General features: G+C 42.5%; 1 protein-coding gene and 1 non-coding gene across 4 annotated transcripts; one reads left to right on the forward strand and one right to left on the reverse strand.

Annotated features, from left to right (window-relative positions):
* Positions 1–6166: 6166 nt before the first annotated feature.
* On the reverse strand, positions 6167–79631 carry NPR3 (natriuretic peptide receptor 3). Of its 3 annotated transcripts, none has more exons than XM_032627389.1 (8): positions 78365–79631; positions 69129–69251; positions 47057–47223; positions 18881–19016; positions 13193–13287; positions 11264–11399; positions 9441–9528; positions 6167–8431 (listed from the first exon to the last, which is right to left on the reverse strand). In XM_032627389.1, exons 1-8 carry the CDS (start codon positions 79119–79121, stop codon positions 8320–8322), a joined length of 1614 nt encoding a protein of 537 aa, XP_032483280.1. In that variant the 5' UTR covers positions 79122–79631; the 3' UTR covers positions 6167–8319. The 3 variants fall into 3 exon arrangements, with proteins under 3 accessions (XP_032483280.1, XP_032483281.1, XP_032483282.1); XM_032627390.1 differs by having other exon boundaries at positions 7936–8431; positions 9441–9525; positions 78365–79613; XM_032627391.1 differs by lacking the exon at positions 69129–69251 and having other exon boundaries at positions 7936–8431; positions 78365–79613.
* A 57262-nt stretch (positions 79632–136893) lies between these two features.
* On the forward strand, positions 136894–137001 carry LOC116752367. Its single transcript, XR_004349452.1, has one exon. It is a non-coding gene; the product is annotated as a U6 spliceosomal RNA (small nuclear RNA).
* The last annotated feature ends 7178 nt before the right edge of the window (positions 137002–144179 follow it).

Genomic DNA, 144179 nt, shown 5'->3' on the forward strand with positions numbered 1-144179 from the left:
TTCCTTCCGAATAAAATGCTGAGAATAGTCATCAAGGGAATACGACTAAGATACCAGGTGGCAAGCTCTATTTAGATAGGGCCTCTTGCAGGATTTTTGCCTGAAAGCATAAAATACCTTTGACGGCACCCACGACGGCCACAGCTGGGGGAGCACAGCTCTCACGCACAGCTGGGGCTTCTCAAGCATTTTATGGAACTGGTCCACCCCCGCCAGAGGGTGCCCAGCACTGGCGCCTGCAAGAAGGGATGTGGAGGAGGGGCCACAGCCTGGAATGCAGCCTCCCAGACCTGCCTCACCCAACCCTCTGCACTGCGGCGGGCTTTCCAGAAAAGCGCTCTGTCTTCATCTGGTCTCTGGGGCCACTAGGTCCCACGGGGAGAAGCCCCCACAAGCACCAGGGATTTCATGGCTTTGATGAGGTCACTTTCCAGCAGCCAGCATGATGCCTGGTCTCTCTTGGCCCACTGGAGTGGCCGTGGAAAAAGAACCCCCTTTTGTCTACACTGGAAAATCCCCCCCATCCACTAACACACTTATGAGGTGCCGCTGTTGCGTTTGGGACAAAATCCCAGCATTCTCAGGGGAGGCCTGGGGTGAGGGCAGCCCCTGGTGGGAAAGATGTTCTTTAGGGCACACGGGAGTCCCTCATGTTGCAGGGGAGAACGTACTGCTCTGACTGATCACAGCTGCTAGTGTCGTTGCCCAGGGGGATGAGGTCCAGGGAGAGGTCCTTAAGGTCCTCTCAGCCAGCGGCGGAAATCAGGATGTGTGTGGCAGGTGTGACACACTGGTCCAGCTGAGGAGAAAACAGATTTGAATGAAACTGCTCACGCCCTCTGAGAGCTTCATCACTGTCCCCTCCTGTCCCTTGTCTGCACCTTTTGGCGGGTGGGGGAGACAGTGTACAGAAAAGGGACCTCTTTCTCTTCATAGTCTCTCATCTCATCCTCTAAGAAGGCAGGACTAGGTGTCATCAAGCCAAATTGTCTTGAAAAGGCTCAAAAATGGCCAACTGAGAGTTTTGTCTCCTTATCCAAGGAAACAGGAGAGTGTGGTAATCGTTCTTTTGAATGCTTCACTGTGTAGCAAGTTTGAAGTCCTCCCAGCGGCCTGATGAACTGGGCACTATGATTATCCCCATTGTCACACAGGTTACACAGCCACAAGGATCAGAGTCAGGATATCAACCCCAGGGGTCTGGCTCCACTGTGTCATCGTCTATGAAATGGGAATGATAGGGCTTTGGCAGCTATGACAGTCAGGGATGCACAAAGCCTGCAAAAGGAATTATTTTTCGTGGTTCTAGTTCGGTGATAATAGATGGCTTATTAACTTGCTATTTTTTTAAAGACCCGCAGCCATTGGTACCTCTCCCAATAGTAGATGCTATTTAAGTCAACCTCAGAGGCCCATGATTTAGGGTTAGGGTGAGGCCCTAAATCAATGGTTTTTGGAGCTCCCAAGGGCTCTTCCAGGGACATACCCCCCGCTAGTTGCAGTCATGAGGCATCTTTGGCCTACTGTGGGGTGTTGGGTGTTCATGAAGAAATTCAAAATGGGTCGGATGTGGAATGGAAAGATTCAGGGAGGCCGTGGTCCCCAAAGTGATGTAGGAAAGTAGTGATAATACTCTGTGCTATGGACTGAATGTTTGTGTCCCCCTTAAAATTCATATGTTGAAGTCCAAACCCCAGTGTGGCTGTATTTGCCTCCAAGGAAGCAATTAAGGTTAAACGAGGTCATAAAGATGGGGCCCCATCATAGGATTAGTGTCCTTATAAGAAGAGACACCAAAGAGCCTCCTTCCTCCTTCTCTCTCTCCCTCCCTCTCTCTCTCTACACACACACACACACACACACACACACACACACACAGGACAGGCCATGTGAGGATGCAGGAAGAAGGCAGCCATTTACAAGCCAGGAGGAAAGCCCTCATCAGGAACCAAACTTTCCAGAACTGTGAGAAATAAATTTCTGTTGTATAAGCCCGAGCCTATGGTATTTTGTTACAGCAGCCCAAGTAGACTGAGACACCTGTGCTTCCTGGAGGTTTCCTGGCCCCGCCCTTCATTCCTACCAGGACCCCCACTCCAACCTCCAACCCTAGAGTCAGCATCCTGATGCAGAATCTTCTCAAACTCTGGTACCCAATGTGTCATTGGTGGTATTGCCAGGGGACCTCACTGGCGGTGGCAACAGCAGCAGCAGGGCCCGGGGCACATTGATCCAACCCTGAGGATTGCTATGTGTTTCTTGGGCTTAAAGTAAATCATGACTAACTTCCCAGAGAGTGAAGCAGCTTTTTACAAGCCAGAGTCACCTGTAGATGCTCCAGGCTATTGACTCGTTTAGTACCCTAGAAACTGAGGAGCTCTTCAGAATGACAAAACTGACTTAAGACCTCTTCAGAGTGGGCAAGGGACATAATAATATGAGGCCAACGTGTAGCTACGTGGTGTCCTCAAGCTGTAGAGACTCAGGATATCATTCACAAAGATTTCTCCCCTTACCTGCCAATTCAAGGTTTGCTCCTCGTTTTAATAATATATTCTTTTCTTATTTCTGCAAATGCCCCTTTCCTGGGAAGAAATTCTTGAGTTCTTTCATGGGTACCATTCAGACAGCACAATTCATCACACCTGCTAATTAATCTTTTACTTGAACTGGTCCTAGGAGACCAGAAAGTCCTCGGAGAATATGGATATGTGCAGTGTATGTTGGTTGAATTATAAACAGGAAAAAGTTTCTGTGGGACGTATTCTTTTTAATGAGAACACATTGTTATACTGTAAGCATGTGGCATTCTTGCTTAACAGAAACATTTACAAGAACACATACACATTTATATCCAAACGCCAAATGAAGATATCTTAAATGACCAATTCGCACCAGAAATAAAATATATTATACAAAACAGGGGTTATATCCACAGTCATTAATTCTCGTTTTCTACACAAAACAACAATAAATTAAATCACATTATATGCAGATAGTTCTACTTACATTAGAATAATAAACTGTATGTAGTTGTCAGCTTTTACTTTTACTTTTCTACCAGACTCATGGTAGGTATGTATTGTTCGGTAGTCCTATATAGTAAATTATCAGTGAATAATATGGCCCAGAAGACAAGGGCTGCAGAAGTAATCCCCCACGTGTCTGTTCTGTGTCCTCTTGAATGCAATTATGCACGATGCACAGGGAACAAAACTCAGATTCCCAGGACCCAGCAGAAAGATCTGCAAACTCACAGCATCTCCAGGCTGTTACAGGCACCTCATTGCTGTCTTGTAGGACACACCACACCGAACATTTTAAGATCTTGGCATTGAATAATAAATAGGATATCCTGGCTCAAAATCCAAATTTTCCTCTTTCTCAACCTTCTCTGAGCAATTATTATGTGCTATGACAGCTTTGTTCTCCTAGCAAATAGAAAACACTTTGGTAGCCTATGTTGTGACTTACCCTGGTGAATGGGCCCTTTATTCCTTGCATGTAGAAATTTAGGTCTTTAAACATGTGAATCAAAGCAATGCAGCACTTCTGCTAACTCCTAATTCTGCTTGTTCAAATATGTCCCCTAGGAATCATCCCACACCTGATACATCAAAGACTTATTGTAATATATGGATTTTTACTTCTGAGACTCAGCTCCACTGAAACCCTTTCACCGTGTTTGAAGTGGCTTAAAATATGAACATTAACAGCATCAGCTGGTTTAGAATTGTTTTGCCTTTGGTATGAATTAACATTAGTGGTTAATGAGAAATTTGAACAAACTCCAATCCAGCACCTTTTGAAAGTCGATTCAATCCTGGAGTCTAGCTATGGGGGCACACCTGCAAGCTCTACAGGTTTGTTGGAGTATATGCACATCAGAGGCTTGAACTGCCCTGGGAGCACATGGTCAAGTTAGGTAAGGGTTCTGATCAAAAGCCAGCTACATGCTTACGGCCAGTACATTGTCTTCTTTCCCCCTGAGGAAGCATGGAGCTTCTACTCACAGGCTGCTACCTGCATGGGCACGATGCTGATGCATCTTTGGAGCCATGGTGGACAGTGGAAAGGGTGTTGGCGGGAGAGGTGGTAAAGATGCTGGCAGCTGGCAACACTACCCTCTTCTGTTTCTTTCGGAAGAACTTGATCCTGATTCTTCTTGCTGGGTGTGTCCCAAGCTTCTTACTGAAGAGGAACTAAATTATAGGTTATGCTATAGTTCTAAAGATCAACTGAAAAAGAAACAGATTCCTCTGAACAGCACCATCTCATTCTCTGTGCTTCCGCACTGCCCCCAAAACATACTCCATGTTATTAGTTTCCATTTTTTCTACTGAAGAAGAAACTCAGCTCGTCTTCAGCTTCCTTATGAAGAACTGAACCACACGGCATAACTAAACAAACCCCATGAAATGTAGACCGAGGGACCTGATTTTGGTTGGTGTTTGGCTTTATGACTGCATCCACTCAGGATCTGAATGCTTTGTGTCCCAAGAAACATAGGTACGTGTTCCTTTCAGTTTATAAACACTCCCTTAATACCAGTGGCATAATATTCTATTTGGTCTCCTAAGAGACTTCCACAAACAGCTACTTTATGCTCACTCACAAGAAGGTGGTAAGCCCACTGGACCTACTCCGAATTCCTGTCTCTGTCTGTATAAGGTCTATACAATGGCCTTACTTTCACGATCAACGGCAAATCTCACACTCCCAAAATCGGCGCAAGCAGAAGGAAAGTGGTCAATTAGGGGAGCAAAGGGCACAGGTGCCTTGAATAAGTGAATGATACCAGGAGCATGTGAATAGGGAGAAGTGCCTGACATTCCAAAGCAAAAGACTTTGAATTTACGGAAGAAGAGAAAAGGAGGCATTAACTTTCCCTACCTTCCTCCCCTTCCTCCATTAAATATAGCTTCTGAAGTGTAAAGAACCATTTTAAAGCCTGTGGAACCATGTCTGTGGTTCAGGAAAGGACAAGCTGATGGTTCTTCCAAGAAATGTAGTGTTTACAGGGACTTCCTTGTGGAGCCTGTGGTCATTCTGGGGGAAGCTCCACACTCTACACAGAAAGTTCTTCCTGGATAGAAGTGATCACCTAGAGAAAGCTTTTATTTCTGAGTCCAGAAAAGAAAAAATCTAAGATGATGATGATGACCATAAAAACCTATACTTATTTCCAACACCAAGAGTATACACACAAAAAGTATATACTCATTCTGACCTGTATCAATGTCAGCTTATGTTTGGCCAGATAAGAAAATACTGGTAAAGTATCCCTTTTGAAATCTGAATGCCCTGGAGTTCAGGATAATAATTTATGAATGATTTAAGAAATAAAGTCCTATTTATTTTACCATATGATATGTGGCTACTGGTGAAGTTGCCACATGAATAACTAGTTGTCAAAGATGTTAGCAGTTAGGAATTTCAATCCCGATTTATAACCTCCGGAAGTCTTAACCCAGGGTAACCTTGGGCCAAACACCTACACTTTTAGCAAAGGTTTCCCAACTTAAGGGAGCTTTAAAAACTTAATAGAGTTTTGTAACTCATGTGACAATTTCAAGGAAGAAAGGATAGCAAACAGACATATAAATAAACAATCTTAAGAACACTAGAATTGCTTTAAGATTGGAAGAGAATGGCGTCCAAATATCAGAAACCTTATGATTTGCTCTACCTTTTTTTCTTTATTTTTTTTTTTTTGTTTTGTTTTTGTTTTTTTTTTTGCAGTATGCAGGCCTCTCACTGTTGTGGCCTCTCCCTTTGCGGAGCACAGACTCCGGACGCGCAGGCCCAGCGGCCATGGCTCACGGGCCCAGCCGCTCCGCGGCATGTGGGATCCTCCCAGACCGGGGCACGAACCCGTGTCCCCCGCATCGGCAGGCGGACTCTCAACCACTGCGCCACCAGGGGAGCCCTGCTCTACCATTTTTAAAAGACTAAATTCTCACTTAAAAATTTTAAGATTTTACCTGGGAATATAATATTAAGTTTAGAACTATTCCTCTACCTGAAGTAGAAATAAAAGATATTTTCTTTAAAAAGGTTAGCGTTAACAGCCCCTATATAAATTCTAGAAAGGTTAGAAATGTTTCTACCCAAAGACTGCAGCCAGGTAAGAGTGTTTTTTCCCTGTAATAAGCACATAGGCTCAAAATTTTAATGTTTTTTTACAAACACAAGATAATAGAGAATGAGTATCTCTAAAATACATGGAAAACATCACCGAAAAACATAAATGAGAGAGAAATAGTCTCTCAACTCACAAAAATAAGATGGATGCAACTCTTCCATTCTGTTTTCACGTTGAGTCCTGAGATGTTACACGCGTCGCTTTCCTGGATTTTACTTCCCAAACTGTCTTCCTGTGTCAGAATTTCTGGCGCTGGCCTCTCTTGCCTGCTTTTTCCATCCTGTTTTGAATTCAGCACTTTTTCATTTGCACCCAGCATGGAGAACTACAACATAGCTCCTTGAGTTGATCAGAGTTCATTCTTTTATCATGTTCTCCAACTGCCTGCGTTCCATTTTTAAACAATAGAGGGGGAACGTGCCTCACGCAGAAATAATCCATTCACTTTGGCTTCAGTAGGAGTGGCGGACGCCTCCAGGGAAGCAAGCTCAGGCCAACTTCCAGGACACGCGGCTCTCACTCGCCCTGCCTCACCTCCACCATTACCAGTGTGAGCCACAGCCTCCATCACTACCTAGGAATTGCTCCAATTCTGGTATTCCCCTATTTTCTTAAACTGCCCCATTTTCCTCCTATAGATGGTCTTTTCCAGACATTAAGATAATTTTTAAAACTATTTTCCAGCTGCTCAAAACATTATTGAGGAAAGACCCTCGTGACGTCATGATAAGATGGTACAGTGATCTGGCAACTTCCCATTCTTCCCTCATTGTCTATTTTCTCCACAAATTATACATGAAAGCGGCAACCTGAGTTTAAACCTATGAGCAGAGTACTAGGCACAAAGTAGAGATTTGGTATATACTTATTCAACCCTGTCCAAATTCCTCATATCCCTACGCCTGTTACATGGGTTACTAGTGGATGACTGCAAGCCTCTCTGGAGTTTACTAAAAGGGAATGTACTAGCAATTTAGATTCCCTCTTTTAACCAAAATCATCATTGTGAATTCTGGTAAAATGTCATTTATTAAATGTATCGTTTCTGTGCTTACTGTCAAGTTCTAACTCTATAAAGTTCTTCTTGAGAAAAAAGGACCGCCTCCCTTTTATAAAACCTGACTTAATTCTATTAAATTTCATCCTTGGTCTTGACACTCATCACTGGCCAGAACTGGAAGGAGTCTATCCCTAAAACAAGTTGCATTTAAAACAGGTAAATTGATGTATTCCTGTAGAGTCTATAATCTGAATACATTTCCAGATCTCTGTAATTAAAGCAGCAATCCGTATTGGGCTACAGCCACGGGGAAGAGGAAAACAGGGAGAAAAAGAGAGGCATCTTTCATCATTATTGGTTTGTTGTACACTTTACCCATGCTTTTAAAATAGAAGTGAAATTTAATCTTCAAAATGAAAAAATAGACACATTTTCTAATAGTAAAATATAAGATTAAAATACTTAAAAATAAAGTGTTAGTGTGAAATAGGGCTTTTTTATATTAAAAAATGAAACATCTTAGATTTGCCTTTCTTGTATAAATCCTCTTAACTTATTAATAGTTACAACTTTCCAGAGTAGCTTTTATGAGACGCTGAAGGAGACGGGGGACAGGGGGGGATTCTTTTTCGAGATATGAAGTCAGGACCTGAATGTATACATCGGACAGAGCAGTTTTCAACTTCAGATCTGTCCACCAGCGCTAGAGAAAGGAATGATGTATTTCCTACCTTGAGACTTTTCATTACGTTTTCTTCTTCTTGGGGTTAAATTCTTTTCAAGGATATTCTACTTGTAAAAATTATTTTATTCTAGCTATAAAATATCTCATTTAAGAAAAACACATTTTATAGCCTTGCATAAAATCCCCGCAAAAGCCATCAAGATATGGAGACATCAGACCTTCAAAACATAAATCTGATCGTGTGCCCTTGAAATAGTATGAACATTTAACAAAGTGATGTTATATTCTTATATTTGTTTGTCATGAGATGAAAGGCCGGGAGGCATATGGTGATTAATAACAGTTCCTGAGCTTCTAAAGAAATTTTACAACGAAATGATTAACTGCTTAAAAGAATGAGTTTTTCAAGAGCGCCCCTTCTGTTCCATTGATGTCTTTCATCCCATTTATCTCCTTAAAGAATCTCAAGCCAAAAGAATAGGCTTCCTTTTAAGCCACCGAAAAATGGGATCTGATGGAATCTTCCCGTAATTCCCGATGTTTTCCAACGTTGCTTTCTTCTTGCTGGTTTCGCCTCTCAATGGTTATTCTGTATTTCTTCCTGGGTAAAGGGAAAGTGAATGTAGTAATAAAACCTCGCTTGGCTACAAAATACTATGGTTCTCTTACAAAGAATGCCCTCAAGGGACATCTGGGTTTGGGTTAATAAATGAGAAGTGACACAATATGAAACCCTGGTCAAAGATTAAAGTAGTGTGCCCTAAGGCATTGTGCCCTTATTCAAGGAGGAAAATTGGCCTGCTTTCCCAGACGCCATAGAACAAGCCTTCCCCTTCTTCCCTGGGTGCCTCGTGGGTTAAGTCTTGTCTATTCTGCCACAGAAGCTCTCCCCAGCTCCCAGGATATGCCCTAGATAAAGATCAGATGAAGCGTACAGGAATACAATTGTCCCCACAAAGAGTAACATACACCCGCAGTTACAGTTCCATACAGAAATGAAAAAAATCATGGTCCGCTGACCTAAGAATAAGCCACAAACTCAACCACCAAAGATTGCAGAGGAATGAACAGGTCTCAAGATGCGAAACTATCGGTATCTTGAACACACATAAATAGTACAACTTTACAAGACTCGGGGCTTAACCACAGTGGTCACTAAGCATGTGGGTTCTCAAATACTGAGCACAGATGTCCTGAGAGCATAGGCTGCTTGGAGCCACTACGTCCTCTACAGAAGGTGAGCCCAGCACCTGTTTCTAAACTGGAGGAAGCCAGAGACTGGGGAAGTTGATTCTCCCTTTGTCCAGATTCCCTCTCCACTTTCACATGTGGTGGGCGGTAGGAATGGGGTCAGAATATTTGTAAGCCAAAGACAGCAGTGGCTCTGTGGCCCATAGGGGGAGGCAATAGAAACCCTGACCCACTGCCTGGTATGCTAACCCACTGACCACCAAACCAGCATCACGCCAAAGGAATGGCTCAGTTCTTCTCACCACATGCTTTTTGGGTAAGAGCAAGATAGGCACAGGTCACAAGGAGGATCGTTCAAAGGCAAGTGGCAAAGGCAATTAAGGGGAGTGAATTTTAAAACCTTGTAAAGTGGTCCTAACCTGAAAAAGTAGAAGGCCATTAGCAAACCAGCTCCTAGTAAGGCTCCCACAACAATTCCTGTCACCGCTGACTCTTCTAGGCCACCTGCTTGAAAAAGAAACAGAGATAATCTGAGTTCATGTTGAGAAATAGCTAGAAATCCCTCATTCTGACGTTTCAGTCATTGAAAACTTTCATTCATTGGAAGGTGTTTCTCAATTTCCCACTTGGGGCAAATTTTCCAATTTTCCTTTCTTTTTGAGAACTATTTTCTAGGGGATCCTGTTCGTTGTTGTGGCAGTGGTGGTTGTGGTTTGGTTTGGGGTTTTGGGGTTTTTTACCAAGTGCAAAGCTTAAAAAGCACTTAAGGGCTTCCCTGGTGGCGCAGTGGTTGAGAGTCTGCCTGCAGATGCAGGGGACACGGGTCCCTGCCCCGGTCCGGGAAGATCCCACATGCCGCGGAGTGGCTGGGCCCGTGAGCCATGGCCACTGGGCCTGCGCATCCGGAGCCTGTGCTCCGCAACAGGAGAGGCCACAACAGTGAGAGGCCCGTGTACCGCAAAAAAAAAAAAAAAAAAAAGCACTTAAGAAAATACTAGATGAATGTTACAAAAAAAAAAAAGTGAGCACAGTGGGAATAAAGCAGGTTCAAGGAGGATTTGAAGAAAACTGGAAACTGAGGTTTTCAGATCTAGCCACACTCTTGAGTTTACAGGCAGAGAAGACAACCATGGAGACCATGGGACTGAGACGGCTCTTCTCATTTTCAGTGTCACTTGGATGGTGACACTTCCAAGTGCTGGAAGATTTGGTGAGAAAATTCATTGGGTTAATGTTCTGTTTCTAGATGTTCTCTCACCAAAGCCAGAGTTTCATGTCAAAATGTCTTATATAGCTTCGTGGAAATGTAACAGTTTGAAACAATCAAGTTCAGTAGTGTCCCAGTTATTATATAAAAACGATAATAGCGAGCTTATGTAGAAAGAGTTTAGGACACAGTCTTATATGCATTCGTATTTAATCCTCAGAGCAGTCCTAAGAGTGGGATACATTTCTTTCATTTTATATATGAGAAAACTGAGGCTTAAAGAAATGGAAGGAACGCTCCCGGGTTCACAAAACCAGTAAGTGACAATGGTGGGATTCCAAATCCAGGCCCAATAACTCCAGAGACTGTGTTCTTAACATATTTCTGCCTTACGCCTTCCCGTAATTATTGCATACACACAAATACCTCACAGGTTAAAGACTGTTCCCAGAACATGAGGAGCACACATACATTAGCCTAAAGTGAACAAGTTCCCTGAAAGGTCGATACTCACTTTGCCCTCCCTCAATAGCTTATCAAAGGGTCTCGCTAAAGCAATGATTTCCAGCCATTTTCCTACTTTTAAGTTCCTTATGAGACCCTCCACTTGCTTCTATATTTATGACAAGGCTGCTCATAAATAACAGATTTCACACTTATTTGCCAATTTGTAAATTTTCAGGTGCCTAAGGGACACTGGTTCTAAGGGATAAGAGGATAAATACAAACAAAGATGAATAAGTGAGTGACATTTAGTATTTGATATTTTAATCTTCCCTAAAAGTGTAAACTTCAAATACTAAGAAATTATAGTACGAGATGTAAAAATAGGGAGATGCCTTCTACCATTTTGGAAAAGGATGGAAGGGAAGAAGGACCTAGAAACCTCTGCTGAAGGCGGATGCCAGTTTGTGAATTGTTCCCATGGGCTTTACCACATCAGAAACAGGAATCTACACTTTCAGGGCATGACCCCTGTATTATACTGATACCGTAGATGATGAAACACAGAGCGAATTAAGTCTCTAAACTTACATGCTTTGCAAGGAGAGCTGTTTGTGTGCTCCACCATTCTGGTTTCATCTATTCTCAGCTTTAAAGGTCCCCAAGGATATTTGACATTCGGCCGCATTTCAAAACGACCTTCTTTTCCAAAGTAATCACCAATAACCTATATAAAGGCAAAAAATATATACATATACACACTGAAAGGTCAAAGTTATCTGGTTCCAAAGGAGGCACAGAGTGGGCTCCCCTGTCGTTCACACTGACTACAATGGTGTGTTTCTGAGGACTTTGTAGGTCAAGATTTCCAGGCACCAACAGCACTCTTAAGGTGAGCATAATTTATGGAGAGCGGGCTCCCCATGGCAGGGAAGATGGTTATACAGAAACAGTAAGCTGGGAAGGCATGGCTTTTCCCTTGCTCATGGGAGAGGGTACTGCTTCTCCCACCTGCCACAGAGCAGCCCACGTGGTCAGCCATCTGTCAGGCCCAAGCTCCTTTCAGGGATGAGTGAGGTCAGGACCCACCTTAAGGGTCCCAGGCTAAGTGGGCCTCACACCACTCAGTTAGCTTGGCATATAATTCAAGCATTAAAGAGCGTCTTCAGGAACTTCCCACTTCACCCTCCTCTGGTTGCAAAACTATTCCCCATCCTGACTCCTCTCTGATGAATTTACCCTATTTACACCCCACTTCCAAGCTGAACTCTTTTTCAATTAGTTCCTGTGGCCCGTGAAAAAAATCAGTATTCTTTTATGGGTCAGTTCAAGGTTCACTCTCAGTTTCTGGTTCAACAGCCATTTCTTCAGCTCCCTGAGCCCTGACCTAGAAGTACCTTCGCACCCGGGTTCTCGGGATCCGTTTCCCTTTTGTCTGGGCACCGGCACCCTGCTCCTGAGCGGCCTGTGACGCTCCCTCCCCCTCTCTCTCCTGAAGGAGGCCCAGCAAGCTCTCATAGGCCATTTCATGTCAGAATGAAAAGAATTCTAGATAATCACCAAACTAACAATCACCGGCATGTACTGAGCACATACCAAGTACTTTACACACATGCACTCCTGACTCCTCACCACAACCCTATCTATAATAGATGGTTACTATCCACCTTTTATAGAGGGGGAGACTCGAATATACACGAGACCCAGACCATCGAAGAGTAAAAAACCGTGCAGTAAATGCAGCAAGTGTGGGTCCTGCGGCTCAGCCCCTCCCACAAAGGCCAAGTACGTGTGGACTGAGAGATGCAGGGTCGCAGGAAGTGTGACAGGAGCATCAACTCTGGGTGAGAGCCTTCAGAGAAGCAGAGAGGGAGCCACATTATGGGACCTGAAACACTGCCTATTCCTATAATCTTTATTTATATATTTATCATGTAAAGTTTATACAGTCCTTTTCTAGGTTCCATTTTATCTGGTGTTCATCACGTGAGGTCAGCAAGGGAGAGATTATGATTTCCTCATTACGGCCGAGGAAGCTGAGGCCAAGAGCTTGACACCCCAGGAAGTGTCAGAAACTCCTCTGAGTGTCCAGGGCACCCTTTTCTCTTCGTGATGCTATCCTGAAACTCCATCATCTTTTGAAATACTAATGCAGGTCGAGTTTGTACCCACCCCCGCCAAAACCAATTTTTTTTTTCAAATTTTTAGGGAGGAAGTAATACACAATTTCACTTTACGTCTCTCAGCTGATGATGCTGTCCTGTATCTTAGGACTGAGGTGTGATTCTTGGCCACTTGAAAGGTAAGATTTCCCCACTTAGGATAAATGTGGAACAATTTCCTGAAGTCTTCCCTGATACCCTCAACCAGAAGGAAGCCCTCTCTTGGAAACTCCCTGTGTGCAGCTCATTTTTATTTGGAGGCTGCTTTGGGGGCAGCTATTTGGACACCAGGACAAATACATTCCTTGGAATTTCAACAAGCAGAGGAGCGGCTGGGACAGAAGTCCTGTTTGCTTACCTCCTGGGTGCCCGCTTCCGTGTCGGTCATGGCAATCACGGAGAAATCCCCGTACCGGTCTCCGTTGGCATCTATGGACACCTGCCCGGCAATACCTAGAGGATGAGATGGAAAGGACTCCAGTTGGTTACTTAAAATGCCTCTGTCCGCCAACAAAAACAAGAAAATGAATTGACAGGACTTTTTAAAACAAACTCATGCCACAGGGAATCTCATCAAACTCGGAGCATTTTTGTTGGCATTTGAAAAGACATTGTAATTTCATCTGTGTCTGCATTCCTAAATTCTTAACATTTCTCCATTTAAAAATGAAAAGAAAAAGAAACAAATGACCTTCTTTGGGGAATATGTTAAAGAAAAAAAAAAAGATTAAGGCTAATCCTGAAGCAGTATGCTTATCCCAGAGTTTTGTATTAATTTTTTTTAAAAAATGCAGAGCGAGAAGTAGAGCTGTAGTACAGTTCCTAGACTTGTCATGGGTTCACGTTATCACTGGGCAAACATTATAAAAGAAAACCCATTCCAGGCCCAGGACTCAGTGAATGTGCTTGCCTGTGGGCTCCTTGGACGCCCAGGAGAGCAAAGGGCCTGCTTCGCAGGTCATGGGAGCCAAGAGCAAAGATGAGCTAGTTTTATCTCACTTATGTTCATTCATTCATTGTTTTGGGGGTTTTGTTTTTGTCTTCCAGTTTAATGGAGATGTAACTGACATATCTCACTGTGTGAGTTTCAAGTGTACAGCATAAAGGTTTGACTTACAGATACTGTTAAATGAGTTTAACATTCATCATCTCATATAGATACAGTAAAGTATTCATTGTTTATCCAGTGATAACTAGGGGCTGAGTTTAATGCTGAGGCAAAGATGATCTGGACCACAGTGTCTGCTCAAGAGAGAGGCAGCCTGGACAAGGGGTTTATTTGGCTGGCGCTGGAGTCCAACTGCCTGCATCTGAATCCCAGCTTTCACATTTCTTAGCCTATGACCTTGGGCAAGGATTTAGCCCACTGAGCCTCAGTCTCCAGGACTGTAAAAGAGGCATAATAGTAGCTCCCTGCCAAGAGGCTGCTGAAAAGATTAAGTGAACTAAAATAGGTAAAGTACTTTCAACATGGGTTTAAGAGAAGTCTGTCGTTTCCTTCTTTTGTTATTACTTCTATCGCTATGCCTGGAATCTGGGAGAGGACATTCTGACTGTGCCCACACCACTCAGAAGAGGAGCTGGCACATCTAGCTGGAGACTCCTGGGGGACTCAGTAAAAGAGAGCAGGTCTTTTATAGGAATGTTGGTGAAGCCTCTGATTGAGACAAGCAACCAGCAGAGTGTGGGAGTGTTCTAGGCAGAAAGGCAGCCCTGTTAGTATTTACAAAGCCACAAAAGCTGAAAGGAACCCAAGGGACGGTGAGGTTTTGGGGGAGGTGGCCCATGTGTAGGGAAGGGAACAGTGAGATGTAAAGCTGGAACAGCTGGAACAGGGTGGCCAGAGCATGGAGGGCCTTGAGTGCCACACAAAGGATTTGGATTTACTTTGGTTAGCAATGGTGGCTTACAGCAGCTAATCAATAAAAGCAAATACGTATATACTATTAGTCGATATTAAATATGTCTATATTGCAATTTTCATTAACTAAGAGAATTTATATGTCAGCCACATTCTAAGTATTTGTTTGCTTTCAATTTAAACTGTGGCAAAGTTCAGTGTAATTCTTAATTGGCACCTCTACTGATGTGGTTCTCTCCGGAAGTAAGATGAATGTCTGGGAAAAGGGATCCCAAGGGAAAGCTCCATCCTCTAGTGTGGTTTGGAGAGGGCAAGTATTTGGGTTTACTGTCCTCTGGGTTGCTGTTTGAAGGCCCACTGATTTTTCCAGACTTTGGTCTACTTTGCCGGAAACAGAATGGAGCTACTATTCATCTTGATTTCTTTGTCTTCTTAACATAGACTGATTACAAAGGATACACCTATCTCAAGCTAGCTTATCCTTGACAGTCTATACAACTTTTAAGTAATTAATGTCATTTGAATATATATACATTTATCTCCAAACATATTGGCTGTCCAAAACCATATGCCGTTCTGTTCAGAGGTGTTTGTGATGGTGTGTTCTGCTACGTGTTTTGCAGAGTATTTATAAGGCAAGGTGGCCCTAGTAATCCAAGACCTCACTACACTTTAAGCTATTACAATTCTGCCAAGAAATGGGGTGTGAACCCTCAGGGTGGCCAATTAGCAAGTGAGACTTCACCTGAGAGTATTGTACATAAGGTGAGATCGTCAGGCTGACAGCAGAATTTTCCTGTACATAAGTAATGAGACTTTCCACCCTCACTTCTATTGGCCTGTAGCAGAGCTCAAGGTTTGAGCCACAGTCCTATTTACCTTGTCACTCTGACCTCTCACACAGAGAGGAAATTCAGCTTCTTCCCAGGCCATTTATTGAAAACCTTGAGATTTGGTCATAGGTTTCATGGTAATGAAATCCAAATCTGTCAAATAATGTCCAGAGTATTTTTCCCTTGACAACTTTATGGTCACTTACAGTGACCATTAAAGTTTAAATGGTTTTTAATTTTAGAACAGTTGGGGATTTTTTTATAGTTCTTTTTGGGGGCTACCCTCAGATTGATCATTGTTTAGCAACTAAAATGGGCTCTTCAAACAATTCAAGGTCAAAACTTACCTTGGCTTCAATTATCTTTACATTTGGACAACGAGCTGAGCTATACAGTTGATTGTTTTGGGACTCATTTCGTATTGCCTGTGTAGACCCAGCCCTAGAATGGAAGCATCAGGTTGGACTATGGGAAAATTTAGTCCACGCCCTCTAAACAAAACTGAGTTCCAGCCATTGTGGGCACCTGCCCTTCCCTTAACAACCTCCCTCTGATGACCAAGAGCAAATGACCACATCGTGTAGTGAGGAGTAACTAGGAACAGGATGTGGCCTACCAAGGTCATGTCCACACATGCCGGTTTCTCAGTGCACAGGACACAACTTCTGGGAAATTTGACTCGGTCCTAATATGCCCCCTGACTTATCCTATTTGATTCCAGCTCCTCAGCTGAAGCAGTCAGAGGTCGAGCAAGATAATCCTGGAGGCTTATTTTATTCGTTCATGTCCTACAATCTGTCCAAAGTGAAAGGAGATGTCACTCTAGTTTTGAGTAAGATGTGACATCCACTGAAACCACCAAGGCGAAATGAAATCCACCAAATGTCACCATAGCTGCTGCCCAGACAACTCTCGCCAGAACTTGACCTCTCTGTACCATCCTACCCTTTCTAATAACCAAGGGCAAGACGAGGCAGTGGAGTGGATGGGAGTCCCAAGGGAAAAAAAAACACGTGCCCCAAATCTAGCCTTGATAAATACATATAGGCATAGCCCCAGTGCATTAAAGGGCTCAAAGGACGAGTTGGCATGATGCAGAACTGAAAGGGTCTTTGTCAGTCATCGGCTAGTCCAGCCCCCTTAGTACTGGTGACAAAGAAGAAGCCCAAAGGACTGAGGTCACAGCCAGTGGCTAGGTTGTGGGTTTCCTGACCTCTGGTCAGTGACCTGTATGGCAGTGGTCCTCAGATGCTACCCACCAGCCTACTACAGTTTATCTTCCTCGGCCCCCAGAAAGCCCCCATCTACAAAAGACTCAAGACAGATCCTGACCCTCGACACCCTCTGGTGGCTTTCCATCTCACTCAGGTGGAAACCCGAGGTCCTCAGTGCAGCGTCCAGGCCCACAGGATCTGGCCCCACTACCTCTGACTCTGGCTACCATCACACCGCGGCTCACGTACTGCTGCAGCCACACCGGCCTCCTTGCTCTTACGGCGGCCCTCGGCACTCTCCTGCCAGATACACTCAGGGTCTCTGCGTTTGCTGCTGCCTCTGGAATATTCTCTCCTAATCATCTACATAATTTCTTTCACTACTCTGAGGTCTCTACTCAACCACCACTTATCAGAAAGACCTTCCCGGACAACTCTATTTAAATTAGCAGTCCTACCACAGCCCTCCCATCACTTTCCAGACCCCTAACCTGCTTTACTTTATAGCCTCTGAAGTGGTGTATTTATTCGTTTATCGCCAGTCCCCCTACTACCATGGAAGCTCAGTTGATTGCAGGGAATTTCTTTAGTTCACCGCTGAATCCTCAGCACCTTGACCGGCGCCTGGCACATAGTAAGTGCTCAAGAATATCTGATGAACGAATGAATGAGTGAATCTGAAGTTGATATCTGCAGGGCTCCAGCAGCTGGATCAGTCTCATATTGAGTCTCATGTTCATTTTTTTTTTTTTGACTGATGGGGAGGTGAGGGGAAACTAGCACTCCACATGCTGTTAGCAAGAATATGGACTGGTAGACCTTTCTGGAAGATATTTGGCAATACCTAATGCACTTTAAAAGGTACCAACATACTTTTGGACCCAGATAGGCCATGACTGAGAATGTTCCCTATTGGATGTACTCACAAAAATTCATCAAGATGTGTAAGATCATAATAGCATTTTGCATAATAGCAAAAACTGTAAACAACTGAAGTGCCCATCCATGGGAGACTGGTTAAAGAAATACTTGTACAGCCAAACCATGGAAAAATATGGAACCATCATTTAAAAATGTGCTGAATCTATGAGCGCTCATATGGAAAATTCTTCTACTTGACATACAAGTGAAAAAGCTAAGATGAAGAACGGCATTCATAGTATGACCCTTTTGTGTCAATTTTTTAGATAAGATATACAAATGCATATGTGCTGGCAGAAGGCATAAAATATCTTTAGGCTGAATCATAGGAAATTGTTAATAGTGATTACACTGGGGACAGGGGACTAGAGTGTGAAGGGAAAACTTTCACTTTTCATTTTGTACATTTTTGTAGCATTCAAATTTTCCAGCCAAGAATGGTCTCATTCTTGTACAATGTCTAAATGTCAACGGAGATTGCTTGAGTGATGAGATGACGAGCGATTTTTTTGTTGTCGTTGTTCTTATACTTCTCTGTTCTTAAGCAACAGCTGGTATTCACCATTTTAAAAAATAAAATACAAGCAGAGAGCTCAAATGGACCTGCTTATCATCTCAAACCTCCCAGTTTTGAACAGAGGAATGTATATCTGGGATTATTCCTTTTAAAACTGATCACAGGGCTTCCCTGGTGGCGCAGTGGTCGAGAGTCTGCCTGCCGATGCAGGGGACGCGGGTTCGTGCCCCGGTCCGGGAAGATCCCACATGCCGCGGAGCGGCTGGGCCCGTGAGCCGTGGCCGCTGAGCCTGCGCGTCCGGAGCCTGTGCTCCGCAACGGGAGAGGCCGCAACAGTGAGAGGCCCGCGTACCACCAAAAAAAAAAAACTGATCTCATAACTCTTCACAAACTGATTATTTGTTGTGAATGAGGCTTGTGATTAATTTTAAGAAGCCTAGAGTTGTCATCTAGTAATCAGGAGACAAGGCACTTCCTATTTCAGTGGGACTCTTTCAAAGCACTTTCACAAGCTTTATCTCATTTAATTTTCACAACAAGCCTGTGAAGTGGGTTGATCTTGACTTATTATCCTTCTTCTACAGCTGAGGAATGTAAGACACTGGCAAGGTCCCAAGGTTGTAAGAGAGAAAAACAGAACCAGGAAAGAAGCAGCTTGATCAGCTTCAGAGTGTTGCTGCCTTGTAGACTGAAACCTCACCTTCAAATGTTCTGTTCCAAGTCTGCTGGATAATTTTCCCTCCATCCTTCTTACTGTAACCAGCTCTGAGTACTTCATGTAAAGCCAGGACGTAGAGGAGGATGGCATCGTGGAATCCTTCAACAAACATGTTAACCTGGAAAGGAAAGCCCAGCTGGGTGAGCCCAGACAACAAATGACTCACATTCGGGAATAATGTGGGCAAATCCAAGTGGTTAACAAGTTAGACTCGAGGCCCGTAAGCGATGGCAGAGGTGTGCAAAAGAGTAGCTAACAAGACTCATGCCACAATTTTCCTGGCACTGGCTTAGTCAGGAAAACCCTTCCCCTGTTTGGGAGTTTGGAGAGCAGACAAGATATTACAGAAGTCAAGAACATTGTACCTGTGGGCCAGGTTAAGTATTCCAGGTGCATCAGCCTTTGCCCATAGATGCCTCTGCACACGTGCCCTCCTTCTTCCCACATCTGCTCTCTACCTCAAGCCAACTAGAGTCCAACCTTCCCCCTGAGGTCTTCTCCATCTTCACCAGCCCCTGTGATCTCCATGCTCTGAATGTGGAGCATGGCTAAAAAAACAGTAGGGATCCATTCATTCATATTCAAATACTACCGAACTCCTAGTAGAGCGCAAAGGGGGCAAAGAGAAATGGATGCTGCCATCCCTGCCTGCCCAGCATTTCTGTCCTCTCCTCTACCAGCATCAACATCTCAGTTTCTCTTTCCAATTTGTGTTCTGAGTAGTTCCAGGGCATCTGACCACTCCCTACCTCCAGTCCCTGCCAAGCTCCAAGGACAAGAATGGAAACAGGCCATTGGTTTATCTCAGTTGAGTCCTGGCTCAAGTAAGATAGCCCTTGCGCTCAGAAACATACAACTTCACGTGAAACTGGAGAAGTCACTTAATCCTTCAGAGCCTTGTGTCCTTCTATAAGCACCATTTGGCAAGTTCTGATACCACATTTAAACCCACTGTAACGTTCATTGAACATGAACTGAGCAAATACAATCTTGAAACACTTAGTAGCTTACAGATTAGGTATAAGAGTATCCCCAAATTCCAGCCTTCTTATTTCAGAAGAAAGCATCAAGAATGGAATTCCGTGCAGCAGAGTGAATTGGGCATCCCACAGACAACCACGGTGAGGCATTGAGAGAGGCATTCCTGCCCCAGTCGTGGAAAGAGACCCCGGAGGAAGAGAGCCACCTGGTTCAAATACACAAACATTCACAGAAGACATGGCTCAACGTCCAGTTCTTCTTGGCCTCATCCCACCCTGAAGGACAATAAGTCCTGTTTGCATCAGAGGAGCGAATATCTCAGAATTGCCAAAGCCTAGTGCTGAGAGGCAGGCTAGAATAATGGTTAAAGAGCCTGGGCTCGCCGCCCAGCTCTGCCACTTCCTGGCTGTGCTTTTGCACCACTCTGGGTCTCAGTTTTCCCCATCTGGAAAATGAGGAAAATATTCGTGCCTATCTCAAGGGGTTGCTGTCATGTTTAAGTGAACTAACAGATGTAAAATATGTAAAAGTCAGCACTCCCTGTTAGTTTTTGTTGTTATTGTCTAGAGACAGAGAATTATAAACCTAGGAATCCTGCTTAGCTTCTAATTCCTAATAGCAGTGTTCAAAAAATAAGGGATCTAATTACTATTACAACATATCTTATTGACCCACTTTACACTTAATGGAAACTAAGCCTCCTTGTTCATGCTTTCATATTCCAAACAGTTCTCTTCCACAAAGTCACGTCCTTAATTCCACCCAACTGCGATGGGTGCAGCCCAAGCTAGTCAATTCCACTGACCCTCTGGGAGAGGCAGAGGACAGAAGAGTATGGTTTACCGGAGACCCCTCAGTTAGCTGCTAGACCCAGAGTCTAATCCTGGCCCTGACATGTTAGTTGATCTCTCTAGTCTTCAATATCCTTATCGACTAAATGTGAGTTTAGTATCTACTCATCTCATAGAGCTCTTCTGGGGATTAAATGAACGAGTGCATGTAAAACATCTAACACAGCTCTTGGGACTGTGAAAGCAAATGGTAGACATTAGCTCTTACTGTTAGCCATCAAGTCTCAGAGTCATTATTTTTTTAGGCAAAGCAGAATGGTGTAGAAATAAAATCTACTAGTCAAAGATAATTTTCTGCTGATTGCGCTATGCTAATTCAATTTTCCAGAGGAATATGAAATGTTCACTTAGGCCACGAAGTCATCATGGCTTGAGAAAGTAGCGTGCTGATGGGTTAATGAGTTTTAATGAGTGGACTGTAGCTGTGTAACTTAATCCTCAGGCCACAATAAAAACGATTTTTTCAAAAGATCAATCTTCCCTTTGATAACTGTATAAAAACCACCCTGCTACAGAGGGAAGCATCATAGAATCGTGGAATATGGGAAACATAAGATGCCTTTGAAAAGCCCTGGTCCGATCCACTCCTTACTTTGAGAACCTAAAGGCATCGCTCACCTGCCATCTCCCTGCATTCTGTAAGTGAGAGTTGTTCCATCTACAGTCCTTGTTCTGAGGGAGTCTAAGACAGCCCCTACTTAGACTGTGAAGTACCAGCTGCTGGACATCACCTGTCCACCTTTCTCCCTCCTCTTTCTCAAAATCCTAACCCTGGGCCGCCACGCTGCCACTGGCCACCCAAAGCACAGGACACGTGTCCCAGCACCACCCTCTGTCTGGCTCTTGAGCTCCCTTCCTTCTTGATACGCCCTCTGAGCTGCCCCCTCTACAATCAGGATGGGAAGAATAATTATCTGGCTGAAAAACATGAACTTGGATTACTTCTGTCCTAGCAGGCTTAATGGTAGAAGAGAATAGATAGGCTCTCAATACCTGCCCGCGTCCAAAAACTCATTTTATCTGGGTTTGCAAATGAAACGCAAAATTTACCTTCTTTCCTCTCAAATTGGCTGAGTGTCTCCCTCTCCTGCCAAAATTAGCAGGAGAGCTGCTGGCCCCCACTGAGGTTCACTCACACCCCAGCCCGCTGCGGGGGACGTTTCATAACACCTACCTCATAGGACCTCAAGCCAGAAGCAAGACCCCAGAGACCGTCTTTTCTCGAGGAGAACATTCTCACATCCACACGTGTTTTTTAATGGGAGGAAAGCCCATTAGCACATTATAGACACTGAAAATTGGAAGTGCCAATTTTTTTAAAAAATGAGGGAGAAAAATAAATCCAGAGTATTAAGTTGCCTTTGGAACACTTTCTGCTGGCCCCCAGGCTGAAAGGAAAGAGGTCATCTGGTCCGTCCCCCCCACCCCCCACACCCCCCACCCCCACCCCCACACCCCCCACACGCCCCGCCTCTGGCCAGAACAACACTGGGACTTCAAACTCCTGCCTGACAGATCAGGCAGTGGTTACTAAAGGAAGAAAACAGCGTTCCCTCTTCTGACCGACCTGTTCTAGTAGTAAGCCTCATTTCTAGCCGGAAAGCCCTTCCTTACTGTCATTAGCCATGAGTCTTCCTTAAATTCCTAAATGCAGCCATTCCCCTGCTCGATGGCAGAGTTAAGAGAACAAATACAGTTCATGAGCCCTAGGAGTTTCGTCTCCACCAAACAGCACCGCCGCCCCCCACTGGTGCGTAGATGGACTCCACACAAGGCAGCTGGTGAAGTCGACCCCCGTGAGGGACCAGCTCCAGGATGATAATGATTTGCTCTGTGCATCAAAGTGTCTGTCGTTCAAACAAGATGGAAATCGTTCACCATCTTCCGCTCATTCTGGGGAGTTTGCCCAGAACAAGGAAGCATGCTCTCCCGTCATTTCGTCTCAGTTCCCTTGATTTTGTCCTCTGGTGCTGGCCAGTGGCAGCTATTCCACATAAAAGAAAGCCATTTTTGCCTTTGGCCTTTCTCCCTGATAGCACCTGTCAGCCATGTCTATTTGTTAGTGTAGTTTCTTCTTAATTCTCTATCATGGGAAAAGCTGAATACAAATCTCGTTCTTTTCCAAAGCGGACTCACAGATATAGAGAACAAACCAGTGGCTACCAGTGGGGCGAGGGAAGGAGGGAGGAGCAATAGGAATAGGGGATTAAGAGGTACAAACAATTAGGTATAAAATAAGCTACAAAGATACATTGTACAATGTGGGGAATATAGCCAGTATTTTATAATAACTATTAATGGCATATAACCTTTAAAAATCATGAACCACTATACAAGTACACCAGTACATAAGTACACCAGTAACTTATATAATATTGTACATCAGCTATCCTTCAATTAAAAAAAAAAAGAAATCTAGTTCTTTTTTAACTGAGCATAAAGAGTTGCCATTCCTGACATGGCTCTTATCTGTGACAGTGAGCAGAGTCTTTCTCATTTCTCTTTGGGGAGACAAATTCATAGGTGAATTCCTCAATGCCTGTGCTCCAAACAAGACAGCAGAGAATGCTACATGCCTCAGCTGTTCTTGTAAAGTGATAGTGGACCACCCGGCAGTAATCTCGCTCCCAGGGTCGTCTGGATACCTGAGAAAGCCTGTAAAGCTCTCAGATGGAGACTAGTGAGAGAAAGCTACCAAAGTTAAGCACAAGGCTAGGCTCTCCCAGGGCTTCACTCGTGGTGTTCACATGTACTCAAGCATGTCGTAAGGTGGTTCTGTCTTTCTCACCACAAACCAACGGTCCCAAATGCAAATCAGGAAAGCAGAGGGTTTGGGGCAGTGTTTCTTAAGAGTCTTTTGAAAAGACATGACCCTTAACGTCCCCATCAGTTAAAGGGGAGATCAGGGACAAGGACATTTTGATGGCAGGCAGATAAGAGGAGAGATGGTCCAGGACCTGCCTCTCCCTATCACAGCAGAAACAGTGGCAGCTTCATCTTGAATTATTAGTAATAAGACCCTGAAAATGAACCTTGTCCTGCCCTCCTAGGCCACTGGAGATGGTAGACACAGAAGAAAGTGGCCTGGCCGTGCTGCATGGGGAGGCCGAAGGTTAAAGGACATTATGCATTTGATGAACACTGCACACATGACCTCCATACAATAAAAATAAGATCCTATCTGTTTTCATTCCATTTTCTTTTGAATCATAAAATTTTAAATCTACAATATAGAGTAACAACAGCAGGAACTTCCATAAATCAAGTGATATCACCAATTCTTCAACATCAAAAGAGGGGTTCTCACTCTTACTGGCGTACACCCCTCTTCTATACCAGGCCTTCTATACTGCTCTTCTATACTGGGCCTGCCTTCATGGAATTCACACTTGGTCACTTGCTGACTTATTTTAGCCTTGAGGAAAGTGCAGTTGTAAATTTTTACCCTTATCCTAGTAACTCCGAGGAAATGCAAAGGGCAAGTGGCTTACCAAGAGTCAGGCAGCAGACCTGGGAGAGAGCCAGGGTCCAGCCCTGTGCTTGGCCGAAGAATTGCCATATCGTCTGGCAGACTTCTTTGGGGTGGGGATGGGCCCTAAGTCACCCAAATGACTGTCTCCATCCCAGGCTCAGCCCTGCCCCTATAGTAATGCCCTAGACTGGGAAACTAACTTGGGTCTCCTAGCCTAAAGTGTGGCTGCCTGCAAATAGAAGCAGATTTTTTTCTCTCTCTCATCACCTAAAACAAAATGGATCATTAAACAAAAGCAGCCCCGGGAAGATCATTAAGTCAAGTTCTGACCCCTCGGGTGTCTCCCACGCTACCGCAATCGGCTGCCCTTCTAATGACGGGAACGGCAGTGCAGGCTGCGCGCAGGTGCCGCGGTGCTGGTGGACGGCATCCACTTACATGAGGCAACCTCGGCCAGGAGAGCCGCCCCGAGAAACGAGGTGGAGGAGAACTCCGTGGAACTGGGCTCCTGGAATTAGTGGGTGTGGAGCGCAAGCACGAGAATGACTTTCTAAAATTCTCCCAGTGCTCATACAGGGAATTCGGTCATCTGATACATGTGCCCTTTGAATGTGCCCCACACACACGTCATATAAGGATGCTTCTCATCACCTATCACTCTTGAAGGCTTAGTTGAGAAATGCACATACCTAATGACATAATCGTCTCTGGCTTTCAGATGAATCAGGTGAGCAATGTCTGTCCTTGGCCTTCATGTCCCACCAGTGCCCGACCAGATGTGCCTCCGGAAAGCCTGGGGACCCGACCCCCACAGACTGCTCTGGACACTTGCTGGCCTTCTTTCCAGGGGTCTATGTTCCTGTCGGGCACAATGTCGAGGTGGGTCAACACACACACCAAACCCAAGGGGGAAGGGCCGAGGCAGGCAGCAAGTACTCTGCCCACTCTGCTGGACGGTGAGGCAGCCCCAAGACTGCAAGTGGGGTGACCAAGCCAGAGTGAGATGGAGACGGGGGACACAGGGGGACAAGTTCTGGCCTCACTCCTGAAAGGCCAAAATCAGAAGAAGCATGTAGACTCTACTTTATCCACCTTGATGACATCCTTGAAAGCTGATCCTGAGAACTTGAGATAGCTTTCCTTAAATTTCTTGAGTCACCTGGAGATGTGATTACAAGGAAGAGAGAAGCAAAAATCTAGGCTTTGTATAAGGATGACTTTTTTTTTCACTTCTGTCTTGTGTCTTAAAATGAAACCTCTCCTTCTTATTCAAGCAGTTTCAAGGTGTGGTGAGGACTGAGTTAAGATCCAGAAGCCCGACTCCCAGTTCAAGCAGCTCTGGTTTATTCACTCATTGTGAACAGTCAGGAGCTTAATTTTGTTCAATTCTTAATTCCGAGTTTCCGAAGCTAGATTCCATACAGCAGCAGCATTCCTTAACATGTTAACAGATGGCTCTAGAAATAGCACTATCGTGGTTAAACAGGTTTACAAAATGCTAGATTGAACGAAGTCAAGCAGTTCTCTTTACTTCCAGGTATTAACTATGATACTAAGCATCTCCTATATTCTAGGAGGTGAACTTAATAGAATTTAAGTTCTACTGTGTTTAGTCCTTACAAAACCTTCATAGATGGACACTGTTATTATCCTATAAGAGACACTCTGACTAACACCCTAAACAGAAACGAGAGATCTTTGTCGGTGGATGGGGTCAAAACTGCAGAAGATGTTGGGTGGGCAAGTTCTTAAGTAGGGGTCCAAACCAGGCTTGCCTAGTTATGACATCTATCCAACTGGCACATATGTTCAGCCAGCTAAGGTTGTAAAACAGTTTTGTGCTCTGGTTTCTGCTTCTAACCGGCTGATAGTTGAGGAGTTCTACAAATTGAGCACGTAGGCTAGAAAGACCAGCGAGGGTCTATAAAAGAGAAGACTAACAATGTACTGGAAGATGAGGGAGGGACAGAACCCTCACCTAGAGACAGAATGAGAGGGCAGAAGATGGAAGAAGAAAAGAGGAGAGGGGACATGAGGCAACACACTAACTGTTAAGCAGATATTTAAACCAGCAGCTCAGATCAAGTGAATCAGGATTTCTGACCCATCTGTGAATAAAAAGGCCTATTAATCCTATTAATCCCACTTCTGGGTATATATCTGAAGGAACGGAAGTCAGTGTCTGGAAGAGATACTGCACTCTGTTCATGGCATCATTTTTCACAATAGCCAAGCTATGGAAACAACTGTGTCCACTGGCAGATGAACGATTAAAGAAAATGTGTGAGAGAGAGACACACACAGAATTTGGTCATAAAAAAATATGGAAATCCTGCCATTTGTGACAATCTGGAGGGCGTTATGCTAAGTAAAATAAGCCATACAGAGAAAGACAATGCTATATGATCTCACCTGTGTGGAATCTAAAAAAGTCAGATTCATAGAAAAAGAGAGTTGAACGGTGGTTGCCAGAGGCTGGAGAGTGGGAGAAACGGGGAGATGTTGGTAAAAGGGTAAAAACTTTCGGTTATAAGATGAATAAGTTCTGGGGCTCTGATGTACAGCATGGTGACTACTGTTAACAATACTGTATTGTATACATGTAATTTACTAAGAGAGTAAATCTTAAAATGTTCTCACCACCAGAAAATAAAAATAGAAAAGGTAACTATACGAGGTCATGGTGTGTTAACTAACCGTATTGTGGTAATCACTTCACAATGTACACACATAGCAAATCACTATGTCGTACACCTTCAATTTATGTGAATTCATTTGTCAACTATAGCTCATTAAAGATGTGGAGGGAGGAGGGTGGTTGCTTATGGGGGTAGAAACTGATTGGAAAGGGACATGAGGAAACTGCATGTGGTCCTGCAAATCTCCTATATCTTAACAGGAGTCGTAGTTGCATGGACATACACGTTTATCGGAGGTGATCAAATAGCACAATCAAGAGCTATGGATTTCATTGTGTATAAATTTTATTAAATAAAATAATAAACTTATCTTTGAGATACATATTAAAATGCTTAAGATGAAACGAGGATGCCTTAGATTTGCTTCAGAATTACTGGCGCCGAGGGGTAAGGGTGGGAAAAACGTTAGAGATGAAATTAGACTGACTTGGTTAATTATTGAAGCTGAGTGGTGAGGACACAGAGTTTCACATACTGTGCTCTCCATTTCTGTATGTATTTAAAATTTCCCATAATAAACATTTTCTTAATTCCCTAAATGAATATCCCAAGTCCGGAAAATTGTGGAAAACTTTCCACAGTAGCTTCTATAAGAACATATGAAAATACATAATCATAAGGTCAACATTCATGTTTTGTCCAGTCCAGTTCTGTTTTCTATCACTGAACTAAATTCATTTTTAATTTTTAAATGAATAAGTCTTTAAAGGTATTTGTATATCGCCAATATCAACTTTAAAGAATAGGGCCTCACACCAAAAGATCAACACACTCTGAATCACATTTGGGATCCAGCATAATGAACTGATCTAAATCATTCTGGAACCCATGTTAAGACAGCCTTTGGAAAATATGCAAGTAATGAGTTTCATATGCTTACTAACTACCAGGAAAAATAGTCATTCCTTGTCATTATCCTGAAAGTATCCCTTCAGGTCTACTGCTTGAGAATTCAGTTAAGTCTTCAGATTTCAAGAAATGCCCCACGGTCTTCACAAGGTTGGATGGTGCAACATTTCAAAGAGATGGATCTTTTTAAGTCTATTTCGTAAGAAAATTGTTTCACTCCCTTGGGCAATTAAAAGATACTCTATTTCTTTTTAAAAACATTTAGGGCTAACATATTCTACTAACGTGAGGAGACTCGTTTCTCTTAAGAAAGTTACCAGAACTATGCAGAGTACTCTAGATGCAGATGTATCATGATTTTGAATCATGGATAGAATGACACTGAGCTTCATAAATATATTGGCCACAATACAGGAGAGACCCTTGGGTACACATCTTAGGGAGCTGCATCGCGTTAACCTCACAGGCATTCTTAACAGCCTAAAAGAATTACAGAATCACAAGTTTACAGCTCGAAGGGAATTTACGGCTCATATAGTCCAACCAGCATGTCGTGTAAACGAGAAGCTGAAGCCTGTAATAGTTGCCTGATTCACTCAACGTTGCACAGATAGTAAGAACAGAGCTGCGACTGGAACTCAAATCTCCTGGCCAAATCAGTACCTGCATCATCAGTGTTGATTTGTCTATCAAGCAAGGCACCTCCTTAAAGACCAAACTCACACCCAAGGCTAGAGCATCAATATGAGTTCTCTAACACGTATAAGATTTCCAAGATGTTATATGCACATCAAGAGAGAGAAAAGAAGAACGAAGAAGTTTGCCCTAGCAAACACATTTTGAATTACCTGTCAGGAAAGTATAATCAAAGGAGGGGGGAGAAAAGGTGATATTGGATACCAGATTGTTTAAGTTAGCTCCAGGTTCCCTTTAAAACAATGTAAATTGACCAAAAGGCCTAATCTGTTTAAGCCCACTGCTTGTAAAGTCAATTCATCATTATTTAAGGATCTGCTATATCTTTTTTAAGAGCTGAGGCACAGAACTTAAAGGGGAAAAATCCTAATCAGAGGCTCTGTTCTCAAAGAACTAAGACGTCAATAATCCTATGTCAAATATCACTGTCGTCTGACGCAAGGACCCTCCCTCACTCCCAGGGCATAATGAATGCATTAAGGAGGTTGGCAGTCAGCTCACATTCTTCCTCTCCACCCACATTATTGCACTCGTACTGAACCATTTCAATCTCCCTGTGCATTATCCATTCATTGAACATTGAACACTTCATCTCCACTGAACTTCATCAATTCACTCTCATGCATATACCCTAGGCCAAAGCTTCTCAGAACTGTGCACACAGTTCACTGGCAAATCTTGTTCAAATGCAGGTTCTGATTCAGCAGGTCTGAGGGATAGAGCACTACACCTCCTCATTTCCACAGTCTCCCAGATGATGCTGGTGCCACTGGTCCATAGACCACCCTTTGAGTAGCAAAGATCTTATCATCACCCAGAACTGCTCTACTTTCAAAATACTTGCAAATCTCTTTTTGACTACAGTCTCCTACTTTCTACTTTCTTCTGCATGCAGAATAAGTTCTTTGAACTCGGAGCTCCAGCCTCCTTGACTCCCCCTCTAGGCTTGGTCCAGCAGAGCTCAGAATGGAGCAGTTCTGAATGAAAGGATGAGGCAGGTAGACACAGTGTTATTCAGGCAGAGGTGCCAATGGGCCAATTGGAACTCGGGGTCTGCCACTCAAAGACAGGCTGGAGTTGGAGATAGAAATTTAAGTGTTATCCACATCACGATGAACATCCCACCCAGGCGAGTGGATGTGCTGCCCAGAAAGTGTTTAGAGAAGAAAAACGGCCAAGGAAAGAATCTGGGAAACACTAATATTTGTGGAGCAAGTGGAAAAGGGGAGTCATGAAAGGAGACCAGGAAAGTCTACAATGTAGGCAGAGAACTTAGACACGGTGGTGTCTTGGCAGCCAAGGGAGGAGCAAATTTCAAAAAAGAGAGACCTTTCCAAACTCCTCCTCTACGAAAATCCCCTCATTCAAGGCAGGTGATTTTGCTCACTATTCCCTAAACGTGTCTACTGCCTCCTTCTTCTAAGCTGGGATTCCCTATATTAGCCTCTCTGAGGAGGCTCTTCTGCACCCACCTCTTCTTACCCATCCTTCAACAGCCACCCGCACAAGTGATGAATTGTCCTCACAAGACACAATGCCTTGCCTGAAGGAGGCGCTCAGTAAGTGTGCAATGGCGGGCATACAGGTTCAATGAACAACCGTCTGCAGGCTTAACTGTATGCCTGGTGATACATAGGGTCAAATGACCAACAAAAACGCATGTGCATCTAGAGGGCATATGTGCTGTATCTGAAATCTGAAATCTGTTCTACCCAAGAAATCTGTTCTACCCAAGAAATTCTTAGACACAGGGCTACCATAAATGTACTGCTGAGTATATTTCAGTCACTGCTGAGTTACGAAAAGAGAAAATGGCCCCCAATTGAAATGAATGTAGTTTGTAGAGCAACGATGGGCAAATTAGAGTGCCGATCCGATGCAGGACTATTTACTAATAAATGAAATCTCTTTAAGATCTTTAGGATAGGGTAAAAACAAAGCTGGCTGACTTCAGTGATTTAGTAATTATCCCACATAGAGAGAACGGTAAAGGGAATAATACAGGTCCCCAAATTTAGGCCAATTGTTAAATTGTTCATTATACACACACAAATTCTCTGCTCACCTCCTCCCTATCTGTAAACCACAGTCTGTGGGAGCAAGATTTTTAGAACCAGGACTTCCCTGGTGGCGTAGTGGTTAAGAATCCGCCTGCCAATGCAGGGGACATGGGTTCGATCCCTGGTCCGGGAAGATCCCACATGCCTCACAGCAACGAAGCCCGTGCGCCACAACTACTGAGCCTGCGCTCTAGAGCCCGTGAACCACAACTACTGAGCCCGTGTGCCACAACTACTGAAGGCTGTGCGCCTAGAGCCCGTGTTCCGCAACAAGAGAAGCCACCGCGATGAGAAGCCCGCGCAATGAAGAGTAGCCCCCGCTCGCCGCAACTAGAGAAAGCCCGCGCACGGCAACGAAGACCCCACGCAGCCAAAAATAAATAAAGAAATTTTTTTAAAAAAAGAAGAGAGAGGGACACGGTGGCTGATGCCTCTTGTTTTAAAAAAAGAAAAAGAAAAAGATTTTTAGAACCTTATAAAATGAAGCAAGTTCTCTCCAGGGGGGAAATCAGATGATAAAGACTAATCCAAAATAATTTCCTACAGCTTAAGTCACTTTCGAATTTCATAACCAGGAAGGGGTTGAGCCCCCAGCAATATATTATTCTAGTTCCTCCCTTTTAACAATTGGCTGGACCCCAGAAAGGATGCCATTTGACACTGCTGCTGCACATTGCTCACAGGGCCACGGAGATGCTCTGCTCTCTGCAGCTGGGGCTGTTTTCTTCGGACACTATCAGTCAAAGCGCTTAAGCTTCGAAAACCCCTTTACAATCATTCTTCATAACTTCCAAGAGCAGCCTGGTGCGGTTTTCTCCATTTTACAGATTAACGTCTTCGGCACACAAGGTGGCATGCCCCCGGGTCGCCGATTGTTTTAATGCCTATCAATTAACATTTACTGAACCACTACCTTGGGCTCCTCCGCCATATCCAGTCACACGGACAGAAGCATCAATGACCAGGCCTTATGAACCCAACTCTGCCCACGGACTTTCAAAACTGTGGCTGCAGTCAGCATCAAACACCAAGAGTCCTCTGTTAGTGCAGCGGCCAACGAAGCCGACGGGGCCCATCGGCCTCCCTCCCCTCTTCCAAGCTGGAAGGCTGAACACATGGGCACTCCTTTCTGGTTCCTGTCAAATTATGGGAAATGCAGCCATTTTGCTGCTGCTCTATTAGTAAAATGCAAAGCTTCACGTAAGTTTAGAAAGTACCACGCTGCTCTAGCCACAGGGTGGCCCAACTAAATAAATGTTTCCTGAGCAGAGCTCTCTGGCAGAAAGACTAAAGCCTGGCATTTGAAAGACTCACTCATCTCCTCCACGGAACAGAAAAGTATCACCTTTAGGTTTACTTATGTTGTCTTCCTTTTCCATTTAAATGAAATATCCTGGTAAAGCTAATCTACTGAACCCCCAATATCTTTGTGGAAATGAGTTCCTCACCAAGTGGAGAAAGAAGGATGCTGAGGCCCCCAGAGCACAGAGATGTTGGAAGGAAGGAGAAAGGCAGAAAAAAGAACTCTGAGCTTTCAGCCTCTCCAGTTTTGCCCCATGCTTCTTCACTTACGCTAATGGGTATAATTGTTCGAGCTGATGTATGTTCTTTCTGCAAGCTGAACTGGTAATGCATCTCTAGTCCATATTTTAAGTGACCTGACTCTTCTAGAAAGAATGTGTGCTTCTGCTGTAAAGAGTTTGGCCAAATGCGTGAAACGCCCTTCTACTCCATTCAGTGACGATACAGGAAGAAAAACAAAGGAAAATAGCTTGGCTTTTGGATTGTGAAACTTATTTCCACACTGCATTGCTATTTTCGTCATGCGCATTTGAGTACATTGTCACCATTATTGCAAAATATCTTTCTAACTGAAACTACATCACTGCATATAATGGGAAAAAAATGCAGTGATTGTCTTTTGAAAGGTCAAAATGAAGTCTACTGCTTGGAAAAATCATTTCTAAGTGGGGTGCTGTGGATCCTCCTTGAAGATTTTCCACTTACACCAGTTCAACAGCATTTTTGCAATTAATAAATCCACACCTGCCAATATGTAGAAATCACAAGCAAATGGATACTTATTTACAATCAAACAAAAATACTTTAGCCAGGAGATTCCCAAGTTGTTTTACTATTCTAATTTAGCACAACTAAAGCTATTTATAAGTTACAGAAATAAACAATTTTAAAACATTTTTCCCTTTTATGTCAAGTAAGTGAAATTGATGTATTTTTTTAGATTTCGGTACATCTTTCTTTAAATGTGTTTTGAAAGCCGACTGGTATTTCTTTAGCTAGAAAATAAAAGAATGGCTTTTAAAAAGCCATTCCTCTTGCAGTCCTTATTCCGCCTGATTACATCTTCCTAATAAAACTAATCTTATTAATATGTTGGTATGTGAACACATTACTTTTCTCTTGTTAAAAGCCAACTTGTGGTTTGCTTTGATTCTTTCAAATACAATTAGCAAAGCCCTCCAGTGCCGGAAAGGGCCTTTTCATTTGGACAAATTATTCCCTGGCTGACTTTAAAGAAAGGGGGTGAGGGCACAGGGCAGGGTGGTGTTGGGGGTATTCTCCTATTCTGATGCAGCTCTGGCAGACACAAAAGGCTGCCTGTGCACACCCTCACCAGAAGTGGGGCAAGTACTGCTTGCGTCCGCTGCATTTTTTTTTTCTCTTTCATTGGTTTTACTGAAGAGCTAACTGAAAATTTTCAGTAAGAGTATCCAGTTCCGGGCTTCCCTGGTGGCGCAGTGGTTGAGAGTCCGCCTGCTGATGCAGGGGGCGCGGGTTCGTGCCCCGGTCCGGGAAGATCCCACATGCTGCGGAGCGGCTGGGCCCGTGAGCCATGGCCGCTGAGCCTGCGCGTCCGGAGCCTGTGCTCCGCAGCAGGAGAGGCCACAGCAGCGAGAGGCCCGCGTACCGCCAAAAAAAAAAGAGTATCCAGTTCCAATTAAATGATATTATATAAGACAATAAGGGGGGAAGTGCCCGGCCAAGATTTCACTGACGAGCTGATAACTTCTCAACTGATAACACCTCCCACACTGCATCTGTGGAAAACCAGTGTCAAAACACAAGCTGGATTAGACAGCTTTACTGGGGCCTTCCCCTCATTGAAGGAAATGAGAGTGTTGTTTTTCAACATTTTGGACTTTCCAAAATGTAATGCCTGGCCTATCTAAACAATGATTTATTAAACCTTGTCTCTTTTCAAATACTGTGGCTAGATAAGCTGCAGGCTCCAGGCTCCCATTTCATTTTTGAGTGTCAGAGGGAAACCTGGGAGGGAGGGATGGCCCAATACACATCCCATCTCCCTAACAATTCTGCTGTGCATCAGACACTGCCGGAATATTTGTTTAATTAGTTAAATTTTCAACTTTTAAATAAGGAGAAAAAACAAGCTATGGGTGGCCTGCTAACCTCAAATGAGCAAATATCCAAGGTTATAAAATCACCTCCTGCTCAGAATACCTGGTTAGAAATAAAAACAGCATTTACCAAATTCTACCCCAAGTCAAGAACAGAGGTCGCATTAAGAAGTATGAAACTGAATTTGAAAGCCAGAGTACCAAGGATGCAGCATTATTTCATTAAAAAAATGGACTCTGCACATTCTCTATAACTAAAACACTTTTCTTTAACAACGACATCAAAAAGCCATCGCTGAGATTAACTGGAGAAATACTTTTTTAAAAAATGCATCTAAACCACTCTTAAAAACCAGGCTCTAATTTTGTGTTTGCAAAACAACACTTGCAGCTGGATCCCTGCAAATGCAAACTGGACGCAGAACATTGCAATTACTTAGTTTGTGTACACAAAGATGAGTTTTGTGTATACAAAGGGTTTCAGGCTGCAGAACGGTGACCAGTCTGGAGCTGAAGAAAAGTTGGTCCTTTGTATTTTAAAGCTGGAGTAATGAAAATTTCCAAGAGACTTTTATGATATAACGTTATAAGCAGCAGAATACTTTACTGGAATAAAATTCTCCTAAAATGCAGGTGGGTGGGTTGTGATGATTGTTACATTGTGATTTTTCAATAAAGGGTAAGTAAATTCCATATCCAGATATTGACAATGAAATAACAACATCTAAATTAAGACTAAAGTTAGAAAAACACTTTCAACATATAATAACAGAAACCTGGGAATGGGAAAGCCCCTTGAGCTGGTGGCCCCGATCTCTGGTTTTACAACAGAGGAAGCCCTAAGAAGTAAAGTGACCCAGCCAATGGCCTTCTCAGCCCAAGTCCAGGGTCAGGAGTGCTGCCTTCTCTCCTACAGCTCCTTTCCCAGCTGGATTGCCTTTGGTTCTAGAATAATGCTGTCTGCAACATTGGAGATTACTAGGGAACAGATCCTCTTCAGAGGAGATGGTCTCTACTACCCAAGGTTGCACTGGAAGGTGACTGAGTCCCATGTTGGAACCCTCTATACAAGTTTATGTCTTCCAATGTTTTCACTTTTTTCTGAAGTATTTTGTTGTACAATAAGAGAGTCCTAAGAGATTCTAGAAAGGGTGCAAAATTGCTACCACTGCATTGTGATAAATTACAAATAACCCAACAGGACACAAACAGGTCCCATTATTTTTATGTAAATATTCTATTTTTTAACCTTAAAACTTAGCTTTTTAAAAAATCCACGTTAAAACCTAAACTTCTACTTACACTGGCAACAGGATTCCTAGATGATATTCCTATATGTGTTCCTTTTTCAAATGACACTGGCATAAGAGCTGTATTAGAAGAAACAGTTTAGCCCTGGACATAGAGTAAAATAAAGTCTTCATACACTAGTACGACAAACCTGTAAAAGAACAAGCCTTTTCTTAGTGAGTATATATTATTGTTAATGTGTGTTGCTTCTGTACAACTGCTTTTGAAGAATCACAGAGGGCAGGCATATCTGTGAGAGTAAGAAAGAAAGCACTGAGCTAATAAGTCAAGATTAAGTAGCCACTAGAAGAGAAGCTGTAACCAAGTGGGAATTTCTAAAGGAGCAAGGGCATTCTGGACTAAAAGAAATACACTGACCCCCTCTCTCAAACACACACTCTGTCTCTCTTTTCCTCTTCCTTCTTTGCTTTGAATATAACTAGATTACCACAACCACCACCACCCCCAAAAAATAAAGATGGCACCACCATCACTGCATACTTGCCTGGTACTGAGAGACTTCAGTAAGTCACAACCATTGAAACATACATTCCCTGCAAAATCCCCACTAAAATGACAATGAAATTTTTAAGATGTAAATTTACAAGTTGAAAGCGTACAGGAAGGAAATAGTAGATGAGGAAAGTCAAAAAAATTTTGGAAGTTGGAAAGGGGTAAGTGACTCAATAGACCCGAGAAACCTAAATCCAAGTGTGCATGGGAGCGTGACAGGGAATTCCAACAAGCAAAGAACTCCAGTCCAGAGGCTCCAACCTGGAGACACTAGTTACCTCTGGAGGTAGGGATGCAGTGGGGTTGGAAATACTGGGATTAGTTGAAAATCTGTACAAGAAGCACTTAAATGTCAGATCTCCCACCCCCAAGCCTTAAACAGAGAAGAAACTGTCCCTTCCTACCCAGGCAGAAGACAGGAGATTTATTGTCTGAATATGTTGACACAAAGATCCGACTGGGAGGGTACAAGGCACAGCTGGAGATTGGGTGAAGCATAATACTAAAAATTGAGGTGTAGGTGAAAAGTCCTCAATCCTAAAGGTGAGAGTCCCCCCTTCCTAGGCTCCCAGAATGTAGGGCAGGCTTATGACTCTCAAGAAGTTATTTGGAGGAGAATTATTTATTGAAACTGACCAGCCTAAGAGAAACAACCCTCACATAATCATATTTGGGATAACCCTTTGAAAAAGCCAACTTGACATGTTATTACCCTACAATAAAGTCCACCACTAGACAAGTTCCCATGCACACAGAACTTAGATAAGGATTACCAACAGTTTAAGAAAAGCTTATAATATGAAAGAGAAAGAATTCAAAATGAATATTTTTAGAAAGGAATTTGAAAGAAATAGGCAAGCAGGAAGTAAAAGAAAACTTTAAAAAAATCTCAACAAAGATGAAATATCTGCAATTATATGAAGCACCTGTATTACATGTGCCCTTAGAAAGAAAACATTATGACAGCCCACCAATTATAAAATGAATCTCAACTTTAGATAAGTTAAAATGTGAACGAAGTATATTCTAGAACTGATGGAAGAGTACACTCAGGAAAAGAAGCTATTGTATCCAGGAAACAAGGTCAGTGTGTTATTTTTTAAAAAGAGAACAAAAAAGAGGTCTTGTAAATTAAAAATATGATATCAAAAATTCAATAGACAGGTTGGAAGATAAAGTTGTGGCAATCACAGAAAATAAAAGAAGTTGGAAGAGTTGAAAAAATGGGGGAACCCAAGGAGAAACACTCCGAGACACATATTAATCAAACTAAGAAAAATTAAACTCAAAGAAAAAATATTAAAAGCAGCAAGGGAAAAGCAAAAAGTAACATACAAGGGAATCCCCATAAGGTTTTCAGCTGACTTTTCAGCAGAAACTCTGCAGGCCAGAAGGGAGTGGCAGGATATATTCAAAGTAATGAAAGGGGGAAACCTACAACCAAGATTACTCTACCCAGCAAGGATCTCATTCAGATTCAATGGAGAAATCAAAAGCTTTACAGATAAGCAAAAGCTAAGAGAATTCAGCGTCACCAAATCAGCTTTACGGCAAATGCTAAAGGAACTTCTCTAGGCGGGAAACACAAGAGAAGAAAAAGACCTACAAAAACAAACCCAAAACAATAAAGAAAATGGTAATAGGAACATACATATCGATAATTACCTTAAATGTAAACAGATTATATGCTCCAACCAAAAGACACAGACTGGCCAAACGGATACAAAAACAAGACCTATATATACGCTGCCTGCGAGAGACCCACTTCAGACCTAGGGACACATACAGGCAAAGTGAGGGGATGGAAAAAGATATTCCATGCAAATGGAAATCAAAAGAAAGCTGGAGTAGCAATACTCATATCAGATAAACTAGACTTTAAAATAAAGACTGTCACAGAGACAAGGAAGGACACTACATAATGATCAAGGGATCCATCCAAGAAGACATAACAATTATAAATATTTATGAACGCAACATAGGAGCACCTCAATACATAAGGCAAATGCTAACAGTCATGAAAGAAGAATTGACAGTAACACAATAGCGGGGGACTTTAACACCTCACTTACACCAATGGACAGATCATCCAGACAGAAAATAAATAAGGAAACACAAGCTTTAAATGACACAATAGACCAGATAGACTTAATTGACATTTATAGGACATTCCATCCCAAAGCAGCAGAATACACTTTCTTCTCAAGTGCACACAGAACATTCTCCAGGATAGATCATATCTTGGGTCACAAATGAAGTTTCAGTAAATTTCTCCTCTCTCAGCAGGAGAAAATTGAAATCATATCAAGCATCTTTTCTGACCACAACACTGTGAGATTAGAAATCAATTACAGGGAAAAAAAACAGTAAAAAAAACACAAACACATAGAGGCTAAACAATATGCTACTAAATAGCCAAGAGATCACTGAAGAAATCAAAGATGAAATCAAAAATTATATACAAACAAATGACAACGAAAACACGATGACCCAAAACCTATGGAGTGCAGCAAAAGCAGTCCTAAGAGGGAAGATTAGAGCAATTCAATCCCACCTCAAGAAACAAGAAAAATCTCAAATAAACAACCTAACCTTACACCTAAAGCAATTAGAGAAAAAGAACAAACAAAACCCAAAGTTAATAGAAGGAAACAAATCATCAAAATCAGAGCAGAAATTAATGAAATAGAAACAAAGAAAACAATAGCAAAAATCAATGAAACTAAAAGCTGGTTCTTTTTATTCTTCAATTTGTTAATATGGTGTATCACATTGATTGATTTGCGTATACTGAAGAATCCTTGCACCCCTGTCCTTCAAAACTAAGGTGAAATTCAACAAAGAAGGAGATTTGATATCCAAGAAAAAGAGGATCCAGTACAGGAGAGAACTAAAGGTTGATATTGAAGAAAGCAATTACTCTAAACTAGAGCAGGAAAACAAAGTTGGGGGGGGGGGGGAAGAAACATCATTATCCAAAATTTTTGGCTGAGGGAATAAGAATGAAGTAGTGAGAATTACATGGAAGCAAATAAAAAACCAAGGAAATCACTAACTGCAGAAAAAACAAAAAGCTAGGCAGGAAAAGAAATGTAATCATAGAACACTACATGATTCAGTTGTAAATACATATACATATATATGCATGTCATAATAATAAAAGTTCTATTTTTTTAGCTTCAAATTTTATTTTGTGACTATACCTTTAACTAAAAATTATGTCACAAAATATTGGGAGGATGGGAGGAAAAAGAAGTATTGGTAGAGGAAGAGTGTATAAAGGAGCTAAATCTTTTTCCATTTTACAAAATCACAAAATAATATCAAAATTTTTAATATTCAAAACATCAATATAGATAAGCTATTTTAGAAATATAAAGGGAAACAGCAGAGGCCAATAAAAACGTTAAGGATTATGGCCTCCAAAGAATGGGAGTCAGGAGTGGAGAAGAGCAGAATGGGAGACTTGTGTTTGTCTTAACTCTCAGAGTATTATGAATTCATTTTTAATTCAGTGTGGGTCTTCTTTCATTGTATTCAATCTAGAAAATCATGTATCGTTTTGATTTAAACAACTACAACATCAAGGAAAGAGGGTGAGCTTCACCCAAGGGCAGAGCCAACTGTTAAAGGGCCAGCCAGTGAATGGGTCTCAGAAGTGCCAAACACAATAGGAGAATGGGGCAAAGCCAAGAGTGGGATTTACAGGACCGAGAAGTCAGAGCAGCTGCCAGAGGGGAAAAGAGGTCTCCAACATTGGCTCAGTCTAAACTGAGAAATAGTAGCTGGGACAAAGTTAAGTCTACCTCTTAAAGACCTCATGTGAAAACACTGGTAGTTGTAAAGACTGGACTGACTCCCTAGTTCAGAATGAAGGAATAAATAAATGAATTAGTATCTCTTTCATCTCAGAAATAAAACGAATGGTTTTAGAATATAAGAATAAAAAATATTACAGCATTCAGGTGTCTCTTCATTTTCTTCCAGGGGAGTGATTTTTCAATGCAGCCCTGCTTGCACAATGTTGTACCCTATCCGTAGGAATAAATAGGGCTTGGGACGGTAACTGGTCAAATGGTATGCTGACTAACTCTGGTCTAGTTCAATGATTCTTACCTTTTTGTGACATTGGCTCCATTAAAAATCAGATGAAGGGTGCTGGCCCCTCTCTCCAGAAATATACACATGTGCCCTCACGTACAAAATTTTGCACAGAATTGTAAAGAGTTAATGCACCCTAACTCAGGAAACCCTCATCCACTTAAAGAGGTCATGGAAAGTTGGATGAATTTGGAGGGAGCCTCCTACTACAGAACTAAGTGAACCCACTCCACCGTGTTTGATTTCATTTCTCTAGAAACATGGATATTTTCACACATGTGCCACATTTGGTCTCCTGCAAGATAAACTGTCCAGACTTGCGTGAATGCCATCAATGTGTCAGAGTGCTGACACCGAAGTGGATGATGTTTCCAATCTGTGCTGGCACAGGAATGCGGCTCTTGTAGCCTCCCAGAGCTCATGGCCATGGATATTTATATACTTGCTCAAGTATTTTTAGGTGATGAAGATCCCACCCAAGATGGGACCATTACATGGTCCAGGATCAAGTTCACAGCCATGGTCCCTGGGGTGCTCAATAAACAGCATCTGCTGATTTAGGAAATGGTGGTTTACACTTCAGAAGAAAACAGGCAAAGTAGATCGCTGCAGATGGAGAGGAGACGGGAGTCCTAGCCGGACTTTGTCAAGTATGTGAAAGAGTAAAGAGAAACTGATGTGTTAAAAGTGTGTGTTTGGGCAGGCAGGGGGCAGGAAAAGGAAGGAAGCGCTCCTGCCTGTGCCGCCTGCCGGGCTCGCTTGTAGGGCCTGAGACACTTAATCTTCGGGTCATGGGTTTGCCCCCATATTGGGCACATTGTTGTTAAAAGGGTCAGACTGATGTAGTGGATAAAGAAAGCCACTGACCAGGAGTCAGGGGATGCAACTAATCTTGGCTTGGCCACCACACAGCGCATTCTAAAACCAAATACCAGTGCTCTAGAATTGGAACAATTCGGTGGCAGAGGCCAAACAGCTCCATCCAGGCACCCTGGAGTGAGAGCCACTGCACATGTGCGCGACCCAATATAAACCACCAGAGAGCGTCCAGTAATGACTCCGGGAACCCGGCAAGTAACATGACTAAAAAGAAGCTGGAGGGCCTCCCTGGTGGCACAGTGGTTGAGAGTCCGCCTGCCGATGCAGGGGACACGGGTTCGTGTCCCAGTCCGGGAAGATCCCACATGCCGCGGAGCGGCTGGGCCCGTGAGCCATGGCCGCTGAGCCTGCGCGTCCGGAGCCTGTGCTCCGCAACGGGAGAGGCCACAGCAGTGAGAGGCTCGCGTACCGCAAAAAAAAAAAAAAAAAAAAAGGAAGCTGGAGAATCTGGGTATCGCTCTAGAGATCGATGGGCTGGAGGAGAAGCTGTCACGTCGGAGGGACCTGGAGGCTGTGAACTCCAGGCTCTATGGGGCGGAGCTGGGCTCAGAGGCCAGGAGGTCTCTGGAGAAGGAGAAAAGCAGCCTGATGAACAAAGCCTCCGACTATGAGAAGGAGCTGCAGCTGCTTCGGCAGGAGAACCGGAAGAACATGCTGCTGTCGGTGGCCATCTTCCTCCTTCGGACCCTCATCGACGCCTACTGGACCCTGTGAGCCTGAGATTTCTCCAGTCAGACAGGCTTCCCCTCAGCGCCGTGGTCACGGCCAAGCAGGCCCGTCAAGCCTCAAGAGGGCCAAGGTACAAGGGCCATTTCTGCCTTACCCAGACATCGCAGCAGGGCTTCCTGTCGGCCCAGCCCCTCTCACCTCCCATTGCTGCTGTGGGGCTTGAGTCTCCAGAAGGACTTCGTGCTGGCTTAGCCCAAGGGAAAGGCAGTAAAGACCACCCTGGCTGCAAAACAAAACCCCACCAGAGGAGGCTAGACAGACACTTGGCAAGCACTTGTCTGAGCCACGCTGGGAGTCCCACTGATATGTGACGGCCTCTCCAGTGGGGCTTTACTTCTAACTTCAGATTTCTGATGCCGCCCACTAGAAGGTCTTCAGAATCCTCACTGTAAAAAGCCATTACTACCCCCCAGTACCATCTCCCACAGTATAAGTGGATCTGAACTCCTGCCTTTGTGTACCTGATAAGGTCCAAGCACAGGACTCTGTCACCACCCAGCATTGTTGTACTGACTGCAATAGAGTGGTTACATTTGGAAAAGCCACCTCACCTCCCTGGGCCTCAGTTTTCACCCCTGTACAGGAAGGGGCTTGGATTTGATGTCTTCTGGTCCAGCAAAACCCCGAATAATAAGCATAATAATAATAGCTTACATTTATTGGCTGTGTCCTACGTGCCAAGCATACAGTAAGGGGGGATGCAAGAGTGAACAGAAACAGACATGGTTGCTGCTCTCATGGAACTTACTGTCTGGCAAAGGAGGCCAACGTTAACTTAAAAAAAATCCCACACGAAGACATGTGGTTACAACCAGAGAGGCATGTTATGATAGAAAGGAGCGGAGTGTGTGAGATTCGTCTGGAGTGTCAGGAAAAAACATCCTGAGAAAGTGGTATTTGAGTTAACTTCTGAAGGATGAGCAGGGGTGCTGGGGAGAACATTGACATGCAGAAGCCTCATATACATTGGTTACGTTGGTCTGGAATATGAGAAACAAAAGTAAGAGAAATCATGGCTACCATGTATTGAATATTTACTTAGTGCCTGGCATTGTGTTCAATATTAATTATATACAATGCTTGAGTTCTTTCAGTGACCTTGTCAGTTAAAAATTATTTATCCCCATTTTAGAGTCAGTAAACTAAGGCACAGTTTCAGAAACATGCTCAAGACCAATACAGTAAGACGCAGAGCTAGGTCTGTGAAACCCCACACCTGCACACTTAACCATCAGGCTATACCATCTCCCAATATAATGGGCCCTATTAAAAGACAATGCATCAGAATAGATAAGGTTTCCACCAGGTTCACTAGTAAAAGGACAAATATACTTTTAAAAATACTATTATAGTACCCATAGGAATGGCGGAAACACTGTCATAGATGCATGTGGTAATAATGAGACAATTACAGTACATGCAACACCCAGAGCCCCAACGATAGCCCAGCCCTAAGGAATCCTATTTTCCATCACATCACACACGTGTACGCACCCAACTACCCACCAGAGATGAGTGAAACAGGAGTGGACTTCCAACCCAGAGAGCCTAATCTACAGGCTGCCAATAGCCTTTGAGACAACCCAGCATGGAAAGCTCCACCAAGGCAAACTTGTACAGGTTCAACCACAATTATATTCTCCAAGATATGGACTGGGAAATAGAGGAGTTTAAGACTTGGTATAGAGAGAGAGCAGAGTTATTCCAGGAGTGCAGAGATTATTAAAGTTAGAAAACTCTAGTAATGAAGGTGGTTCAAAGATACAAATGTCCAATTATAAGTTAAATATCAATACATTCCAGGGATGAGATGTACAGCAAGATGACCGTAGTCAACAATACTGTACTGTATATTTGAAAGTTACTAAGATAGTAGACTTTTATAGTTCTCATCACCAGAAAAAAAATTTGTTTGTAACTATGTGAGATGATCAATGTTAACCAAACTTATTGTGATGATCATTTCTCAATATATACAAATATCAAATCCTTATGTTGTACTTATACAATGTTATATGTCAGTTATATCTCAATAAAACTGGGGTTCAGGGGGAAAACCCTGGTAATGCAACTCACCACATTATAACAGAATAAAGAAAAAATCTGATTATTTCAATAGATGTAGAAAACGCATTTGATAATATTCAATCACCCCAACCTACACAGGTGATAAATTCCACAGAACTGAATACCCACACACAGGCACATACACATGTAAGTACAAACAAAATTGAGGAAATGTGAGTAAAATTAGTGCACTGTATCAGTGTCAATATCCTGGTTGTGATCTTACATATAGTTTTCCAAAATGTTACCACTGGGGAAAACTAGGCACTATATACGAGGAATGTCTCCATATTGCATCTTAAAACTGCAGGTAAATTTGCACTCGTCTCAGTTAAAAAGTCACTTTAAAAAAAGAGAAGGCAAGAGTTGGAGATGAAGGTAGGGAGAAAGAGAGAAGGAGAGAGAGAAGAAGAGAGGGGGGAGAAACAAAGTAACGTTAATAACAAAATTTGTTAAGTTTAAAATATATAATAATAATTTTATTAAAAAATACCATTGCCATTCCATCCTTCTAATGTTTCAGTATAGCCTTATAAAATATTTTAAGCTCCAAATTTTTGCATCTTGAGAAGATCCCAAGCTTTCCAAAGACGCCAACCACATGTTAATCTGATGACTGTGATACTAGCATACATGACATGGGGTCAAGGATATCATGTAGTTTACAATGCCTACAATCAAAAGCTGTGTCCTGACATAGAGAACAGAAATGTGGTTGCCAAGGGGGAGGCGGGTTGGGGAGGGATGGAGTGGGAGCTTGGGGTTAGCAGATGCAAACTAGTATATATAGGATGGATAAACAACAAGGTCTTACTGTACAGCACAGGGAACTATATTCAATATCCTGTGATAAACCATAATGGAAAAGAACATGAAAAAGAATATATATATGTATAACTGAATCACTTTGCTGTACAGCAGAAATTAACACAACATTGTAAATCAGCTATACTTCAATTAAGAAAAGACCTGTGTCCAGATCCTTTCCTAATCTACATTATGTGAATCTTTATGTTTTCTGTGCTATTTTTGTTTCAGTTATCCTAATAAAGGGTATCATTTTGCCAGAACAGAACCTCACCAACAAATAAAAACAAATAAAAGAGAACTTCCACATCTAATAAAGACTCTTTCCCCAAAACCCCACAGTAAACATCACACTTAAATGGTGATGTGAACAGATATGAAATCTGTTACATGCTGTTCACTTTAAAGTTCAGAACAAGGCAAGGATGCCCACTACCGCTACTTACATTCAATACTGTATTGGGATCCTAGTCAGTATCATTAAAAGTTTTAATTTAATTAATTATACTTAATTTAATAGACAATGTAATTAAATATCTCTTAATTAAGCATACTTAAAAGAAGAACTGAAAAGAAACAAAATTGTTACTGTTCACAGGTCTTGTGGTTGTTTAGAAAATGCATGGTAAAACTTTAGAATAGAGTCCACCAACGTTGCTGGATTTGAGATCCAGTAACGAGGACTGAAGAGCTCACGATGGGTGTCACTAACAGAAATTCTAAGTAGATGAGACAACCCATTAGTACAAACAAGAGAAGCAGCAAGAATGAGGAAAGAGCTGAGGCTTAGGATAAAGACCACCGAGTCTTGTTACTCCGCTCCAGCATCTCCCGCTGCAGGAAATCAAGCTCTAGCCTCCGTGAGGCCCCGTATCTCCCTCTTCCACGACACTCACCACAACCACCTGTCTAAACTAACCTGATAAACAGCTGCAGTGGCACTCAAAAGAGCACAGCTAAAACACACGTAACTACGAAAGACAGAATAAGTCATTATGAGGAGCTCCAATTTCTACATTACCATTTTTATTTATGTATAAAATCCATTTTAACGATCCCACCATCAGAGGGAAGCGATATTGTAATCTACAACTACAAATAATCTCTAAAGCAGCAGTATTTGATTTGGAATGTATTACGGATCTTTGTAGTAGGTACACCTTCCAGGGAGATTTTGCCTAGACTACCATTAAAATAAGATTTAACATTCTGAACACAGGAGAACTAATGACCAAGAAGATGGACCTGATAGGGCGATGCAATGCCAACTTTTGCCCACTAAGTATCATCATGTTGGACGACCTGTACTGAAATACTTGAACTTCAACAACCTTAGGAAAGAGGTTAGACAAAATGACACCATTTCTGAGTTTTTAAACCAGAAAATTAATATGAACCCAGTAAAGTAAAGTAACATACAGTGGCATACGTAAAAGACTCGGATGCTTTCAATATTGACACAGGCCACCTCTGGCAGAACTACTGAAGAGAACTACAATGTCCTTTGTGTCCTTTCGCATTCCTGAGGCAAAAGATGACAATACTATCAAAGGTTTCTGCAAACTTGGGCTCCACTTCTTTAATAATTAAGAACACCCTGTCCAACAGGACAGCCACTGGCCACTTATCGCTACTGAGCACTTGAACTGAATTAAGATACTCTGTAAGGGTAAAATACACACTGGATTTCAAAGACTTCATACAAGAAAAAAATATATACAATCTCAGTCATAATTTTACATTGATTAAATGTTGAAATGATTTTTTCTATTTAAGTGAAATAAAATGTATTATTAAAATTAATTTCATCTGTTTTTTTTTAACTTTTTCTAATGTGGTTACTAAAAACTTTTTAATTACATTTGTGGCTCACATTACATATCTAGAAGACAGTGTTAATTTAGAAAGTCAAAAGGTATTTTAAATGATACGTGTATAATATATAAATCGCATTTAAGACATTAATACATGTTTATAAGACCCTTTGTATGTCGTTTAGTAGCAAATTCCTATAAAGGCAGGCATGATCTTGTGACAATAGTACAAAAGAGGCACCATTCGTTGAGTTCCAACTTCTTGACCAGACAGTGCTAAAGACTTCAGCTAGATTATCTGTAACCCTCCCATCCTCATCTGAATGAGGGAGACTGAGGAATCTGCCCCAGATCACACAGCTAGATGTCCCTCTACTTAATCCTGAGCCTGGCCTGAGCTCCTGACTCCAGTCCACTCTTGGAAGAGGCATGAGTAACAACCTCACTAATGGTGTGCGACACTCTGGAATACTTCAGTAGGGAACAGCCTGCAGCAGAAGGAGGCGACAACACGGCCACAAAAGAGAGAAGCAGACTGGCCACGAAGCTAAGACAGATTGCCAAAAGAAGGAGCCTTCTAAAATCCAAAATACCTTCCTCACCAAGCTCTGGAAAAATCAGGCATGCAAAACTTTGGCAATCCTTCATCCATCTTCTCCCCCAACACGCTCCTAGCAGAATAGGTGATGGAAGTCTCCAGATCTCTGCTCAGCATGACCACAAGTACCCACAGAAAGCAATTTCCCTTCCTTCAGCAGCTGGCAAAGTGTAAGTGAAGCGTGGGGTGATGGGCGCCTGGTGGGGAGGAGGGAGGAAAGCTGGCCAGAAAAAAAAAAAAAACACAGGAAGCAACAGTGACATTCAGACGAGAACCTAGGAATGGTTCAGAACAGGACGATTTATCACACCTGATTTAATTTGAAGACTGTTTTCAGGATGCGAAGGTCTAGACTCATAATCAGTTACTTACGTAATCCTCCTCACTGAGCCCTTGCTTCTCAACAGAACTTTTCACCTCCATGGAAAACTTCTCAAACTCAGGTTTCACTGTCCTCAGTAGAGTGACTGTTTGGAGGGATGAGTACGCTTGCTTAGCTTCAAAGTCGTGTTTGTCTCCTCTCTTCCATGAGCCATCTCCTACGGGAGAAGTAAAAATATTTATAATTCCAAGCCAGTCACCATAAAGGGGCCATTCTCCCTTTTCAACTGCGAATTGTCTCTACATGTTTCTTTTGGTGGCTGGGGCAGGAGGTATTGTCACAGTTTTGCATTTGGATAGAAAGTGACAATGTCAAGATCCTCAAAGGAGAAGAACACGTGTTCCTTTGAAATGTGAGGCAGAAACAAAAGCACTGTTGTGTTAATTGCCTTATAATAACCCTGTAACTAATTTTCAGCCCCCAAGAATTGCAGCACTGCAGGAGTAAGCAGTAGGTCTATTCCTTTCCATCCACACTTAGTTTTGAATATTTTTTAATCAACTGTGGAGGTCAACCAAGATGTTACTGTGCTACAGGAAACCCGACACTACGTAGATGTGGAAGGCAGGGATGGCTACATACGACAACACGAGTATTATAAAGTTGGTGCTAAAAGGAAAAGGTTTGAGGGCTTCCCTGGTGGCGCAGTGTTTGAGAGTCTGCCTGCCGATGCAGGGGACACGGGTTCGTGCCCCGGTCCGGGAAGATCCCACAAGCCGCGGAGTGGCTGGGCCTGTGAGCCATGGCTGCTGGGCCTGCGCGTCCGGAGCCTGTGCTCCGCAACGGGAGAGGCCCCAACAGTGAGAGGCCCGCGTACGGCCAAAAAAAAAAAAAAAAAGGTAACAGATTATTGATATTTCTTGAAATGTTTCTCGAATCTCTTCAGACTGAAAAGTAGCTTAGGTGAACTTGAGGATTTATATCTCTCTAGTGCTGGCAACATCAAAAAGATTATTTATTGGACAAGTCGATCTGTGCACCAATAGTAATAAAATAAAAATTGCTAACATTTATTGAGTGTATATATATATATATATGTATATATATATATTATAATAAAAGCTTAGTTATTGAACACTTTATAAACTCACTTAATCCTCACAAGATCCCGTGACTTTTATCCTCTCTATTTTACAGATGAGGAAACTGAGGCATTCAGTTTTCTGAATTATCCTCTCTATTTTACAGATGAGGAAACTGAGGCATTCAGAAGCTGGGTACCCCGCTGGTTCACGGCTCTCCCTTTCACAAAAGCAAAGGCAAATTACATGGATAAGAATCATTCCTCTTCTCTTTATTATTTCATTTTTGAGAAAACATGTGGCTTGCAGGACCCCAAAAGGAAATATGGACCTCTAACTTTTGACCATAATAATAATAATTCTGTGAATTATCATTATGATTTCTTGAGATCTCTGCAAATACAACAAGGCATTCAACCAGCTGGAGTCCAACATCACAGTCATTTGTTTGCCCTGAGCCCAGAGTCCAGTGCAGATGTCCAGAGCCCAGCGGCTAAGAGAAGATGCTTCTGGAATGTGCAGCCAGGGCTCCATGGCCCTTGCTCTACTCTTACAGAAAAAGTTCAGTTAGGAGCTGGTGGTTTTGGAATTTCTATCATAGCTTAAATCAGACAAACAGATTAACTGAACTACATGCAAGTTTCTGTGACAGCCAGCACAGTGGGCACCATAAATGTTTTGAACAGTCTCCACCACTTCAAGAGGGGGATTTAGAGATGGGCATGTAAACACCTGAAGTCATTACAGGGTAACAGTTAGCTTACTATGCGGGGCGGGCGGTGGTACATGGAAACCATGCAGAGTACAGAGGAAGAGGTAACCAGCTCCAAAGAGGGAAATTTCATGCCAGGAGGAGGCATCAGCCTGGCCCTAATTGTGTGAATAGGATTTTAATAAGAGGAAAAGGGGATGGAAAAGCATGCTTGGCAGAATCTACAGCACGGGCAGAGGTGCAAATGTGTATGACATCCAGTGGGCAGCTGGGAACCTCTGTCTGGAGCATGAGAAAAGGCAGAGACAAAGAATTTGTTTGTGGAGGCATCTGTTTAATCCTAATCCTAAAAATAGCAGCCATTCATTAATTGCTTAGTATGTGCCAGGGAGCTGTTAAAAGATAAATAAGACAGAGTCAAGGACAGAATTCATTAAGGGCTCGATCCATTCGCAGTGAGCACAAGAGTAAATTTCAAGCCACTGAACAAAACTTGATGAAGTCCTCCTCCTCCACTATGAAACCTCCCAAACCCCAGGGAGGCCACAGCTATGCCAGCGCTTGCTCAGAGGGCAAGTGAGCTGTGTGGCACTGTCATCGGCCAGGGCCAACCCCTCTGGGTGCTCAAGACATGGACAACGCGGCCTTCTGTCAAGGGGCCAAATCCATTTGCCAGCAAGACCCCAAATTCTAAGAATGTCCATCTTCAACCCATGAAGGAACCCATTTCTTCTAGGTGTGCGATCCACACGTATTGATTCTTTTTTAATTGACTCGAGGTATCAAGAATCAGCAGGAATGGTGTTTCTTAGGCAAAGAGGGTCAGAGTTCCTCGGCTTTGGGTAAGAGAACCCTCCGGGCACAAGAAAGGAAATAACCCTATAGGGTATTATGCTGTGTAGTTCACATAGAACTGGAAACAGCAACTATCTTAGTTACTAATATGGAAAAAACTTTTTTTTTTTAATCTTGAAAGAAGTGAAATATAGTACAATAAATCTGTCTACCACAATCTAAAAGGGAATGATCTTGGGGTTTCGTTTTCTAGAAAAAAAGAAGGGACTTCCCTGGCGGTCCAGTGGTCAGGGGGCATGGGTTTGAATCCCTGGTCGAGGAACTAAGATCCCACACTGCCGTGTGGCACGGCCGAAAAATAAAAACAAACAAAAATTTTAAAAAAGAAAGAAAGAAGAATGGAAACGAAAGTGCTTAGTAAATGTAAGCCAAACTAAATAGGTATCTAGTCACAACCATAGCCAATACTATGACTTCCTGCTTTGTGTGTGTTTCCTGCTTTGTGTGTGTGTTACTGTGTCAGTAACCTCTCGGGGCCACTGAACCCTAGGAAAAGCAGAGGTTGGCTTGGCATGATACCCCATCAGTGGGGACAAGTTTAATTCAGCAGACACTGGGTGCCTCTGGAGATTTACGAGCGGAACAGAAGAATGACACGATCAGGCTCATGCCTTGGGAAATAGCAATGGATTAGACTGGGGAGACACTGAGGGTTCACAGCCACAGTAATCCAGGCAAGGGGTTACCAAAGGTTATATGTGGGAAGTCACACCCCCGCCAAAAATTGAACATGGCTCTCCGGGTGGTTAGAATTACAGGCATCTTTTCTTTTCTTTTCTTTTTTTATGTGTTTTTCTGACTTTAGCAAATTTTCAGCAGTATATTTACTGCTTTTATAATCATAAAAAGAGGGAGGGCCCTTGAGAATGAATGCAGAGGGCTGTGCAAGAGGAATCTGAAGACTCTACAAGAGTGAGGGAGTGAACGACAGCCGAGAGGGACGCGCGTCACCAGTGATGCCAGAGAGGAAAAGCAAATGGTTGTCAGAAGAAATAGCAGAGCCAGAGGGAGGAGGAAGGGTTACGTGGACACGGAAACACAGTGATTTCAGTTAGGGTCACGGTCAATCCAAGGTGACTGACTACAGAGCACCCAAGTGGCAGCACCAGGCTGGGGTTGGAAAGAGGGGTCTGAAGCCAGCAAGAGAAGTGAGGGCTAGAGAGAATGCTGGCTGTCACGTCCATATGTCTTATACTTAGTACCCAGAAGCAGAGGGCGGAGGGTGAGCACACACACTTTGGGACGCTGTTTTTAGTGGGCAAAGGACTAAAAGGAGACAGAAGAGCTAAGAGAAAGTCCGAAGAATGCTGTGCCACCAAAGCTAAGAAAAACAGGGTTTCCAGAAAGAAATGGACGGAAACAATACGGCAAGGACTAGAGCTGTATATAGCTCTACTATAGCAGCCACTAGCTCCATGGGTGACTGCTTACATTTCAATTACTCAAGATTAAATAAAATTAAAATTTCAGTTTCTCACTCGCACTGGCCACATTTTAAACGTGCAATCGTCACATGTGGCCAGTGGCTCCTGTACTGGGCAACACAGAGTAGGACACAGGCAGCATCATAGAAAGTTCCCCTGGACAGCACTGCTTTAGAAGCATGTAGGCACGGTCTGCACTAAGGCTGATGGCTTTGGTGTTGAGAAGGTCAGCGGTGACCTAACACTCTCAGAGGAGTGGTGGGTCTTGTTGTCATACTCTTACAATGGTCCTGAACAAGGGATTAAGAAGAGGAGAAAGAAGTCGGCTAATGAGAAGTAGGGCAGAGAAGGTGATGCTTGCAGTTGCTTCAGGAATAAGGGAAAGTGAATTTGCTTTCTTTGTTTGGTTTGGTCTTAAACATCATGGAGCCCCAAGCTTGCATTTAGAGTGAGAAGGGTACAGAATATTTGTGAAAGAGGAAATAACCTGTTCAGCACCAAGCCCTGTGCTTGGCAATCCTGCGGCCAGGGAGCTGGTGAGAGCCGGCAGTACTGGGATAACTGTGTCATCCTGTAGCTCTCAGTACTTACCAAGGATCCAGCACATAGAAAGCCTTCGGTAAATGTGCGCTGAATGACGGAGCTGAGACATCACAGACTACATCCAAAAAATGATGCCTGGAGTACACCTGGGCTGGCTGCAGAATACATGGCTCTTGCCCTCTGGAAGCCAATTAAGTGAGACAAAAGGATTGGCCACCCTGCCTCACCCCAACCTCTCCAAATACCCAGGAGTTACCTGCTTGCCTTGAGCGAGGCTGGTCCAGATTCTCCCATCAGTGATAACAGCACCACTTACTGAGCGATGCCATTGTGAATGGCTTTGCCTGGAGCATTTCATTTTTTAATCCTATGAAAACTCTATGAGGAATATTTAAGTATGATCCCCATCTTACAGATAAGGAAACTGAGGCTCAAGGAAATTAACATGCCCGAAGTCACTTGGTTAATAAGTAGAAGCAGGATTCAAACGCAAGCCAGCCTCCAAACTCCAGTGCGGTGCCTGCTCTTCATTCATCTCATCAAAGTTTGGTGTGTTCTAAGATTTAAAACTTCAAATTCAGTGGAGGACAAGAATGTTAAAAATAAAAGTAACAGAGGAAGAAAGATCAGAGGAAGAAGTGTCTAAACGTGGTTTAACAACTCTTACAGTTGAAAGACTGTGTGAGAATTCCTTCTCTTTTCTCACTACCCTAAACTGACTATAACAGGAATATATCACTTTGATAGCAAAATATAAATCCAACCCTTCCCCAGTTTTTCTGCCATTTTTCTACTTTTAGCGAGTCAAGTAATTTATGTGCATGACCAGCCCTGGAATTCTCCCATCCTCACCTTACTGAGTGCCTCTGTGTTCTCAGGAAGTCAGGAAAGCTCTACAATAACCTTACAGTCCCAGACAGGATCGCGCAAATGACTTTCCACCTAACTTACATCCAAAGAACATAATGCCAGCAAATGAAAATGCCAACAGGTGCTATTCAAAACCGTGCAGCGCAATATATATCATCTTCACTCTGGATTTTTTTAAAACCTATCCTCTCAATCTTATTTTCCATCACTTGAATTCCCTCATAATATATTCAGAACTCCTGTAACAATATAATTGGGGCAGATCTGAGAATTTTTCTGAGTGCTCACCAAGACAATCTAATAATCAGTAAATATGGGCACACTATCAATATGTTTTCTTAAAAAACCAATCTCAAGTATTATTTAAAACAGAGCCTTTTTCTAGAACTGGTGTAGACTTTGATGTGAGGAAGCACAGGGAGAGGAGGATGTTGGAGAACTTTTCAGGATAATATATCTGATTCTTAGAGTATAAAAATCTCAGAGAAAGTCCTTTATGAGCGACAGACACCAGAACCTTGGTCTAGGTCACTGTGCCTGCCATAAGATTCTATTTACTGCTTCTATTCTGAAGAGGAAAAGTGCTTCAGGGTCTGCGGCAAACCTCCCTACATCCATTCTCCCATCCATTCTCTCTGTTACTCCCTTAGTAACAGATTCTTGAATTGATGTGGGGTAGCAGTGAGCCCAGCTAAAAGCACACATTTCCTGCCCCCCCCCCCGCAACCACGGGTAGCAAATGATACGTAAGCGAAAGTTAATGAGTGGGGCTTCGAGAGAGCCCTTCAAACAGAACTGAGTCAACTGAAAAGGATCTCTTTTTGCCTCTCATCTTTCCCTTTCTGTCTTGCCTAGAATTAAGACACAATCCCTGGAATCCTAGCCACTACCTCATGATCTTGAGGATGGATGCCATTCACTAGGATTGAGGGAGCAGAAAACAAGAAGAAGCTTGGGTCCCTGATGACATTATGGAACCATCATTCTGCCCCGGACTGCCCACCTCTGCACTTCTTACAGTTGAGAGAATAAACCTCTACATTTGTTTAAATTACTATAGCTGGAAGTCTTGGTTATTTGCAGGCAGATATAATTCCTAATGCACCCAGATCCTTAGGATGTACTAGATAAAAGTTGACTAATTTGGTAACAAAAAAATGTATGACCTAGGGCTTCCCTGGTGGTGCAGTAGTTGAGAGTCCTCCTGCCGATGCAGGGGACACGGGTTTGTGCCCCGGTCCGGGAAGATGCCACATGCCACAGAGCGGCTGGGCCCGTGAGCCATGGCCGCTGAGCCTGCACGTCCGGAGCCAGTGCTCCGCAACGGGAGAGGCCACAACAGTGAGAGGCCCACATACCACACACAAAAAAAAAGTATGGCCTAAATCAAGCTATATAACTGCACCACAAGAAAATGCACAAACTTACCACTTTTAAAGTACTATATGTAATGGTCAAAGTAAACTAAAATTAATAGTAAATATAATGAACATTTACTAAACACTCATCATGTTCCAAGAAGTTTTCTGTTTCTCTCACATACACCACCTCATTTATTACTCAGCCTGATGCCATGAGATAAGTACTATTATTATCATTAGAAGAAACTAACACTTGCAGGGGAAGGGCAGGGTTATGTCAGTTTGCTAAGAGCTAGTACATGGCACAGACTCTCAGCCAGGCTGACAGCCAAGCGCAAAGCCTAAGCAACCAGGCTGTAAAAGGGAAAAGAAAGGGGATATAATCAGAAAAACCCTGACACCACAGAAATACAAAGGATCATGAGACACTACTATAAGCAACTGTATGCCAATAAAATGGACAACATGGAAGAAATGGACAAATTCTAAGAAAGGTACAATCTCCCAAGACTGAACCAGGAAGAACAGAAATATGACCAGACCAGTCACAAGCACTGAAATTGAAACTGTTATTTAAAAACTCCCAACAAACAAAAGCTCAGGACCTGATGGCTTCACAGGCGAATTCTATCAAATATTTAAAGAAGAGCTAATACCTATCCTTCTGAAACTGTTCCAAAAAATTGCAGGGGAAGAAAAACTCCCAAACTCATTCTATGAGCTCACCATCACCCTGATACCAAAACCAGACAAAAATGTCCCAGAAAAGAAAATTACAGGCCAATATCACTGACGAACATAGATGCAAAAATCCTCAACAAAATACTAGCCATCTGAATCCAACAATACATTAAAAGAATCATATACCATGATCAAGTGGGATTTATCCCAGGGATGCAAGGATTTTTCAAAATCCACAAATCAGTCAGTGTGATACACCACATCAACAAATTGAAGAATAAAAGCCATATGAGCATCGCAATAGATGCAGAAAAAGGTTTTGACAAAATTCAACACCCATTTATGATAAAAACTCTATAGAAAGCGGGCACAGAGGGAATATACCTCAACATAATAAAGGCCATATATGACAAAACTACAGCTAATATCATACTCAATGGAGAAAAGCTGAAAGCATTTCCTCTAAGATCAGGAACAAGACAAGGATGTCCACTCTTGCCACTTTTATTCAACATAATTTTGGAAGTCCTAGCTATGGCAATCAGAGAAGAAAAAGAAATAAAAGGAATCCAAATTGGAAAAGAAAAGTTAAACTGTCACTGTTTGCAGATGACATGATACTATACGTAGAAAATCCCAAAGATGGTACTAGAAAACTACTAGAGCTCATCAATGAATTTGGTAAAGTTGCAGGTTACAAAATTAATTAATACACAGAAATCTGTTGCATTCCTATACACTAACAACAAAAGATCAGAAAGAGAAATTCAAGAAACAATCCCACGTACCATCACATCAAAAAGAATAAAATACTTAGGAATAAACCTACCTAAGGTGACAAAAGACCTGCACTCTGAAAACTATAAGATGCTGATGAAAGAAATCAAAGAAGACACAAACAGATGGAAAGATATACCATGTTCTTGGATTGGAAGAATCCATACTGTCAAAATGATGATACTACCCAAGGGAGTCTGCAGATTCAATGCAATCCCTATCAAATTACCAATGGCATTTTTCACAGAACTAGAACAAAAAAATCTTAAAATGTTTATGGAGACACAAAAGACCCTGAATAGCTAAAGCAATCTTGAGAAAGAAAATGGAGCTGGAGGAATCAGGCGTCCTCACTTCAGACTATATTACAAAGCTATAGTCATCAAAACAGTATGGTACTGGGCTTCCCTGGTGGCACAGTCGTTAAGAATCTGCCTGCCAGTACAGGGGACATGGGTTCGAGCCCTGGTCTGGGAAGATCCCACATACCGTGGAGCAACTAAGCCCATGCACCACAACTACTGAGCCTGTGCTCTATAGCCTGCAAGTCACAACTACTGAGCCCATGAGCCTAGAGCCCATGCTCCACAACAAAAGAAGCCACCACGATCAGAAACCTGCACACTGCAACGAAGAGTAGCCCCAACTCACCGCAACTAGAGAAAGCCCACGCACAGCAACGAAGAACCAATGCAGCCAAAAATAAATAATTTTTTTAAAAAAAACAGTATGGTACTGGCACAAAAATAGAAATATAGATCAATGGCATAGGATAGAAAGCCCAGAAATAAACCCACACTCCTATGGTCTATTAATCTACAACAAAGAAGTCAAGACTATACAATGGGGGAAAGACAGTCTCTTTAATAAATGGTGCTGGAAAAACTGGACAGCTACATGTAAAAAAATGAAATTAGAACACTCTTTAACACCATACACAAAAATAAGCTCAAAATGGATTAAAGACCTAAACGTAAGACTGAACACTATAAAACTCTTAGAGAAAACATAGGCAGAACACTCTCTGACATAAACTGCAGCAAGATTTTTTCTGATCTGTCTCCCAGAGTCATGGAAATAAAAACAAAAATAAACAAATGGGACCTAATTTAACTCAAAAACTTTTGCACAGCAAAGGAAACCATAAATAAAACAAAAAGACAACCCACAGATTGGGAGAAAATATTTGCAAATGATGTGACCAACAAGGGATTAGTCTCCAAAATTTACAAACAGCTCAAGTGGCTTAATATCATCAAAACAAACAACCCAATCAAAACATGGACAGAAGACCTAAATAGACATTTCTCCAAAGAAGACATATAGATGACCAAGAGGCACATGAAAAGACGTTCAACATCGCTAATTACTAGAGAAATGCAAATCAAAACTACAGTGAGATATCACCTCACACCAGTCAAAACAGCTATCATCAAAAAATCTACATGCTGGAGAGTGCGTGAAGAGAAGGGAACCCTCCCACACCGTTGGTGGGAATGTAAATTGGTACAGCCACTGTGTAGAACAGTATGGAGGTTCCTTAAAAAACTAAATATAGGAAAATCCGGGGGACCTTGAAGACGGCGGAAGAGTAAGACGCGGAGATCGCCTTCCTCCCCACGGATACACCAGAAATACATCCACACGTGGAACAACTCCTACAGAACTCCTACTGAAGGCTGGCAGAAGACCTCAGACCTCCCAAAAGGCAAGAAACTCCCCACGTAACTGGGTAGGGCAAAAGAAAAAACAGAGACAAAAGAATAAGGACGGCACCTGCACCAGTGGGAGGGAGCTGTGAAGGAGGAAAAGTTTCTACACACTAGGAAGCCCCTCCGCGGGCGGAGACTGCGGGAGGCGGAGGGGGGAGCTTCGGGACCGCGGAGTGGTGCACAGCGACGGGTGTGGAGGGCAAAGAGGGGAGATTCCTGCACAGACGATCGGTGCCGACCGGCACTCACCAACCCGAGAGGCTTGTCTGCTCACCCGCCGGGGCGGGCGGGGCTGCGAGCTGAGGCTCGGGTTTCGGTTTTGGACAGAGCGCAGGGAGAGGACTGGGGTTGGCGGCTTGAGCATAGCCTGAAGGGGTTGGTGCGCCACGACTAGCCGGGAGGGAGTTCGGGGAAAAGCCTGCACCGGCCGAAGAGGCAAGAGACTTTTTCTTCCCTCTTTGTTTTCTGGTGCGCGAGGAGAGGGGTTTAAGAGCGCTGCTTAAAGGAACTCCAGAGACGGGAGCGAGCCGCGGCTAAAAGCGCGAACCCCAGAGACGGGCGCGAGCCGCGGCTGAGGGCGCGAGCCCCCGAGACGGGCGCGAGCCGCGGCTGAAAGCGCAAACCCCAGAGACGGGCGCGAGCCACGGCTAAAACCGCGGACCCAAGAGCCGGGCGGGAGACGCTAAGGCTGCTGCTGCCGCCACCAAGGGGCCTGTGTGCGAGCACAGGTCACTCTCCGCGCCCCTCTTCCGCGGAGCCTGTGCAGCCCGCCACTGGCAGGTTCCCGGGATCCAGGGACAACTTCCCCGGGACAACGCACGGCGGGCCTCAGGCTGGTGCAACGTCACGCCGGCCTCTGCCGCAACGTCACGCTGCCTCTGCCGCCGCAGGCCGGCCCCGCACGCAGTGCCCCTCCTTCCCCCATCCCCCAACCCCCGGCCTGAGTGAGCCGGAGGCCCCGAATCAGCGGCTCCTTTAACCCCGTCCTGTCTGAGCGAAAAAACAGACGCCCTCCAGCGACCTACATGCAGAGGCAGGGCCAAATCCAAAGCTGAGCTCCTGTGAGCTGTGAGAACAAAGAAGAGAAAGGGAAATCTCTCCCAGCAGCCACAGAAGCAGCGGATTAAAGCTCCACAATCAACTTGATATACCCTGCATCTGTGGAATACCTGAATAGACAAGGAATGATCCCAAATTGAAGAGGTGGAATTTAGGAGCGAGATCTATGATTTTTTTCCCTTTTCCTCTTTTTGTGAATGTGTACGTGTATGCTTCTGTGTGAGACCTGGTCTGTATACTCTTGCTTCCACCATTTGTCCTAGGGCTCTATCCGTCCATGACTTTTTTTTAAAAATTCTTTTTCTTAATAATTAAGTTTAATTGTAATAACTTTATTATACTTTACCTTCGTTCTTTCTTTCCTTCCTTCCTTCCCTCCTTTAGACAACGAATCACCCCAAATTGAGGAGGTGGTCTCACGGAGCAGGATTTATGATTTTTCCCCCTTTACCTCTTTTTGTGAAGGTGTATGTGTATGCTTCTGTGTAAGATTTTCTCTGTATAGCTTTGCTTCCAACATTTGTCCTAAGGTTCTATCCGTCCCTTTTTTTTTTTTCTAAATATTTTTTAATTCAATAACTATATTATACTTTATTTTATTTTTACTGTATCATCTTTCTTTCTGTCTTTTTTCCTTCTTTCCCTCCTTCCTTCCTTCCTCCCTCCCTCCCTCCCTCCCTCCTTTCTTTCCTTCTTTGCTTCTTTCTTCCTTCCTTCCTTTCCTCCTTTCCTTCTTTCTTTACTCATACTTCTACTAATTCTCCCTACTTTTTCTCCCTTTTATTCTGAGCTGTGTGGATGAAAGGCTCTTGGTGTTCCAGCCAGGAGTCAGGGCTCTGCCTCTGAGGTAGGAGAGCCAACTTCAGGACACTGGTCAACAAGAGACCTCCCACCTCCACATAATATTAAACGGTGGAAATATCCCAGAGACCTCCATCTTAACACCAGCACCCAGCTTCACTCAACGACCAGCAAGCCACAGTGCTGGACAACCTATGCCAAACAACTAGCAAAACAGGAACACAACCCCACCCATTAGCAGAGAGGCTGCCTAAAATCATAATAAGGCCAGAGACACCCCAAAACACACCACCAGACGTGAACCTGCCCACTAGAGAGACAAGATCCAGCCTCATCCAGCACAACACAGGCACTAGTCCCCTCCACCAGGAAGCCTACACAACCCACTGAAACAACCTTAGCCACTGGAGACAGACATCAAAAACAACGGGAACTACGAAAGTGCAGCCTGCAAAAAGGAGACCCCAAACACAGTAAGATAAGCAAAATGAGAAGACAGAAAAACACACAGCAGATGAAGGAGCAAGATAAAAACCCACCAGACCTAACAAATGAAGAGGAAATAGGCAATCTACCTGAAAAAGAATTCAGAATAATGATAGTAAGGATGATCCGAAATCTTGGAAGTAGAATGGACAAAATGCAAGAAACAGTTAACAAGGACCTACAAGAACTAAAGATGAAACAAGCAACGATGAACAATGCAATAAATGAAATTAAAATCACTCTAGATAGGATCAATAGCAGAATAACTGAGGCAGAAGAACGGATAAGTGACCTGGAAGATAAAGTAGTGGAAATAACTACTGCAGAGCAGAATAAAGAAAAAAGAATGAAAAGAACTGAGGACAGTCTCAGAGACCTCTGGGACAACATGAAACGCACCAACATTCGAATTATAGGGGTTCCAGAAGAAGAAGAAAGAAAGAAAGGGACTGAGAAAATATTTGAAGAGATTATAGTTGAAAACTTCCCTAATATGGGAAAGGAAATAGTTAATCAAGTCCAGGAAGCACAGAGGGTCCCATACAGGATAAATACAAGGAGAAACACGCCAAGACACATATTAATCAAACTGTCAAAAATTAAATACAAAGAAAGCATATTAAAAGCAGCAAGGGAAAAACAACAAATAACACACAAGGGAATCCCCATAAGGTTAACAGCTGATCTCTCAGCAGAAACCCTACAAGCCAGAAGGGAGTGGCAGGACATACTGAAAGTGATGAAGGAGAATAGCCTGCAACCAAGACTACTCTACCCAGCAAGGATCTCATTCACATTTGATGGAGAAATTAAAACCTTTACAGACAAGCAAAAGCTGAGAGAGTTCAGCACCACCAAACCAGCTTTACAACAAATGCTAAAGGAACTTCTCTAGACACGAAACACAAGAGAAGGAAATGACCTATAGTAGCGAACCCAAAACAATATATAAAATGGAAATAGGAACATACATATCGATAATTACCTTAAATGTAAATGGACTAAATGCTCCCACCAAAAGACACATATTGGCTGAATGGATACAAAAACAAGACCCTTATATATGCTGTCTACAAGAGACCCACTTCAGAACTAGAGACAGATACAGACTGAAAGTAAGGGGATGGAAAAAGATATTCCATGTAAATGGAAACCAAAAGAAAGCTGGAGTAGCAATTCTCATATCAGACAAAATAGACTTTAAAATAAGGACTATTAAAAGGGACAAAGAAGGACACTACATAATGATCAAGGGATCGATCCAAGAAGAAGATATAACAATTGTAAATATTTATGCACCCAACATAGGAGCACCTCAATACATAAGGCAAATACTAACAACCATAAAAGGGGAGATCAACAGTAACACATTCATAGTAGGGGACTTTAACACCCCACTTTCACCCATGGACAGATCATCCAAAATGAAAATAAATAAGGAAACACAAGCTTTAAATGATACATTAAACAAGATGGACTTAATTGATGTTTATAGGACACTCCATCCAAAAACAACAGAATACACATTTTTCTCAAGTGCTCATGGAACATTCTCCAGGATAGATCATATCTTGGGTCACAAATCAAGCCTTGGTAAATTTAAGAAAACTGAAATTGTATCAAGTATCTTTTCCGACCACAACGCCATGAGACTAGATATCAATTACAGGAAAAGATCTTTAAAAAATACAAACACATGGAGGCTAAACAATACACTACTTAATAATGAAGTGATCACTGAAGAAATCAAAGAGGAAATAAAAAAATACCTAGAAACAAATGACAATGGAGACACAACGACCCAAAACCTATGGGATGCAGCAAAAGCAGTTCTAAGGGGGAAGTTTATAGCAATACAAGCCCACCTTAAGAAGCAGGAAACATCTCGAATAAACAGCCTAACCTTGCACCTCAAGCAATTAGAGAAAGAAGAACAAAAAAACCCCAAAGCTAGCAGAAGGAAAGAAATCATAAAAATCAGATCAGAAATAAATGAAAAAGAAATGAAGGAAACAATAGCAAAGATCAATAAAACTAAAAGCTGGTTCTTTGAGAAGATAAACAAAATAGATAAACCACTAGCCAGACTCATCAAGAAAAAAAGGGAGAAGACTCAAATCAATAGAATTAGAAATGAAAAAGGAGAAGTAACAACTGACACTGCAGAAATAAAAAAAATCATGAGAGATTACTACAAGCAACTCTATGCCAATAAAATGGACAATCTGGAAGAAATGGACAAATTCTTAGAAATGCACAACCTGCCAAGACTGAATCAGGAAGAAATAGAAAATATGAACAGACCAATCACAAGCACTGAAATTGAAACTGTGATTAAAAACCTTCCAACAAACAAAAGCCCAGGACCAGATGGCTTCACAGGTGAATTCTATCAAACGTTTAGAGAAGAGCTAACACCTATCCTTCTCAAACTCTTCCAAAATATAGCAGAGGGAGGAACACTCCCAAATTCCTTCTACGAAGCCACCATCACCTTGATACCAAAACCAGACAAGGATGTCACAAAGAAAGAAAACTACAGGCCAATATCACTGATGAACATAGATGCAAAAATCCTCAACAAAATACTAGCAAACAGAATCCAAAAGCACATTAAAAGGATCATACACCATGATCAAGTGGGGTTTATTCCAGGAATGCAAGGATTCTTCAATATACGCAAATCTATCAATGTGATAAACCATATTAACAAATTGAAGGAGAAAAACCATATGATCATCTCAATAGATGCAGAGAAAGCTTTCGACAAAATTCAACACCCATTTATGATAAAAACCCTCCAGAAAGTAGGCATAGAGGGAACTTTCCTAAACATAATAAAAGCCATATATGACAAGCCCACAACAAACATCATCCTCAATGGTGAAAAACTGAAAGCATTTCCACTAAGATCAGGAACAAGACAAGGTTGCCCACTCTCACCACTCTTATTCAACATAGTTTTGGAAGTTTTAGCCACAGCAATCAGAGAAGAAAAGGAAATAAAAGGAATCCAAATCGGAAAAGAAGAAGTAAAGCTGTCACTGTTTGCAGATGACATGATACTATACATAGAGAATCCTAAAGATGCTACCAGAAAACTACTAGAGCTAATCAATGAATTTGGTAAAGTAGCAGGATACAAAATTAATGCACAGAAATCTCTGGCATTCCTATATACTAATGATGAAAAATCTGAAAGTGAAATCAAGAAAGCACTCCCATTTACCATTGCAACAAAAAGAATAAAATATCTAGGAATAAACCTACCTAAGGATACGAAAGACCTGTATGCAGAAAATTATAAGACACTGATGAAAGAAATTAAAGATGATACAAATAGATGGAGAGATATACCATGTTCTTGGATGGGAAGAATCAACATTGTGAAAATGACTCTACTACCCAAAGCAATCTACAGATTCAATGCAATCCCTATCAAACTACCACTGGCATTTTTCACAGAACTAGAACAAAAAATTTCGCAATTTGTATGGAAACACAAAAGACCCCGAATAGCCAAAGCAATCTTGAGAACGAAAAAAGGAGCTGGAGGAATCAGGCTCCCTGACTTCAGACTATACTACAAAGCAACAGTAATCAAGACAGTATGGTACTGGCACAAAAACAGAAAGATAGATCAGTGGAACAGGATAGAAAGCCCAGAGATAAACCCACGCACATATGGACACCTTATCTTTGATAAAGGAGGCAGGAATGTACAGTGGAGAAAGGACAGCCTCTTCAATAAATGGTGCTGGGAAAACTGGACAGGTACATGTAAAAGTATGAGATTAGATCACTCCCTAACACCATACACAAAAATAAGCTCAAAATGGATTAAAGACCTAAATGTAAGGCCAGAAACTATCAAACTCTTAGAAGAAAACATAGGAAGAACACTCTATGACATAAATCACAGCAAGATCCTTTCTGACCCACCTCCTAGAGTAATGGAAATAAAAACAAAAATAAACAAATGGGACCTAATGAAACTTCAAAGCTTTTGCACAGCAAAGGAAACCATAACCAAGACCAAAAGACAACCCTCAGAATGGGAGAAAACATTTGCAAATGAAGCAACTGACAAAGGATTAATCTCCAAAATTTACAAGCAGCTCATGCAGCTCAATAACAAAAAAACAAACAACCCCATCCAAAAATGGGCAGAAGACCTAAATAGACATTTCTCCAAAGAAGATATACAGAATGCCAACAAACACATGAAAGAATGCTCAACATCATTAATCATTAGAGAAATGCAAATCAAAACTACAATGAGATATCATCTCACACCAGTCAGAATGGCCATCATCAAAAAATCTAGAAACAATAAATGCTGGAGAGGGTGTGGAGAAAAGGGGACACTCTTGCACTGCTGGTGGGAATGTGAATTGGTTCAGCCACTGTGGAGAACAGTATGGAGGTTCCTTAAAAAACTACAAATAGAATTACCATATGACCCAGCAATCCCACTACTTGGCATATACCCTGAGAAAACCAAAATTCAAAAAGAGTCATGTACCAAAATGTTCATTGCAGCTCTATTTACAATAGCCAGGACATGGAAACAACCTAAGCGCCCATCATCAGATGAATGGATAAAGAAGATGTGGCACATATACACAATGGAATATTACTCAGCCTTAAAAAGAAATGAAATTGAGCTATTTGTAATGAGATGGATAGACCTAGAGTCTGTCATACAGAGTGAAGTAAGTCAGAAAGAAAAAGACAAATACCGTATGCTAACACATATATATGGAATTTAAGGGAAAAAAATGTCATGAAGAACCTAGGGGTAAGATAGGAATAAAGACGCAGACCTACCGGAGAACGGACTTGAGGATATGGGGAGGGGGAAGGGTGAGTTTTGACAGGGCGAGAGAGAGTCATGGACATATACACACTAACAAACGTAGTAAGGTCGATAGCTGGGGGGAAGCAGCCGCAAGGCACAGGGATATTAGCTCGGTGCTTTGTGACAGCCTGGAAGTGTGGGATGGGGAGAGTGGGAGGGAGGGAGACGCAAGAGGGAAGACATATGGGAACATATGTATATGTATAGCTGATTCACTTTGTTATAAAGCAGAAACTAACACACCATTGTAAAGCAATTATACCCCAGTAAAGATGTTTAAAAAAAAAGAAAAAAAAAAAAAAAAACTAAATATAGGACTACCATATGATCCCTCTATCCCAGTCCTGGGCACATATACAGAGAAAAACATGGTCTGAAAGGATACATGCACTCCAATGTTCATTGCAGCACTGTTTACAATAGCCAAGACATGGAAGCAACCTAAATGTCCATCGACAGAGGAATGGATAAAGAAGATATGGCACATATATACAATGGCATATTACTCATTCATTAAAAAGGATGAAATAATACCATTTGCGGCAACATGGATGGACCTAGAGATTGTCATACTGAGTGAAGTAAGTGAGTCAGACAGAGAAAGAGAAATATCATATGATATCGCTTATATGCAGAATCTAAAAAGAAATGATACAAATGAACTTATTTACAAAACAGAAACAGACTCATAGACTTAGAGAACGAACTTATGGTTACCAGAAAGAAAGGGTGGGGGGAAGGGATAGTTACCGAGTTTGGGATTGACATGCACACACCGCTATATTTAAAATGCATAACCAACAAGGACCTACTGTATAGCACAGGGAACTCTGCTCAATATTATGTAACAACCTAAATGGGAAAAGAATTTGAAAAAGAATAGGCACATGTATATGTATAACTGAATCACTTTGCTGTATACCTGAAATTATCATAACATTGTTAATCAACTATACTGCAATATAAAGTAAAAACTTTTAAAAAATAAAATAAATAAATTTTATAAAATTTGAAAAAAGAAAAACCAAGGATTTGGTAGATTGTATCAGAGCACATTGTATAACTCCATGCAATTCAGTTTTCAAGAAGCAGAAAAACTAAACTAATGGAAAAATAAATTTTAAAAAGTTGTCCCAAAAATCACCAACAATAAGTCATACATACATAAAGCCAATAATAAGTCATATACATATGTATATACATATACATGACTTCTCATGCACTTGTATTTTGCACTAGGAAGGATACAGCACCACTTTTGTAGTATTCTTGCCAAAAATGTGTAAACTCAACTTATCATTTGAAAACACCTGATAAATCCAACTTGAGAGACATTCTACAAAATAACAGACCTATCCAAAGTGTCAGGTCATAAATAACAAGGAAAGGTTGAAGAACTATCACAGACTGGAGAAGATTAAGAAGACACACAACTGGGCTTCCCTGATGGCGCAGTGGTTGAGAGTCCGCCTGCCCATGCAGGGGACGCGGGTTCGTGCCCCGGTCCGGGAGGATCCCACATGCCGCGGAGCGGCTGGGCCCGTGAGCCATGGCCGCTGGGCCTGCGCGTCCAGAGCCTGTGCTCCGCAACAGGAGAGGCCACAACAGTGAGAGGCCCACGTACCGCAAAACAAACAAACAAACAAACAAAAAGAAGACACACAACTAAATAGATTGGATCCTGGAACAGAAAAAGAGCATTAGGAGGAAGCGTAGTAAATTTCAAATAAAGCCTGTAGTTTAGTCAGTAGTATTGTACTAATGTTAATTGTCTATTTTGATAATTGTACTATGCCCGTTTAAACTGTTAACATTAGAGGAAGCTGGGTAAAAGGTATACACAAACTCTATTTTTTTAAAAGTTCTCTGTACATCTAAAATTATTGCAAAATAGATTTGTTTTTTAATTTTCCAAAAATTACCTCTGAAAAGAAGTTAGGTCCAGATAGAGAGTTGAATTGTTTCAAGGAATATTCTTATGGTATATAAACTGTTCTAGAGCATAAAAACAATGGAAAGTGTCCCAATTAATTTTATAAAGCTAATATTAACCTGATATTAAAATCTGACAATACCACCTGAATGCAAGAAAACTGTCTAATCTCATGAGTATAGATTCAAAAATCGTAAATAAAACACTAAAAAGTTAAAATCAGCAATACATCTAAAAAATCATGGCAAACTATGCTTACTTCCAAGAATACTATAATGGCTCAATACTAGGAAGTTTATTAAGAGTACAGATAAAATATATTTGATAACACTCATCACTCACTTCCAATTTTTAAAACCACACTTCATAAACTAAAGAATATTTTAACATCTACTTCTGACAAGATATTAGAAATTAAGTATCACCATTGTTATATAATATTATTCTAGAGGCTACTGCCAATGCAGTAAGAAAAGAAAGATAAATATAACATTCAACTATCAAAATGGAGGCATAACTATTGTTATTATTTGAAAGTGATTAAGAAAATCTATTAGAACAGAGGATTTAATATGTGGAATTCTTGTTTTCTACATAACAACTACAGTTACAAAATGTAATAGGAAAAGATCATGAACATAATAAAAACCAAAAAACATAAAATGTCTAAGAATGAACTCAGCAAGAATGGTGCAGAATTCAAATAAAGAAAACTGCAAAACTCTGCTTATGGACATAAAAAGAAATTCAAATAAATAAAATAATTTAAAAGTTAGATGATACAGGGTTGACAGAGATACAGGAAAACAAAATATCTCATACACCGTTGCAAAAATGTAAATTGGCAAACCTCTTTAGAGGACAACTTTGGCAATATCTATCAAAATTTAAATGCATGTAACATTTGACCCAGAATTCTACTTCTAGAAGCTTGTCTTACAGATTACACACACATACATACGTGTGTATGTATGTGCACACATGAATGCACATGGCAAGGCAACTCAATATAGCATTGCTCTTACAGCAAAAAGCTGGAAACAACATAAATATTAAAAAACAAAAGACTGATTAAGAAAGATGGCATATCAGCATTATAAAATACTATGTATCCATACTATAGATAGTATGATCATTTTATTGAAAAATTTTCATAAATATATAATTTCTAATAAAATAGACAAGACGGACATCTAAATATTATCAATGTACCTTTATCTGCATGGCAGAGTTTCAGTAACTTATTTTCTTCCCTATGCTTTTCTATGTTTCTCAAATTTTCTATAATACTTGTGTATTGTAATGAGCAGGGAAAAGTAATGCAAGCTCTATCCGTGGATGAAAGGAATTCCAGTACCTAATTTGTACTTGCTCACTTATAACATGCATTCACATGCATTGCGTCAAAATGCTATGCTTTCAGTAGCCAACTTGCAAAACTCAGAATAAATTTTTTTCATTTTTCACCAGTCTCTACCACTGTCTCGACGAATTCAATACCGTAACCAATGATGTAATTACATTCTGATCTTGGGTCAAGAAGCAAAACTGCCACTCTGCTTGTGTAAAGATAGGGGGAAAGACAGTGATGGGAGCAGGCAAGGGAAAACTGGGTGTTTATCCTGCAAGCCTCAAATCTTCAATTTTATCCGCTACAGGAAGAGAGGTTACTTTTGCTTCAACAACTTTGCTTTATTCCCGTGAGAGGTGTGATTCATTACGTTTATGCACAATAATCTACTGCTTAAGTAAGCCAGGAGCTTATCAGAGCAGGAAACTGAGGCATACGCTTTAAGGTTTAGATCCCATCTAACTATATCTCGACCACGATAACTGAGAAGTGGAGCTCAGCATGAACATGCTGTTCGTGATACACACACTCACAGTTCCCCTTAACTGCCAATGTGCAGTACTTGAGAAAATGGTCCAGAGCCCCACACTGTTTACTTCAGAGAGAGCCCTAACCGCATCTGGGGAAAATGTTTTAGACCTGCGATCTTGATGACCTCCTAGAACACCCTCCTTCACAGGAACCCTGGGAACTTCCCCAGATCCATTTTAAGGAGTTAAATGCTTTTGATTGTAACTGTTAGTGGCTTCCCAATCTTTTTTTTTTTTTTGCGGTCACTGGTCTCTCACTGTTGTGGCCTCACCCGTTGCGAAGCACAGGCTCCGGACGCGCAGGCTCAGCGTCCATGGCTCACGGGCCCAGCCGCTCCGCGGCACGCGGGATCCTCCCAGACCAGGGCACGAACCCGTGTCCCCTGCATCGGCAGGCGGACTCTCAACCACTGCGCCACCAGGGAAGCCCAAGCTCCCCAACTTTTTATAAGAGAAGCTAAGAGACAGTAATCTGGAAGGAGGAGGGACTGGGAGCAGCACCTTTCAAAATTTTTTACCTCGATTTACAGTAATGGTTATTTTATTTATTTCACATTGTGGCCCATTACAAATACATGTGTAACATGCATAAATATATACACACAAACATGTAATCATATTCCTAAAATAAAGGTTGTATGAAACCATACATATGCTATGTGTGACACACTTCGACATGTTCTATTCTATTACGTTGATGTGTTCGAGTCTATTCCATGCTACTAAAAATTCTATCCAAATCTCTCTAAAATTACTCCAGCAGTCCATCATGGTGGCAACCCAAAGTTGGAAATGCACTGGGGAGGGGTCCTCAGGGCCTGGATTTATGATCTTTTGGAGTGCTGGAGTGAGCTATGTTCTCCCCAAGTCCCTTGGCATCACAGGTGGTGGTGACTTTTTGCTCTGAGTTCTCGGAGAAGGAAAGCTTGAGACCTTATGAGAAGTGGGAGTGTTCAGAATCACAAATTTCTAAAACCCTATCTATGGAAATCAAATCTACAGAGATGACTCAAGTTACTGGCCCTGTCTCACAATCCCTTTTTGACACCCTGGCAGTGGGAGGGGAAACCGGAGGCAGAGTTACCGTAGGAAGAGCTGTTGAAGAGCTCGATGTTGAAGAAGGCGTAGTCTCCGCTGGTCATCCCGTGCCTGTGCGCCGCCAGCATGATGCCGCGGATGGTGTCGCTGCTCGCACACATGATCACCACTGCGGGGAGGAACAAACAGACGCGTGAAACGCCCCTGCACGGAGGACAGCATCTGACGAGGAACAGGGCACGGCTAAAGTCCTAAAGAATCCTCACAAATTATTCATGAATTACAAAGGGCAGAATAATAGCTTGACGGTGGAGAAAGCTATCCATCGCCACCATAACAAAGTGATGGACATCAACATCACCCACCATGGGGGCAGACTCAGGAGTCCCCTAGTGTAACACACTCCGGGCCCCAAACCTCACAGCGGGCGACCTGAATCTAATCAGAAGGAAGCCGCTGCAAACCCAGCTAGGGGGACAGTGTATAGAATAGCGGACCTGCGCCCTTCAAAGTGGTCACTTTCATGAAAAACAAAGATGGCCTGAGGAAATGTTCTAGACTAAAAGAGACTTAGAGAAACAGAAAGCTGACTGCAGTGTGTGGTCCTGGATTGGATCCTGGACCTTAGAAAAATAATAATAAAAGTTTTTCTATAAAGAGCATTATTGAGACAACTGGAGAAATTTGAATAAGGTCTGTAAATTGGATAATAGTATTGTGTTTGTATTAAAGTTCTTGCTTTTCATAATTCTACTGTGGTTATATGAGTGAATGTCCTTGTTCTTAGGAAACACACACTTCAGTTTTCAGGGGTAAAAGAGCATGATAGCTCTATTTACTCTCAAATGGTTCATAAAAAGATAGTAATATTTGTGCATGTATATGTACATGTGTATATATTTGGAGGGGCAAGGGAGGGAAGGGGGAGATTAGAATGACAAAGCATACCAGCAGAATGCTAACCATTGGTGAAAATCTGGCTGAAGGCTATAGGAGGTGCTTTATACGTTCTTACATCTTTTCCAAACATACACAATTGTTTCAGAATGAATTCCTTTAAAAAAATACTTCAAATAAATTCCCAGATTTGCCCAATATAAGCTAGTGAGGCTTGTCAACTGCTTTTTATGCTTTTACTAGCAATAGTAAACCTACTTTCCTGAGAAAGCTTTCATTTGGCAAATCAGAGGATGCAGCCAGTGCTACAGGCTTTCTGCAGTCTGAATGTAGAACCCTTTTTCTCAAGCCGTCTCAACATATATAGGAAATAGTTCCCGAGATTCCAGGTCCTTCCCCATGTGCTCTCAGTTCACAACCACGCTGTCAGAGCTGAGAGGCTTTAAGCAGCTGCAGAATAGCAGAACAGTATTGTCTGCCACGTAAGAGCTGCAACGGACTAGAGGGAAGTGGGGACCTGGCCTTCATCCAGTTATTTTGATCACTGTTGATGGCCCCTGGCCCCCAAGACAGTGCCCGCTGTGCTTTTCTGCACACATGGAGGAGAGGAGAAGCCTGGGTGCCATAACCACATTATCGCCATGCGTGCCAGCCCTGCAGGTTGTGTATGTTCTTTGTAAAAGCATGGGTGCTGAAAGATGCAGAACAAACTTCAGGCTGTGCCAAAGCCTCCTTGGCAGCCTGCGCGAAGGGCCAGGCGCTTGTTGACATTTCGTCTACTGCACAGGTTAATTCAGAGTGTTAGATCATGACTCTGACATTTCTTACGACAAAAGGGCTCAGGCGACAGGCTCAAAGTCTGCAGAACAAGTTTTTAAAACAATACAAAACTCCGATAGATTTATAACTGTGGGAGCAGGTGTTGTTTGTGCCTGGAAATATAGTTATATATTTGGGATGAACAGTCAAATTTCAAGGTGTCTCAGTAAGGAAGCTTTTGAAGAAACTCCTCATTACTCACTGTGATCTAGACACTTGTTTTAGCTCCGATTTGATTCTAGTCCTCTAAATGAGAAAAGAGCCAAGGTGTCTCCCAAAACAGCCTGGGCTAAGGCTGGACAAGTTTTAGAGTCATTGCTTGGGGGAGCAGAGTCCTGATAACCTAACAGATATTTTTAGATAATCTGAAGTGAAGATTAATTTCAATGAGGACCACAGTGGTCACAAACACGTTTGTGCCGACATAGACCTGGGAGTGCTCATTGAGGAGCCAAATTATAAGCAGAAGGATGTTAGTGAGGGTGACGTCAGAATCAGGGAGATCAGCTGCAGGTTCAAGCATCCAAAGGCATCAGGTCTTGATAACCCAAAGCATCCGTCTAAGAGCTACACCTGGCCCAGGCCTGAACAGGCTGTGTCCTCAGGCCAGAGCACAGGCTTCCCCAAGTCCTGGATGGGCTGTGCCCAACACTGGCCTCTCTGTCACTTCTTTTCTATGTTTACAGCCCTGGCCCTTCTCCTTCTCTCTCTTCCCATCACCACTAAGACCAACCCCTTGTGATAGACACATTCTTTCTTTAAATGTCAGTACCCGCTTGGACCAAGCAAGAGTGACACAGAGCAGCACTGAGCCTATCTGAGCAGACTGGAATTATTGTAGATCCCATCTGTTTTGTGTGGACAATGTGGTCCAATTCTGAAAACGAAATCCTAACTCCCATCTTCATGGGTCAGGTGTTGTTTTTCTTCCACAAAACAAACCCATAGTGCACATTATCGCCCAGTTTAAGTTGGAGCAAGCACTTAATGACACTGGCCGAGCAGTCAGAATGCAGAGTCCTTCTACATTTGTAGAATGTTCCTTAATCTCTTATGTTTTTTTCATTCATGCCTAATTCAACAGCAAGTATTTTTAGCAACATGCCTCTATACAATCTTTCGGAAGGTTGAAAATAGTTTTCACTGAAATAGCTTTCTCTTCTTACTCATGTTTCATCAGTTTACATAATAACTAATTAAATTGCATACTTATAATAATAAGTACAACTGCTTTAAACAGATTTATGAGAAATGTGCTGGCAAACATGGGAGAAGTATACCAGCTACCAGCGTTCACTGACAGCCAATAAAGTTTATAGAGAAAAGGAGAGCATCAGCTAACGCTGCAAGCTGCTTAAGTGGAGGTCAATTAAAATCATTTCTGCTACACTTAAGTATATTTAAATATATAAATATTTAAACATATATTAAGTATATTTAAGTATATTAAATAGATATTTAAATATATAAGTACTAACATTTTCGGTCAAATTGTTAAACTTCTAGAAGAGGAAATGATGATGCGATTCCAAGTTTCTGGATAGACTTTTCATCATTCTGCTCTATTTTTCCCCCTTGCCAAAGAACATGTGATATTCCATGTTACCCTCCACTATCTGTGATATTCCATGTTACCCTCCACTATCTGATTCCCACAGTGTCTTCTGTTAAGTGGCTTCTCCCTACTGCAACACGTTCTTGCAATCACTCTAAGAACAGCAGAGAGAAGTACAAAGGGGTGGCTAGAGAAGTCAGTTCAGAGACCCCAAAACAATCCAGGAAGCATACCTGAGTTAGGGTGATACCCTTTCCCCCTTTCAGGTTTACATTTGGAGCAACCTCTAACAGAAGGCCACTCTTCATCTCCCCATGTGCCTTCATTTGTCCCTCTCCCCCCATTCCCATGGGGGAGGAGAAGGAGGGAACTGTCTGATTGCTGAGTCTGGAAAAGACAACTGGGCACACTGGACTCAGCCCTTTCTTCCTTCCTCTTTGGGGCGTGTCTGCTTGCAGAGAGTACACATTATGGGCAACTTTCACCCTGTCGTAAGGGGCGTGTCCTGGAGGGGGGCCTGCAGCGCTACCTGTGATCTAGTGGATGACCCTGCCTAATTATGAGGGGAGGCCCTTTTGGCAACAGATCTAAAGCCATGTTCTCCAATAGGTTATCAATAATAAAAATGACATTTTCATATTCTCCATCTGACTCTTGCATCCATCTTCTATTTAGTTCTAAACTTACAAGGGAAAAGAGAGGTTATTCCATGGAAGCAAAACAAGATATGCCATGTACTGCAAATTGAAAATATGACAGCAGAAATTTAAAACTAAAACTCAATAGTAACTGTGGGAGTAGCCAATGAAACATCTAAGTAAGAGGAATTTTTTTTAAAAGACAGGTGGTAAATAGGAGAAAAGGGATGAGAAAAACAGAGTCCCAAATCAGAAAGCCTAACATACAAATAAAACAAATTGTAGAAAAAGAGAACAGAGAAAATGAGGGGATATAAGAAATAATTTAAGACATTTTCCCGGAACTAAAAGACATGAGTTTGTGAACGGAAGAGACTTACCCTTCAATACCCTAAAGGGCATATGGCAAAATATGGGCACACAAGTACAATCAAAATGAAACGTTAAAACACTGGGAGAAAAAGGGGATTCTAAAAATTTACAGAAAAAAAAAGCAAATAGCAAACAATAGGTCAAAAATCACAATCGAATCAAGCTTTCCAATAGCACCACTGGAATGTAAATGACAATTCTTCAAATGTTGAGGAAAAATTATTTCCAACCTGGAATTCTATAGTTATGTATAAGGGTAGGAAGAAGAAATTTCAGTCATGAAAGGTCTCAAACTTTAGCTCTCATCCATCCTTTCTCAGAAAGCTCCTGGAGGATGTGCTCCAACAAAAGAAGGGCATAAACCAAGAAATAGGAACACATAGGGATCTAGCTCAAAAGGGAGAGGTGATAGAGTTGCAGAGGATGTGAAAGAAAGAATCCAGAGTGGCAACCATGTGGTATGCTTAGAAAATAACCAAACTGGAGCAACTCAGGAGGCTTAAAATAGAGAATTGGTAGATGATTTAGTTATAAGTTCACAGGAAACTAAGCAAAAATAGACTATATTTTTAACCCCAAGGAAAACAAGTAGGGCAATAAAGAAATATCATTGTAGTAGCTTATATGGCTCAACTACATATAGCATTTAGAAGGTAGTAATAATACAGACACTGAATACTGAGCTAACCAAAAAAAACCTGACACGATCATATTGAAAGGATGACTGGAAGGAAAGCTTGAGTGTGTGGTTAACAGGCAGTAGAAGAAAACTAAATCACTATCTTCCCCTGGGATGGCAAGAAATAAGACCTAAACCTGAAAAACATAAAAAATAATGTTATTTAGAGGTATGAAGTCAAATACCTACAGACATAGCTACAAGAGTTGAAAATAGTTGCCTCTGGGAGGTGAGATATGGGGAGCAGGAGATAGGAAACTCTTGTTCCTAGTAAGACTTGTGTCGTTTTCTGACTTTCTAAACTACATAGCTGTATAACTTTCATAAAGATAAAATCTATTATTTAAAAGTATATATTTCTCTCTGGCTGTTTTTACTTTACATAAGCAATAGGTTTCACTTGCAAAATAGAGACTGCACCTTTATTTTTTTTGTTCACAAAGTTCCATCTACTCCAAAGGCTTTCAGAATTTCTACACCGCAGCCTACAATGCTTCTTTTACCCCCTGCTATGAATCAGTTATTTTACATTTATCATGGGTTCTTTGCTTAAAAACTCTGATCAACCTCTCTGTCATTTACCCCAGCCTAACTCTAAAAATAAATGACTCTTCTACTGATTAAATACTGTTATCACTACAGTTGTTATGCAGGCCAAGAATAATGACATATCAATAACTAAAAAGATAAAACTACAGTTCTTCATACAAAAATGTTGTGTGCACACACTTCTGGCTCTGCATCTTATGAGATGTATAGACAAAACAACTGCTGGCTTTTATTGCTTAAAAAAATATTTCTTTTTAAACTTCTCTTTTTAAAAATAAATTTATCGTTGAGTATAGAATATTGAGGGTAGTAGCTGACTTTTTAAAAATAATACATGCTCAGGTGTGTGTATTTTAGTGATATATGTTAGCTAAAAACATGAGAGAAAAAACGTTAATTATTGATTTTGATAGTAAATCCCTAAGAAGAATAAATAATACCCCTCAGTTTTTCATTCTATAGCACACATGTAGCCAAATGAAATTTTAGTTATATTATTATTAGAGATGGTGGCATTATCAGTTTTACCCTTTAAGAGATTAAAACTTTTGGGACTTCCCTGGTGGCACAGTGGTTAAGAATCCACCTGCCAATGCAGGGGACATGGGTTCAAGCCCTGGTCCGGGAAGATCCCACATGCCGCCGAGCAGCTAAGCCCGTGCACCACAACTACTGACCCTGCACTCTAGAGCCTGTGTGCCACAGCTACTGAAGCCCGCGCGCCTAGAGCGTGTACTCCGCAACAAGAGAAGCCACCGCAATGAGAAGCCCGTGAACCGCATCGAAGAGTAGCCCCTGCTCCTGCAACTAGAGAAAACCTGCACACAGCAACGAAGACCCAACACAGCCAAAACCTTGATTAATTAATTTTTTTAAAAAAGAGAGATTAAAACTTTTGTGAACTGATTTTAAAGATGAACTTAAGTCCAAAAAGATGCTAAAAGCGTTATCTTCAAAAGGTGGGGGGTGACTCTCTAGTTCTATGATATTTAATATGGAATTTTCAAAGACAAAAATAGAGTCAGTTCCATTTTACACTTGAGTGAGCAGAAATCAGAACCACCAAATACCAGTCTGAAGAGGCCTGGTTCTCATCCCACCTCCGTTTCACAGAAGAGGAAATTCGGCCTCTGAGAAAGTAAGAGACTTGGGCAGGCCCTGCAGCAGCTGAGTGCAGCCACCAGATCCAGAGGGTCTGCTTCTCACCCTTGACATGGTCTCGCCTTCTGGTAAAGGAGATTATCACCATATATATAAAATAATTATAACAACTCTAATAAAACCTAGGTTTATTGAGCACTCAGTAGGCATCTGTACTGTTTCAGGGCATTCCTGTAAGATAGCTCATTTGCTCCTCCCAGCATCCCCCCACTTTACCTGAGGAGCCTGAGGTACAGAGGTTTATGGCAGCCCAAGCTCCCTCCCCAGTGAATGCCTCAGCCAAGTCAAGAGCTCTGAAAATTCAAACGCCACTAAATCCTTGTACTGGACCCCTATTTAACCCATTAACCACTTATGGTGAAATAAAGGTGACTGGTAAAACTAAAAGACCCCCAGAGAGAGCTTTGTTATCAAGCAGCTTTCTCTCCTGAGAGTAGGGAATTTCAGGGGAGGGAGGAGGGCTTAGGGGAGAAATTATTTTGTTTTATATTTCTGAACAACTGCCAAGTCACTGTTGGAAATGTATTTTAGGGTAAGAATGGTAACCTTATCACCTGTAAAACATACCGGTCAGTCTAGCAAACTTTCACCACTAGATTCAAACTTGGGGGAAAAAAAAAGAGGCTTGGGAACATCTACGAGGCTTTCGGAATTAAAAAATAATCAGCAGCAAGACTGTAGCCCAAGCTCTTTGAAGCCCCCAGGCCCACTAGGGCCCTGACGCCCTCCCTACCCTCTGGCTCAGCCACACCCTTGTGAGGCTGAGGGGCCCCCGGTGGCCTCGATCTGCCCTCTTCTGGGCTGAACTCGGCCACGAATCCCAGGCCACGTGCGAGGAGATCACCGCTGGCACTGAGACCTTCAGGGCAGTAGCATCACGGACGCATTGGCAGACCGCGGATCTCGCCCGTAGGGGGACACACCCCCATCCCCAGCCCAAGCTGGGAAGTCTCCAACTCCTAGCTCCAAGCCCTCGAGAGCGAGAGCTGAATAATCAAGTTCGGTGTCTAGAGCAGCCCGAGGTCTGCAGGGGTCTGCAGTAACCTGGGGACTGAGAGTGGGAGAGCAGATGTGGCTTTCTCAGCCTGGCGTGGCGAATCCGCAGCCATTGTACACAAGTGCCCTTTTTCATAATCAGCAAAGCCGGCGCCCCGCCTGCTTGGCTGGCAGGAATTCGGCGCAGACAGCCTGCAGTTCGAACGCTCAAAACTTGGCCGTGCATCCCCACTGTCAACACTTCCCGCCTCTTCGCTCTAAAAAGTGCGTTCACTCCGAGTCCGAAGTAGTCAAACTGGGAAGGCGGATGACCGCAGCGCCATCCTCTTTGGAACCTTTACCCACTCTCACCTGTTCCTGAGGCCCCCTGTCTCCGCTTGCGCTGTCTCCCACTGCCAGCGCCCAGGCGCCCAGCCGTGCCAAGTCGTGGGCTAGCCCCGCGCCCGGCTCGGCCCCTCTCCCCTTCCGTCTCCCCGCGTGGGGTAGTGGGCCCCTCTCCCCTTCCGTCTCCCCGCGTCGGGTAGTAGGGAGCTTTGCTGGGGTTGCACCCCACTGACAATCGAGGCGCGTGCGCGCCGAGCGGGAGCAGGCAGGATTCCCTGAGTGATATGCACCCAAACCTGACATCGGTAAGGAGGGAGCTGCGCTATGCTGGCATCTCCGCCCGCCATCGCAGTACAATGAGGCAGCCGCACTAGGGGATTCCGCGATTATATATCCGTGACCAGCCGCTTCTCCCATTCCCTGTAGCCATAGACACTAGCCTCAACCTTGAGCTCTTTGGCCAGGTTGGTGGTTATTCAAACCCCCAAAGACCCGCGGAGAAAACTTCAAGGGGGCGGGGGCGGGGGGACGTGGAAAGGAGGTTCAGCGCCCGCTTCCCCAGCGCGCGCGCTCTAGCAAAGCCTAGCTGCCGGCGCTTTAGACCGCGATGCCGAACGCGCCGGGGTGAGTGTCGCCAGAGCCTAGACACTGCGAGGCATTTTTGATGGAAACCACAGAAGCCCGTTCATAAGCGGCTGGAGGGGCCAGGGAAGGAATGAGAAGGGCGATACAATGAGCCTTTAAAAGAAAGCTGGGATCTGTGCGAGGAGCAGCCGGGAAACCCGGAGACCGGAGCGGACCGTGAGGCGGAGCGTCTGCTGTAAAGCGTACACTTCCGCACTCGGAGGGGGCGCACGTCGGCAAAGACTGGGTAACAAGTTCCTTCGGCCTCATCACGCTTTCAGACCCTGGTTGGAGAAGGGTACCCGTAGTGAGTCCCTAACCACAAGCCCGGCACCAGAGCCAGGGAAGCGAGAAAGAAAAAAACCAGGAGCTTTGACAGCACCTGTTGGACCAGAGCACTAGCGAGTTGCGGGCTCACATGCCCCTCCCCCAGGCTCCACCACCTCCCCGGGACGCTCTGCGTACACCCCACCACAGCCATGGATGATGGTCAAAGGTCGTCGCAGCCAGACAGCACACAGCCCGGCGAGTCCAAGCGCACGCGCCCTCCCCGGGTCCTCAGTGCCGCAGCGGGTAGTGGGGTCCCCAGAGGAGCGGACGAGCGTGTAGGGAGAGCCGCGGAGACCGGTTGGGTTAGGGCCTGGGGCCCGAGGCGCACTCCTGCTCACCTCGCTCACTGGCCTGGATGTAGCGCACAATGTCGTCCACATCCAAGTCTTTGGTCTCATCAAAATTGTAGGCGGACGTGTGCAAGCCTTCCTCCTGGAAGACCTCATGGACCCCCTCGAGGGTGAAGTAGCAGTTCCGTTCCAGCTTGTCGTCGCTGTAGACCAGCACGGCGCGGCTCCACTGGTGGTGGCGGAACAGGGCGAGCATCATCTCGCCCATCTTGGCGTACGCGGGCGCCACGCGCGTGAGGTGCGAGTACTCCGTGTCCTTATGCCGGAAGCCGGCTGCCAGTGCCCCGGCCGACAGCATGGGTAGGTCCCAGTGCGACGCTAGCCGGGCCACCGGCGCCGCCGCGTACTCGCACACAGGCCCCAGGATGAGGTCGGGCTTGGCGCCCCGCGCCGCCGCCACGCGGTCCACCAGACTGAAGAGTGCACGGTTGCCGCAGTCCGAGTCTTCGTAGGCCACCTGGAAGCGAGTGCCGGGTGGCAGAAGCCGCCGCCGGGTCCCGTTGCCCTCCACGTTGCGCAGCGCGTATTCGATGGCCGGCCGCACCCGAGCCAGGGAGAACAGGTACGAGTCGTCCTGGGGCAACAGCACCAGCACCTCGATCTTCTGCGGCGGCAGCGCCTCTCTTTCCCGGCGCCCGCCGCCCGGGCCCGCGCCCCCGCCGACACCGCCACCCGTGCAGCCGGCCAGCAACGCCCAACCGAGCAGGACGCATGCGGAGAAAGTGAGCACCAGCAGGGACGGCATCGTGCCGCAGGAAAGCGCCTGCCCTCGGTGCGGACTCGCCCTCTGCCCCCCACCGACCCTTCCTCTTTCCTCCCCACTCTTCTCTCCGAGGTCCCTGCGCCCCCTTGGGCGCTCTAAGAAAACAGAATACCCCCTTCACTAACTCGCCAAAAGAGAGAGGAAGAGTCCTCCTTTGCAATGCCACTCGTTTAAAAAAAAAGAAAAAAAAAAGTTCACCGGGTGTAAACCTGTACGTCTGTAATATATTTATATATATACTTTTTATAAATATATATATTCGCCCTCCCTTTATATATACTATTTTGCTTAGAGGTGGCTTCTTATTTGGGCATTGCTAAGGTTGCTTTTGAAAGCGTATTTGTAAAAGAAGAAAAAGTTAGACTTGTCCAAGTGCTTGTAATTGACGGTGCATCTCCCTCGCGTTTGATCTCATTGATTCGCGCCGGTTTCTGGATCCATAACCCGCGTTTAAATAGCGTGGCAGCGGCGGAGCGTGTTACCACACAAGGCGCGCCGAGGCCCGGCTTGTATTTCCAGCGGGTGGGGAGGGTGGGTGGGGGGGGTGGCGGCTGGGCTAGGGGAGCCTCTCATTAACATTCTTACATCAGGACTCCTCCCCGCACCCCTACTCTTCCCACCCCTCCCCTGTCCCTAACTCCCCGCTCCCCGCCAGACCTGGGCCTTTTCCTTAAAGCCACAGTCGCCCACTTCTGTACCGGCGGGAGCCCCCAACGCGCTACACAGCCACCTGGGTGTAGCGGGGTCCCCGCCTCTCCCTGGCCCCGCACGCGGCAGCTCTCTTTCCAGTTCCGGGCTTTAAAAATGGAAATATGTCTGAAAGTAAAGAAACGCGCGCAGGCACACACACACACCACGCCGTGCAAAAAAACAACAGGATTAAAGGAAGGAGGTGGCCCTGGAAATCGGTGGTTTCGTTGCAAAAAAAAAAAAAAAAAAACACCCTAGGTCCCGCTGACTCTCACCTCTTTCTCACTCCAGCCACATTCCCTCTTGATGCGCCCACTCGGGGCGTGCACTCGACCTTCCCGGTCCCCTGGTGCAAGGTCAGGGAACAGGGACCAAGGTCCCGGGGCAGACGGCTCGGTCGCGGACCTGGAGCGCCCAGCTAGCCCAGGCGTCCCAGCTATCCCTCCTTCCCGCGCTCCCCACCCCCGCCGGCCTCCTCCCCCAGAGCCGCGCGAGTTCGCGCCAGAGTCGCAGTGCTGCCGGGCATCCAGGGTCCCAGGCGCACTGACACCTCCGCCGGCGCGCTGCGAGCAGAAAAGTTAAACTTGTTGCTTCCAAAGGCGAGAGAACATTTCTTCTGAAGGTGGCAGAAAGAAAGCTTGAAAAGCATCTCCAAGGCGTCCTCTGGGCTTTACTTGCTAAGACAGGTAATTAAATAAAGAGACCCTCGCCGTAAAGCTTTACCCCGAGGGTCCCCTGGGTCGAGGCGCGTCCTCCGCTCCAATCCGTGCGCTCGGAAATCCCACCGCTTCTCCTGCGGGCAGCGCGAGACCCTGTGCTCCGGCTTCGGTAGTGCCGAGGAAGGTCCTGCGTCCAAAACCTAGTCTTGCCACTTGTCACAGGCACAGCAGCGGTGGAGACGAGGGTGGAAACGGCCGTGGAGAAGTCCGTGGCCAGAGGAGCCTCGCCGGAGTCCGCCGCGCTGCAGGGCAGGTCCGAATGGGAGCTTGACCCTCTGAACGTGGTAACACACCGAGGTCATTTGCAGTGGGAACGTACTACATTGGACGGGTGAATTCTGACACTGAAGTCCCACAAATTAAAATAAATTGAGAATGTTTGAAAATGGTCATTCATTTGGGCGTCCGTGTCCACAAATTTCTATTAGTCTGAGACCAACGCCCTCTTTCGGCAGAAACTTGTAGCCGACTTGTAACCCCGATGCCACCACCCCAGGCGCTGAGTTTGCTTTTTGGTCTTTGTTTTATTTTTCTTTGTTTAACGCCGAGGCCTCAAAGAGCAGTCGCTCTCATTTGTGACGATAAAAAGGCAAATTGGGGTTTCCGGAGATGTGGCAATTTCAGGCATCAGCGCTCGTCACCTTTAACAGAACCCTCCTTATCGCTCTTTCTGGCACCGTAAATGTAATTATGAGTAACGTCTCATCCTCCGGGGCATTTAGAGTTCAGATTATGCACTGTGATCCCTGAATCTTCAAGTAGGACCTTATTACTCCTGCGAAAACTTTCATTTATTTTATTACAGCTGCTAACCAGTAGCAAACGAGGCATCTGTGTACAATTTAATTCCACACAAAGGGTAGTCCTCACATACTGGAAACTGAGATGTAGAGCTTCACAGCAATAAAATCCCCCCTGAACTCCTAGGAAGGGGGGAGGGAGGGAGGGAAAGAGGGAGGGAGAAAGGGAAAGAGGGAGGGAGGAAGGGAAAGAGGGAGGGAAGAAGGGAAAGAGGGAGGGAGGGAGGGAAGAGGGAGAGAGAGAAACAAGCTAAATCCCGAATTCCAAGGGTCTTAATGGATTTCGAAACTGGTTGCCAGGAGACGTGAAGGAACCAAGGTTTACTATTACTGCTCGCTATGCCCCGTGTCTGGGGAACACTGGCCAACGGCGATATGATTCCGCACACTGTGTAACGTGGGCTTAGTCGGAAAGGCTGGGGTTTCAGTGGCACCGGGTGTGAACGCCTCTCCCCTAACAGGCGCTGCCCGTTCGCGCCAAGGGTCACGGGCAGGGTAGTCAGTGCACTTATGTTAGAGCGAGTATCGCAGCCTCTCAGTGGCCTTTGGATCAGAGCTCTCAGCTTCCAGTTTGTCATTCAAGAGCACTGACAAACCGTGTAAGGGAGAGCCCCCAAACTAGGCAGCAGTACCAGAAAAGCCAATGTTACCTCTCTTGCTAATGCTCAAAGCACACCTTACATTTTTCCATTGAACAGAAATTTTTTATTGTAGTTGACATATGACATTATGTTAGTCTCAGGGATCTAACACAATATGATACTTGTATATATTGTGAAATGATCACCACCGCAAGTCTAGTTGACATTTGTCACCGTAGAATTACAAAAACTTTTTTTTCTTGTGATGAGGACTTACAGATCTGCTCTTAGCCACTTTCAGATATGCAGTACTGTGTTATTAGCTATAGTCACCATGCTGTACATTACATCCCCATGACATCATTTTATAGAATTTACGATTTTTGAAGAAAGTTTTTCAAATGAAAATAGCCGCAAGATTATAGGAAGACCTGCCAAGTAATATATGTATATGGATTTAACATTACCAGTTTTATTCACTTTCCATCAAATTAGATTTTCCCAGGCAACTGAAAGTGTGCATATCATGAAGTTCTCCAATCTTAGGGCTGGAAAAATTTTAGAAGTCACCTAGCCTGAGACCCTTGACTCTCTATGTGGAGAATCTAGGCCAAAGAATATAAATACCTCTTCATCCCCAGAGAATATTTTTACATGGGATTGGATTAGAAATAAATACTTATTATACCATGTAAAAGAGTGTTGGGAACAAAGTTAAATTTCATGAAGGAGTAACATGCTTTATATCAAACTTTGATTTTATACGAAGCTGTTTTGAAAATATGCAACGCAATTACTAATAGATTATAGTATAACTTTTGCAGCGTCATAATCACAAAGATGAATCCAATCAAGAAGGTAGGAAAAAAGAAAGAATAGAAATAACTCATCCCTTGGACTCAATTTTTCAATATTGTTCCCTTCAATTCTGTAAACCTTGAAATGGGGAAAAAAAGAAGCACTTTTTTTAACATTCAAAAGATTGCTAACCTTTTCACCGAGTGCATTCTTTCTGACTACAATTACTGAATGAAAACAAAAGAAAGTTACAGGGAAATGCTGCAAAATAAAATAAAATTAGCCAAATAAAAAGCAATGTTAGCCCTAAATGTGATATTACAGAAAACATCAATAATAGACTTCTTATAGGATTTAGAACTCTCATCAATATCCACAAATCATATTTTTTAACTTTGTTACTAAAATCAAGTGGCAAGTTTTCTATAAAGTATTCAGCTGTTTGCTTTCCATCTGTGAAATGAAATCATGTCTCTATGGCATTCTTTTTCCACCAGGGAAGACAACATTCTATAGGGAACCTCAACCGGTGAAATGTGTTAGAAATGCTATATCAGAAGGAAGTTTTCTCTACCAACTGTCACAGTCTGTGTGATCTCCCTCAGAATTCGGGCAGCAATCTCTAAAGTGCCTTTCAAAGAGTGTCTCCTCTCCCTTGTTAAGCCAGCCCTGAAGTCATGTTGAAGAATAACCCCATGAAGCCTGTAGCCCACAAAGAAAGTGTCCTCTGGGGACAGAATTGTTGAAAACACACTTCCCCCTAGAGGCAGAAAAGATGAAAGAATATTACACATAATTCAAGAACATTTCTGTAATTCAATAAGTGTTGAGATTTTGTTTTTAACATATAGTTGATCTTTTAGAGGGAACCATCCATTCAAGACATGGGAGGAAAATCAATAAAGGGCAAAAAATTAAATTGAAACCTTGCCTCTAGGTTTTAGCTTTCCTTAGCAGGGACTCTAATTGATCTCTTTTCTTCTTTTATACAAATCTACAATTTTTTGCCAGCACTGTAAGTAACAGCAATTACATATTTTTTCTATTTAAACTTATGATTTACTTTCATCAGAAAATGCAGTTAAATGTGGCCTCGAGGGATTCTTTTGAAAATGCCGCTCTACCAGATTTATCTCCTTATGATCAGATTTGTTTCTGTATTACTGTCCTCCTAGGTTTCCATCAACCGCAATCTCTCTTCATTTCTTTGGAGATGTCCTGAGATAAAATGACATTAGAAACACTTCCGAAAAATGTAGAACTCATCTGTGATTTAACCTGAGTTGCTGGCATGAGGTTTTCTAGGATTTGCAAGCTACATCAAGAATTCTCACCGTTGATTTATAGACAAGTCATTTAATATAAATCATTAGATTCACAAAAACAAGTGTATATGCCTCAACTTTATCCATAACGATTCTGACTCCATTTAATTGGTTTATTTAGTTGTACATGGCATTACTCCAAAAAGGACTTAAGAAGGTATGTAAAAATATAAAATGGAATTTTAGAGAATTTTTCTCAGGGCAAAATGCACAGCCATTGCATCCTACTCTCCTACTTTTTTTCTTAAGGTTTTACTAACAGTTGCAAGCCTCAGCAATGGTTACCTCTCCCATCTGAGTTCCCACAGCATCCCTCGGGGTCGTGATCACACTCAATTTTATTTGCATTTACAAGGAAGCAGTCTGGATAGGGATCAAGTCCTCAGAGCGGTGTCCTGCGGGAACAGCACGCATTTGGAAGCCTCACAACATGTCCCGAGATTATCTCCTCACTTATTTGCCCTTCAGTTTCCTCGTTTCCCTCAGTTTTCTCCTTCTAACATGGAGATAACGGTCTTGCCCTGGTGCTGTAGAAGTAAGAGTCAGAAAAAAAAATATTGATAGACTCACAGTGCTTCGTATACAGTAGGAAATTAATAAATGGCAGCCCTTGCTATTACATTCCCTTCAATGCCTGGTGAAGAGTACGATACCAAGTAAGTGTTCGATCAATGTTCCATAAATTCATTATGGAATGAGTGAATGAGTGAATTTAAAACCCAAAACCAAGATGGTTTATGCGTACCTTGTTTGGAATTATCTGTTGCCTGATCACAGCAGACTTTATTTAATAAGCCTTCTTTTTTAACTTTAACAGTGGCTTTTTTGGAGGAAACTTTTTGGCAATCACTTTGATATTGGCCCTGGATTCCCAGACTCAGATATTTCCTGATAAGCTTGAGGCAGAAGCTTGTTCAGTGTTCTTTCCTCTGCATAGTGGGGCAAAGAGAACAAGAGCTCATGCGCATAGCTACCCTTCACAGCTTCAAGGCTCCTCCAGAAACTCAGGCTAAAGGGAGCAAGGGGAAGTGGGACAAATCAGAGAGCAGTTTTAAAAATGGAAGAAATAGAAGTGGCTGGTGCCTGCAAGGGACCGGACCTTCAAGATAAAGGGGAGAAAATGCTGTATGGAAGCACAAAGAGGATTGTACTGGAAGGAATGTATTTAATTTATAGATCATGGATATTACCATAAGTAATGAGAAAAGAGTAGAATGTCCTAATGTATTAAAACCCAGGCTGTAAAAATGTGAGACCCAGGGCTTAATGCTCTTGTCCAATTCAAAAAACCTTTTTAAGCATCTACAGTGTGTCAAGGAAAATGGTGTTCTCTAGCTTAAACCTGTTTCATCAGACATTCACTTGTTTTATTTGGGGATATGATTTGACCCAAGTTATATTTGAATCTATGCGATAGTCGCGTGTGCAAAGTTTAAGAGAAACATTATCAGGACAAAAATATATCAAATTTCATCTTATAAACATAACATTTTAAAAAAATCTTATAAAAATAATTTTCCTGATGTTATTACATCAGAATATTGAGCAGTTTATACTCCAAATTAATCAGCATTAATCCACTAGAATGTAAACTCCATGAGGGCTGGGATATTGTTTTTTCTTTAATCCTGCATTCTCTCCTTCAAGAATGATGTAGTAGGCACTTGAAATTTCATTTCACCAATGATAAATCCAAAAAATGCCAGTTTCCTATAAAACAGAATTTAGAAGAGAAATAATAAAGCAGTGAAAGGAAAAAGATCATTCAAAGAGAAATTAGCTCATATATATTCATATACATAACTTCTAAAATAACTTTTTAAATATTCAGATATCATCACGTTGGAGTTATGATTATGCAAATAATATCATAAGCCAAAGATCCTAAATACTAACTTCAAGAGATCTTAACACATTGACATACCAGCACCTCATCACTCATACCTAATTCTTGATTATTTCCTCACTAAGAGAAAAATGCAGTATTCTGAAAAAAAAAGAAAAGAAAAAATCAGTACATTATCTTTGTAACGCTGTGAACAGGAATTAAAGATTATGAGGACAATTTGTGTTACCACCGTGTACAATGTTGTGAGATATAGTTTTTTATTTCTTTCCAGCAAGTACATTCCAAGAGGTATTAAATCTTGGAAAGCTGATGCATGAGACTAAAATAGAATAGAATGCCATGAGGAAAACATCAGGAAAATTCTTGACATTTGCCCTCTCATATTTTTGGTGATCGTGTTGTGACATCAAATTTCGCCCTGACATTAGTGGAGAAAACTGTTTCATCAAGCTAACATTGTTACTTTTCAGTTGCTGGTAATTCCTCTACATTAAATGCTCTTCTTTCCTCTTCATCCTTCCCACAAAAATATTACCTTTTCAGCCTTTATGTTCTTTTTCCCTTTACTAACTGCCTGGGGAAAATAGTAAGAATTATTTTAACATAAACCCTGTTGCTTTGCAGACTTTTGGAAGTCTGGAGGTAAGATATGGAAATGACTTTCCACTTGGGCAAATTGTCATATTCAAGTGTATATAAGTGTACAAATTGTCTCAAATTGCAAGTCATTCATGTTCTAGTGAATCATTTTGGGGTTTTTGTTTAACCTCAGGTACAACTGTTTTAATTAACTATATCCTCAATTCTTGGCACATTCATGATCAATCTGTACGGTTCTTGTCTTATTTTAAGTTCTCCCCTTCATTGCTCCCTTCATATTCCTTTCACTCTATAAGATCCTCTTTATGTGTTTAATACATGCTGTAGATAAGTCTATATTCTTAAAAAAGAATGGGTCTTGTGTATACATGTGTTATTCTAATACAGAAACTGTATTATGCTACTTCTTATTTTCACAGACAGTGTCATGGATTGATCTTAACAAAACTATTAGGGGGAAAATCTACATCATTAGTTTCATTTTGTTTAGTTTTTAGAACTAGTCATCTCTTCATTGACGAATAATTGTCAAATATAATTATACATATTTAATGTACAACGTGATGGTGTGATATACATTGTGGAGTAGTTACCAAGATCAAGATGATTAGCACATATATCACCTCATAGAGGTAACTCATTTATTTGTGTGTGTGTGTGTGTGTGTGTGTGTGTGTGTGGTGAGAATGCTTAAAATCTACTCTCAGCAACTTCCAAGTGTACAATACCAGACTGTACATTTGATCCTCAGAACTTATTCTTCTTATAACTGAAAGTTGACACACTTTGGCTGGCATCTCCGCAATGCCCCTCCTCCTAGCTCCTGGCAATCACTATTCTATTCGCTGTTTCTCTATGGAATCAACTTTTTCTTTATTCCACTGATACCATACAGTGTATAGTAATTTTCTTTCTCTGGCTTATTTCACTTAACATAAGGCCCTGAATTTTCATCCATGTTGTCGCAAATGGCAGGATTTCCTTTTTTTACGGCTGAATGATATTCCATTGTATATTCATTGTAATACATACATACATATACATATACATCACATTTTTCTTATTCATTCATCCATCGAAGGATATTTAGGTTGCTTGCATATCTTTGCTATTGTGAGTAATGCTGTGATGAACATGGTAATGCAGATATCTCTTTGAGATACTGATTTTATTTCCTTTGGATATGTACCCGGAAGTGGCATTCCTGGATCATATGGCAGGTCTATTTTTAATTTTTTAAGGAATCACCACACTGTTTTCCATAATGACTGTACCCATTTACATTCCCACCAAAAAGTGTATGCGTTCCCTTTTCTCCACATCTTCACCATTTGTTATCTCTTACCTTTTTGGTAGGAGTCATCCTAATAGGTATGAGGTGATAATCTCATTGTGGTTTTGATTTGCATTTCCTGATGATTAGTGATGTTGAGCATCTTTTCATATACGTATTGGCCAGCTGTATGTCTTCTTTGAAAAAAAAAATGTCTATTCAGGTCCTTTGTCCATTTTTTAATTGGATTATTTGCTTTTTCCTGTTAAGTTGTATGAGTTCTTATATATCTTAAATATTAACCCCTTATCAGATACATTGTTTACAGGTATTTTCTCCCATTCCATAGGTTGCCTTTTCAATTTATTGATTGTTTCCTTTGCTGTGTAGAAGCTCTTTAGTTTGATGTAGTTCCACTTGTTTATTTAGCTTTTGTTGCTTGTGCTTTCGTGTCTTATCCAAGAATCATTGCCAAGACCAATGTCAAGGAGATTCTTCCCTGTTTTCTTCTAGGAGTTTTATGGTTTCAGGTCTTACATCTTTAATACATTTCTTTAAGTCTTTAATCCATTTCAAGTCACTATCTGTGAGTGGTGTAAGATAGAGGTCCAATTTCATTCTTTTGCATGTGGATATCCAGTTTTCCCAACACGATGTATTGAAGAGACTCTCCATTCTTGGTGCCCTTGTCAAAGATTAGTTGGCTGGGCTTCCCTGGTGGCACAGTGGTTAAGAATCTGCCTGCCAATGTGGGGGACACGGGTTCGTGCCCCTGTCCAGGAGGATCCCACATGCCGTGGAGCGGCTAGGCCCGTGAACCACAACTACTGAGCCTGCACGTCTGGAGCCTGTGCTCCGCAATGGGAGAGGCCGCGACAGTGAGAGGCCTGTGCACTGCAATTAAAAAAAAAAAAAAAAAGATTAGTTGACCACATATGCATGGGTCTATTTCTAGGTTCTTAAATCTGATCCACTGATCTATATGCTTGCTTTTATGCCAGAACCATACTATTTTAATTACTATAGCTTTTTAATATAGTTTGAAATCAGGAAGTATAATGCCTCCAGCTTTGTTCTTCATTCTCAGGATTGTTTTGGCTATTAGGGGTCTTTTGTGGTTTCATACAATTTTAGGACAGTTTTTTCTATTTCTGTGAAAAATGCCATTGGAATTTTGATAGGCAGTGCATTATATCTATAGATTGCTTTGGGTAGTATGGACATCTTAAGAACATTAATTCTTCTAATCCAAGAATATGGGATATCTTTTCCATTTATTTGTGTCTTCTTCCACTTCTTTCATCAATGTCATAGTTTTTACTGTACTGGTCTTTCACCTCCTTGGCTATATTTATTCCTAAGTATTTTATTGTTTTTGATGCCATTGTAAATGGGATTGCTTTCTTAATTTCTCTTCAGATAGTTCATTGTTAGTGTAAAGAAACATAACTGATTTTTGTTTGTTGATTTTATATCCTGCAACTTTATCGAATTCATGTACAGTTCTAACAATTTTTCAGAGAGCCATTAGGGTTTGCTATGTATAAGATCATGTCATCTGCAAACAGAGATAATTTTACTTCTTCCTTTCCTATTTGGATGCCTTTTATTTCTTTTCCTTGCCTTTTCCTTGTGAGAGTGGCCATCTGCTGTTCCTGATCTTAGGCGGGAAGTCTTTTTAACTTCACAATGTTTAGTATGATGCTAGCTGTGGACTTGTCATATATAGCCTTTATTATGTCACCACAGTGACAGTTTCAACCCTGGGGAAGACACAGCAGTGGGGACACAGCAGTGAGCAGCTCCATTAGCTGAGTTTGGTGCTGGTGAGGACTGCGGGGGTCCTCAGTAGCAAAGCCTGCAAACGTCCACAGCAATGAGGCTTGCTGGGTTTCTACTGCTGTCCCTTGCCCCTTGGGGTAAAATCCCTCCAAGGGGATCCCGCTCAGTGCCAAGCTGCTTTGGACTGGGGGATGGGTGACACAGGTAAAATGCTTCCTACTCTTCCATGTGGCCATCCTCCATTTTTGAGCCCTGCAGAGTTTCTACTACTTCTTCACTACAGTGCAGAGCTTTCTCAGAGCTATTTTTATCAGTTTGTAGTTGCTCATTTATTGTTTTGTCGTTCGTTGAGACCTCCTAGCCTGCCACGTTGCTGGCCTACATCATTACTTCTGAATGCCGCATAGTATTCTACCATATTTTACTTGTTCACTCCTCCAGTTTCTTTCTTTTTTTTTTTGCCTCCCTGTGCAGCTAGCAGGATCTCAGTTACCCGACCAGGGATCGAACTCTGGCCACTGCGGTGACAGTGCCAAATCCCAGTCACTAGGCCACCAGGGAACTCCCATTCTGCTAGTTTTTGATACCTGTGTTCGTTCTCTGCTACCTGAAACTGCTCTGATGAAGATCTTCATCTGTGTCCCCTTTTGGACTTATATTAGAGTTTCCCTGGGGTATATTTTGCTGCATCAACATGTATATGTGTTTTTACTTTCAGATTACAACAGAATGGCAGCATCAGTTTATACTCCCTCCAGCTCTACGTGAGGGTTTCCTTTAGGAACTTCTTTACAGTATGTTTCCAGTGGCTATTTGGTATGTCTCCATTACCAAAGAGGAGGGCCAAACCAGTTTCCTCAGATCTTTCATAACTTCAGAGTCTGCTTTCTAGATGAAACGAGAGTTTGAACAAAAGTCCTGGACCAGACATTTAATTGTCTGAATTAAGTCACCTAATTCTTCCTGTCTAAACACTGTGGCCAAAGGAATCACATGTGAGAATTGAATAATGGATTGCCCTGAGTAAAATCCTAGTGTTCTTACCAAATGAGGAAGGAACGGATGCTGGGTGGCCAAAAACAACACATGCTTACTGAAGAGCACATTCTTAAAACCATAGCCTTGTGGTTAGGGGATATGACCAACCCATAACCCTAACCCTAGCCATAACTTCTCTGAGCAATTTCCAATAGGTCTCAGTTTTCTGTTTCTACATAAAGGACCACCTCAAAGTATAATGGTTTAAAACAGCAACCATTTATTCACTCATGATTCTGCAAACGAGCTCAGCCGGGTGGTTCTGGGAGTTTTCTCATTTATGATTTTTCACGTGGCTACAATCATCTGGTAGTTTATTTAGGGCTGGAAGATCCAAGAGGACCTCACTCACATGCCTGGAGATTAGCTGGGGCTGCTGGCTGTCAAGTCTCAGTTCTCATCCATGCAACCTCTCCAACAAGATGGCCTAGTTTTCTTACACTTTCTTACAGGTGATCCAAGAATACAAGCTCCAGTACAAAAGCACATATCAAGTCTCTGGCTTGACATTTGCTGATGTCTCATTAGCCAGAGCATGTCACATGGCCAAGGCCAGCGTCAGTGTGGGAAGGCGATACAATACATAAGGGAGTGAGTACCAGATGCATGATTCATTGGCAGCCATTAAAATAAGAATCTACCATGCTACAGGACAGAAAATTCCACAACATACTACCCTAAAATGGTGAGTTTTACTGAGAGTCACCTAGGGAAGAGGTATGACTCCCTGGCCAAAAACTGAAACCAAGTAGGACCCAGAGAAAAATTTGTCTCTTCTGGCTTGAGCCAGCCTGGGAGACTGAGGGAGCACTGAGGTGATGGGTTCTAAGATGAAAACTCCCCATGGATTCTGGAGAGGAGCTCAAGGTACAGACAACGTACAGGCAATGTGGCTTTGGATTTTTCCCAGTTCTTTAAAGCTGAAGGACATCTACTGAATATAGCTTCTGAGCCATGGATGCCATGTATGGCAATGGCAGACAGGGCTATTGTCCATCCAATGTCCATTCCCCCCTTTGTTCTTAGAACCCCACTTTATTCAAGGAAACAATCTTCTCTGCTGATAAACTATTATTGATCATCCTCCCTTGACACTTAGCATGGCCATGTGAAACGAAGTTTAGCTAATCAAATGTAACTACAAGTTACATTAGAAGTTGGGTAAAAATTTCAGAAAGGCTCTTTTTAAAGGGAGGACATACACTAAGGTGCTTGTTCCTTTCTATTCTTCCTTCCTGGTATATGTACATGATGGCTGGAGCTTCAGCAATCATATCAGACTATAAAATGACCTTGAAAATAGAGCCCTCATGTTAAGGATGGTGGAATAGAAAAATCACTGTCTGAGTCCCCTATGATAGACCTGCAGGCTTTTTTTACAAGAGTGAATGAATTCATATTTTTATTCCATTCTTTGTTTGAGTTTTTGGTCAATACACATGAACCTAGTCCTAACCTAGTCCATCAAGGTAGGTTGAATAACTTGTATTATGTAAATTAGGCTGTAGTGGTTTCTTGAAACTTGGTATTTACTTTCCTTTTGTTCTTTCCTGTTATACAGAAAAGTCCTTTGAAGACTTTCCTCACTGGTGGGTCTATAGAACCCTCAGATCCACTGTGAGATGGACCTGAGTCAGGACTCCATTTATTACCTGGTCTCCCATTTGCCACCACTATAAAAGTGGTCCACAAAAATGTTTTGGTTCCCTGGATAGCAATGTTAAATTGTACCCCAGGTCCAACAGTCCTTGTAATGTTTGGGTATTGCCTTTGCCCCAGTGATTGGTTATCTGCGTAAATGCCATAGGTGTCCTTCGAAAAGGACTAGGGAGATTGTCACCATATACACTTGCCATGGTATTGCAGGGTCCTTCCTCCTGGAGATATGGCCTCTCCCTTAATTCAGGGGTTCTAGGTCTTAAAACAGCTCGGGGTCTGGAAACTGAGCAAAGGATCATGACTTTTGGGTCTGGCTGCATTCAGCCCTTTTATCATCCATCCTTGATTTCTCTTGTTGCATAAATTAAGCAATACCCTTATTGCCTGCCTTCCGTCTTGCTCCTAGGGAAGACATCTTCTATTAACCAACTCTGAGCCTTCTTAAAGGTCAAACCCACTCACCCCATGCCCCTCTGATTTTGTAGCTCCATTTCTTCTGATGATTAAAGACCAACAGGCCTTGATTATTTTAGAGTCCTATTATCCCCTTGTTACCAGGAAGCTCAGTTCTATATCAGCGTCTCCTATCATCAAGGACAAATACCAGTGAGCATTTCAGTGAATCTGGTGCCCTCTCACCAGAGCATTTGTTTAATATATTGATAAATAGACTATTCTCTGGGCCCTTTCCCAGAACATAATCAGCTAATGGGCTCGCTGACCTTAGATTGTATGTCTATTCTAGCATGCCCTCTTCTCTGAAACTTCTGATCTGTTTTTCACTGCCTACCACAGCAGCTCTGGAATTTCTATTTCGCTTGGTGTGAGCCTTCCCTTTCTTTTCAGGGTCATTGCCAATATTGTTAAATCATGTATCATGGAAGCGTGCTTCCATGATAAACTCCTTTATTATGTTCTAACTTTCCTTCATGCAGCATCCTCAGAACCCAGTTCCATACCCATCCTCCCAGCAGCAGCTACCATGTTGGTAGGTTCTTGCACTTCCTTCCAGGTAGAGTTGCTATCCTTCCTTAGCAGGCCAGCACTTCCACAGATGAGTTTTATTGTGATTTGACCCTAATTATTGACCTGGTAGCCAGGATATGAGATGGGTGTGGATCCCAAGGGGACTTATTGTCTCACGTGGCAGAGGCTTCCAAGTTGTTTTCAAGCAAGAGGGTGGGAGGGAAGGTCCTTTAACAGGGAGTAGTGTGCCCTTTCTGCAGCCCTAGGAAGTTCCAATTTCCCCATTTCATGTCATAGGCTACTACTCTTTCCCAGTCAGGGCCATGGCCTTGGTGTCACAGACTTTCTAATGTTAAAAATTCAACCACCTCTGGAGCACTAGTATTCTTATATGCACTATGCCTGATCCCTTTGATTTTTCTGCCCTCCAGCTGCAGGAGGCATCTGCTTATATGCTGCCCAAAAGGCCTTCTGTCTTTCATACTTAACCTTTAATTAATAATTAATATCCCTCAGTTTTCATTGTCTTACTCTATTTTATCAATTTTCCCCAGGAATAGCCATCCAATTCCACAGTTCTTATAATAACTACTTCCACCAATCTTCTCAGACACCTGTGGTATTGCCCCTACCTCTGCATTCCTTTCCACAATCCACCCATAAATTCCTTTCCGTTGGTATCCCATCCCAGTACACCAACCGTGACAGTTTTAATGAATGCATTGCTACAAGCCTGGGGTGATCCGTGTTCCACTTGCCACCATTGATGCTGTCCTCAATGCCAGTCAGCTGGAAGATGATCCGGCTCCAAAATCTCATTGTCGAGTTGGCTTCCTCAAACCACACCTGGCACCAACTCTCATAGATGTGGTTCTCTGGGAAACACACTCTAAGAGAAGATTTGTGTGCAGGAAATTTACTGGTAAATGTTTTCATGATGAGAACATCTGTGGGAGAGTGAAGCAGGAGAATTAGGCAGAGAGAGGGGTTGAGTTGCAATATAATCCCACCAAGAGTTCAGGAGCTAGGATGCCCAAGTTTGAAGCAAGGTATCCAGCTTCACCTTTAAGTCTGACCCCTACGAGATACATGACCTTGGATGAAGTGGCTTTCTTCAGCTTATAAAGGCAATTCCTGGAGAGCAACTCAGCTGACAGTCCTCAGCTACCAACATTCCCAGAAACTGATGGAATGAGTGTGTCTCTGCCCCAAAATGGGGATATGGAAAGCAAAGCACACATTCACCACAGCCAGGGAGACACCGCAAGTGAAATGGTCTCTTCAATATCAACAGGAATGAATGAATCCAATGTGTAAGAGATGTTGGAGACCCAGAAGGAGTACTTAGCAATCCAAGGTAAAGTAGAAACACATGATTACTATTCTACAGGACTGGGACTAGGGCGAGGCAACCAAGACACACCGGACACAAAATTTAAGGAGACATTCACTCTCAAGGTTGTGGCAGTAAAAGGCTTAGCACTCATGTTACCTCCGAGAGTGAGTGCTTCCTTAAATTTTGTATCCTAGGCACCTTGCTTGCCTTACTTTCCTCCCCTTCCTGCTCTTATAGACAGTAAAGTCATCATTGCAATTAAAATGTTCTGATCCATGTGAAACTTTGGTGACTTTTAATTTATTATTTGGTCCCTAGAATAAAAATATAAAGTTAAACTGCTAAGGTCCTACTTGACTTAAATAAAAAACACAAAGTCCTAAGAGTAACAACACTTTGCCCAATTTTCAGTCCTGAATCCATTCACAGAGTTGGTGAAGAAAAGTCTGGGTTCCATTGAGGAAAGAAGGAACCTGAAGTAACACCACAAGTGGGTACTGTGACTCTTCTTCCGATTCTTCTCCAAAGGTACCTTTAGCTATTCATCAGTATAACCATGCACTAGGAAAAAAGGGAAATACCCAAAATTTTGGAAAACTATTGTTACACTGAATCAAGGGTAATTCTAACTCCCAGATATCACTACAGTCTACCAATCACAGTAGAGATAATAAAGGACATGTGATATGCTGACTTTTTCTTTAACTTTATCCACCTCACCAGAGGTCCAATAGGACTGTCATACTATCCATGATTACCAAAAATATAGATATCCTCAGCAACTCAAGAATACTTTCATTGCCTTCTAACCCATAGAGTAAGGACTATTTTAGTAGACAAGACCAAGTGGAAACTCAAGGATTTCCCCTCCTTTCCAAAATTGAAAACCAAAAGCAATTCTGCATTTCTGAGAAATTACCAAGATTGGGGGCATCATGAAATATTTTTTATATGTGAGGAAAGAAGATGATTCCTATCACATGTCCATTTATATGTCCAATTTGGCTGGAATGAAAAGAGTATAATCTTGGGAAAATGACAGTGAATTATTTGATGTTCAACCTGGTAGAGACAGCATTTGTAGTCATCTAAACAGATGTGGGCAAACCAAACAGCCCCCTCGAAACTGTTATGCAACTACTGACTTAACAAGTTATTTCTCCAACCCAGGATATAGAAAATTTGCCAATAAAGATGGTAATATTTCAGACTTTGCTGGCCATATAGTATGTCTCAACTACTCCACTCTGTCCTTGTAGCATGAAAGCAGCCATAGAGAATCCATAAATGAATACATATCACTGTGTTCCAATAAAACTTGATTTACAAGAACAGAAAGCTGTAATTTTCTGACACGAGCTCTAGCTTAATAAATTACAAACCCCAGATCAAGTTTCTTTGACCTGGCAGGGAAAGCAGTATACTTTTATGACAGCACCTCAGGTGTATTTCAGCTCACTAGCTTGAAACATAATTAATTTTGCAGGGACCTTGACTGTCTTAATATCTCATAGGTCATCACACTGATCAAGTACTTTTGTAACATATTAAGTGTATCTGGAAACATAAAATGACAAATACTATTCAGACCATTTAAAATGTATGCTTAGGTGAAGACAGAAGATAGAGCCCATGAAAATACATGTATTTGCACTGTAAAATAAAGGACAAATTTGCGCATCTTATACTCCATACCCTTAAGAAAGAAAGATACATTTCACTTGCCGGGCCTCTTCGAATTTTGGAGGCACTGTATACTGTGTTTTGGTTTGCTACAGTGACCCAGCTAAACTGAAAGACTGCTAGCTTTAAGTGGGGACCAAAGTAAAAGCAAGCTCTCCAACAAGTCTAGGCTGAAGTATAAGAAGTCTGCTACTTGTCATTATGATGTGGGAGGTCCTTGAAGTGTCTGTGGAAGATGGAGATACTGTCTAGATACAAGCTTCATTAGAAGCGTCACAATAGCTGGCCTTGGAGTTGGAGCAAGTAAATACGCTCCTTGTGAGGAGCATTCCTCAGCTTGCTGCTGGACCCTCATGAAGACAGAACGTCTGACCATGGACCACCAAGTGACCATGTGACCTGAGCTGTCCATCCTGAACTGAGTTTTATCTAACCCCTTCACATAAAGCCAAACATGCCCAGCAGTTCCCCACATCAAATGGAAGAAGTATGTATAAGTTCAGGCCCACCAGATACTGGAGGGTCATGGGGAAGTTTTTACTCTCTCTGAATAAATACTACTCATTCCATACTGATACTCCTTCCTTAATTTACACCTTTGGCCTCATAGGAAATGTATTCCAGCCAACTCACTGGTGAAGGGGAGAAAAAACAAGCCTGGTTTAAGGATAATGCTGCAAAGTATATTAGCGTCAGATAGAAGCAGACTCTGAATTTACAGCCCCCATCTCACCCACCTGCAAGTGGCCTCGAAGAGACAGTGGAAAAGATTTTACCTGTGTACTTTACCTTGAAGGAGACATGGCCTGAGTAAGAATATTTGATTTATGTATATGAGAGAGACTGTTAATTGCCTTTCAAGATCCACTGTCCCCTTCAGTCTTAGTGATTTTAGCTAGGCACATTGCTTGTTGTAGACATGTGATTAATGATGAGATGTAAGCAGTAATGTCATGTGTCATTTCCAGAGAGGCTTATGAAAGAAATCAGAGTTTGCTATCCGCCCCCATCCTCCTTTCTCCAGTTAGAAGGAAACATGATGTCTAGAGCTCAAGAAGCTATCTTGGATCAAGGGATGAGGATCACACCTAAAGAAGAAGAGGTAGTGATAGCCCTGAATGGTACAGCTGAAGACTTCTCTAGGTTATAAACTTCTTTCTTGCTTAAGCCACTACATTGAGTTTTTCTGTGATATGCAGATGAACTTAATCCAAATTCACATGATGGAAAAAGATTAATGGAATGACCCCACGGTCAGAGCTCTGGTCGGAAGAAGATTTGAAGATTGCTGACAAAGAGATGTAGGGATAAGGTACGTTGATAGACATTTTGAATGGGCCTAGAGTGTGAGAATATTTGTGTTCCATGTCAATGTTCAGCAGAAATTTCCTACCCTGGAGGAGGGTCCTTAGTTATTCAGGTGGGAAAGATGACCTTGTCTAGCAACTTCCTTCCCCAGCCACTCCACTTGCTGTTCAAAAGGACTCATAGAACAAACTATCCATGCTGTCAGGAGCAGAGGTTATACATCACCTCCACAAAATAGGACTCTGCCTTAGCAAAACTGGCTTAGCTACTGCTACTATGAGTACAGAGTTTGACAACAGCAGGGACCAACCCTGAGATAACCATTCTCTGGGTGAAACATCCACCTCTCTGAAGGGAAGCTAGCTACACTGAATCCCTTCCTCTGGGTAGCAATGTAATATTTTCACTGAAATGTATACTTATTCTGTATTTGGATTGATTTCCTTATCACAATGCTTCTGCCAGCTCCATCATCTACGGAGTTACTGTCATGGTATCCCACACAGCATTACTTATGACCAAGGAATTAACTTTACAATGAAAAAAAGGTAGGTAATAATCTCACTTCCCATGAGATCTGCAGGTTTTATCACGTACTCGCTCTCTGTCAGAAGCAGCTAGTTTTTAAAGAACATGGGAAAAAACCTATTTAAGGTTCAATCAAAATACGTTGCTGTTTTCTTCCACAGCCAGAATACATGGCTCTAGGAATGAAGGGACAGATATGGGATTGTCACATGTCATTATTACTCCTAATGACCCACTTTCAATTTTATGCTGCCATCTCTGTGACTCTGGGTTTCTGCTGGTTTTGAACCCAGGAAGGAATGATTTCACAATTGACAATGGCTACTTGGGATCTGTGTACCAATGAGTAAATAAGCAAATATAGGATGAGTCCTAAGTTGGTCTTATATTGTCTAGAAGGGTTAACCCTAACTATTAAGGGAACTAGGTGTGCAGAAACACAGAAATACGAATGGAATTAAAGGGCTCCCATGAGGTCCTCCTCGCATGGAAAAATACCAGTGATAAGCAGACAGGGCTGACTACCAGAACCCTCAGAACACAGCAGCATATCTGAGCCAAGGAATCAGACTCCAGTGGATTAAAGGTTTTGGGGTCATTCATCAGGTGAAGAGCACTAACAAGCTGAGGATACCGCTGAAGTCAAAGGATCCACAGCATGACAGAGTCCCTAAACCAATGATAGCCTCCTGATTTGGTACAGATTTGAGGGTTCTGATCTCTACTCTTGTTCCCATCCTCATTCTATCCCGCGTATGTTTGTATATTTTACCTACTTTCTCTTTTTCTCTCTGTTTGCTTCACTGTCGCATTGATAACTTTACAATGTGGTCCATCAGCTGTGAATGTTGAGATGGGATCACCACAGAATTAGAGATATAATGGACCCTATCGTAGAAATCCTGATTCAGAGTCTGGTTACTATCACCAATGTGATTTGAGTTGCCTCTTCCTCAGAAGAAAGAGCGAGTGCCTTTTTAGGCCACATGAGGAATAACTTATCACGTTTAGGTGATTTTCTGTTTAGCTGTGAGGTATGGGGATACTCTTTAGGGCGAAAATCGGGAGGGCAAAGTGATGGCTGCAATGATATTTGTCAGGCTTTTCTTCCTTTAGCCTCCCCAACCTTCCCCCTTCTGAGTTTAGGGTGATATGGGTGGGGTTCGGCGCTCTAACACTCCTGCTGTGGAAATCAGGTCATTTTTCATTTATTACAAAATGTAAGTCCATGCATCTATTTCTCAGCATATATCAAAAGTGTTAGGTACTGGTAATAAATTAAGAGGAAAGGTCTCTACTACTGGGGCTTCTATTTTAAGACCTAAAGATGGGCTTGAAACAGTCAAAGAACGAATCCCAAGTAAATTATTAACATGTCAAATTTTTAGAAGAATTCAGCCAGTCCCATCTTCATTTCACAGACGAAGAAGAGCCTAGAAATTTCCGTGAATGCCAGTGCCACCAAATAAAGCCAAGCCAAGAAGCAAGGCATAACGACTCTATCATCCCTCAGTAGGATATGTCTTATTGTGTTATCATACGTTGTTATTAAGAACTTTGGAGACTTTCGTTCTGAGCCTGAAGTGTGGTGGAGGTGTTACTCGGTGATTGTTTAGTATTTGACCTAATTTTCTAAATTTTCTATATTCAGGCCTTTTATCAAGTAAGTCCCTTTTTAAAATCTACACATCTTATTTTTCAGGAATAATGGTTTTAATTGGGTTATATTTCTATTGGTTTATCCTCCTAATGAATCACTCATTCTTAAAAGTTCCTGTGTTTCCTAGTGTCATCATGAGTAGACACTCTTCTATTTCTCAACGGGAGTTATTTTAAGCTGCCAGAGCCACAAAGATCAGACGGAAGCTTTGGCTGACACAGTCTTTACATGACTAGTTACTGGACTTTGGGGGAAAGATTCACACTGTGTAAAATTTGCGTAGCCGTAGACATATCTTCGTCATAGAAAATCCAGGGGGCCTCTGTTTCATTCAGCTATTCAAAGATGATGAAGCAAAGTAATAGATTGTTTTCTTCTTCCTTTGAACACGGAAGAACCATGAAGACACAGTTAAAAAAACAAGAGAAAATAAAAAACAAATTGCAATATCCAAAAGACATTCTGTATTATGGAAAAAACTCCTACCCACACAGTGTGCAGAGCCTCAGGGCTTGGGCAATCCTAAAACCTCAGACACACACTGACCCTGCCTGGATGTTGCTATTAAACTGGAAAAGTGCGCTGAGGATAGGCATAGAATTGGGACCCCAGGCAGCTTTGGAATGTTATGGTTAAGAAGAGAAAGAAGGTGTTCTAAAATGTACCCGGGATTTGTTTTAATCAGGTATGGTGAAGTGACACTGCCTTTGAAAGGAAGAGTTTATTGCTTACACTTCCCAAGAGAAGGGGGCTTGATACACCACGCAGGACCACGTGGGGAAGCACCGAAGTGGGTGGGTCAGGAGGCAGAAGGAGAGAAGGAAGAAGTATGGCCAGAGACTATTTTGTGGTTTCTGAGGGAAGGAATGGGCAAGGCAGGGTTGGCAAGTTTGAACAAGCGTAGAATTGAATCATTTGAATAATTTGTAGGGCTATGGGCTGTTGGAGTGGTCTCCAGTTGTCCAGTATCTGATTTTGAGGGCAAGGAAATTGGTTTGGTGTGTGTTAAACAAAGGAGGTGGCCGGGGACAGGGTCTTCGGATGCATTAGTGTGCATACGAAAGTAAAGCTCAGGGAAAAGTTGTTTGTCCTGGAGGGGCCGTCTCTCCCAAGCCAGCAAGGGCGGCCAGAGATGTCAAAGCAGATAAAGATCATGATTAATACAAAAGGCAACTATTAGGCAAGTTGTTCTTTGGTGGAGTTAACCAAAAACAAAATATCATGGTAGAACTGCTCTTTAATATTCATTAAGTCTTACTGAAAAAAAAAAAAAAGAGGAAATCTATACAATCTCTGGATTTTATATGTGGTTCTGTCCCAAACATTGATCAATGCTGGTAGAATATATTACTGAACTAATCACCTAAATCACAGAAGTATAATTAAGTTCAGGAAGTTTTACATTATTGTAAGGATAGATGGATGCTTTACCCTCCTCCTCTCCAATTTAGAATGTATATATGGATACAGAGGCAGACATTGGAATGAGGCTGCCACCAACCAAGGAATACCTGGAACCGCCAGGGCTATAAAAGGCAAGGAAGGATCCTCTCCCTACAGCCTTCAGAGGGAGCATGGCCCTGTTGACACCTTGATTTTGGACTTCTAGCCTCCTGAACTGTGAGAGAATACATTTCTGTTGTCTTAAGCCAAAACAAAAACAAAAACAAAAAAAAAACTGTACATATTTCTTTCTGCATTAACATTTTTTATTTAAAGGTATATTACTTTTCCAATAGCAGTTTTCCTTTTTTCTAGGCTGTGGTTTAGTTGAATAGAATAAAAATTAACATGTGTTTATCAGCAAAACCTATCAGAGTAGCTAGAAATTGAAAACAATCTAAATACCCAAAGCTAAGAGATTAAGTAAATGATGAGATATCCATACAATGAAACATGAAACAGGTATTTCAAATAATGTTGCTGAAGAACAGTGAATATTTTCAATATACTTAATGAAAAATGTAAGTTACAAAATTCTGTGTTCTATGTGATCTGCTTTTCTGAAAAAAAAAGTATTTACATACATTAAAAAAAAAAGAGGCTGGGAGGATACAGAGAATGTGCGCCAAGATGAGATCCACCATAGATATGGGCTGTGAGATTATAGTTGATTTATTTTCTTCTTTCTCCATATTTATATTCTTAAAATTTCTATAAGTATGTATTATTTTATGAAAATGAGAAAATAATGGGAAAAGATGAGACAATAAAAATATTTATTTTTATTTTATTATACTGAAGTTTCTTTTCCCAAAGAAATTTTCTCCTACTGCTGGTTCTGCTGGGTCACAAGGCTCCAGTGGCAGGGCAGCCAGGGTCAGCTGGGGTCAGAGCCTAGACCTTCTGCAGAGCCATTTCTTATTCCAGGTCCCATTCAAACCTGTTGCCCTATGGGATATGCCTCCAAAATCCACAGAAGCTCACCAGTTCTTATTGGTGAGCAAGGCGTGGTGCGACAACACGTCTCTCACTGTAGAAAGAATATCCCCAAATACCCAGATCACTGGACTCTAGAAATTCACCAAGATGGCAAAGCCCTAATCTTTCTCAGTGTTTATTTTTCATGCTGGGGCATGCAAAGGCATCAAAAGAATTTTCTACTTCTTGATCACCAAGTCCCATTAGCATAATTCCAACTACTATGGGAATACCACTATTTCTCCAAACTATACTGTGATAGCAAGAGAACTGACATATACGGGATGGGATATATATTCCAAACACCTTGGACAATACACCATGCTGCTGTACCATGGCTGAGTCTAACAAGCACGTGAAATCTGGAATCCTGTAAGAACGCTCCAATGTTAATCAATTCAGGCCAAAAGAGCCTTAAATGTTGTCTTATTTGGTCTAACACCTTTAGAATCCACTCTCATGTATGTTCCTCAGACTCTTGCCAAGCCTGATCAGTGACATCTTGTAACTCTGTATAAACTCTCTCTTCCAAGCCTGGCCTTTGTGCCTCTCAGTCAGGGCTCTGTTGGATTTTAACTCTTGTTACGGGCCTCAAGGCAATAAGTGGTAACATTAGTTTAGGAGGCAATCGCCAGATGTTTCCATTTTAAAGGCTTTTAGCAGAGGAAGGCTTATTCGCTCAGAGACGGGTGAGGTTTTCTCTGCTGGCAAGGGAGTCGAAGGGAATTTACAGGTTCCAAGTTCTCAGCCTTGTCCTAATGTCTTCAAGCCATGGCTCCTGTCCCACTGGAGCCCCACCAGTGCCCTTACCCTAGGCTAAGAAGCCTAGCAATTTAAGCACTTAATTGACTTACAATTCTTCATCCTTTACCCCTCAGCTGTATCAACCCTGAAGTTAGAAGGGATGGAGAATTCCTTCAAAGCTGTGTGGAGGCCTTCTGGTTCCCTATGAGTATTCTTAAGTCTACGATCATAGCTTTTCATTTCTCTCGTACTGTCTAGGGTTCTCAGAAGCCAAGTGACTCCACAGTCTTTACAAACACTACTGTCACTATAGCAACTAAGTCCCACGGCCACTTGATCTCCCCCCGCCTTTCCTGCCACCTGCACTTCACTCCTGGATACCACGCAGTGATGACTGGAATAGTCATGATGCCACTCCAGGCCATGAACTACCCACGGCCCATACTCCCCTGACCCCTGTCAAGGAAGTAATCTCTGTGCTTCTTGAACATACACACAACCCAACCCCGAAATCTGTTTCAAGGATCTGTTTTCTATGTATAAAGAGAACGAATATAAATTATAACTGGGTTTGTCCCTTAGTTCAATAATCCCACATAGAACGCCAGAATTAAACACAGATGGCAATTGTCCCCTCATTTTACATGGGCTGGGTCATATTACATCACTTTTCAGTCTAAAATCTCTAATCTGTCATTCCCTGGCTAATGTCTCTTCTCTCTCCATGCTCACTTGACTATTAATTAAGCATTTCCTTGGAGGTACTTAATTCCTTGCTTTCTACCTGAAATAGAGTATCAGCGTGCTGTTTCAAACAAAGTCAATGATTTTTCCAAGAAGAATATGAGTGGATTTAATTTCTTTTATTATTTTTGCAGCCCCAGCATGTAGCTCAACTGTGGCCTCATAAAACGACCTCTTGTGATACCAAAATTATCGTAACAATAATCTTTATGTTTTGAATGTTCACTATATGGTTTATATACCTAGTCTCATTTAATCTTCACATCAATTCCATGTGGTATACACCATTTTAATCCCCCCATTTATCCATAAAGAAAACTGAGGCTTAGAGAGTTTAACATAAGTAACATCCTCAAGGTCGCACAGCTGGTAAGTGAAAGAACCAGCTCTTTGACGCTAAAGCCACAAGCCTCCATGGCTTCTTTCAGTAGTGTTTATAGAATGAAGAGCCAAATGAGGAGCCCCAGTAAATGTTATCCATAGCATTTCCACATTATTTTACTGACCCCGAACAAAATTTCCTGGAATTATCACTAACCCTTTACATCAGACTTCACTCTTACATCCCCATCAATGGTGGCTTGTTAAACAGAAACCAACTCTGGCTAAATTTACCAAAAATAAAGGGATTTGTTGAAAGGTCAGGTTAGTCCACAGAATTTAAGCAGCAGCTGACCAGCAAATCTTGGAAAGGACAGAATCCAGGCGAAGGCAGGGAATAAGGTAACAGGAAGTAGTAGACAGACTCCACCATTGGGATGAATCAGCTTCAACTATTTTCAGTCCTTGTGTCACTCTGCTTCAAGCCTCAAATTCCAGGGAGAGTATGACTGACATCATCTGGATCCTCTGTCCAGCCCTACGCCAGGGGATGGGGGTGGAGGAAGGATGGGGCACTGTGATTGGCAGCTCCACCAAGACTGCATTCCAGAAAGGAAAACAGAGGGGAAGTAACCAAAAGAAGGCTTCGCGGGTGCTAGGCAAGCAAGTGCAAAAGGTCTGCTGCAATGACTTTAACACATCCATGATCGGAGAGAAAGATTTATACTCTTGAAAATATAAAAAGAAATGCACATAGAGGCAATTGATAAAGAGTCCAAAACATTTAGAGCACTGTTTCTCAAAAGGACCACTTTTTTAAAAATACATAAAATATTATAAAACAAACACCCTCGTGGATCATCTAGTGTTGTCTTCAATTACCTTGTTACTTAGATGTGTACCAATATAAAACTAGGGGTAAAAATCTTTGGATTTATAGCACTTATAAAATTATAAAGCCACAGCAAGGTTTAACACAACAAGCCACTCAATTCAAACAGAATGACAAAACCAACATAATTCAAATTGCTTACCTAAGTTTAACTTGACAGGTGATATTTTTCTGAAACTGAGCTGCGACTCCTGACGAGAATGTAGTACTGATGGCTATACTGCGGGCATCCTGGAGCTCAGCATCGCTCTACCACTGCGTGCCTTATGAGGACTCAATTCCCCCAACATTTATCCCTTCAATCCACTGGAAAACCTTGCGACAGCTGGGCCAGTTCATTACTTTGCCTTCGTTTGGTGTGAAAATATCTCTCCCTATTAGCCCATGATAATTAGAGTACTGTTACTTGCTGTTAATGAATTGAAAACCCAAATACAAATAGAGGTGTAACAATTCTTGGCACTTCTCAGTTATGAGCTGGTCACTCAGATGATCATAACTGAGTGCTGATATGAAATTTTTGAGATACCTTAGAAATATAAATGCGACTTTTAAACTATCTAATGGAGGATCTGAGACTATGTCCTTGGAACTCCAGGAATCATGACCCCCAGTTTGAGAAAAAGTGGTTTAGAGCAATGGCATCCCCCTTAGTATAAATGTGTACCCTCCTAAGATAAACCCTTTGAAGGGTATGACAATGATTTGCTGCTATAAATTCCTAGATGGGTATTTGGTGTAAAATTTCCACATGCATTCTGATACTTCTTAGGCCCTTGATATTCTGCAAATGTATTTTAAAAAGGAAAATACCTTACAGCCTTCTGATAATCTCTATTAAGTAGGTGAAAGCTCTACTTTCCATGAATATATTAATATATATTTGTCAAATTGTATAAAAAAGCATGTAAATTGAATCCATGAGTACACTTTAAGATTCAGACCATTCTTCTAGTTATGAAATTGCTAATAATTAGCTATTCTCCTGAGTAAATGCACATGTGGAGAATTTCACTGACTAGTGATTGTGAAACACAGTACTTGATTTTGAAATAATTCTCATCCAGTAAGATTAAATGACATTCTGCTCTATTTAAAAAGATCAACTCAACATAACCAAATATTTTTTCATAATATTCTTCTTTTTATCTTGTTTATGGTTTCCTTTGTTGTGCAAAAGATTTTAAGTTTCATTAGTTCCCATTTGTTTATTTTTGTTCTTATTTCCATTTCTCTAGAAGGTGGGTCAAAAAGGATCTTGCTGTGATTTATGTCATAGAGTGTTCTGCTTATATTTTCCTCTAAGAATTTTATAGTGTCTGGCCTTACATTTAGGTCTTTAATCCATTTTGAGTTTATTTTTGTGTATGGTGTTTAGGAGTGCTCTAATTCCATCCTTTTACATGCAGCTCTCCAGTTTACCCAGCACCACTTATTGAAGGGACTGTCTTTTCTCCATTGTATAGTCTTTCCTCCTTTATCAAAGATAAGGTGACCATAAGTGCATGGATTTATCTCTGGGCTTTCTGTCCTGTTCCATTGATCTATATTTCTGTTTCTGTGCCAGTACCATACTGTCTTGATTAATGTAGCTTTGTAGTATAGTCTGAAGTCAGGGAGCCTGATTCTTCCAGCTCCATTTTTCTTTCTCAGTATTGCTTTGGCTATTCGGGGTCTTTTGTGTTTCCATACAAATTGTGAAATTTTTTGTTCTAGTTCTCTGAAAATGCCATTGGTAGTTCGATGGGGATTGCACTGAATCTGTAGATTGCTTTGGGTAGTATAGTCATTTTCACAATTTTGATTTTTCCAATCCAAGAACATGGTATATCTCTCCATCTGTTTGTATCATCTTTAACTTCTTTCATCTGTGTCATATAGTTTTCTGCATACAGGTCTTTTGTCTCCTTAGGTAGGTTTATTCCTAGGTATTTTATTCTTTTTGTTGCAGTGGTAAATGGGAGTGTTTCCTTAATTTCTCTTTCAGACTTTTCATCATTACTGTATGGGAATGCAAGAGATCTCTGTGCATTAATTTTTTATCCTGCTACTTTACCAAATTCATTGATTAGCTCTAATAGTTTTCTGGTAGCATCTTTAGGATTCTCTATGTATAGTATTATGTCATCTGCACACAGTGACAGTTTTACTTCTTTTCCGATTTGGATCCCTTTTATTTCCTTTTCTTCTCTGATTGCTGTGGCTAAAACTTCCAAAACTATGTTGAACAATAGTGGTGAGAGTGGGCAACCTTGTCTTGGTCCTGATCTTAGTGGAAATGGTTTCAGTTTTTCACCATTGAGAACGATGTTGGCTGTGGGTTTGTCATATATGGCCTTTATTATGTTGAGGTAAGTTCCCTCTATGCCTACTTTCTGGAGAGTTTTTATCATAAATCAGTGTTGAATTTTGTCAAAAGATTTTTCTGCATCTATTGAGAGGATCATATGATTTTTATCCTTCAATTTGTTAATATGGTGCATCACATTGATTGATTTGCTTATATTGAAGAATCCTTGCATTCCTGGGATAAACCCCACTTGATCATGGTGTATGATCCTTTTAATGTGCTGCCGGATTCCGCTTGCTAGTATTTTGTCGAGGAGTTTTGCAACTATGTTCATCAGTAATATTGGCCTGTAGTTTTCTTTCTTAGTGACATCTTTGTCTGGTTTTGGTATCAGGGTGATAGTGGCCTCATAGAATGAGTTTGGGAGTGTTCCTCCCTCTGCTATATTTTGGAAGAGTTTGAGAAGGATAGGAGTTAGCTTTCCTCTAAATGGTTGATAGAATTCGCCTGTGAAGCCATCTGGTCCTGGGCTTTTGTTTGTTGGAAGGTTTTTAATCACAGTTGCAATCTCAGTGCTTGTAATTGCTCTGTTTATATTTACTATGTCTTCCTGGTTCAGTCTTGGAAAGTTGTGCTTTTCTAAGAATTTGTCCATTTCTTCCAAGTTGTCCATTTAACTGGCATATAGTTGTTTGTGGTAATCTCTCATGACCCTTTGTATTCCTGGAGTGTCAGTTGTTACTTCTCCTTTTTCATTTCTAATTCTGTTGATTTCAGTCTTCTCCCTTTTTTTCTTGATGAGTCTGGCTAATGGCTTATCGGTTTTGTTTATCTTCTCAAAGAACCAGCTTTTAGTTTTATTGCTCTTTGCTGTTGTTTCCTTCACTTCTTTTTCATTTATTTCTGATGTGATCTTTATGATGTCTTTCCTTCTGCTAACTTGGTGGGGAGGGGGGTTGTTCTCCTTTCACTAATTGCTTTAGCTGTAAGTTTAGGTTGTTTATTTGAGATGTTTCTTGTTTCTTGACGTAGGATTATATTGCTATAAACTTCCCTCTTAGAATTGCTTTTGCTGCATCCCATGGATTTGGGTTGTCATGTTTTCATTGTCATTTGTTTCTAGGTATTTTTTGATTTCCTCTTTGATTTCTTCAGTGATCTCTTGGTTATTTAGCAGCATATTGTTTACCCTCCATGTGTTTGTACTTTTTACAATTTTTTTTTGTAATTGATATCTAGTCTCATAGTGTTGTGTTCAGAAAAGATACCTGATATGATTTCAATCTTCTTAAGTTTACCAAGGCTTGATTTGTGACCCAAGATATGATCTATCCTGGAGAATGTTCCATGAGCACTTGAGAAGAAAGTGCATTCTGTTGTTTTTAGATGGAATGTCCTGTAGATATCAATTAAGTTCATCTTGTTTAATGTGTCATTTAAAGCTGTGTTTCCTTATTTATTTTCATTTTGGATGATCTGTCCATTGGTGAAAGTGGGGTGTTAAAGTCCCCTACTATGACTGTGTTACTGTCGATTTCCCCTTTTATGGCTGTTAGCATTTGTCTTTTGTGTTGAGGTGCTCCTATGTTGGGTGCATAAATATTTACAATTGTTATATCTTCCTCTTGGATTGATCTCTTGATCATTATGTAATGTCCTTGTCTCTTATAATAGTCTTTATTTTAAAGTCTATTTTTTCTGACATGAGAATTGCTACTCCAGCTTTCTTTTGATTTCCATTTGCATGGAATATCTTTTCCATCCCCTCACTTTCAGTCTGTATGTGTCCCTAGGTCTGAAGTGGGTCTCTTGTAGACAGCATATATATGGGTCTTGTTTTTGTATCCATTCAGCCAGTCTATGTGTTTTGGTTGGAGCATTTAATCCATTTACATTTAAGGTAATTATTGATATGTATGTTCCTATTACCATTTTCTTAATTTGGGGGGGGGGGGTTGTTATTGTACATCTTTTCCTTCTCTTGTGTTTCCTGCCTAGAGAAGTTCCTTTAGCATTTGTTGCAAAGCTGGTTTGGTGGTGCTGAATTCTCTTAGCTTTTGCTTGTCTCTCAAATCTGAATGAGATCCTTGCTGGGTAGAGTAATCTTGGTTGTAGGTTTTTCCATTTCATCACTTTAAATATGTCCTGCCACTCCCTTCTGGCTTGCAGAATTTCTGCTGAAAGATCAGCTGTTAACCTTATGAGGATTCCCTTGTGTGTTATTTGTTGCTTTTCCCTTGCTGCTTTCAATATTTTTTCTTTGTATTTAATTTTTGATAGTTTGATTAATATGTGTCTTGGCATGTTTCTCCTTGGATTTATCCTGTATGGGACTCTCTGTGCTTCCTGGACTTGACTATTTCCTTTCCCATATTAGGGAAGTTTTCAGTTATAATCTCTGCAAATATTTTCTCAGTGCCTTTCTTTTTCAAGTCTTATTCTGGGACCCCAATAATTCGAATGTTGGTGCATTTAATGTTGTCCCAGAGGTCTCTGAGACTGTCCTCAATTCCTTTCATTCTTTTTTCTTTATTCTCTTCTGTGGTAGTTATTTCCACTACTTTATCTTCCAGGTCACTTATCTGTTCTTCTGCTTCAGTTTTTCTGCTATTGATTCCTTCTAGAGAATTTTTAATTTCATTTATTGTGTAGTTCATCATTGTTTGTTTGCTCTTTAGTTCTTCTAGGTCCTTGTTAAACGTTTCTTGTATTTTCTCCATTTTATTTCCAAGATTATGGATCATCTTTACTATCATTACTCTGAATTCTTCTTCAGGTAGACTGCCTATTTCCTCTTCATTTGTTTGGTCTGGTGAAAGACCATTTACCTTGGTCTTTCATCTGCTGCATATTTTTCTGTCTTCTCATTTTGTTTAACTTACTGTGTTTGGGGTCTCCTTTTCACAGCCTGCAGATTTGTAGTTCCTGTTGTTTTTGGTGTCTGTCCATAGTGAGTAAGGTTGGTTCAGTGGGTTGTGTAGGATTCCTGGTGGAGGGGACTGGTGCCTGTGTTCTAGTGGATGAGGCTGGATCTTGTCTTTCTGGTGGGCAGGACCACGTCTGGTGGTGTGTTTTGGGGTGTCTGTGAACTTATTATGATTTTAGGCAGCCTCTCTGCTAATGGGTGGAGTTGTGTTCCTGTCTTCCTAGTTATTTGGCATGGGGTGTTCTGCACTGGAGCTTGCTGGTCATTGAGTGGAGCTGAGTCTTAGCACTGAGACAGAGATCTCTGGGAGAGCTCTCCCCAATTGACATTACGTGGGGCCGGGAGGTCTCTGGTGGTCCAATATCCTGAACTCGGCTCTCCCACCTCAGAGGCTCAGGCCTGACAGCTGGCTGGAGCACCAAGACCCTGTCAGCCAGACGGCCAGGTACGTGGGGAGTTTCTTGCCTTTTGGGAAGTCTGACGTCTTCTGCCAGCATTCAGTAAGTGTTCTGTAGGAGTTGTTCCACATGTAGATGTATTTTTGATGTATTTGTGGGGAGGAAGGTGATCTCCACATCTTACTCCTCCACCATCTTGAGGGTCCTCAACATAACCAAATTTTACATGCATTGTCTTTCTAAATACATTCTAACAATTATTCTAAATTACATGGCTGAGTTACACTAAGAATTACAGCATCTTTTTTAAGAAAAGGACAGAGCATTGATAGCTGTGAAGAAATGTTTTCATATGTGAGATAAGAGTGCCCCAAGAATGTTTAAATTTTGCATTTATATATCTAAAATAATCTCAAAAAACTATATATTAGTATGTTATGGTTTATTTGGTTGATCACCTGTGTTATAACAATGAGAAATCTTTTTATTTTCACTGGTGAAATCAGTCTCTTTAATTTATAATTATGCCTTGTTTACAAATATATTGGAAACACGAACAGATAGCACTAAGAATATTTCGGTGAAGAATAGCTCTCATAGCATCCATATAAGAAAAGGCAATCTTGTGTGTGCTGATTGTATTATAAATGACAGAATGATTCTGATGACATATTAACAGAGCTATCAATAAAGTGCTAGGCTTGTGAAGAGAGGCTATACAGAAACCTCTTCTTAATATTTAGTTTCATTTTATGAAATATAATTATCTTTAACTTCCACAGTCAGATATTCAAAGAATTGGCCTTTATTAATAATACAGTTAGGGTAAAATGTTCCACCGACATTTTATATCTCTGTATGAAAACTCCCGTGATGAAGTTGGTCATACTGAAAGAATGTAGGATTGGGCAAGTTTATTTGCACAATTCAAAATGAGATAATAGGTAGGTAATAACAAAAACAAATTCTCTAGAGGTTTCTATATTATCTATCACTTTTACAGTAACTTATGAGTGAAAATTACAGTAACTTACAAGAGAAAATTAGGTAATTTTCAAAATACCAGAAAATCTCTGGCTTATCCCTGGGTTAGTTGTGAGTTACAGGTGGGGGAAACATCCAGCAGAAAGTGTCAAGCATGTCGGGGTCTTCATTTTCTAACTGAACGTGAATCAGCTTATGAGCACCACATAATGAAGTACAATGTGTGGGTTTTGAAACCAGCTGGGTCTGGGGCTGAATACAGGCTTTGCCATTTATGAATTGTGTGATGTAATGCATGTCCTTAACCACTCTGAACTTCAATTCCTTTATCCAGGTAAAGAGGGTGATAAGATTTACCTGTAGGTTTCCTTTCTAGCTCTCTTATCTGGTCTGTAATTTCAACACATCATATGACTTCACCAGCCCTACCTATCTTCAAGTGAAAATGAAAGTTTTAATGGTTCTCAACAGAACATTATTTCCTCCCACCTCGGGGTCATTTGGAAATGTGTGGGGTGTTCTTTGGTTGGCACAAAAACTAAGGGAATCAAAAACGCTAAATGCCCTGTAACAAGGTGGGCGAATGAGCAGGGGGAATAGTCCCATAAACAAAATTTTGGTTTGTTTTTGTTTTATTTCTGGAAAACCAACAGAGCCCTATTGTGGAACTAAACTAGATCACCTCTAAGTTCTTTTCACTCGGACATTTCATCACTTTATTTTCTGTCATTGTTTCTTTACATTTATGTTGGATGAACCAGATAATTAAATGCTGCGAGCCACCATGACACACATGAGCACATTTATCAAAATTAAGAATGTGGAGTAAGGAGTTGGCTTTGGTTGGTTGGAGTGAAGGACCCAAGGCAAGTCTAAGAGTCTGTGAGACAGAAGCTTCCCTGGAGATAGTTCCTAAAGCAGCTCACTGTGCAAAGTAGAGGAAACTCACATTTAATGAGCAGTTACAGGTGTTCTGAGGTTACCCCCACTTAATCCACACAGCAACCCTATGTGGCCTGTCGTATTTTCTTTAATTTATAGGTGATGAACTCTACCCATAGCTCCAGGGATTTTTTTTCCAACCTAGGTGACTTAAATTCTGTGTGTATGTTTCTGTCTGTGTGTCTGTGTTTTCAAAATCACAGAAAAGAAGTACAACATAAAGAATAGATTCGAACACTTCACCTGTCTTGGTCCTTCCCCATCTGTGTTCAGGTCACATAGCCCTGCATACCCCACCACCACACAAGGTTGCTTCCACTTGTCAGCATCCAGGCCTGACTGACCCAAGGCCTCGGAGAGAAAGGACGTTCTTCCCCCTCCTCTTATGCTCCCACCTCCTTCCCCAGGACTAACCTCTTCTCAGGATGACTGGTGGTCAGACTCTCCATTCGTTTCAGGGGAGACTTCAGCCTCCACCCCCGGGACTGGGTATTGTTCCTTAGCTCCGAAAGACATCAGAACACACTTCTAGATCAGGATGTTTGCCAAGTGGGTTCACTCTTTAATAACACCGTGTGGGGTCAGCCATAATCCCATCCGGTCCCTTTACTCCCAGCAAAGTTCCTTGACACAGTCCCTCCAGCACAAGGGAAGGGAAGATGTATGTGGCCTGTGTGTGTTCCCAGGCTCCTCAGGATCTCCACTGAAGAGACCCTGAAGAACACACATTGCTCCAGTATCTGGAGCAGCGACGTACAAAACAACACAGCCTGGATCTGGACCTAGAAAGCCATCCCCTCCCTGAAGGGAAGAGAGCAGTGAGGCAGCTCGGCCCAGTAATGGCCCTCGTGTACACGATTCGACAGATCATTTAGCGCACACCTCTCCATTCCAGAAGAGGGTCTTTGCTCCGCCTTTCATTGCTAAAGGCCATTCTGACTGGTTCTCCCCAGAACAAAGGGACAACCTACTCAAAAAGTTAAAAGTCAGAAGACTGAAAATGACAGTTTTTCTGGTTTCGGTTCAGGTGTTGGAACATTGTGGGCTATAATATCAAGCAAGATCACTTGTTATAATCCAACAAACATACATTGACTGCCTGTTATGTACCAGGTACAATGCCAAGTCTTAAAAGACAAAAAAAATTACTTTAAAAAAGCTTCAGACTCAGGAATAAACACGTATAGAAATTCAGTCACGACTTCCTGGTAGACGAATTCTAGCAACAAACCTTGACTGCTATCCATCTCTTTGGCAAGCCTGAGAATTTTGAATCCAGTAAACCCAAGTCATTCCTGACGGGCATATTTAGATAAGGAAGAACAGGGATGGAAGTGAGATTGTTAAAAATAGAAAACGAAGGTAAATCACAGAGCATTTCTGCAGTGAGCGCTTAAGAAGATAAAGGAAGCTGAGAGAAGCCTACTTCCTTAGAATTGTGCTCTGGAATCATACAGAAGGAAGGAACTAAGACATACATAAGAGGGCTTGACAGCCAGGGCTGAGCAGAGACACAAGGTGCCCGGGAAGGCCGACAATGTAGCACGTTTTCAAACCAATGCTACTTTTAAAAATGGCTCAACATTTATTTAGTGAGGTTAGGGTTAGGGGCTTTTTATTATTAAAAAGTGCATATAGGGCTTCCCTGGTGGCGCAGTGGTTGAGAGTCCACCTGCCGATGCAGGGAACGCAGGTTCGTGCCCCGGACTGAGAAGATCCCACATGCCGCGGAGCCGCTGGGCCCGTGAGCCATGGCCGTTGAGCCTGCGCGTCCGGAGCCTGTGCTCCACCACGAGAGAGGCCACAACGGTGAGAGGCCCGCGTATCGCAAAAAAAAAAAAAAAAAAAAAAAAGTGCATATAACTCCTCCTCTTCCCCCTCCTTCTGCTGCCCTTCTCTTTCCTTCTCAAACAATGCAGTTCTAAGGCTTTCAGGTGAAGCAGGACAAGGCGGCTTTGCACCAGAAGAGAAAAGAGCCGTGATGACCCAGAGCAGGTGTCAGAGCTCAGCAATGAGAACACTGTACCCACACACGGGGACAGCCAGGGGGGAATCAGAGCTCTTGCACAGGGAGGAAAGGGTGTCCCCGCAGAGGAGGTGCCAGGTGGGGCATAGGGGCAAGGGTGAGAAGGATGTCTTTGTGGAAAGGCAGCCCAGCAAGGGATGTCAGCACCAGTAAGGAGGGCCTCTGGGCAGGGGAAGGGATAGCAGCAGAGATGGTAGATTGACAATATACAGGAGGGTTGATCAAAGGAGTAAATAAAGATAACGGAGCCAGGTTTCTCATGTAGAAGAGAGGTGTAAATATGGAAAGGAATGAATGAACTCAATGGTGATGGATTGGAATTGGTGATATTGGTGTGAAGTCATGGTTTTCAATAAACTTAGATGGAGGTATGTGTTTATATACATACATCAATTGAGAGAGAGACATACAGACAGGCAGAAAATCTATCCACTAAAAGGGCCTGGGAGCAACAACACCCCAATAACAATGAGCACACCTAAGTCCCCAGTTCTTGAATCCTAAACACCATTCTCCACTAAAAGGAACCAGGACTCTTGAGGAAATGGTGACTGTAGGCTGGGGCAGGGGAAGTATAAGGTAAGCCTGGAGTATCTTATGCCAGAAAAGTAAGAGGTGCTCAAAGAATGAGGGGACATGCCAAAAGGACACAAAAGCCAGCTTGAATGGGGGCAAAACAGGGATAATATATCAAGATAAATTATGGTAGTCATAGATCATTACCCAAACACATGTACCCATATTCATATTGATAAAATAACCAATGAATTGTAAGTTTACAGGTAGAACATATTTACATAGTTTCAGATTCTCTCCCCACAAAATACTTATTAATTACAAAGGGGAAAAGAGAAGTTTCAGAGGTAAAGAAGTTCTCTGTTTTGTACTTGCAACTTTTCTGTGTGATGGTCCAAAATTATGTATATGTATATATATGTGTGTGTGTGTGTGTGTGTGTGTGTGTGTATTATGTATATACATATATATTTCTTAAAGTGCATATAGAAACACTAATTCAATTCTGATTGAAACAGAGACAGTGGTCTGAAAAAATTCAACACGACATTTCCAGCTTTTCTTTCCTTTTGGAATTTTCTAATCCCAGCCAATTATAGGGAGGCATATTAAATAATAAAAGAAATCCGTCACGTATTCCATCCACAAGAAGCTCCCAGTGCCATGCTTTCCTGAGTTTCAGAATTCCAGTCTCCTAGGACTGCTGACTTTCAGCTGACGGGATGAGCCTTCATGTGGGCATTGCAAAAATATTTAGGAGACATCGCTTGGCGCACAGGTTATTTTGTTTCTACTCAAGGGTGCCGTCTGTGTGCGGAACCAATTTACCATCGTGCTACTCTGTTCCCGTGCTGCTGGAGCCCCATATGGATCACTGCCCTGAACACATGCCTGCTCCCACCACCCCTCCCCAGGCTCTACTGGGGCCATCATGTTGGAACAATGGGTGAGTGGGAGAAATGACTCAACAGTCCTGACTCAAAGACCATTTGAATGGACATGCAGGTGCGGAGGAACAAAAATGCCTCTTACTGCACATGCCATCTCAGCAAAGCAAGCACATTTGCATGCATATTGTTGCAAGTTCAGAGGAAAGAGACCCTAAAAAAATTCTGCCAAGCAAGGGGTTGCACATTTAAATTGTTTGTAACATATCCACGATTTTAGGATGTATAAAACACTATGGATAAAAAAAAAAAAAAAAAAAAAAAAACACTATGGATAATCAGAGCTGCCATGTGTGGTTGGGCAGGTTGTGCACTGCACAAGGGCATGTGGCCAGTTGCGGCTGTGTCCACCCAGAGAAAGAGTGCATTTTAAATTTTGCGCAGAGTAGCTGTATGACCTGGCAGCAGCCCTGAATGTATTATCTTTACTGCTCTAGTGAACAACAAAAAATTGTATAAGAACTGTTACATGTTCACTTCTGACTACACTCTCTCAGCTCTTAAAATCTTGTTTTTCAACTATAAATTCTCCTTCCCTGCAGAGTGTCAGGAACCTCATCCTTGTAATTTGGGAAGACTGGAGAAATAGGACAACATGATACTCGCAGAGTAAAGACTGTACAAAGTACCAGGTGACTGGAGAAGAACGGGCAGTTGCTTTTACACTTGCCGGTAACATTTTGTATGAGGCAGAAATGTAGAACTGGTGAAGCTGGATTTTCATATTATCATTTGGATAAAGTCATATTCAATATTATCATAGTGAAGAAATTCTGTATTCAATATAAAAATTTTACCTAACGTATGTCTGCATCTAATTCCATGGAAAAAATTAACATCTGCTGCATAAGTCCCTGGGGAGGAAATTCTGGAACATTGATTTACCCTGCTAAAGCAAGCCCTTGCTGGAATGACCATACTAGAGAGGTTTTCAGTAAGAATTACTGTTGATAAAAAAAAAAAAAAAAAAACCTTTATCCCCTTTTCACGTGGAATTTTGTATAAAAGGAAAACAAGAGAATACATTCTCACTGACCATGCTGTTTAGAAAGACAAGTAGGCAAATTACTAATTATATAATAATTGAAGAGTTGAAATTTGAGTCAAATCAATTTTTAAGTCAGATACAGTGTTGAAAAACTATAAATCATTCATTGGTTCGGTATGTAGTTTGACTCCATAATGAAACTAGTTCAAATTTCTTTTTAACGTTTTATTATAGAAAAAAATGTTGCTTTTAAAAATAAAGCGAGAGAGCTTCCCTGGTGGTGTAGTGGTTGAGAGTCTGCCTGCCAATACAGGGGACACAGGTTCGTGCCCCGGTCCGGGAAGATCCCACATGCCGCAGAGTGGCTGGGCCCGTGAGCCTATGGCCGCTGAGCCTGCGCTTCCAGAGCCTGTGCTCCGCAACGGGAGAGGCCACAACAGTGAGAGGCCCGTGTACCGCAAAAAATAAATAAACAAATAAAAATAAAGCGAGAGAGTGGCAGGGACATATATACACTACCAAACGTAAAATAGATAGCTAGTGGGAAGCAGCCGCATAGCACAGGGAGATCAGCTCGGTGCTTTGTGACCACCTAGAGGGGTGGGATAGGGAGGGTGGGAGGGAGGGAGATGCAAAAGGGAAGAGATATGGGAACATATGTATATGTATAACTGATTCACTTTGTTATACAGCAGAAACTAACACACCATTGTAAAGCAATTATACTCCAATAAAGATGTAAAATGAATAAATAGATAAATAAAAATAACCCAAATAACTATATTGTGTCTTATGCTTAGATTTTTAAATTAATTATTGCTCTGTTATTAAGTATTTCAAAACATACAGAAGAGTATAGAGAGTGTCCCTACCACATGGCTATAACAAATATTTCCATTTTGCCATAATCACTTCAGTTTTTTTGTTAAAGAAGTGAAACTTACCTATGCAGCCGCTGTTCTCTATGTGGCTTTATCCAAGGCCATTTCCTCCCTCCCATCCAGAGGAAGCCACTATTCTGAAGCTGGAATGTTTCCATCCCAAGCATACTTTTACACTTTTACCTCCTATGTACATAAACAATATAATTCTATAACTTGGGTTTTTTTCACTTAACCTTATGTTTTTAATATTTTTCCATATCATTATGCATACTTCTAAATCATTCATGCTGATTGCTGTAGGGTATAGCAATAGTTTATCCATTCTGCTACTGAAGGAAATTTTAGTTGTTTGCAGTTTTTCACCATTACAAACAAGATTTTGGTGAATATTCTCATGCATTTTTCCTGGAACACAGGCAACAGAGTTTTTCCAGAGAGATCTATCCATCCCATTTGCTTTTCCATAAAGGTTGCTTAAGTATGGCAATATATATATAACTGTAGCTAGCAACCAGAGGTTGCTGAGAAATTCTTCCCTTCGTGGAGGAGAACATAATGGTCCCGGAAGGCTCTGGGTAACTGGGCCTCTCCTGTATGCAATGGCTGTTACAGAAGCCCACCTCACTAGCGGAACAGCATGGCCCTTCCAGCCCTATCCTCCTCCACAAGGAGACCTCATACATCCAGGGCGTGCAGCTCTCATCCGGCAGGCACCCGGGCAGGTGCTTCTAAAATCTGCAACAGACCAATGGAAGCACTGTGGCAATGACATATGTACATGACAAACAGCCAAAGCTGTCTGGAGGTTTAAAGGTGAACATGACAGCTGTGGTAGGCTAATTAATCCCCCCCACCAAAGACGTCCATATCTAATCTTCAAACCCTGTGAATATGTTTTCTCACATGGCAGAAGGGACTTCGCAGGTATGATTAAGTGAGGGACCTTGAGAAGAGGTGATTATCCTTGATTATCTGGAAGATTTGGGGTCTAAGGTAATCACAAAGGTCCTTATAAGAGGGAGGCAGGAAGATCAGAGTTAGAGTGACACTGGAAGATGCTAGGCTGCTGTCTTCGAAGATGGCAGAAGGGGCCACGAACCAAGGAATGCAGGCAGCCTCTGGAAGCTGAAAAGGGCAAGGAAAGGGACCTTCCCCTACAGCCTCCAGAAGGAACACAGACACCTTGATTTCAGCTCAGTGGTTTTGGCCCATTTTCACTTCTGACCTCCAGAACTGTGAGGTAGTAAGTTCATGTTTTTTAAGTCTCCGAGTTCACGGTAATTGATCGCAGCAGTATGAAACAATGACAAAGTTGGATGAGGATCGCAGAGAAGAGGCACTCGACTCCTTACGCATCCAGAGAACAGAGTGGCTGCTGCGGAGACTGACCTGAAGACTGCCCACCAGAACCCAAGCCACTGGCACCAAGGGCCCCATGTGGATCACCATCTGGGATCTGACAACCCATTCCTACAAGTAGTCCATGGTGACCTGTAGAATTAGTGGGTATAGTTGGTTGAAACAAATCAATGCGTTGTCTGTTTTGACTTTCCCTTCAAGGCATCGGAGGAAATTCTCTCTGGCATCCCTTGGCTCTCCAGTGAGTCCCAGACTTTGGAATCTGCAGCCTTGTTCTCTGTCTCCCTGTTCTGCATCTGGGGACTGCTCCCTGACCTCCACCCACCTGGGATCCTACACTGCAGCCCAAGTGGGCACATCCAGACCTCACTTTGGGCCTGTGGCTCTCACTGAGATGGGACCTCTGGAAGCTGACTCCTGGCCTGTTTCCTCTGAGCATGTTTGTGTTTTATGACAAATTTGGATCTCGTGCTGTCCCATTCCCTGGACTTCTAACCTTGTTTTGTTTGTCCTCCAGCTTGGCCTGACCTCTGAGACCTTGACCTTGACCTGACAGACACGTCTTGTTATAACACCATGGCTTCATATGAAGCACACTTCACAGCTAGTTCTTCCACCTGTTTAGTTTAGCATCATCGCTCAAAGGAGAATATTTCTCTTCTGCAACCTGCATAGAAGAGTAGCCATGATGAACTGACAACCTACTCCAGTGCCTGGAGCTATGTGGGCAGCTCTACATACATCTCCCCCATGATCCTAAAAGTTCCTGGGTGTGTCAGAGCTCAGAATGTCAGTGCCCCAGGCCTCTTCTGGAAAACACACCTTCACCCTTCAGAGAGCTGCTCCCATCACCCTGTAAAGACCATGTTGATAGAGCAGACACGGCTAATCGCGGTTCCCCACTCTCCTGGCCACAGCAGCAGTACATGAGCTGAGCTAATAGAATACCCCACCCACCTGCCCACCAAGATCAGGCACCTGACCTCAAGTCAGGGGCTAATCGCAGCTCTTCTGCAGAAGGTTTTTAATAGAACATTAAGGGGGAAGAGCCCTTTCTTGGATATGAGGTGAAGGGGCAAGCTCAGAGGTGGGAGCCGGGTCTCTAATCTTACGGGGAGAGCTGAAGAGAATGAAATAGACTGAAGGACACAAGAGTCACACAGAGAGAATAAACTTTAACAGCATTTAAGTCCCTGGAGACACACAATGAATAGTGGCTCCAAGTGTGGGCTTAGAGACAGACTGCCTAGGCAACCCTAGGAAACAACCTCTCCGAACCTGAGTTTCTACTTTTGTAAAAAGAAGATAATAATAGTCCTTAGCTCACAGGGCTGTTGTGAGGTTGAACAAATTAATGCACATGAAGCATGTTGAATGGTGTCTGGCACATGGTCACCCCACAATAAACATTAACTATTAGAAGCTTCTCCAGTTGGCCACGAGGCTACCTCCACCCACGTCCTACCTTTGATTTGGTTCCCCGAGCAAATGGTTTCTAAGTTGATGTTTGGTCTCTATTATTTGCAGCCTGAAGAGTCCTGAGGAATATTATCATTATTCCCCTGAATTCCTGAATTCCATGAGATGCTCTAGGAGAAAAAGTTTCCATAGATAAGTTTGGGCAACTCTTGGGTATTCATTGTGCTTTAATTTATCTATTGCTCCCCCTCTTTGATAGTCTCATTCTATTTTAATATATTAAAGGCTCTGAGTGACCCTATAATTAAAAAGCCAGTTGAGGGACCTCTCTGGCAGCGCAGTGGTTAAGAATCCGCCTGCCAATGCAGGGAACACGGGTTCGAGCCCTGGTCTGGGAAGACCCCACATGCCGCAGAGCAACTAAGCCCGTGCACCACAACTATTGAGCCTGTGCTCTAGAGCCCATGAGCCACAACTACCGAGCCCATGCGCCTAGAGCCCATGCTCCACAACAAGAGAAGCCACCGCAATGAGAAGCCTGCACACCGCAACGAACAGTAGCCCCCAGTCGCCACAACTAGAGAAAGCCCATGCACAGCAACGAAGACACAACGCAGGCAAAAAAATAAAAATAAAATTAATTTTTTTTTAAAAAGTTGAACTTTATTTAACCCAGCACCTCCCAAACTTAATTAACTTTTGTTCCTTTTTCTTTCCTGTGATCTTTTTTTCCTATTCTACAAAATTAGCAGGATACACTTTGGTATAAGGAACAGAACATAAAGATGAGAAACCTGAAGAATCTGCTGAGTGACAAGTTGAACCCAGATTTACTTAAATCTAAAACGTACGTTCTTTCTACGGTTCCGTGCACATATACACACACGAGTACCATTAAATCATTTGGAAGGTAAGTGTTAGACATTCTGGTTTTGAGTCTGCGTTTCCATTTTAAGTGTTACTTTCCTAGAGAACAAGGTGGTGTTTTTTGTTTTTTTAGTGCCTGCTCTTGCCGAGCTGTACATACCATGCAAAACTAAGTAGGATTAAATCTTTTTAAGACAATTCTGAATAAAAATTATATGAGATATGCAACGACCTCTCCTTTGAAAACTTACGAGCACGATGGCTTTTCATTTTTGGTTGCCAGAGCAAACTGTGGAAGAAGCACTATCTTGGGAGATGTTTTCACTACAACTGACGCTGTCAGTACCTTTGTCTTCATTTGTAGGATGGCCAAATTATTGCACAAGTACTCACATTTCCCTCTGGACCAGATCAACTTCTGATTACCCAAAACTGTGTGTCTTGAACTGTAGGTCAAATCTGGGCAATGAATATTATTATCATTTTTATTGTTATGATTTGATAGTGTTGGGCCCTAAGGATTGCCAGAGGGGACTTTTGGACCAAGGGAGAGACCTGGTTCCCTCTGGAAGCCTTACAATCTAAATTAGACTGAGTTGTATAACAGTTTTAGGCATCTGATATGGGACTTGCCAAATTTCATGGCTTCAGGCACACGGAATGCACATCCCTGTTCCAGGGAGGTTAAATATTTTTCCAAATCAGTAGATAAAACAAACTCCCTGACCTCAACTTACTTCCTGGCGCCTGGAGTCCTGAGTAGCTGATGAAGAGTGCCTGTCTGCGATCAAGTGACAGGACACACTCAGACTGGCTCCTGCACTCAGGACCTTGTGGTACCTGATCCCATCTCCAACTTCGGAGCTAAGATTTTGGCCACAACTTCAAGATCTAAGTCCAGAGGGCAATGGGCCAGGGTTAGATACTATTAGATGCCATTGAATCAGCCTTGAAGGGCAACTGTGGCTTCTTGGGGCATGAGGCAATGTGCTGCAGCTGGCAGCCGGTGAAAGCCAGGGATTGCAGACCCCAGGGCAAATCACATCCCGAACGTCATATCTGAAATGAAGAGGTGGCCACACCACTGTCGGGTTTTAGACCTTACAGAGCCAACCAAGTAAATCCATCCAAGGGAACCTGAAGCTTCTGGCCTAAGATTTGGTGGGGAGGACTCTGTAACTACTCGACAGTGACATCTGCTGACTGAGTTAGACACAGCCACCTCCCAGACAAAACTGAATGAGCTCAGCTTTGAAGACTCAGAGGAATGTAAATGACGGGGGAAATTCCCATGGGTGGTTGAGAGAGAGACTAATAGCAGAAACAAGATCGCAGAGATTTTTAAATATTATAGAGTGATATAGACAATAAAAATTCATTTCATAGTATCACAAAGGCCTTGGAGTGTTTTCCAGGAGAGATGCTGGCCCTGCTAGGCCCCATACCGGAACATTTCTGTGTTCACCAGCTCACTCTGGTGGTGTTTATTTTGAGGTTTTCCATTTCCAGTCAATTCCATTTGCCTTTTAGACTCTTCTGCCTTTGCACTGATGTACAGATGCACGCTTTTCTCCCCAACTTCTTCTCTCCCTGCCCCATCCTCCTGCGAGTAAGTCATGTTTGATTAAGAGGTTTGGGTTCCTGTCTCTTCTCTTTATTGAGTCATCTAAATAACTTTCTTTCTGAAATCCCCTGCTGAACCTGGGGAGCCACGAAGCTGCAGTCTCCCACTTGTTACCGAACCAGACTTGGGCCACTTGCCCACACGCACAGTAAAACCAATCTACTGACACCAGGTGGTGGTGAAGGAAAGTGCAGCATGTGTTGCAGGGCACCAAGCAAGGAGTCCAGGTAGCTAGTGCTCAAAAGGCCTGAACTCCTCAAAGGCTTTCAAGGAAAGGTTATCAAGACAGGGTGAGGGAGGGGCTTGTGGGGTGTGTGATCAGCTCGTGGACATTCTTCTGATTGGCCGGTGGTGAGGTAATCGGGAGTCAACGTGTTCAACCTTCTGGTTCCAACCGGTCTAGGGTCTACATGCTTGTGGGCAGCAGACAGTTAACTTCTCCCACCTGGTGAGGGCTTCAGTCTCTGCAAAACAGCTCAAAGGATGTGGCTCAGAATATTATCTATAGTCATTGAGAAGGAACTAAATGTCCTTGACTTTGCTTAATGGCTAAATTATTATTATTTTGTCTTGCTTGACTGTTTTCCTTTCCTTCTGCCTTTTCTCACTTCTTTGATTAAATTTACTCTTTGAAACTCAGGGAAGGCCTAGGAGGCTAAAGTTTTCCTACAGACAAGAGGCATGTGGAGGACATGAGGGGTGGGTGTCCGTTCCAGGAAGCCCCCATAGGGCCCTGCTTAGTCACAACCTCACATCCTGCTTCATAGTGCTGTGGATCAGCCAGCAGCTCAGGTCCTAAGGGACACAACCCCACATCATTCCAAACTACTCTAAACCTGGTAGCCATCCTTCTCCCCACCAAGGCCACGAAACTGGCCACACTACTGAAGTGGGCTCCTTCAGGGCACTGTTCACCCCACTGTAGGTCCTGACAGTTCACCCTTTGAAGGCTAGGAGGGCACCCCTTCCCACTCTGCATCCCTCAGGACCTACCTGGTACACTGCTACCCATACAGGTGGCCCTTGATAAATGCTTACTGTAAGAATGAATGATTGAGAGGCTTGTTTTAATTCAAGGACATTAGCGCATTGAAAATGTTTGGCTCATAGCTATCGCCAGGCCCAAATACTCAAAACCGGAAACCTGGAAATTAAACATTTTCGAAGAAAAATTGAGTCTGTCTTCCTGGCCTTTTCTATCATTGTCTGTTTAAAAATAAAAATAAAAACAAACCACCACCACCACCAAAAAACTCCTTTTGGACATTTGTCTCAACTAAGACAACACAGTGCTCTAAGTTTCTGTAATTTTCTCTTTAAGAAAGTTAATTAGTTTAAGTTCTTCAAGAAAATGCTCAAAGAAGACTCCTGTGCACGAGAGTCAGGAGTTGAATCGGGAATTGGCGTCATCTCCCAGATCTCAGACCGGGGACCAGCTTTGAAGAGTGATATCAGAAGGCTGAGAATTATAGCTTCAACTGATTCAGGAAAATAAATGAAACCTTGGTGGTTTGCTGTTAAAACTCTCCTTTACAAGACGAAAATTTTTCTTTCAATTTTCATTCGGTAATTAAAATGCATGTATAAAAAACAGTATTTTTTTTGAATGTTGTCACAAAGATTAGACTCACATAATGTCTAGGTATAGATATATGTTTTTAGTCCTTTCATGATTGCCATGCAACTCTGGGGGAGCCTATAGGGATTTTAGGGTGGATTTTCATGTTATCTGAGGTTGTTTAGTAATTATGAAAACTAAACTCTCTAAGCAAGGTCTGTATTGTGCACATGGATGTCTGTCATTTGGAAGGAAGGATGATGCAAGAGTGACTTAGATGGAGTAAAGTGGTGACTATCTAGGACCCAGAGAGAAAGATGACACTTGAGCAATGTAGTCCACCTGGCACATCATGGTGCTTGGTCTGGAGCACTGGGGAGGTACCTGAGACACCATGGAGCCACATCCACAGAGACAAAGGGGTGATGACTCCCGGCAAAGGGCCATCCTCTTCCAAAATGTTGAGGGGCCTCCTGACAGGGGATTTCCGCATCATGACTTCCTCTGCAGAGGGGTGGTCACTGCTGGGAGAGCCAGCTGGCGGGGCAATGGGAAATAGAAAAAATGGAGCTTAGAATTCTCTCATGGGATAGAATTTGGAAGCTTTAGTTATCTCTCATACCCTGAGAATCAGGGAACAAGGCAGCTCGCTCCAGTGGACCATAAACAGGGACAATTTGGCCAAAGGACTATGGTGCTTCCTGTTGCAATCAGTGATCCTCTGCCTTTGGTCATGTCCTAGCTCTTAGGAAAGCCTCTCTCCAGTGACATGACCTCAGCTGTGCTATGGAGCGTGAGTGGAAGGGTCATGCTTCCCTGTTTAGGCCAGTTTTGTCAAAGGGGAAATGATACTCCCCACCTTCACCCCTACCCCCATGGGGGCGCTGGTGATGCTGGGGCTGCCTATGAGAGATCCCCCCAGGACAGTGGAACGTGGGGACAAACAACAGAGCTATAAGATCCAGCTGTTCCTCTTCTCCAGGAAATTCTCGTTCCAGGGTTCACCTTGAATGATCTGGTTATTGGGTTTGGTTTGTTTTTTTTTTAACAAAATTGGGGGTGGGGGACAATTACGTACAGACACCATTTCCTAGATGAAACGATCTGATATGGAAAATGAAGGAAGTTGTTATAGACTGAACTGAACCCCAAACTCATATGTTGGAACCCTAACCCCCGCTATGATTGTATGTGGAGATAGAGCCTTTAAGAGGTGATTAAAGTCAAATGAAGTCATAAGGGTGGGGCCCTAATCCTATAGGACTGGTGTCTTTCTAAGAAAAGGAAAGACACCAGAGATCTCTCTCCCACAGGCCCACAGGGAAGAGGCCATGTGAGGGGAGAGCTAGAGGGCAACTTCTACAGGCCAGGAAGAGCAGACTCACCAGAAACCAAGCCCAATGGCACCTCAGTCTCAGACTTCTAGCATCCAGAACTGTAAAGAAAAATAAATTTCTGTTGTTTAAGCCACCTGGCCTGTGGTATTTTGCCATGGCAGCCCAAGCAGACTAATTCAGAAGGCAAGGTCCCTAGCTCCTGGAACAAGTCTTGCCTTTTGCTGAGGTGCCTGTTAAAACTTGACATCTTCACAGGATATTGCAAGTTCTCCAAGGACCTGGAAAAGAGGCATCTAACAAACTTGCTACTGGTTTGAACAAAGTGCAGTACATGCTCCAAGGCTCCCAGGGCAAAAGGCACTCCATGATCAAAAGACGATAGCATGCTTGTGCTTTAACAGCATTTCCTTTTCCAGAAAACATCCACATTTCGAGAGACCATCAATTCTTGTATCTGTAAACATCGTGGTGGCTTTTTACAATATTACTCAGCAGGCTACGTATTCCTGTCTGCATCCTGTAGGGACCTTCAAATGCTTAGCATGTTGCCTGGAAACGCTAGACCCTCAGTCATTATTCGTCAACTTCAACTGAACTTCAGAAGAAAATATTATGAGTGCATTTCTGAATTTTGAACTTGCTAAGGGCAGGAATGAGAGTGTTGAATTTATCCCTATGTCCCATCCCCAGGGCCCTTAATAGAGGGTATGCAATTGTCGCTCAATAAATGTTGGCTTACACGTTGACATTTCACAAAACGAACACCCAGCCATTTGAAATATTCAGTGAAAACTGCTAGTTCTTTTCACATTCGGAGGAGGTTGCTTGTTTGCCTCAGTTTGACTCAGGTTTCTCAATCTGGTTTCTTTTTTTTTTTTTTGGTTGGTTGGTTGGTTTTTGCAACATTCCTGGCACGGTGTCAGAAAAACATTATAAAACAGCAGTCTTAAGACAATCAACAGAACATCTGAGTCATAACTAAGACATAACCCAGGAATTTGAAATGGAAATAAACCATTTTTTTCTTAAATTTTCTGAACTAGAAACACATAGTAAACACAGTCTAGTAATACAGATGGTTAGAGAGACTGGAACTTTAACATACAGCTTTTTTTCTCTGCAGCGTTGAATTCGTAAAACAGATACTTTCTGTATGACGCTCTTTACTTTTGATAATTTGAAGGCTGTCTCTAACCCTTATAAGTGAGAACAACAGGCTGAATCGGAAATGCAATAACTTTCATCACATAACACACGACGGTCATTAGTTAAGTGATGTCTCTATAACTAACTAAATTGTTCCCCCTCATCCACTCCTTTTGTTGAAACGTCTGTATTGTTATTTTGAGTTGTTTTCCTGTACTATGATTTTGAAGCCGTACAATGAAGATTTGCAGGGTGTGGCAGGCAACTAAAACTGTCTACCCTGGGGTATGGAAACTGTTGACACATAAAAGTTATGGTCAGTGGGGAAAGTCGTCACCTCTAATTCAGGCTCCTGGACTTCCCTGGTGGCGCAGTGGTGGAGAATCCGCCTGCCAATGCAGGGGACACGGGTTCGAGCCCTGGTCCGGGAGGATCCCACATGCTGCAGAGCAACTAAGCCCGTGCGCCACAACTACTGAGCCTGTGCTCTAGAGCCCGTGCGCCACAACTACTGAGCCTGTGCTCTAGAGCCCGTGAGCCACAACTACTGAGCCTGTGCACCTAGAGCCTGTGCTCCGCAACAAGAGAAGCCACTGCAATGAGAAGCCTGCGCACCACAGCAAAGAGTAGCCCCCACTCGCCACAACTAGAGAAAGCCCGCGGGCTTCCCTGGTGGCGCAGTGGTTGAGAGTACGCCTGCCAATGAAGGGGACGTGGGTTCGTGCCCCGGTCCGGGAGGATCCCACATGCCCCGGAGCGGCTGGGCCCGTGAGCCATGGCCACTGAGCCTGTGCGTCCGGAGCCTGTGCTCCGCAACGGGAGAGGCCACAACAGTGAGAGGCCCGCGTACCGCAAAAAAAAAAAAAAAAAAAAAAAGAGAAAGCCCGCGTCCAGCAACAAAGACCCAACGCAGACAAAAATAAAATAAATAAATAATGATAATTTGGGCTCCTTGATGTTTGGAGGCCGATCCCCATTGTTCTCCATCAGCCTGTGCAAACACTGGAAACTTCTCTGACTTTTGATCCTTAAAAAGAAAAAAAGAGCAGCTTGTGTCTTTGTTCTGAGGGTTTGGGATTTTTTTCTCCTGCCACGATCTCCTTTATTTAGTCTGCCCATTCCTAGAAGCTCACGCCCAAGTTCTGGACTCTTACAGACAACATTCCTACAATCTCCTCTCTCCACACAGAAGGTGATTCCACGAAAGTTGTTTGCTTCAGGTGTTTGGTCCATCTGCAGAATTTGAAATCTGGGGGGTTGTGGGCTCATCTAACGTCGAATTTTTAAAAAGTCATTATCAATGTCCAAAAAAAAAGGAAAGATCTGGCGCCCCTGGGCCTCCATTTTCAAATGGCAACTTCTGGCCAAAGTCAAGCAGCAGCCACTTGCTGGACCACGCGTCCACTCTTCAGTTTGCCCGTCCCCACCGCTCCCCTAGGACAGCCGGCCCCCCCACTCCTTTTCCTTCCCTGTCTGGCTCCCGAAAGCCTTTGAGTCTGTGGCCTCTTATCCGCATCCAATGTTGGTTAGCGGACCAGGTGAGAACGATAACGCCCTCCCATGTTCACAGGTGGCTAGTCTAACCTGTGTGGTCCAGGACAGCGGCCACTAGCCTCACTGAGCACTTGAAATGTGGCTAATGTGGCCACAAAAAAACTTTAATTTTTATTTAATTTTTCATAATTGTTTAAAATAACAGCATATTGGACAGTGCAGGTCTAGACCAAGAGACGTTATAAGATTGAAAGATTTCGTTACCCACATGCAAGTGCTGGTCTATTATTATTTCCCTTGGGATCAGAGCAGGCATCTTCATTGCAGGAGCTCATTCGTTAGCACGTCTCTAGCACAAGGACTTCACCGCCTCTGAGCAGAGAAGCTGATCAGGCCCAATGATTCAGTCCCCAGGCTCTCGTCCTCTCTCTTCTACTCCCCATCATCAGTGCACAGAAAGTCACTAGGATGTCATGTAAGTGCGGAAATTTAAGAGGAGACAAAAGTGACCAATCTTCAGAGCCTTCCCTCTCTACCTCTTGCCTCTTGCCTTCAAATCCTCAGACCATGGGAAGCACAGAAGGGAACTGGGAGGCATAGATATTGGCCCCTCCTCACTTACCGGGCTGAACTGTGCTAATACATATTCTACAGACCAGCTTGGAAAACAAAGTAAACCCTTGAAAGAAAGGGTTTCTACGAACGGAGGATGGGTTGATCTTAAGGCCTTTCCTGAGAGAGCCCAGAGCCTCCTTAGGATGCCAGTGAAGGCAGAGACCCTCAAGGAGCAATGGCAGTGGAGCGGACGGCCCCCAAGGCGTAGACGGCTGCTTAGGGAGGGGAGGAGATCAAAGCAAGAACTGCTTTATGACTCCGTCTGGACTGGCTGCTATGATTTCCTAAAGCTGGCAGTGCTTGTGCTTCTGTCCAAATGCTTGCAACAGAAGCTCGTTCTCCACTTCCCCCTCTGCTTCTAAACATGACCCAAACCTCTCCTCTCAAACCCTGCTGGATGGTTATAACACAAAATCCAACCAATATCCAAGGTGGAGGACAAGCCCGTGCACACTGGTGCATGAGGGAATACAGCTGGTTGTACCACATAATGAGCAGGTTGGATCAGCCACTTGCCTTACTATGTAGTCCTAAGACCCTAGAAGGAGAAAAGCAAGAATAATCCGTTGTACAGTGTTTACTGTACATGCTCATATATGATAAAGCATTCATTTCACTTCCACGGTACTATTAGTGATATCATCCCCTTTCCGCAGATGAGAACATTGAGGCTCTGAGAAGTTCAGCAGCTTGATAACGGCCCCACTGCTCACGGGTGGCAGACCTAAGACTGAAATCCAGGGCTCCTGACTCCAAATTCTATGCTGATGTCACGGTGAGGACAGTATAAGGAGACAACACTGGACAGGCAAACAAAGTCGTCCTGTTGTGAAACATGGAGCCATTTCTGAAAGCAAACACGACTGCAGCTCTTCGGATGAGTTCTGTAAGGCGTTCAACATGCTAGTGTGCGAGACAGGCTTGGTCCACACAGTGTGCTGAGGTCCACACGTGGCTTCTCCAACCACCAAGGGGCCCTGGTGCCGTGGCCTCAGTTCCTGGAGATAAGTCTTCCTTTATAGACTTCAGAGAGGCCTGTAACTCTGAAGCAAAGCATGTGCAGTTCCCCAAGTTTTTATTTTCCATATTTTCAGAGTTTTATTTTCCTCCTTCCTTTACAGCATTCCACCCGCTGGGCTAAGAATTCACACTTAGGGCTTCCCTGGTGGCACAGTGGTTGAGAGTCCGCCTGCCGATGCAGGGGACACAGGTTCGTGCCCCGGTCCAGGAAGATCTCACGTGCCGCGGAGCGGCTGGGCCCGTGAGCCATGGCCGCTGAGCCTGTGCGTCCGGAGCCTGTGCTCCGCAACGGGAGAGACCACAACAGTGAGAGGCCCGCGTACCGCAAAAAAAAAAAAAAAAAAAAAGAATTCACATTTAATGAGCTCCTAGATACAGAGAAGCATCCTTTCATTCTTGGTTCTCTCACAGCCTCTCCCTGGTTCTCCTGGGTTCTCATCTCCGCACACTGAAGAAACCTCACCCTGTGCACATATGCTCAGAAGGGTGCCATGGACCGTAACTGATTTTCTGAGGATTTCCACAAAATTTCCTGACTCTAAGACTTGTGAGACATTGGAAATTGAAGCTCTGTTGCCAAAGGCATCTGTGGAATTTTGTCCAGTGGAAATAGAATGACATAATTTTCAGGCTAGAGGAAACCTTCTGAGTCTGCTCCCGCCCAAGGCAGGCCCGAATTTAAACCTCTACTGACAGCACCTAACACGCTGCCCCTTCTGGATCTTTCACTCCCCAGAGAGACATGTGTAAGAAGAAAATACATAAATATTTCCTTTACTCACTTCTCTTCTTCAACTTTTCATTCTTTTCCTTTTGGAACCAGCAGCTAGGCCGTGATGGGGTTTTAGATTTCACCTTGTCCTTGACAAATCAAGAGAAGGAAACAGCAACTGGGATGTGACCGAGAAGGGTGGGTGGCGGGAAGGCTGGTGAGGACCCGGCCACGGACCTGCTGTTGGCCTCCATGCTTCCTACCACGTCTCCTTGAACCCGGCTACTTAGAGCACCTGCCTGCCGGCCTGAGGGGAACCGATGGTCTGGGTCAACCTGACTGCCTTTGCCTTTGAATGGCTGGCTCCCACTGGGCCTCGGCCAAAAGCTGTGAGGGGGTGGGAGCAGGATGGAATTTGGAAGCAAACTGGGCTTGGGATACAATCTTTGAGCGTGCCCTCTTTCCTCGGCCTCCTGGGAGCAAACACAAGACGCTGCTGAAAATCATTGTGTTTACCAAAAACCTAGGAATGGTGGGAGGGACCTGTTCTTGGTTTTGTCTGTACTGCGGGGAAATAAGGGCCATGGACAGGAGCACTGAAGTGTTGGGGTGGACACAGCCCCCCTCCAATAAGTGGAGGACACAACCTCCCATATGGCCAAAGAGGTAGTGATGCTGTAATTAGTAAGGGGGTCCCTAGGGAGAAAGGCACGGGCAATGGAGCCAGCATCCTGTGGAAACTCCCTCCACACAAACTCTGGGGACCCCCGGGTGGATTTTACCTGGGTGTTGATTGGTTTCCTCATGTCAAAAGAAGCATAGATTCTTCCTTTTTAGATCTCAAAGCATAAAACTAGGTGACCCCATCGAGCAAGAAACTTCAGCTTGATATACAGAGAGTTACTTAGACGTATCCACTTCCAAAAATAGAATTGTGTCATGAAGTCACAGTGGCCTCCCATTCTATCAAACGTTCCAGAGAAACACAGATCTGACAGGCAGGTAAGAGAAGGGATCCCTGGGTTAGGTGTGAGCTTTGGCTGGTTGGCCCGTAAGTGCCTTACATAAATTAGAGAACATTGGAGCTAGAAAAGTACGTCTTAAAAAGTAATCCTTTGAGATAGATTGTTCTAAAACTTTGGCCCACTTTTTTTTTTTTTTTAAGTTTATTTTATTTATTTATTTATCGTTGGCTGCACTGGGTCTTTGTTGCTGTGCAGGGCCTTTCTCTAGTTGTGGCGAGCGGGGGCTACTCTTCGTTGTGGTGCACGGGCTTCTCATTGTGGTGGCTTCTCTTGTTGCAGAGCAGGGCTCCAGGCATGTGGGCTTCAGTAGTTGTGGCTCGTGGGCTCAGTAGTCGTGGCTCACGGGCTCTAGAGCACAGGCTCAGTAGTTGTGGTGCACGGGCTTAGTTGCTCCGTGGCATGTGGGATCTTCCTGGACCAGGGCTCAAACCTATGTCCCCTGCATTGGCAGGCAGATTCTTAACCACTGAGCCACCAGGGAAGTCCTGGCCCACTTTTTTTCTTGACAACTAGACTTCTTTCTCTTTACTGAGCTAAAAGGCATTTCTCATCCCAATGTCTGCCCCACAGATGCCTCTGGCAACAGAGCTTCAATTTTCTACATCTCACAGGTCTTAGAGTCAGGAAATTTTGTGGAAATCCTCAGAAAGTAAATTATAGTCCATGGCCCACTTCCGGGCATGTGCACAGGGCGAGGTTTCTTCAGTGTGTGAGGATGTGGGCTGTGAGGAGAACAGCCTTCTCTGCCTAACCCCATGACTACATGGTCAGCTCTGAAGAAAAACCATAAACAGAAAAGGAAAGAAAGACCCTGTGTGCAACTGATTCCTGCACTCATGTCTAGAGCACAGAGGAATGCAATCATGCCTTCAACAGGAGCTTGTTTGTTGATTGACAGCAAAAAGAGACTAGGTTTCACAAAATTCTAAAAGTCTAGTTAACACAGAGTTTTAGGTGATAGGCTTATCCTCTGAAAATATTAGATTTAAATTTTTCTGTTTTAGTCTTTGTTTAAAACTAGTAATACGATAGGATGACTGTAATCAAAAAGACAGATGACAAGTGTTGGTGAGGATGTGGAGAGTTTGGAATCCACATAACATTTCTAACATGAACATAAAATGGTTCAGCCACTTTGGAAAACAGTTTGGCATTTCCTCAAAATGTTAAACATTGAGTTATATGACCCAACAATTCCACTCCTAGGTATAAACGCAAGAGAACTGAAAATACATGTATGCAAAAACCTACACACAAATGTCCATAACAGCACTATTCATAATAGCCAAAAAGTGGAAACAAACCAAATGTCAATCAACTTATAAATGAATAAACAAAACGTGGCATATATCCATACAATGGAATATTATTTAGCAATAAAAAGGAATAAAGTACTGATAAATGCTACAACATGAATGAAACTTGAAAACTTTATGTCAAGTAAAAAAAACAGACACAAAAGTTTACATTTTGTGTGATTCCATTTATATGAAATGCCCAAGATAAGCAAACCCGGAGAGACAACCAACAAACATAAAGGTTGCCGATGGCTGAGGGGAGAGGAGGAAGTGGGAGTGACTCCTATTGGGTACAAGATTATCCCTCCATCCAGCACCTTTTCATGAACTACAACACTTTTTCTCTCCATTTACCTCATGACTGGCTTCTCCATGAGGTCTTACCTCAGTTGTTGTGCATATGAAGTCCTTCTCTGACCACTGAAACTAACATTGTCTTCCTTTCCAGCTTTCTATCCCATTAACCAGTTTGTTTGTACTGCTTATCACTTTCCAAAATTCTGCAGTGTATTTGTTTATCAGCTTGCGCTAGAACTTATCTGCCCAATACACTCACTAGAACTTATCTGCCCAACACAAAGGCCACATTTCAAGTGTTCAGTGGCCACATGTGGCCAGCTGCTGTGATGGACGCACAGAGAACATTACCCGCACCTCAGGAAACTGTTGGGCAGCGCTGCACTAGACTGAAAGCGCCATCAAAGCAGGGTCCTTATTTTCTTTGTCACTGAGACTTCTCTAGCATCTAGAAGACTGCCTACCATATAGTAAACTCGATAAAGAATAAGTGGGACTTCCCTGGTGGTGCAGTGGTTAAGAATCTACCTACCAATGCAGGGGACATGGGTTGATCCCTGGTCCAGGAAGATCCCACATGCCGCGGAGCAACTGAGCCCGCGAGCCACAACTACTGAGCCTGCATGCCACAACTACTGAAGCCCGTGCACCTAGAGCTCGTGCTCTGCAACAAGAGAAGCCACTGAAATGAGAAGCCCGCGCACACAGCAACAAAGAGTAGCCCCCACTCGCTGTAACTAGAGAAAGCCCGTGCACAGCAACAAAGACCCAACACAACCAAAAATAAATAAATAAAAATAAAATTTTTAAAAAAATTTAAAAAAAAATAATTTTTAAATAAAGGATAAGTAATGACTGGTTTGAATGAATGAATGATTCATCAGTGGGCAACAGTGGAAAAGGAAATAAGGGAATGCTTAAAATAGCCTGAACTGGACAGAAAATAGGAGCAAGAAAACAACATATTTGTTTAGGTTCTTCTCAACATTCTCTACTCCAATATTTCATAAATTAATTATGATAGTCTCCATAGAGAACATTTTAATTACTAGATCTTAATTTCTTTCCCAACATTTTCCTGTTGCAGAACATGTTCAATATTATAATCTGACACCAAATAGCATACCATTGTGAAAATGTATAGAATGCAATGAATTTTATGGGTTTACTATTAAGTTCATTTTCATATCCAACCTCTTAATTCAGTGGAGAGTACTACCGACAAAGTAGAAATTTAGTTTGAGGGAATTCCTGGGCAGTCCAGTGGTTAGGACTCGGCGCTTTCACTGCTGTGGCCTGGATTCAGTCCCTGGTCGAGGAACTAAGATCCTGCAAACCACATGGCACAACCAAAAAAAAAAGAAATAAAATTTAGTTTGATAAAGATCCTCTGACTCCTGAAGAATTTTTAAATAATCATTTGTTTCATCAAACTTACAATGTAAGAATTGTATTTACTATATAACATTTTCTCTTTTAATAATACTGAGTTCTACAACAGGACTATAAGATAAAAATCAAATATTAAATAAGTAGGTGACATTTCATTGTTTGCCCAGTTTGTTCTTGTTTGTTTTCATTTGGTTTGGTTTTTTGTTGAGTGTTGACAGTTTGAAAATTTTTACCCGAGGTCTGATTGTAACTTTGCTACCACCTTCTGGCAAAATAATGAACATCTTATGATCTTTGATTAGAATGAGTGTCCATAGTTTTGTTTACTGTACGTTGTATATTTATTTCACCCACATCTATCATAACAACAACAACAGACCAAAAAAAAAGCTGTTAAAAGGCAAAGATAGAAGAGGAATGCAAGATCACAGACTCTCTCTTCTCCAATACCTAAAGAAATGAATTTTTTAAAATGTCTTTAGCACACAATGTTCAACAGTGGCAATAAAAGAACAAAATGGTGGCCAAGAAAACAAGCAGAAAATCTGGGAGGAATCATTTTAAGTGAGAATGTGGTGCCCCCCTGAGGACAATGACCTTGCAGCCGTCCTCACTGATGCTGGGGTTTTCCCTCACTTGCCAGGTAGCTTGGGGGCAAGAGGCTGGGGAGAGGTCCTCCTTCCTCCTTCCAAAGTATGCCCCTTGTCACACCACATTTCCTTCCTCGCCCCTTGAAAAACTAACCTGGCAGTATCTAGCAGACACCACTTTAACCAAGCTGTCAAATTTGGTACCAGTAATGGGACAAATAAACATCATGTACCTCCTGATAAAATGTACCGAGAAAGCTACATCCCTACTGTGGTATTCTTGCCAAAAATGCAGAACTTGAACTTATCATCAGCATACATCGGACAACCCAAATTGAGTGACATTCTGCACAAAATAACTGGCCATTACGTTTCAAAATTTCAAGGTCAAGAAGGATTGTTTCAAATTAGAGGAGACCAAGAAGGCATGACAAAAAATGTAATGTGTGATCCTGGATTGGATCCTGGACCAAAAATAAGGATACTGGTGGGACAATGGTGCAATTTGAATAATGTCTGTAAGATTACATAATTGTATCAATGTTAGTTTCCTGATTTTTATAATCATACGGTTGTATCAGATATTAACGCTGTAAGAATCTGAGTGGAGTGCTTATAGAAATCCTTAGTGTTGTTTTTGTACCTTTTTAAAGTCTGAAATTATTTCAGAAAGAATTAAAAGGTTTTTAAGCTACAGATTGCAGTCTGCAAGGCCCTCACCAAGCCTCCATGTTACTGTCAGTTACAGACTTCTTGGTCACTATCAAAGATGACTTCATCCACTCGATATCCTAGTCTCTCCTTTCCCTGACTATCTAGAGCAACTTTTCTGCGTCTCCTCAGCCACCTCTGAAATCTTGAATTCAAGTACCCAAATTACAGCTTATTTACCCAAAGTCCCAGCCTAAAAATTCTTTTTTTTTTTCCTAGAAAACCAAACGATTAATTCCAACAAGTACTGCTCCCAATTAGACCAACTGAAAGCGGCTCTTGACGAAAAGCGTCCAGAATTAGTCAACAGAAAATGCATAATCTCCCATCAAGATAAGACCACATGTTTCTTTGATGACCAGGCAAAAACTGTTACAGCTTGGCTGGGAAGTTCTGATTCACCTGCTGTATTCACCAGACATTGCACCTTCCGATTACCACTTATTTTGGTCTTAATAAAATTCTCTTAGTGGAAAAAACTTCAATTCCCTGGAAGACTGTAAAAGGCACCTGGGACAGTTCTTACCTGGCAAGATAAAAAGTTTTGGAAAGATGGAATTATGAAGTTGCCTGGAAAATGGCCGAAGGTAGTGAACAAAAGGGTATGTCGTTGTTCAAAAAAGTTCTTCGGAAAATGAAAAACGTGGCTTTTACTTTAAAAACTGAAGGCATGTGCTCACTTCAGCAGTACATATACTAAAATCGGAACGATACAGAGATTGTGCAGCGTGGCCCCTGCACAAGGATGACACACAAATTCGTGAAGCATTCCATATTTTTAGAGGGAGGAGATATGGGGATATATGTATATGTATAGCTGATTCACTCTGTTAATAAAGCAGAAACTAACACACCATTGTAAACCAGTTATACTCCAATAAAGATGTTTTAAAAAAAAACCCAAAAAACTGAAGGCACTTTTTGGCCCACCCAATACGATTCTAAAAAATGTAAGCATTTCTTTTTATAACTGTAATTTTTACAATAATGTTCATTTATAATCAGGTTTTTTTCAATTTATGGTTTTACATTACCACCTAAACTAGTGAAGCAATTTATGTTATTAGCTTGTACCATTTTAAAGGATTTACTATTTTAAAGGATTTAATAATGTTTACAGTCATGATAGTAGACAAAATTTTGGCAGTCTGGTTACTCTCCAATCAAATAATCATTTATTTTTACTTTTTTTTAGTTTGAAATAATTTCAAACTTTCAGAAGAGTTGCAAGAATAGTGCAAAGAATTCCCATAAACCCTTTAACCTAGATTCACCAATTTTTAATATTTCACCAGTTTACTTTATAAATTTGTGTGTATACATATATAAAGTCAGATGTTCTTAGTATGTTTATTGACAGAGCAAAAATTGTGAATGACGTAAAAGCTAATGCTTTGACATCAAGAATATTACCTTTAGTATGTTGTAATATAGAAGCTGATCATAAACAACTATATCTGTTTGCTGAAGTATGGTGGTTACTGAAATAGGAATGTTTGAACTCAGGAACAAACTCTTAATTTTAAAAGTTGGTTTCTACTTTTTAAAGATACAATTTTTTTTAATTAATTACTTTATTTTTATTTTTGGCCGCACTGGGTCTTCGTTGCTAAACGCGGCTTTCTCTAGTTGCAGTGAGCCAGGGCTACTCTTTGTTGCAGTGCACGGGCTTCTCATTGTGGTGGCTTCTCATGTTGCAGAGCACGGGCTCTAGGCGTTTGGGCTTCAGTAGCTGCAGCACGTGGGCTCAGTAGCTGTGGCTCGTGGGCTCTAGAGCACAGGCTCAGTAGTTGTGGCGCGTGGGCTTAGTTGCTCCACAGCATGTGGGATCTTTCCGGACCAGGGCTCGAACCTGTGTCCCCTGCATTGGCAGGCGGATTCTTAACGACTGCACCACCAGGGAAGCCCTTAATGATACAATTTGAACAGCCATGTTTACTTATTTGCCTGATAGCTTCAGTACTTTTAATGATTTTAATACTTTCACGCAACATGTTTTTCAATGGCAAATAAGATCTAAGGGTTATAATTTGGGAAAACAAAATTTATATAGACTGTAATAACATTACCATAATTTAACAACAATTATCAATCAATAGTTTAGATACAGGATAGAATGTTTTTAATTATGTTTTTCATCAAAAGATGGAAATGTAGCTTGAATTCATCTCTTTCGTGTCAATATACAATTTAACTGCAACAATACAGAATAAATTGTTAGAATTGACTACTTATGAAGAATTAAAGATCAATTTTGGAAATATAGCCTCACTTGCTTCATTATACATAAAAGTCAAAAATTAGTATCTTGAACCTGTTCCTGTGAACTGGTTTCTCTACTACATATGTTATTAAAACAAAACACAGAAACAGTTTATATATACATTACCCCCATCAGTAACACTGTCATCAATGCAATCTAGATTAGATAAATTTTAAGGAGAAACAAGTTCATTTAACACATTAAAAACCTATTCTTTCTACATAACAGATGTTGATACATATTTACATCAAATACTTGGTAGAAAACTTGAACATTGGTACATATGGTGTTTGTTCAAAACTGCATTTAGGCATTTAACATGGGGAAAGAGCTGTTTCACTCTGTTTAGTTTTGTTTACACTTGCAATGAACTATGTGTAGAGTTTTTATTTTCATTTCCCTGTGTTTTGTTTGTTCTGATTACATTTATTAAAATGTTGTGTTGAATTGAATAAAAAATTGCAATTTGCATTTTGTATTTTTTACATAACTTTCGTAACAATTTTTTGTTGTATTTTACAAAAGTATTGGTCCACAACCAGTTGGAAATGACGTCTTTCACCGCAGATAATTTGAGCATTACTGCTATCACCCTCGACATTCCCTAGATGGCCACTAGGTGGTGACCAAGGATCTCCTCCCTGACTGCTTGCGTGACCTTTGGAACGGCACCTCCAATGGAGAAGTAAAAAGGCACTTCATATGCTACAAACGTTTCCAGTGTAGCCTGGCACAATTGTCAGAACCCTCCTATTTGTCAAGCCCATAGAGAAGGCAATTCAGTCACCCTTGCATGGGACATTTGTAAATATTGAGATTGACTGATACAAAGGAAGATGTGGATGTTCATATAGATATGTTTCGCCAGTTGTTGATAGGCCTCCCGCATGCCCAGGAACATCTCTATACACTAAAGCTGTTAAAACAGCTGTCATCATGGCTCCCCGTGACACTTACTGCCACTCCCTCAGAAGCCACTCACAGAATATTCCTGTATTTAAAAATACAGGGCTGTAGGAATCCCCTGGTGGCCTAATGGTTAGGATGCTGGGCTTTATAAACTGCCAAAGCCTTTGGCTTTCAGTACATTCCTCCCCTGTAAAAAGACTTGTACCCATGTGGCAGACAAGGAGAATGAAAACCTGTCTGCGGCCAAAAGTTGACATCACCTCATGTAATAAATTATCCAGGCTTCCAGGTCTGCCACTTGAGACTGGGATTCTGATGTCCGACTTGGGTGCCCGCCTTGGGGATTTACTCTGGCCATGCTTCAAGATGGCCAACATCTCCCATACCTTTCAAGCACTCAGAAACGTCCTCGTCTCCCTATCTAACTCTGACCACATCTGCTTGAGCCACTTGGCAACCAACCTTGGGGGCTGAACATGCTGGGAACCGCTTCTCCGTCAAGGGACGTGTGCAGTGGAATGGCAGCCCCTGGCATTTATCCCTGCACAGCAGCAGGCAGTCACCCTAGTGATTGCCAGTAATCTCGTGTTCCCCCTGACAGCTGTGATTCTCTCTGGTACTGAGATGGACCAAAGAGAGTATGTAGCTTTGGAGTAGAGAGGAGTTCGCCTAATTCAATTAGGGGACTAGACTTTGAAAAACTCTTCTTTCTTGGATTGATTTCTGGTTGATGATTTTAGGAGATGTTTATGGTCATGTATATAACTGTTTTTAGATGCCACATAGCACGAGAGGAACAAACACTCTAAAAATCAGTAAACAAAGTTTTTTTGCTTTAAGACCAGAGATTTGAAGACACACTCAGAGGGCCAGGCAACAGAGATTCTTCCCCAAAACAGTTCTCTATGCTCATTCTATTTGCCAATTACCAGTTTCCCAATTTGAAAAGATATACTCAAATTAAGCTAATTCAAGGAGTATGTTTATTAAAATAGATTATTGACAAAAGTGTGGGTAAAAGTCAGGAAAACCAAAGGGTAACCATGCTATAACCCTGGACTACTAATAATGGAGGAACTGTCACCATTCCACAGCCGAAAGGTGAAGGACAGGAGCAGGTACTGGAGCCCAACACAAGATACTCACATAGGAGGAGCCTGGGGTGACCCAAACTCCACCTCAGTCTCCTTTCACCACGGACCAATCCCAACCAGAAATGAGAGGGCACAGGCCACTGATGTAATCTATACATAGCAGCCTCCCAGGACATAGAACAGGTACAATGGATCTGGAGAGATAGAACATATCTATATATACATATATGTGTGTGTGCTGTGTGTATGTATGTATACACTTCACAGTATAGATAGATGATTGGTAGATAGATAGATACGAGATACAGAGCTAGAGATACCACCCATGCCTTTTTGCCCTCAGCATCCTTTCTGGTCCTTCATCTAATGGAAAGATTGAGCCCCCATCACAGAGTGGGCATGAAGTTCTATCAGCTACCATGTCACATACCAAATTGGTATCAATTTTCTTATACTCCCATCTAAACCTAAAACCTGGGACTTCCCTGGTGGTCCAGTGGGTGAGACTCCGCGCTCCCAATGCACAGAGCATGGGTTAGATCCCTGGTCGGGGAACTAGATCCCTCACGCATGCAGCAGCTAAGAAGCCTGCATGCCTCAACTGAAGATCCCGTGTGCCACAACTAAGACCCAGTGCAGCCTAAATAAATACATAACAAAACCCTAAAACTTTGCCAGCATTGTTGTTATCCATATAACTTATTTCAGAGGAAAGGGAGGGAGACAAGAAACAATTAAGTTACATAAAACATTGTTGTGACACTCCTGACATCAAAAGGTCTGTGTTGGTCATTGTTGCTGGCTTTTCCCACTGCCCATTCCATCTGCCCCTTAACCTCTCCCAGCATCTTGACTGTACCAGGGTTCTTTACCAGATGGGGAGTCCAAACTCTTCATTGCTACAGTGTCTGTGTTCTTGGAATTCTTTTCTCTGTGAGTCATTGCAGTCTTTTACTCACCAGGACAACTGGTCAAGGGAGTATAAAATAAAAGATCAATAAATCCCTGGTTTCCAAACATAGTTCTCCACAGCCTAGTTTCCTCGAGACAATCAAGATCAATCAATTCAATTTATACAAAACCTCCCTATTCTGCCTATTATTAGTCAGTGGCATGAGAAGCACAAGATAGCCAGCAGGTAATCTCCACTGCCAATTCATTGGAACCATTCCTCCCCTCCACACTAAGTCCCCAAAACTCACATGTTCTTCAAAGAATTTAATAAAAAGGATGAAGGAAGAAGGTATCTTAATTTAAAATGGAGAGATCTGGCAATCCCCACCTTAACTAGCCTAGTGATCAAACAGAGTGAAGCAACCTGGCCTGATGTGCCTTCTGGTGTGAGGCAAGAAGTGCAGAACCTCACCTCTGTAGTATTCTTGCAAAAGACATTTAACCTGACTTGAGTCATGAGGAAATAGACAAATCCAGAATGTGGGATATCCTACCAGATGCTTGGCTTGGACTCTAAAAAGTCATGTTACGGAAAACATAAATAGTAGGTAATTATTCTAGATTAAAAGAGACTAATAACCAAATGAATGGCATGAACCTTGATTAGATACTGCATCGGGGAAGAAACAACATTTGGGGGAACAACTGGGGAAATTTAAATACAAACTGATTATTAGATAAAATTACTGAATTTTTCCAAGTTGTGCTAATAGATTAAGTAGAAGAATGTCTTGACTCTTGGGAAAGACACTGAAGTTCAATGGCTGAAAAAGCCTAAGCCTAAGCACAGGAAAAGAAAACACAGCTGCCTGGAACACGAACTGAACTACTGTTTCTTTCTACGGAGCACCGCTTTTATTTGCAAGAACAATTGACAAACTATGATTACTCTGACTTGTGGAATTAGCACACATTTCTCAAAAAGGAACAAACTGAACTCCTCACTTCAAGGAAAACAACTGACAGCATTTGTTGCCAATGGTGTAATTCAAGCTTTGGAGCAAAAATTATATAGTGCAACTGACCTTTGAGAAACTACCACTTGTCAAGTTCTGTGGTTGTTATCAAAGAGTATCCACAATTATCTGAAGAGTCTATTAAAATACTCCTCCCTTTTCCAACTACATATTTCTGGGAGGCTGAATTTTCTTCACATACTGCAACCCAAACATCATTACAAACGGTTCAGCAAAAAGGGAAACAGAATGTTGCCAATTAATACTTGAAGGATATAAGGGTGTTCCTTTTACTATTCTTTGACTTCTCTGTAGGTTTGAAAACCTTCAAAATAAAATATGTGGAGGGAGATATTCAAGTCTAAGGTCACTGGGATGGAACAAACACTCTTCAAGTGGTCACTAGATGTAAGGAGCCACTCCCACCTATGACCCCCCTGATCTCACACACTTAGCAGCTACTCCGACAAAGGCTCTCTAGGCTCCTCCAGTAGACGAGAAATCTTCAAATGTCTTCCTCTGTTTATAGGTTCTCCTCCGGGAGCAGGCCCTGTAAGTCTAACCGGGACATGTTGGGAGTTATGGAACTAGAGGCAGTAGGGGTAGTGTGGCCTGCCTCTGCAGGCAATAGAGGCCCAGGGAGATTTGGAGCCCAAATGCCACCTCCTTTCCCAGCTAGCACACTTAGGTCTCACAGGACTGAGCGTTTAATTGGTGCTACAGCTACGCAGCCCTTGCTACCAAGCCTGGGCTTGTCCCCGAACTGCCGTGACCACGTATGAGGGACCCCTTCAAAGCTGCCATAGGGGCTCTCTAGCTCCTCATGTGTCTTACTTCTTCTATGTTCACAGCTTTTACTTCTTCTTTCCCCAGGTGCCTTCTCAGGACTGTCAAAAGCGAGGTGTCTGCAAAATCTTTATAGTCACAACTAGCCATCGTGATGAGGTGCCACAGCCATTTGGTCTATCGAAGTCTTGCCCTCCAACTGGAAGCCTTCCACGCTACCACACTAATTAGCTTAAGTGGTTGTGACACCACCATATACCACAGTTTACTAGTGTCCCATTGGCCCCCTCTGACGTTTCCTGGGGCCATCTCTGGTGCTATTACTGTAGCAGTCACAATATCAACAGGAAGCAGATGGCACACAAATCGCGACTTGAGGAGACTTTTTTTTTTTTTTTTTGCGTTACGCCGGCCTCTCACTGTTGAGGCCTCTCCCGTTGCGGAGCACAGGCTCCGGACGCGCAGGCTCAGCGGCCACGGCTCACGGGCCCAGCCTCTCCGCGGCATGTGGGATCCTCCCGGACCAGGGCACGAACCTATGTCCCCTGCATCGGCAGGCGGACTCTCAACCACTGCACCACCAGGGAAGCCCTTGAGGAGACTTTATGAGACCAATTACAAATATGAGCATAGGAAAACCAAAGGGATAGTTAATACATTAGGCTCAAAGGGACAGGGAAGGGTGTGACTACTGGAAATCAGAAGAGAATTGGGTAGAGGCCCCCTTAAGAGGCCATATTTAGTTGAGGGACACAGCCAGCCTAAGGTGACCTTGAAGGGAGAGAGCCAGAGGAATAAATATCTGACCTCCGTTCCTCCATCTCTCCAATTTCCTAGTGGGGCTCTGCACTGGCCAAAGCCAGCCAGGAGCCAGAAAGCAGGGGAGCCTGTTGCCATGTCCATCCAGGCCAGCCAACCAGAGCGGGAGGGTGGAGAGTGGATCTGAAGGTGCCCAGAAGACAGCCCACATACGGTATACAAAGCCTCTAGGCTCCA

The sequence above is a fragment of the Phocoena sinus genome, chromosome 3 (assembly GCF_008692025.1).
Source record: "Phocoena sinus isolate mPhoSin1 chromosome 3, mPhoSin1.pri, whole genome shotgun sequence".
Classification (NCBI taxonomy): domain Eukaryota; kingdom Metazoa; phylum Chordata; class Mammalia; order Artiodactyla; family Phocoenidae; genus Phocoena; species Phocoena sinus.

Bases quoted from the DNA above. Each gene is read 5' to 3' on its own strand.
- NPR3 (XM_032627389.1), bottom strand. From the start codon at position 79,121: ATGCCGTCCCTGCTGGTGCTCACTTTCTCCGCATGCGTCCTGCTCGGT. The intron at 9,529-11,263 runs GTAAGTTTAGAG...TTCTTTTTCAAG, and splicing joins CAGCTCTCCTTGCAAAGCAT to CAGGTGGCCTAGAAGAGTCA. The intron at 8,432-9,440 runs GTTAGGACCACT...CCCTTTACCCAG, and splicing joins ATGGCCTTCTACTTTTTCAG to GAAGAAATACAGAATAACCA.